At 40.1% G+C, this 120,872-nt stretch overlaps 3 protein-coding genes and 1 long non-coding RNA gene across 6 annotated transcripts; 3 read left to right on the forward strand and 1 right to left on the reverse strand.

The window, feature by feature from the left end:
• Nucleotides 1-4,002: 4,002 nt before the first annotated feature.
• spi1b (Spi-1 proto-oncogene b) lies at nucleotides 4,003-10,324 on the forward strand. The gene is made up of 5 exons (XM_053423694.1): nucleotides 4,003-4,387; nucleotides 4,928-5,018; nucleotides 6,150-6,352; nucleotides 8,113-8,263; nucleotides 9,211-10,324. Exons 1-5 carry the CDS (start codon nucleotides 4,346-4,348, stop codon nucleotides 9,522-9,524), a joined length of 801 nt encoding a protein of 266 aa, XP_053279669.1. The 5' UTR covers nucleotides 4,003-4,345; the 3' UTR covers nucleotides 9,525-10,324.
• Nucleotides 10,325-13,237: 2,913 nt separating this feature from the next.
• On the forward strand, nucleotides 13,238-43,429 carry mybpc3 (myosin binding protein C3). Its single transcript, XM_053426343.1, has 32 exons — nucleotides 13,238-13,483; nucleotides 16,427-16,696; nucleotides 19,672-19,860; nucleotides 20,629-20,706; nucleotides 21,145-21,293; nucleotides 21,679-21,796; nucleotides 21,915-21,963; nucleotides 24,421-24,480; nucleotides 25,287-25,310; nucleotides 26,568-26,731; nucleotides 26,822-26,954; nucleotides 27,128-27,130; nucleotides 27,218-27,342; nucleotides 27,434-27,539; nucleotides 28,945-29,111; nucleotides 31,123-31,288; nucleotides 31,370-31,476; nucleotides 31,590-31,619; nucleotides 31,711-31,850; nucleotides 32,193-32,264; nucleotides 33,185-33,344; nucleotides 33,842-33,946; nucleotides 34,029-34,217; nucleotides 37,968-38,102; nucleotides 38,503-38,670; nucleotides 38,931-39,019; nucleotides 39,648-39,843; nucleotides 39,928-40,067; nucleotides 41,609-41,768; nucleotides 41,863-41,999; nucleotides 42,141-42,327; nucleotides 42,988-43,429. Exons 1-32 carry the CDS (start codon nucleotides 13,459-13,461, stop codon nucleotides 43,020-43,022), a joined length of 3,876 nt encoding a protein of 1,291 aa, XP_053282318.1. The 5' UTR covers nucleotides 13,238-13,458; the 3' UTR covers nucleotides 43,023-43,429.
• Nucleotides 43,430-45,110: 1,681 nt separating this feature from the next.
• On the reverse strand, nucleotides 45,111-73,500 carry lgr4 (leucine-rich repeat containing G protein-coupled receptor 4). The gene is made up of 18 exons (XM_053436215.1): nucleotides 72,564-73,500; nucleotides 65,241-65,312; nucleotides 60,213-60,284; nucleotides 59,409-59,480; nucleotides 55,452-55,667; nucleotides 54,232-54,303; nucleotides 53,070-53,138; nucleotides 52,505-52,576; nucleotides 52,208-52,279; nucleotides 52,040-52,108; nucleotides 51,887-51,958; nucleotides 51,551-51,616; nucleotides 51,345-51,416; nucleotides 51,149-51,220; nucleotides 50,896-51,021; nucleotides 49,811-49,908; nucleotides 49,320-49,373; nucleotides 45,111-49,211 (listed from the first exon to the last, which is right to left on the reverse strand). Exons 1-18 carry the CDS (start codon nucleotides 72,743-72,745, stop codon nucleotides 47,809-47,811), a joined length of 2,931 nt encoding a protein of 976 aa, XP_053292190.1. The 5' UTR covers nucleotides 72,746-73,500; the 3' UTR covers nucleotides 45,111-47,808.
• Nucleotides 73,501-78,083: 4,583 nt separating this feature from the next.
• Nucleotides 78,084-90,912, forward strand: LOC128453408 (uncharacterized). 3 transcript variants are annotated; one of them, XR_008341509.1, is made up of 3 exons: nucleotides 78,084-78,440; nucleotides 80,343-80,682; nucleotides 90,587-90,912. It is a non-coding gene; the product is annotated as an uncharacterized LOC128453408 (long non-coding RNA). The 3 variants fall into 3 exon arrangements; XR_008341512.1 differs by having other exon boundaries at nucleotides 78,084-78,333; XR_008341506.1 differs by having other exon boundaries at nucleotides 78,084-78,333; nucleotides 80,480-80,682.
• The last annotated feature ends 29,960 nt before the right edge of the window (nucleotides 90,913-120,872 follow it).

Raw genomic sequence — 120,872 nt, forward strand, 5'->3', positions numbered from 1 at the left:
AAGGTAAGAAGGCTTTCAAATTGAAACTAATTAAAAGTAACTTGAGGACATGTACTGAGTTACATCTCACCACTGCTGATATGATACTTAGAATTTACGTTTTTTGTCATCTGTGTTTCTCCGTGGGAGCACAAATAAATGACTCATGTGACACAGACAAACACTGAACATGGTCATTCTCACATGTTTTGTGTGGTTGTTGTGTTCTTTTCGTGTCATTGTTTCCACCAATATACACAGCACATAAAAGCCAATATATAAAGCCAATATCACTGGATTGTTGAGTCCATGGAAGGAGTGTGAAAATCATGTTAAATATTTTGTACACTACAAACTTCAACTTGAGCCGTACCTAAATTAACACCTTCCTGTCTAGTATTTATGATTCTGTATTGAATGCAGTATATTTTAGAGTTGTACCTAACAAGGTGGGTATATTTTCAATGCAAGAGATCAAGAAGTAGCATGTACACATTTAAAAAAAACACAATACATCATGTGATCTGTCCGGGTAATGACAACTTTGGGTTTAAACCCACCAGTTACATTACTTTAACTGTTTGATAATAAGAAATGGAAAAACAATGATGATGGAAAATATTTCTGTTGTACTGAAACCAAAATGTAATCTGCCTCCATGATTCAACTGCACTTTCACATATGTCTTACACAATAATGTCTGTTCTTGTTCTTGCACTTTGGTTTTGCTTTCCCACAGAGACTGAGGCAGTGAAGGTTTAACTGGGCTGCGGCACCTGGAGCTCGTATGGATTCAGTTTGTTCTCAAAGGACATTTCAACAGGACACACTGCATCAAGGAGGAAACATGGTTGCTCAGAGACTTGGCACTTCAATTAAAGGGTTACAGTGGAAATCAACTTCAAGTCCCAGAAAACTCAGAGGAAAACAAACACCAACGAAAAGCAACCGGCTCTTATCGGAGCCTGGATCATCCACACCATATGACACAACATGGATTCATTTAAAGACGGACTTCAGGGAACTGAATCTGAGACAAGAGTACCCAGTTCCTCATTTAATAATATGTCACTCATGGTGTGCATGCACTGTATGCGTGTACTTTATTTCTCAGGCCACAAGCACAACAAACAGACAGCGACTAATGGAGTTCTGTGTAGAAAACTAGGGGGGCATTTAAAAAGTCATTGAAAAATGCTGAGAGAAGCAAACAGACAGACAGTCTATAGATGTCTGTGTGTAAAGAGGAAACACAGACCTCTGACGAGCACGGGCAGAGCTGAATTTATTACAGTTTTATTTTGCAACTTCAATAAAAGTTTACAATCCAATTCTTCAGTCAATGATGCTATAACCACACTAGACAAAGTAAAGTACGTGTTTGACTGAATCATTCTTTAAGCTGCTGAAAGTGTCAAGTCAAATTGTTATCATACATTTATAGTCTGCTAGTGTCCATAAGGTCAGAAAAAGACACACAATAGGCAGCAGCTCCCACTGCCTGTGAACATTATATCTATTCAAATTGTACCTCTCAAATAACTTTAATAAATTGTATACAGCTTTTAAAATTTGCCTGTATGAATTTCACCCTGATGAAAGTTTGACGACGAATCCACGGTATAGATAATTTTCTTTTTGTCCATTCACAGATCTGTTTGAAGTGATTGTGTGTATCATTGGATAAAACACATTTATTCTCCTGGTTAATAAAACAGGTTAAATGAATTTCTTGACTCAAGAACTACAACACAGAGATCGTGTTGGCTGCCGCTGACGGTGGATCCTGATAGTTGTGGTGGATCCTGATAGTTGTGGTGGATCATGATGGTGGATTATGGAACCTGATCGTGTTGGCAGCTGATCATGGACAATGATAACAACAAAACGGCTTCACATACAATTCATCTGCTCTCATACTCCACCATTACTTACAATCACTCCTCAATTCATTGGTTGTTGCTGCTCCCTTCATCTCCGTCCGACATTTCCTTATATACAAATACTTTAAACATTGAAACACTTTTCCATTATTACATTATGTTTCTTCTAATCAATATTGTAGATACTGATATTTTGCTGATCGATTGCATTTTTTCCCATGCAGCTCTTTCTGAGGTTTCTACATTTTCAACCCGCAGTAATAAGGTTGTTTTGGTCGTTTCCCTCACTCTTGAAATATGTAGCCACTGCTTCCTCGTTAGATTTGGATAATTAGGACAGTTTATCAACATTAAACAATAATAATCTGCATTTACCAGCTGCAGCTTTAATGTACACAATAATAGATCAAATATTTAAACCCAAATATATCATAATGTATATTTCAAGGCTGATACTGTGTAATTTTCTTCGTATTTTTTAAAATTTGCTGCTACTACTACTATTATTTTAATGATCCAGGTACTTCTATTAAAATGACAGCACTTTTAAAAAATATATAAAAACTGACTAGGTTTAATACATTGACATACTTAAGTTTTAACCTTTTAAACAGCTTTTAGTCACTTTTTTTCTCAGGATGAACAAAAAAATCACCAGAAAAAACTACATTATACTTTGGCTTTACTGGAAATAGTTGTGATGGAAATAGTGCCTGGTTTGCTGCAGCTGGGTATTAATACTCTCGGAAAATGTTGCTGTATACACCGTCGGTTTTGTTCAACCAGCTGTGATTAAGATGGGGGCTGGCCACAGTCTGTGAGGTTTTAATAGCTCCACATACAGAGATTCTGATGTCCTGCATCAGTTAGGAAAGAGGACAGGATGACATTTTGACCAAAAGTTACAACACACACAAAGAACAAATGATCTGAACCACCTGTTTAACAGTTTAGCTGTGACCTGATAAAATCCACGAGAGGAGAAGTGGTGTACTCACTGTGAATCTGCACAGCACTGTATTCCTCTGTCACTCCTGTACCTCACTGTCCTGTATAGTGCTTTAGAGAGGATTAGTCAAAGTTATGACAGAGTTGTTAAGCTCTCAGCACCAGCAGGAATAAACATACTGATGTTGGTAGGAGATCAATATAACAAGAACGTTTTGATCCTTCAGAAATATATTTTCAGCAAATAACCTTATCTCAATACTGCAGCCATCTTCTTAAAACAGCAGGTCTTACAATATACACTCAGGTTTAGTGCTACACACTTACCGGACCATGCAATGATTGTCTTATCTTATCATCAACAGTTGCAATATGTTCAGAAACTAGTAGCCAATTTGACTTTTATTTTGTCTTACAAACACACAGAGGACCAAAAATAAACAGCAACATTTATTTATACCAATTACAAAAAAACAGATCTTTTGGTGGTTTCTTTTTTGGCTTTTGTTGTTTTGCAGCAGATGGAATCAGTTCCCCCAGGAAAGGTTCGAGCAGCGTCTCCGCTTTGTGATAACAGTAATCTCCATTCACCTCAGTGTAGTTACACCACTGATACTGTACCTCCATCTTATCTTCCAGATGTGTGTGTGTGTGTGTGTGTGTGTGTGTGTGTGTGTGTGTGTGTGTGTGTGTGTGTGTGTGTGTGTGTGTGTCACCATGTGCACTTTCAGTCCGTCAGTTTCAGGACTGCAGTTAGAAACCCGGCCGTTTGATGTGCTGACAAACGTAATGAATGACACTGTCTTTGTGGTGCATGTGAACTGTAAATGAGATCATGTCCATTTAATAAATAAATGCATTTATAATGTTCTAGTCATTTAATGCTTCTTAGTGTTGTCTGATATTATCTGTAAGTGAGGGGAGTGGCATGTTCTGATAAACCTTTTAATTCACTTAGTTAATTGTTATAAAGAATTTTGGGTAACACTTCACTTTAACCTGCACTAACTAAGTATTTAGATCCTCTATTTGACCAGTGACTCTACTGGTGTGGAAACCAACACATGCATTAATTAAAAATATGTTAAAAGTCTAAAGCATTAAAGGGAGTGGGGCAAAAAACCCTTGGTGGTGATTGGCTGCTTGAGGGAGGGGACAGTAGATAGACCCTGATAAAAAGGTCATGGTCTCTTCAGACAAATCATCAATGCCCAGGAAGCTTCAGCAGACACACTCGATTGCTCCCACCCACACACATTTTACAGAAGTCAAAAGTTCCTTTTTCATTTCACAGTTAAACAGCAGGCCTCGCTTAATCCATTTTATCTGAGACGGCTGAAGGCCCTCGACGGTGGTGAAGGTCGACGCTCCCTGTGAGCGTTACAATAAGAGAGACGGAGACTTTTTTTTTTTTTTTTCGTTGAGTGAGAGGAAATTTTGAAACATTGTGCAATGGTGCCGCAAAAGTTTTGAAAGGTTGAGAGTGTTCTGCCAGCAAAGCGTCTTAGAGTCGGTCCATTGGAGAAGAGGTCTCCATGTTGCATCCATACAGAATGGAGAGCTATCTCATCCCACCTGTAAGTATGCTTTATTTTATTTATAGGCCTTTCGAAACTCTCCGGTGACTTTTAACATCTCAGGCTCAAAGCAACGCCTGTGTTATTTTGAAAGGAAGACAAAAATGAAAACACGTTTGATATTCAAGAGGATGGACAATATTCATTTTTCAGTACATGACTTTTTTGAGTCTACTTCACTTTGAATACAGGATACAAAGTGTGAGCCTTTTATACTGAGATCACCGTGAAAATGAAACTCAAACGTTCTGGAGAGTTTCACAACGGCAGTGGCAAGAAAAAAGATCATTATAACAAATGTTGTTGAAGCCTCATCTCAGTTTTAAAACACTGCTAAGATGTTTCAAAGAATCTTCAAACTTTGTATATTTTGTATACTGTGAGACGATGTTAATATTTTTCCAAATTAGCTGAGTATCAATATTTCACATCAGGGCTGATGTGTGCCGTCTGAAGTATATACAGCAGTAAAAGATTTTCATTTTAATGTTATTTTGTGTCTGAAAATGTATAATGTATTTTGTTTATTTGCTTTTGCAGCATCCAGAAGATATGTATGACCCAGAGATCTACAGACCTCAAATCACGGAATATTATACTCCATATGTCCTTGATACTGATATCCAGGCAGGTGAGTTTTACTTCACCATTTTTGTCTCATTTTTTATCAAGTCAAACCGTCACTTGTTTGTTTAATTGCTGACATTAGATTTAAAACACTAGGAAACAGAAGCAAATGATAACGATTGTGAGGGCGAATGTTAATTACATCAACTAGATCCTCTAAAATGAATCTTGTATTCAACCCGGTGCTCCAATCTTTTTTATTTTCATTTCTTATAGTCATCTCTCTTTTTATTCTTCAAATCCACCACCATGGCCTGATGTGGTGACAGTAACTTTTCTGTTGTACTGTACATAAAAAGGCTGCAGTGCGGGCAGCTGGAGCGCACCACATCAGGGTGGATGGAACACAGGAAACAGATGCAATTTCTTTTGGCTGCTTCAACTACAGACATAGAACGACTTTTGCCCCAAGGGGTTTTTATTGATACAAGAGAGGTGCTTTACTTTCTCTGGTAATCAACTGTTTTGAATATTGCACCAAAACAACCTCAATGGGAGGAGTGTTAGAGCATAAGATGTGCTGCTGAGAAGGCTCCAGTTGTAGTTGTGATAAATGCGTCTTGAAATCAAGATGAGGCTGCGTGACAAGACTTTTATTTACCAGTGCATTTTGGATTAGTTTTTTCATGTGAAGTGTTCGCCTCTGTCTGGCTCCACTCTTTTTCGGTAGTTAAACCTAAAACATAGAAAATAACGGGTTAAACATTGATTAATTTCCTTTTTAAAAGATTAAAAACAATAAGAGGGAAAAAATCAAAGACGATGCGAAAAAGTGCAAATTCAAAGTCAGCGGCTGCGGCAAAACCGCTAGTGTGGCAACAAACAGGAAAGAGCTTCATGCTGAATGGTCCATTATTATCCTCCACATGTAATTTCAGATAATGCCAACTCAAGCACTATGAGTTAACAGCTCAGTGTCAAGTGCTGTCTCACACTTTTAGACGTCTTATCACAAATATAAAGATTCATCGGTCGGTTAATTTAATCATTCTTTACACAAGAAATCAACAAATATTTTATAAGGGATTCTTCCTGAGCTCTTTATTTGAGGTACAAGTTGCAATCGAAAACAAACCAGTGGTGTACCATCCAACAGCCTGTGGCCTTGTGTCGTTTCTCACTTTTCTCACTTTAGATCAGTGGGACTACCACCCTCACCCTCACGTGCACCCAGCCGAATTTGAAAACCTCCAAGAAGCCAACTTCACAGAACTGCAGAGCGTGCAGGCTCACCACCCGCCCGGCCTGATACGTCACGACGCCATAAGATACGACCCAGAAGGCCTGCTTGATCCAAATCTTGGGGCACATGCACATGCACATGTGTTACAGCAACAGGTGAGTCCATCGGGCACCCATAAAATATCCTATGATTCAGTTTGTACAACGTGGTGTCCTCGCTCACTGTTAATTTGAATATGTAAATTACTAATCAGACTCGAGGGTCTCAGTATTTTTTGGTGCTAAAGGAGACAAGATAAAAACAACGATTCCTGGTTACATGATGTTATAAGACTGAAACACATGCTAATGGATATTGTTGAGTCTCTTAATCCTCAAATCTACTTCAGATTCACAGCAAAGTGAAAACTCAGCATAATTCACAGTGGAGTTTCAAATCAGAAGGACATTTAGAGTAAGTGGCCTTTTAGGGTCCTCTGACAAAAATCAGGAAGTGAATCTTTTGAGTTACAAGAAAATCTTTAGTTTATACATTTTTCTTCTTCTCTTTTTATTTCAGTTTGTAGTATATATATATATTTATATAAATAAACACGGCCCTGAGTCTCAACTTAACTTACTGAGCTTACAGAGCAGAGATGGTTTTAGACAACAATTCAAATCTCTTCCGATACATTTACCATTTGTTGAGTCGTGTTGTGAAGACCAGAAGTGCTTAATAGGACAAAAGGAATGATCATTTTTTTATATAGCACAATCTGACTCAAGATAATAAATGTTAAAGTGCTTCACATATTTAAAAGAAAAATATCCATGTGCTTATTTTAATGATCTTTTAATTATTAATTATATTAAATTCCAGACAAAAGTAAAGCTGGCCACATAAACACTTCCTCTGTTCATAATATACTTTATTTAAGTATATAAATAATTCACTGGTGACCATGGCACATAAAATACATGTCATGCAGTAAAAAGCAAACAAATTCATATTTTTTTTAAATACTTGAAATAACTAATAGAAAATAATACTTTACATATACAAAAAAATTATAAATTTCATGTAATCTATCCTTTTAGCACTACTTGCAGGTGAACCTCAATACTATCACTAACATTACTAATGACTGTCATTGTAAATGATTCATTGATTTATAAAACGAATTGCATTTCCATGGAAATACAGAAAACTTTATTTTTCATACGCCTGGTTTCAGGGTAAATGCAGAGACACATTGACAAAATAAATAAGTTTAAACTTGTAAATTTGTTGTTTGATTCCCTCACAAGGCCACAAAGCATGTGTGCTTTTAGATCTCATGACACACGTCACATTTCACTAGCGAACACGTGAAACATTGGCTGCTACTTTTTAATGCAAGCAAAATGTGTTTGAGTGTGGAAAGAAGGTGCTGATGCATCTAAATGCATGAAGCGTGTTGAGGGAAAATGATGTGAAAACCACAATTCACACAGTGTGTTCACAATGTAGCTTTCCACCAGGCACTGTGTTTTTATAAAGGATGTTATAACGATGTTTAACTGCTGCCCACCCAGACACACATCTACTAATACAGATCACACAGATCCACAGCTCATGCAGATTGAGCTGTGTGCTATGTTCGATGTTAGGAATATTGGACTATAATATACCAGCAGCGGCATTTAAATTCAATAAATACAATGAATTATTTTTTCTTCTTCTTCCTCATCTTCTTATTAACTTACTACTGTGGCAGTATTGTGTAACTATTAAAATACCATATAGACTTGACAACGAAATACAACGTATACAATATAAGTAACACTTTTAAACTCTAAATTATATTATTTCAAACATTTAATAATCAATAATGTATCATCAAATATTAAGATTTAAGACTTTTTAGAGAAGTAACCCTGACTCTGTGTTGAAGGTTGCATTCTTCCCTCGGACTGTGTATCCGCCGCACGTGTCCCAGCGCAGCTCTGACGACGAAGACCACGGAGGACGCAGTCCCCCGCTGGAGGTGTCTGATGAAGAGTGTCTGAGGGATCGAGTTCCTTATGTCATACCAGGAGAGCTGGGTAAGGACCCGACTCACAGGGCATGTCATATTATCTTTATGTATGTGTGTGTGGGGGGTAAGCAGTTAACACTGACACTTTAAGACACAGCAACTGTGCAGGCCATGTGGAGTCTCTCAGTCAACCAGGTCATGGTATATGGAGACAGGCTAAGTCACTGGACTTGTTTTATATGGTTGAACCTCAAGAAGTAGAAGCAGGTCCAATTGCTGCCTTGCTCATATTGTCAACATGTGGTTGTGCTGCAACAATGCTGCATTCGTCGTCTCTCTGATTCCACGACTCCTCCCACTAGGGGGTGAGATGTGTCTTTTGATATTTAATAATTGTGAGTGGACACTAATGGTTTCCATCCACCATGCAAAGAATGAGAGCTGTTCTTTTCTGGGTTACAGGCCAGAGTTTGTCTTATTTGGGGTGGGGGGAGGTTGGGTATTGACTCACGTCAGCTTTATGTTCTGCTGACAGCTTACAACGCAGTTTTAGGACGAGCTATTTGTTGCACAACTGCTTTTACACGGTGGTGACACATCCTCAACACAATGTCGCGTCGTGGTTTTTGTCTCCAAAGCTGGATTTTTACATCGGGTTGTGGGAATAATGCAGGTTGTTGGTCCGCACGGTTTAGAGTCACCAAGTTTTACTGCAGAAATGTGTCAGCAATTTGTTTGTTGAGCAGATGTCGTGTCCAGCACATCAGGACTCACTGTTTCACAGTCCAACGTAGTCCCCTGTGTCAGAGGACCTTCTGTGACCTAAACCCTACAGCTCTATGATTCTATGAACTGAATTTGACAAGAATACATTTAAAATGTCATCCCTCCCCAGGTCTGCTAGAATGAATGTTACAGAATTTCAGACCTTTTCTTATCTTCTAAATTCATGTGTAAACGAATTTGTGCACAACCAAATTATTAATACACAGAATTCTCTGATCTCTCCAAAAGGAAATAAAAAGAAGATCCGTTTGTACCAGTTCCTGCTGGATCTTTTAAGGAATGGCGATATGAAGGACAGTATCTGGTGGGTGGACAGAGACAAAGGGACATTCCAGTTTTCCTCCAAACACAAAGAGGCTCTGGCTCACCGCTGGGGAATCCAGAAGGGCAACCGCAAGAAAATGACCTACCAGAAGATGGCTCGAGCTCTGCGCAACTATGGCAAAACCGGAGAGGTGAAAAAGATCAAGAAGAAGCTCACGTACCAGTTCAGCGATGAGATCCTGGGGAGGGGGCACCAGGAGAGAAAAACATACATGTAGGAAGCAGGGAAAAGTCCGGGTGGGGTCATTAGAAGTAGTCACTGGTCTTAGATGCTTAAATAACCTTGTTCTTCTGGAAAAAACTCTAGGATTTTGTGAATAGAACCAATCCTGCTGTACAGAGGAATCAATCCCCTGAAAATACTGGGTTATGCAGCATGAAACTGTGGAATAGAAAGACATAACAGAGACCACTTGCCTTAAGTATCCGATGTTCTGATTTCCCTCAGATTCATCCTGAAATATTCAAAGCCTGAACTCTGACCCCTGCCCACTACTTCCAGGTGGTGGCAGCAGGCTGCTTCGTAGAGCAGCAGTCTCCATGTGGTGGCCAAAGTTGTAACTGCAAGTCATGTGACGCAAGGGTTCAGAGGGAAGGTTTTCCATAGAGTCTTGTAAAGAAATATACAATGAACAGCATTAAAAGAATGAAAAGAATTACTGAGCAGCATAAACTTTCAGCCATTTTCTGAATATCAGTATTGAAATCATTACACTCAGATACAGTCAGTGAGTCTATAATAATGATAATAATAATAATAAACTTTATGCACCTTTAAAAACCAAGTTTACAAAGTGCTTTAACCGCAAATCAAAAAAGCTAAAACAAGAGAATTAACAATCGGCTTATCGAATATTTGACAAAAAAGCCAGACAACAACGTTGAGGTAGTCGAAAGCAAAGTACTGTGTGTGTAAGACGATGTCACATAAAACTGTGATCACATGGTGACAATTAAAAAAAAAAAGATGATAAAAAGGTGACGTCACATTAAAGTAAGTCTATAAAACTTTTAAGAAGTGATTGTCACTGATTCTGTGAGCTTAATATATTTTATCAAAATTGTATCAGTGATATATTGTAAAACTCTGTAAAATGCAATAAAATTCAGAAACAACACAAACATCCACCAAACTGGCCAACATCTCTTTACACAAGTTTTAAATGAAGGCAGGATTCATTTCAGAGCTGTTTATCATCGCATTAGAATGTATTTGCAACTGGCAACTGAGTTTACATATCAAATGCCACCGACTGCAGCTGTGAGAGTAAAGGCACAAACACATGAGCGTCATAGTTTTGCCCACAGGAAGCATACAAAACTTTTTTAGCAGACAGTACGTGCAGCATGTGCTGGCTGAACAAGTTTCATTGAAATGAAAAGGCCGCACTTTGAAATACGTTTAATATATCCAAGGTGTCAAAACCACCACTGGCCAACGTGATCATCTACAGTGACAGGTTCAAAACTCTGGTAAATTATCCTTCTTTTTTTTTTAGTTTAATTCGATTTTTTTGATGCAAAAATAAAAGTTAGTTGAGAGTTAGGGACGTATGTTTATTGGCTTTACAAAGACTGAGAAAGTGTCACGGTAAATATGAAGCTTTGTCCAGCAGGGGGTTATCTTAGCATTCCATTGAGAAACAGGAAGTAGTTGGAACCTGCTTCCAGGCAGGTAATAACATTTTTCCTTCTATCTTGTCTTACCCGTCTAAAGCTCAGTGATAAACTCATATTATCTAATCTGGACAGAAATCTAAACACAACAGTTTGTGGAGTCACGTCATGGCCTGTTTGTTGTCCAGTGACTTCCTGTAGTCTGATTGTGAGGGTTTCAGAGACCAAGTTCATATTAAATCTCTATACAATAAATGATATGATACATTTCTAAACCTGTGGTATCCATCTTCTTATCTAACTCTTTACATTCAAGTGGATAACCTTTTATAACCGACTGCTCTTTAATAACTATAATTAATAGTGTACAGTCGGGGGAAGAGAGAAAAAGGGGTGTTCCATTTTAACTGCAAGTCACTGTTATGTCCTGTATGCATTTTTAAATGTATATACACACATTTATCGGTGCATAATATATCTTGGAAATGTTTCTTTGCACATTTTCAAAATTAAATCCAATGCTTTAATGATGAGTAAGGTCCAGGAGGGTCCGAGCCTTCTGCCTTTGATGTTCGTATCACCTCATTTCTTAAGTTCTCTTTAATTATCGGTAAAACCACTGTTTGTACATATTTCAATTTCCATTTCATATTTAAAACAAGAGGGAGACACCAATATGTCATTAATGAGATGGAATGTTCACTGTGATTATATTATTGTAACGCTTTGTGTTTTGCTTGTAGACAAAATAAATGGTTCATCTGTGTATTTTAACATTTTTAGTGACAAGATCTCACAACGGAGTTTAGGCCCAAAAAGGAGAAGACGTAGAAGTAAAGATCCTATCGGGTTGTTTGGTGTGAGATGCACCGAAGAGGTCGCTCACCTGTCATTACAGCTATGAAGATAAGTGAACGATGAGGAACTATGAGGTTAATACGTGCCGGGGTAGGTGAAGTGGCTTGTCACTCAGCTCTCACATGTATCGGCCTCTGTGGCCGGACACACTGCAGACACCAGCTCTCTGAACTCACACCTCTGCTGTTCTCACATTAACCATCTGTTCCAGCATGACATGCAGTTTTGAATCTGTTTTTTCTTTGTGTTTCATATCATACTTTGACTCAAACAGCTTGATTGTGTAGCTGTCATTATCACACATGTCAGAGCGACAGATTCCTATCAGGGGACATAGAGCATGTGTTCCAGTAGATCTCTAAAGGCTTGAGAGTTTAATTTGATCGTGTCATGATAATAAAAGTTTTTGAATTGTTTAAAAGCAGCTTTCACAGTTTGTTTGATTCAGCATTTTCCAAAACAGCGAAGTTTAGCCTCTGAATTGTCAAAGACAAACGGAGTCGTATGAACTGGTTTAACCCTCCCCACGTTAAACAGATAACTATTCAACAGATTTCACTTTTACAGATGAAATGTATTTGTATCAAACCTTCAAAATTAAATCATATTCAGGAATAAAGAGTAATAACTTGCTCAAAAGTACCGTGCAGTGTGTAAGTATATAAATATATATATATATATATATATATATACAACAGCACCTGGTGTCCCAAGACTCAACAGCTCCTCTCAATGGTGAAGGTGTAAACGATACCCCTAACTATAGCTGAGTAATAGAATAGAATGGAATGAGCACTGCATAACAACAACAACAACAATAATAACAATAATAGGCCATTAATAATAATCATAATCATAATGTTAAAGTATTTATATTATTGGCACTTTCCATTGTATAAAATGCAGTTAAATGTGCTTTACATGAAAAGGGTACTTAGAATATAACGTATATAAACAGTTAAGTGTTTTAGAACAGTGACATTTTAACTAAAAAGTTTTGAGATAAAAAAAAAGAAAAAGACATGCGCTGTTGAAATTGATATTGAAATTTCAAAATGTAGAAAAACATTTTATTAAAGTTAAATCAAATCAATATATTAAAAATGTCTTTGATGAACCTATAATTTATTTGGTTATTGGTCTGCAAATGTAAGAGATTTCCTGAAGACCTCGTCCATCAAGGGATAATCCGTCGCCTCTGGCACCAGACCAGCTGAGGTTCTCTTCATTCCAACCTCTGCAGGATTCACTCTCAGATTTATAGGGTGACGGAGGGATGTGACGAGAACAAACAAACTTCTTTTTTGGATCCAAGCTTCTAAATTTAACTGCTGCCTTACATCCTCTCCCCGCCCTCTCGAGTCCTGTCACTCAGCCGAGGTGTTGGAGGAGAGGATGGTTGAAATATAGCCCGAGAGGTCAGACATTACTGGCGGCGGGGTGGGGAGGAGGGGGGGCGCCGCTGCTGTGGGATGAACTTTGATGAGTGGGTGGTTGTTGCTTTTTCGGACATTGTGTTGGGCCTGGGGAAAAAAATAAAAGTAGATGCCTGAGCGATGGGATGGCTCATGAAAGGAGGGGAGGCTGGCAGCACTATTAAAGGCAGAGGGGCTGAGAGAGAGAGCAGACTGAGCAGGACGAGTGAGTCACGCTGTGGAGGAGAGGAGATCATTCAGGATGCCGGAGCCAGTCAAAAAAAACGGTCAGTGACGATTCAACCACTTTTGAAAATGAATCAACTTCCAGTGAGTTGTGTAAAGATGTCAACTTTGGGATATTAGCACATTCTTATTGAAACATCGTCTTCATCTGGGGAACGTAGACAAATCTTGATCTTTCATCTACACTGCAGGAGAATGACACTAAATAATATTTCTTTGTCCTGTAAGAAAGAAGAAAATATTTGACAGCGCCTCTCACTTGAACCACTCACTTCAGATCGCTTCCTTGTTTTCATGATAAACTGTTTTGCACTGCGTCACGTGTCTTTATTTAGTTTTACTTAATCGTGTAATAACAGTGATCTCTTCGTCCCATAATAATAACAAATCGATTATCAGCTTTTACTCAAATTTTATTTAAGATAAATAAACATCATGAAATCCCTTAAACATCAATATAAATAGTAATTATAAAGTGTATTGAAATTGAGAGGTGGGTAAAACTGATGATTGTAGCTCACAGTAAGGTCATGATGAAGTGGCAGTAAAAGTACAAAACCTTTAATTTGAATGTATCTATGGCTTAACTTCGTAACATTAGGAACCAGTAGCTGGAGCAATTATCCATCCTTAGTACAAAGCCCCTCTGACCGTGTCACGACCCCACGTCACACACGGTCCTGGTGGAAACATCGTCCCATGTGAAATCCACACGCTCACATTTCCAGCATCACTGCATTCACAAAATGCATCACTGATCCAAAAATGCCCGACAGGATTCCAACCTGACAAATGGCTTTCCACAGTTTTTTTTTATTCCCCTCCTGTCTTCAGTGGAAAGCGGTTCTGTGTGTGTGTGTGTGTGTGTGTGTGTGTGTGGAGTGAGGATGTGTCTGGTGTCAGATGACACAGAGCAGCGCCACACGGCTGCTAAGACTTTTAGTGTCAAGGATTTGTTGAGGACAATAACAGTTATGATTGTCTTGAGCCTGAAGCATTATTACCAATTATAATTAACACCAGTGGAATCAACAGAATGTTTGAAAGTTGTTTTCACTTTTTGAGCCACAGTAAATAGGAACTTTATATAAAGAAAAAGTAAATTAACTTGGTTTATTCTGGAGCACATTTTTACTTTTATTTCATTTCAAAAACTCAACTTAAACATAAATATGACTATTAAGAATAACAAAATCAAAGGGGAACAAATTACAATCATACAATAATTCAAACAAAACCACAGCCATAAATCCTCATAAATATTGATAGTAAAGTTAATATGTGTTAATGTTGTGACCTATAAATATAAATTGTGTCAGTGACTCAGAAACATGCCAGACAGTCTGTATCATTGTCTCTTTTGTTTTGACCTTCAGCTTAGATAAACAGCATAAAGGCTATAGGCAATTATTTTATGAGTCAGCTAATAAAAGTTTATGTTGATATTAGCTTTTACTTTAACCTACAAACAATATTGCGATTGAATTTTTACATAAACCTTAGTAAACAGAGTAGTCGAGAGTAAACTAGTTACATCATTGTTGTGAGCAAATGGTGAATAACTTCAATAGTCAATTATGTGTCAGCTCATTTACTATCCATTTGAAATTCAGATGAAACAATGATGGATAGGATCTCATTCAGGAATCCAAAACAAGGAATGGTGAGATTTTAAAATAGAGCGGAGGATTCATTTTGACTTTGGTCAAAGTCAGGTAAAAGGTGAAGCGACATGAATAATCGACAAGATGACCGGAGATGTCGTGACACACTGAGGGCACGTCGTTCTTTTTGAGCCTCCACAGTCACTAAAATAGAGTCGACTTAATCCCTCCGCTGTGATACCTGCGCCCCTGCTGCAGCTGAAGCCTGCCAGCCTCATTTATTAGTCCAGTACATATGTAACCTATATTTAAACTCATAGGCTCATCTTGCAGCATGTGGAGATTGGTTATTTTTATTGCGTGGTTTTGCAATGCCCTGCATAACTGCTCAGGCCTCCACCTGTGAGTAACATGCATCTGAATTCTGCTCACACATGTCTAATAGTTCCAAACTTATATGGTGTTACTGTTTAAGACGTGTCTGCTATAGGAGCTATTTTTAAATCCTTGTTCCAGAATTACAATGAACAATTCAAAAAAAAAAGGAAAGTTGACAGATGTTTTACACAATGAGTGATAAAACACAAGATGAATAGTTTGACAGATTGTCCACAGACACCTTGTCATGCTTTATTTTGTTTGTTAATTCGTTTTTTGCTATTTATGTATGTTTTACTGAAGTCTTTTAGTATTTCCATATCATACCAACACTGTGTATATGTATGACAGCCAAATGTTTGTTTTGGGAAGAATTCAGAGAAGGTCAATTCACTGGTTTTCACTCAGCTCCTACCAGTGAGCTGAGGATTGTACAACACTGTCATTGTTCCACATGAGCGGCTTCACTCAGCTCAGGAGCTTTATCTTTAGTTAAAATGAGGATTTGCAGGGTCAGTTGCAGATTTATTTACCGCCACCCCTCTGGTGAAATGTAAGGAATTTTTCCGAGTGAACCCAAGTGAGAACGCATCAGGAAAAATTCTCAGCGACTGTTGTGAACACATCAGACCCAGACAGTCTCCTGCTGAGCTCTTCATATGCGAAAGTCAAACTCAGGAAAATGTTTGTACCCAATTTTCTGGGCATTTTAAGGAATTTATATCTAAAGGCTTTTAAGACATATGTTTTATTGCAATGTCTTATAAAGCTCTGTATGCGTTTTTTGGGCAAGTTTAGATTTTTAAATGGTGAAAACTTCTGATATGACGTTCCGATGAAACAAAATCCTCATAAACGCAGGGTTAGGGTTAGGGCTTTGTTATCTCACTTGACGAAAACACTTTAAAACCTACTTCTCATCAAGGTTTTTGCTAACAACAAAATATGTGGTAAGAAGAAAAGGGGCTAACTTCTATTTTGAAATCCACCCTCCCTCTTCAGTTTCAGCATTTGCCAAGAAACCAAAGACTCAGGCGGCAGAGGAGGGCTCCTCCGTGCTGTTTGAAGCAGAAACCGAGAAGTCTGACGCTAAAGTAAAATGGCAGTGCAACTCAAAGGACATCTCAAGCAGCGACAAATTTGTGATCACAGCCGACGGAAAAAAGCACTCCCTCACTATGAAAGAAATAACCAAGGAGGACGCCAATGTCTATGCAGTGATTGCTGGGGGGTCAAAGGTCAAGTTTGACCTGAAGGTCACATCAAAGCCAGGTGGGGACTTTGATGCGGCAGCTGTGGGTGTGCTCGCTCACCTACAGGCTGTATAATCCACACTGAGCACAGAGTGAAACTGAGCACTCAATGCGGAAATGAATATTTGATGCACTGCATGAACTTGATGTTTCTGCACATGAACTCACACACGCTGCACCGTCTGACAGCTGCTCCACTCCGAGTTCCTGAAACAGCCTCCTGTCTGTCTTTGAGAAACACTCCTACTTTTATTCCCTTTCTTTCCGAGAGTTAAATGAGAAGATCGATACCACGTGATACCACTGGGGAGTGTAAAGCTACAGTCAGGAGACAACTAGCTCACCTTAGCATAGAGACTGCAAATAGGGGTTAAACTGCGAGCCTGGCTAGGTCCAGCGGTGGTAAAAAAAAAACATAGTAGCACTGTAGGGGAGAGCGGGGTAATGTGGGACATTTTTTACATTTGCTCACCTTTAGACGAGCTAAAATGATATATATGAGTAAAATTTACACATTTCCCATTAATTCAGGATTCCTTTCTCTTTTTTCTTTATGAATCTTTTGAGGGTTGTCTTATCAATATTTTATCCCTTCCAGCTTTTCTTAAGGACTTCTTTCCTTGCATGACCTCAGCGTCTTCACTCTCCATCTCTGCGAGGGCTGTTTGGCCCCAGGTTGTCTTCCTGGTGTATAGTTTCTTGGCATGATGGCTTTTCTACAATGTTTATGACATTAAAAATAAAACATATATGATGTAATATAACACTAAAATATGTTTAAGACTAAACTTAACTTGTGCTTCATGGTGGGGTAAAGTGAGACACTGTCTCACTTTACCCCACAGCATTTGTCCCACTTTACCCCGAAGCCACAATTTTAGAAAAACAACATCTCTTATCAATTCAGGCTAATCTTCAGCTAGCATCAATCACATGGTTTTATATGTTGGAAGTTCACCAACATGTATGATATAAGTTTTTCTACTGATTCAATTTGTTCAACAGTTGATAAGTTCCAAGCAAGAAAATTTACTTTTACATGCAAAAAACAAATTTTTGTGAAAAAACATACTTTCCACAGCACCAGCAGCAACTTCTCCTTCATGGCAAGGGGGGAATGGGAGGGGCTTAAAAACATAATGGTCAAATGACCACAAATGTGTTCCGTTGCCTAGACACAGGGGGTGTCTCACATTACCTGATGTCCCACATTACCCCGCTCTCCCCTAAATCTTATTAATGAATCTCCTTAAATAGACGTGACAATCGGAATAAAAAAGACTTGGAATCAATTATCGCTCCTTCTCTTCGGCCTTTTCAAACTACAGTTGTGAAACCAAATCCCTAGTGGAGTCAAAGGGTGCTACCTGTTAACATTCCAACGACAACAAAGAGACACAAACTACAAATGACACTGCCTCCTTTAGTGTGGGGCCTTATTAATCCTATGTAGGGGGGTAGTTCATCCTTAAGGCTACATCCGTACGACTAACGCATCAACTCTGCCACTGATACGCCTGCTGTCCACACTGCTCCTGAGTTTTAGAGCCGTTGGTGAATGAAATGGTGAAGTTTCCAAACGCTGCTGGCCCCGATATTTGCTTTAAAATTAAGGTGCTTGGTTTTATTCTTTACGGGTGGAAACTGAGATGTTTGGAAACAATTAAATAGACACTCACAACTGCTGGCTGATCGGGTGTTCAGTCATATCATGGCCTTTGTTGATTTGTCAGGCTCCTTCCACGTAACCCCCTTCCAGAAGAAAAGTTAGGCATTAGCCTCTGCTACCGCTATACAACGCAACATGGATAATCAAAACCAGCCCAGCTGACCCTGTTGTCTTTGCTTACAGCTGTTGTGCAATTAAATTCTGCATTTACAACTGTTTACATGCGCTGGAGGGAATGATTGATATTGGCACGCACCTGCCCAGCGTACTTGAGTGTTCACGTGACAGTTTTCAAAATAAAACATAGTAGTATGGATGGAGGCTTGCTCTGTCTGTGACAGTAGACAACACAACGTTACAAACAGAAGCTGTTTAATGATATTTAATTCAAATTAGATTACTTTCAGTTATTCATAAGTCTATTAAACTGAGGGAACTTGAACTATTAATGATGCTTTAGAAACATGTTTACTTATTGTACAAATTATCCTGCCTCTGTGTTACTGTTTCTTCCCGTTTCTATTGTTGATGCTAAGCTAAGCTCAACTAACTGTCTCTTAGCTCGTCGTAACATCGTGAATAAGCACATTTCCAAGAAAATCGGACCATTCCTTAGATTCTGTGAGCGTGTGTTATCATGTCGTATTCACAGTCATTGTGTCCAGCACTTTACCAGATCTAAAGAGCACCGTGTTAGTCACTGCACTGACTGAGGGCTAAGTGTGTCACCGAGCTACATTTGTGCCATTACTCCGTCAGGGAGACTCGAGGTCGTTTGTTTGGATTTGATAAAGTGGAAACAAATCTTAAAGAAAGGCAGCAGACTAATGGGCCCAGCTTGCGACAAACAACTGCCCACAGCTGTCTGGGGCTCATATCAACGCCACTCATACTCTGGCTCTGGCTGCATGTTGACCTTCACCCTCACACCAGCACATTATTTCCTCATGAGTAACCACCACTTGACTGGTGCTCAGAAGAGGCAGCTGATAACGAATGGAAAACCAGTCAGCCATTCAAATATGATAAGAACAAAGAAATATTTGGGCTATAAATGTTTGCCAGAGACGAAACAATGTTTGGACGAATGATAGATGAAACATGAAAAGCTCAAATGTAGAAAATGTACACACTATGTGTCTTAAATATTCTGGACTGAACAAAAGACATTTGCTAAACTTATTTTCTTTTTTAGACACATTTTGAATGCGTAAGTGTTCTTTCATATTCATTCAACACATATAAATTAAGTCGGGCCCATTATTTGTGTTTGTACTTTACTGCTCACTTGTGCCTTGTTATCTCTGTGGATGTTGGTGACTCAGAAGCTCCAGCTCAGCCCACTACTGATGCACCTGGTGAGACCACTGCTGAACCAGAACAGGCCCCCGCTCCGCCTGCAGCAGAACCAAATGGGGTCGAGTCCGCGCCACCAGCTAACGATGCCCCTCTGGCAAACGACCCTCCGCCCGCAACCGATGCTCCACCTGCCAAAGATGCTCCTCAAGCTGAGGGTGAGTTACTCAGTTCCAACAATCATATAATCACTCACACATTCACTCTCTTGTCTGGACCATTCTGCTGCCCACACGATTATGATCTTTGACTTCAGCTTCCTCCTGAAAGGTCAAAACATACCAGTGTTTTTGTTAAAGAGTTGCTGCCACCAACACACAAAGACACAGTATGTCAGTAAGGTGTAAATTACATGTTTATTTGCCCCTGTGGCGTCAGCACCCTTTGATGCATGATACCTGAATACAGGTATTTAAATTTGCTACTTTTAAATACTTTCCTGGGTCCAATTATCTACTTGCATGACATCGCATATCACTGCTATGCAGATGACACCAAACTGTAGCTGTCAGTTGTACGCTGCTTTTGGATCTAAGCTCCTCCCAAATGAATAACAGAAAATTTGAAAATGTATTTTTATTCAAGTGTCAAAACCTCATTTGTTCTCTTAAAATTAACAAATATTCTGCTGTTGATACTTTGATTGAGTCCCTCAGATTTTGAATCACCTGTTGGAAGAATTCAAAAAATACTATCAGAATTTTTGTATTTTAAATTGTTATAACCCAATTTCAGAATGTTAGGTTAAATGTAAGTGCTTTGAATTAAGTGGGAAAAATCTTCAAATAGTGCAGATGAAACCTTTATGGCTCCGAGCTCATATGAAGAGTTCAGCATCAGTCTAAATGAAGGTGGTATTTTTTCCCTCCTCTGATTTCCAACTTGCTGCTGGACTTTTGACATTTCTGTCATGAACCTGTTTTCAGAAGAACAGGCTCCAGACACCAGACAGGACCTGATTGGAATCTTCACAGAGAAACCCCAGAGTGGAGAAGTGACTGTGGGTGAGTGACTTCATAAAAACAGGAATGATTAGAATCTCTCTTGGAAAACAACTAAAAACAAAAACAAAATGATAGAAGATTATGCATAAGTGACGATTAAGATTTGAATTCCTCTAATATGTCGGAAACAATTAAAATTATACTACAGAAAGTTGAAGGTTTGTCAAGTATTGCTAGACAGAAACCTGTTTAATTCATAACAAGGTTTAGAGTTTAAAAAATGAAAATAAAGATGAGGAAAGGGATTATAATACCAAACAGATATGTACATGTCAAATTCCAACCTATGAAATTCACTGCTGTTTAAATTTGCAAACCGATATAACATGACAGAAAATGTACAAAATATGTAGTCTCTGCTGCTAAATTATAGGTACTACACTTATTTGTATATCAGATAATTTGTTAAACCACATGACAACTGACACGTCTGTGCAGGTGGAAACATCACGTTTGTGGCTAAAGTGAACGCTGGGTCATTACTGAAGAAACCCACCGTTAAATGGTTCAAAGGGAAGTGGATGGACCTCGCCAGTAAGACTGGGAAGCACCTTCAGCTGAAGGAGGCAGTCGACCGCAACACTAAGGTACCGAGAAGACATGAGAGCAGCAACATGGATATCAAAAGAAGAAAATGTATGGTTTTTGAAAAATTTCATTTTCTTGAACTTCCCATGGGACATATTTATATTTTTATTGGGTTGAAATTACTTCTTTGAACATGATAACACGATGAGATGCAACCTTAAAGGTGAAGTTGCGGCAGAGATAGCCCCTCTACGAATTTCCTTTCAGAATAAAACAGAATGAGAAATATTTACATGGAAATGAAGCAGGGGAAACCTAAACCTGAAGCTGACTTATGATGTTCTATGTATGAAGCTTATTCTGTAGCTCATAGGTTATGGTGTAAGATGAAAGATGTTTGTCATGGACCCTCCCTCACATCTCTCCTCACACGTGTGGCTGCAGGTCTACACCTTCGAGATGCTGGTCATCGAAGCCAAGCCGAACTTTGCCGGAGCTTACAGATGTGAGGTTTCATCCAGGGACAAGTTTGACAGCTGCAATTTTGATTTGAGCGTGCATGGTGAGTACTTTGTGTATTTTTGATTTTGTTAATGTAGCTTACAATCATGATTAATGATTTGGTCACCGACACGATTGCGTTGTATGACAATAACTGTGGATTATGCTCTGCATTTCAGAGGCGAGTGCTCCGGAGGGCTTCGACATAAGAGCAGCATTCAGGCGCACGTAAGTTATACTATGACACTTTATCACTTTGTAGAAAATATACAATGCTTTTAGTCAGAGTTAACATTCAAATTAAATAAACACTGATTATCCCTGTTTGTTATTTGTGGTAAATATTGTATTCTGATGCACACAGGAGAGCTCATGGTAATTGCTGAGCGAGTGCTTTAGTGCTGGATCCCTGGCACATCTCTTCAGTGGTATCACACTGTTATAAATGTCAGCCTCTGTGTTTAGCCTCTGTACAGAAGTTATACAAATCATGTTACCTATAGGATCAGACCTATTTGGGTTTTCCTTACATTTTACATAAAAAATCACAACATTTTATTAAACAATAAGTCAGTTCATAGAAGTTGATAAACATTAATAAAATCAGAATATCAGAATCAATATCAGAATATCAGTTCTTTGACATGTACAATATAGCATCTATTAAAAACATTCTTCAAAAATGTGTTTAAAGGAAACATTTAAATCTGATGCCTTGTTGATAAGTAATGATTACGAACTGAATATCTTTGACCATACTTCTTTTGCTCCAATATCTTATCAGTTGTTGTTTTTTTGGAACTTCAACCATCTATTAAATCTCATAATCTCAATTAATGTCATATCTTGTAATGCGTCACCAAATTAAATCAAGAATGAATTTAGCTATATCCTGCTATCTACTGGGAACATGAACTACACTACACTATGAATATGCAACCCTTATTTGGTGCTCTTTGCATTTTGGTTTGTATTCAATTCCTTAGAGACTAAATGTGAGCCCACATTGAAACTGGATAAATTAAAACATTAAGAGGTCAAAGGAAGGAAAACGCACAAATTAAACACCTCTTACACTTTAAATAAGTTTGTGAATATGATTGAATAGGTCCGGTAATTATTATCACCATGTTATATGTGAAAGAATAACCATGTAAATGCTGACCTATCAGGAGTGAAGCTGGTAAGAAGAGGACAGGACCATCATCAAGGTAGTAAAGTGGTTTGTTGCAACAGCGGAGGCTCAAATTCAAACTCTGATTTGTCGAAGAACAGAAACAGTGTTTTGGATGCTGCCGCCTCAGATCTGCTGACTTTGATTCACACAGCCGGGAGATCATGAGAGAGCTGAGACCCGGACGGAGCTGTAGCTGTTTACACAAACTGTCACCTTGTTAACCTTTTGACCCTCGATATCAAGATATTTGGTTTATTAAACTGTTGAGTAACGCGCACTTGTTGCAGCCGGGAGCTCTCTCTGATCCCCTCCTGGGTCTCAATCAAAACAGCAGAGCCAGCTGCACAAACAGCCACCACAGAGTGGGCTTTGACGGGGGGTTTGATCGAGAGAGCGCGCCGGGCTCTTCCACGCGGTTGCCACAGAGAGGAAGTGCAGCCGTGGTGTGTTGTAACTTCACCACGTAAACCAGGGACTCACCTTCTAATCCTTCTGTCGGATCAGAGGCAGGAAACAAGCAGACAGTCCAATCTGCGACCTGATCTTTATCTCCTGATCCACGTGAACATGCCCTCTATTGAGCCACTGCTGTCTCTTTAACCTTGAGTGTTTTCTATTGTTCTTGCTCGGACGACTGTTGCTGCTGCTGCTGTCGATGGCTTAAAGGAACAGTTTATCATTTTGGGAAATACATGTGCTCAGTAACGTTTTGCCAAGAGTTAATTGAAAAGTTGGAGACGGCGCTCATATCTTGGGGTTAAGATTTGATGGTGAAGCAGGAGTAGAAGCAAGAAGAAACAGGCTTTAACGTTATGACCGCTTAAACGTAGCATCCTTTCTTCCAGGTCATCCTCTGTCTCTCCCTAAGTTTCTTGTCTGCCTCTTTACTTTCAGTAAAACTCTCTGATTCAGTAAAAGTTCCACAGAAAAATGCTTAAAAATGCTTTTCAAGACGTCATCCGTACGATAAGTGTATGTGTCAGTCGGGAGAAACAGAAATGTAAAGTGGGCTGCACAACATGGATGCAAACCTGGAAGTCTGAGGCTACCCACGCTGTGAGCAGCCTTCATTAAAATGACTGGCTGCCATCTTTGTTGCGAGGGGAACCAGTTCTTCTAATGGTTTCCCCCTGTCTCCTGTCTTTACATTAATGGACCCCAAGCTCTGGTTCCACACAAACACTGAAGTGGCATAAATCCACGAGGTGTATTTCCCAAAATGTGGCCCCGTTCCTTCAAACATGGCAGCACCTGTCGCTCCAGCAAAACATCTGCCTGTCTTCACTTTCACTGTATCTATCAACCCACTCGTTCCCTGTCAGTCAACAGTCCAACACGATTTCTCTTGTTTTTATGTGGGTTGTAAAAACCTGGGTATGTGGATCTGTTTTATTTACTGTAAAACAAACCATGCCTGTAAAGTATTAACATTTATCTTTTCTTCGGAGAGATAAAGAAGCCTCTTCGTGCTGTTGATGTTTTGTTGCTGGTGGCCGATGTTTCCACAGTAGCACCGATGGAAAGGAAGACTCAGGAGAGCTGGACTTCAGCACCTTGTTAAAGAAGAGGTGAGCAAGGACAAAATAGGGATTTTAATGTAAAGCCTTTCACTTTTTTAAGATCTAACTCTGTCTGAATCTCATTCTTTCTGGATCGCCCCCCCCCCCCCCCGTGTCTTCAGAGAGTAAGCATCGTCTGCATCTGCAAACTTAAAGTTGGAATAATCACAAACTTAACCTGCGTGTAAATCAACATTAACACGTAAGAGTAACCTGATGTGACCTTTTTCTCCGGATTTGAAATATCAAATGAGGTTTGGCATCATATTGAGTTTGCAAAGGTTTCTCCAAAGTATTTTGCTTTTCTGCCAGTGAAATGACATCATACATATATACACATGCATCCAATTATGCCTTCATTTCACACCATAAAGGGTCCTGGAAACCTACGTGCCCAAACTTATTGCACTTTTTTTTACCTAACAGACACAGATTTGCTGTTTCTTTCACCCCTTTATTATTATTTTTTCCAGACATTTTGACTCCAGCCACTGAGATTCACTAATCGTGTTTGTTTTTTCTCTAAAGCCAAAATCACTTTTCAAACACATCAGACACGACTGTCACACACACTTCCTGTTCTCTGTGCACGGGAGAAACTGGAGCATTTGTCGAACTCTAATCTCAAGCATGATGTTGTTAACATGTGATTGAACTGACATTGTATTTAATAACAGCCGTGCTTCATCGCAGGGTCCCTACTGTGTGATGAAATAATATTTCTAATATGCTGGTTGTGTTTCCTCTGCTGTGTTTTAACTCGTCTGGTTTGTTTTGCCATATTTGCCTCTTGGGTTCTTCCTCTGAATGAGCAGCAGTTTCATAAAAACCTCACATCGGTAAGAAATTGTTGACGAGCTGTGTGGAAAAGAAGATTCTGTTATTTTAACAATATATTTATTTAAAAAAAATTACTGTATTAATTTATGACAATGCTGGAAGAGCTGTTATGCTTTCCAATTATCATCTGATCAATAAGTGATAATATCAAATTATGTTGTTTGCAAATCTATAGTATTAAGGATTTATCATACTGAATGTGCACACATTTTTTCTACAGTGAATTGTCTCCTGCTTGTTTATAGCATACGTCAGGTTTATTTTGACCTAATGTTTAATAATCCTTCACAGTCTTAAACAGTTAAATAATAGCACATAAACCATAGAAACCCAAAACATGAATACAAAGCAAAAAGGCAATTTTCTCTGATCAGTCAAATGCAGCAACAAGTAAGAAACAAGAAACAAGAAACAAGAAAACAGACAAAGAGCCAAAAAGGCTGAAACAGTATAAGCAGCTCATGCAACAGAGATTAACAGCTGAAACTTGTTAAAACAATGTGTTGCCCACAAACACTGACGAGTTGATAAGAAGAGGCGGCAGGAACCGAGTCAGCAGTCTGTGAATGAATGAGGAGGAAAAGTTGCTGAGGACACTTAGTGGACAGGTGTGGTAAAAACACACAGAGACAACAGACCGGTGCTGTGTCGAGAATCCAGCCTGACGCTCAACATGTGTCTGTGTTCACACTGGAAAAATCTATAATAATCTTTAGCTCATGGTTGAAAAAAATTTGAATAGATTTTGGATTCTGCTGAAACACCTCGAATGAAATTTTGTGAAAATAAAAAATTTACAAAGCAATGAATCTCAGGAAAAAATATTTTAGGTTTAAAATTGATTATTCATTTACATACATATGAACAAGGGAGGTGAGAAGCTTGAGTAAGGCCTTAAAACAATGAACATATAATGTTTGCTTAAACTAGTGAAGAGGGTTAATATTAGAGATCATTAATAATATATAAAGATACAGACATTATCTTGTTCATGATCACAAAATGACCAATATTTTATGAGGTGAATCTGAAATATTGTACAACACTTACTGCAGGGAATTATGATTTTGTATAAAAATACTTGATTCCTTGTACTAATGCATAAATCTAGATTCACTAATCCTCATTTGCTTGTTACGTTTCGATAGTAAATTATCTGTAAATAATACAAGTATTACCAAAATGTTACTGTTAGCGTATGTCTGTTATAGCCGTCATACTATGGTTTCGTCTCCACTGTTTTTCCTGTGGATCAGAGCCGTGCAGGTGAACGCGGAGCCCGACGTGGACGTGTGGAATATTCTCAGCCACGCTCCTGCCTCAGAATTTGAGAAGATTGCTTTTCAGCACGGCATCACCGACCTGCGGGGCATGCTGAAGCGACTGAAGAAGATGAAGAAGGAAGAGAAGAAAAGTGAAGGTAGGACTTTTTTAATGAGCCTCTCCTGATCTAACAAAATGTAGGGGAAAATAACACTGACTGATTATCATATCGTACGTATGAACTCAGCTTTCCTGAAAAAGTTGGATCCTGCCTACCAAGTGAAAAAGGGGCAGAAAATAAAACTTGCAGTGGAGGTCGCCAATTCAGATGTTGAGGTGAAATGGCTTAAGAACGGGCAGGAAATCCATCCGAGTGGGAGGTTTGAATCCGCCTCATCTCAATCAACGTGCTGTGCCTGTACATTGTTATGAATTCAACAAAGACCAGAAATTCTCAGGTTCATTTGTTTAAGTTTCTTATTTTCGCTGTCTTTTCTCTTTTTCACTCTTATTTCATCAAATTCCCGACCGTGTGGTTCCGGGACTTCTCTAGCAAGTAAGTGTCATGGAAACAAGAACAAAGGTTTCCTGGAAAACAATATGTTGTATGATAAGTGTTCGAAAATCCTCCTGCTCTGTTCAGGTACATATTTGAAAGTGTCGGCAACATGCGCTACCTCACCGTCAACCACTGCTCACTGGCGGATGATGCTGCGTATTGCTGTGTGGTGGGGGAGGAGAAGAGCACCACCGAGCTCTTTGTTAAAGGTGATCAGAGGTTTAGAGAAATCCAGAAAAATATGGATTTGCAGGATCAAGAGTTTCAAGTAAGTTTCTCGTTCTTATCTGTTCTCTGCAGAGCCTCCGATCCTGATCGTGAAGACTCTGGAGGATCAGATGGTCATGAATGGTGAGCGGGTGGAGTTGGAGTGTGAAGTCTCAGAGGAAGGAGCCAATGTCAAATGGTTAGTTCTTCTTCTTCACGCTCATAAATCCACCGTCTGTTAGCAGCTGAATTCTTATGGCCTTAGATCATTAAATCCTTGATTTGTGTTGCATCAATGAAAACAACCTGATGAGTAGAGAGATGATGGGGGGGGGGGGGGGGGGTGACATCCCCTTCATACCAAAATGAACAAACATTCCTCCTTGATAAACTGTCTGCCATCCCCTGTCAGCGATCCCTCCATCCCATCTGAGAGCGAGTGCTGCATGTTAAAACATCCACAAAAATCGTATTGTCTTTGGTAGGCAGGTAATATTCAGCATAAACTCAGAAGATAGTGCTTTTTCTGCGCACGTTCATTTAACAATCATACAGGTCTCGTTCCTTATGAGCTCCAAAAGTTAATCATCTGGAGATACACTCTGAAACAATATACACTCTGAGTTTGTTTAAAATCCATTGATACACTGTTGAGTTTACACAGAGGGGAACACAACAGGATCTGTATAGAAACAGGAACCTTGGGATGGGGGGTGTAGTTGGGTGGACATCCAGCCCCGTGGTAAGAATCAACAATTTATTGCTGCCTGTAGCTCTAAATCAAATTTGGACAAAAAGTAATTTGCATTCGTTGGATAAAAGCTTTTATAAGGGGTCATTAAATCAAATGTAATCACAGTTGTTTTAGTTTCTCTTTCAGTTCAAAGCAGATTTGCTTTCACTCTCACTCCAGGTGTTTATTGCTCAGACACCCAGCAGATGGCATTTGAGTTTGTCATGTGTTTAAAGCACTGCCTCTGTGACAGACTGAAGTCGTCCTGCAGGCTGTAAATTATCACCTCAATGAAAAGGTCACTTCAGCATTTTAGTATGTTCCATGTGACCTTTATCTGGAGGAGAAAGTTGTGTGATGGCTTCCATTTGAGTTTAAAATCACTTCCATGGAACTGAGGCCAAAGATCAATGAACGGAAACAGATAAAAAAAATCACTCAGACTTAAAGATTCATGAGGAACAAGGAACTGTCAGAATACAAAGTCGACAAAAATCCGTGCACAAATTTGTGTGCTCACCTTTGCAAACTTTTTCTACTATTTGACTTTCCAGGGTTCAAATTAAGTCACTAGCCTGTGCCGCAAAGGTGAGGATTGGCAGCAGTCAAAGGTCAAAATAATAGGTCAGAGGTCGCGCTTGCTTCACAGCTTTTAACAAGTTCACACTCTCTTCACACAGTAAAATGTTTGTCACATGAACTTAATGAGAACATGTTGTGAAGTGGTCATATTTGGGAAGAAGATCATAATGTGAGACATGCTTGAAAGCTCCAAAAATAAGCCTTTTAAATCTGGAGTCACTTTAGCATGTAATGTTTTTAACCAGCTCTTGAGTTTGACTACGATGCTTTCAAACACTATTGATTTCAGGGAGAAAGACGGCGTGGAACTGACAAGAGACGAGTCCTTCAAGTATCGCTTCAAGAAGGACGGCTGCAAACACGTTCTGATCATTAACGAGGCCACCAAGGAAGACTGCGGCCACTACAAGGTTAAAACAAACGGCGATGAGTCGATGGCTGAACTCCTGGTGCAGGGTGAGTCCCAGTCATGCTGTGTGCCGAGCACAGCGCGAGCCTCTTTTGTCAGTGATGAATGCTCCCAGCACACATTCTCATACCACACACCGACGGTCACGTGGCCTCCCCACTCTTGGCATGCCGTCTATTCTTAGGATGTAGTGGCTCTTGTCGTTGCCCGCGTCACTCTGCCAAGGTTACTGCAGTGATGTGTGCATTCCAGCTAAAGTTAGACGACTTGGACCATATTTCACCTGAAGGGCACAGGTCTGCTCGAGCGCCCTGGAATCTCTCTTTGGTCTTTGTTACCAAGGAGGTTGTGTTTTTTGCCCCCGTCCCATTGTTTGTTAATTGGTTTGTTTGTTTGTATAGCCAAATTAAACAAGGATTACGTAACTTGGTGGAAGGGTGTGGTTTATGTCAGGGAACATTTTCAATTGTTATGTTTTTGTTTTCCCTTTTGTTTTGTGGATTTTTGTTTCTTTGTTACAATTAAATCACTGCTTTATCAACATGTGTTATTTAAAGCAAAATAAAACATGGAATTTCTTTATAAAAACAAAAAATACCAGACAATCTTATAAATTCTACACTTTCATGATGCAAACTCATCAATTATTTGCCTAAAAAATCTTTCAAATATTTGACGTATGAGAAAAAGCAAGCTGTGGGTTTAAAGGTTTGTTTTATTAGTTTATGGTAGATTCTCCTCTTGCACCACGTCACACCGGTCTGCTGATGACAGGTGTGCACTGGGCCCCTCAGAAAGTCAGATTTTTTGATATTTATTAGATTTTTTTCAGAATCAGAATCAGAATCAGAATCAGAATATTTGCACATACAGGAAATTGCCTTGGTGTGGTTGGTGCACTGTACAAACAACAATATACAAACAACAATATAAAAACAACAATATAAAAACATCAACAATATTGAACAACAATATATACAGTAAGAGAGTTATATTTGATGAGTGTTTTTTTGTAAGCATGAATGTGTTTAAAATATTGGATATTTTGCAGGTGGAGATTTAAGGTGGATGCACGTGTTTTTATGTCTTGATTTTAATCCACAGGTGATCTAAAAACGAAGCAAGGTGACGGTTCAAATTCATCAGTACAAGGACGTAGGCAAAATATAAGCTAGCTTAGTTTCACCCTCCTTTGTTCTACCCCTGCAGTAACCATTTCATCTCAGTACCATCAGCTCACAGAGCAGGAGAACTCATTATGTACCAAAACCACTTCCATCACATGGCAGCCATCAGTGTTTGATTATAATTGGACATTTTTTTAGGTTAGAAGCTGTAACTTAGTCCTGGTTGTATAATGAATATATATACTGTTGTTTTTGTATATATATGTGATGTACAGGTGTGTGTCCCCACAGAGGTTGTTGTGTTCTGGTTCAAACCCTAACTTCGCTCTCAGTCCTGTTAAGCTTGTCTGGCCTGTTAATTGAACGCAGAGCCTGCCAAGAATGACTAGCTGCCTACGTGCAGCAGGGATCAACACCTCAGACCGCAGCAGAACTCCCATTATGATGCCATTCCCACCTTGTTCAGCCTCCATGGCAGCGGGCCTACGTGAAACTCCTGTGACCTTTACAAGGAGCTCAGTGTGAGCTGTCTCAGCCAGAAAACAATTTCTTGGAGATAACTTTAATAACTCCCATGTACAATATTTCTCGTGATGTACAGTAATAACCCGCGGGCTTGTGCATCTGGTCTTCATATCCACCCACTTTATTTTCTATCGTAAATCCAATCAGCCAACCCCCTCGTGTCTGTTGCTATGATACAACACACACAGGCCGCAAAAGATAATGAACACCTCTCACTTGAATACATCATTACCATAATGTCCTCGTGTACAACTTCTGCATCAATTTTTTTCTCATCACATTATCCTCACGCATCTTCATGTGATTGAATCTCATTCCGTCATCTCATAAAGCGACTCCCCCTCCTGAAGTCTGACGGCCTCAGACGCTCCCACCTCCTGAGCCTGTTGTTTTTCTGACTGTGTAGAGAAAGAGCTGGAGGTCTACCAGAGCATCGCCGACCTCACGGTGAAGGCCAAGGATGAGGCGGTTTTCAAGTGTGAGGTGTCGGATGAGAACGTGAAGGGAACCTGGTTTAAGAACGGCGTAGAGGTCAAGTCTGACGCCAGAATAAAAATCACACATATCGGCAGGTGAGGACATTTTTTGTGCACGTCAAATGTGCTGCGTTCATCCCAAGACGCCATCAAATAAACGTCTGAAAAACTTTTTAGGAACCACAAACTGACCATTGACGAGGTCAAACCAGAGGATGAGGGGGACTACACTTTTGTGCCAGACGGCTACGCTTTCAACCTTTCCGCCAAACTCAATTTCTTGGGTAATATTTGTACTTTTCATACATAACGCCACAAAATCAGTAAACATGTAAAGCCTCAGAATAAAAAATTTACACAAACGTTTTTCACTTTTTTCCTTTTCTTGTGCTCCTAGAGGTGAAGATCGATTTCGTGCCACGCCAAGGTACCACAACTTTAACCTCTATAAGCGTGCAGATTAAACCAGTTGAAATGCAAGAGCCTGTTCGTATTCACCATTTCTGCCCCTTTCTAAGATCCTCCCAAGATCCACCTGGACTGTATGGGTCGTACCGCTGACTCAACCATCGTGGTGGTGGCTGGAAACAAACTGCGTCTGGACGTCCCCATCACTGGAGACCCGGCACCCACAGTGATCTGGACCAAAGGAGAGAAGGTATAACAGGCAGATAGTCTCTTGCTGTTGAACTGACATGTGCCGTCTGTCCAGAATTCGATAGGTAAGGTGTGAAATTTCTGAACGAGCAATGCCTCATTCAGAAATACAACTTTACTAATGCTGAAATAATTCAGACAAATGCTGGCAAAATGTAAACAATATGCAAAACAGCCTGGAAATAACTATTAAGTGGCACTGCTTAGTTCCGTAGACAATGCTCCTAACAGCTCAATTCATTGATGCCTACTTGCTTACTGATCTTTCAGATGAGGAGAACGAGAGGTTTCAGGGCCTCTCGCTTCTCTTTGGCTTTTACCGCTTTGCTCTGCTCTAACGTAGGCTAGTTCTGTAAAACCTGAGGGAGGAGAGAAAGGAAGGTCGGCAACCACTTGGACCGTGAAGGATGGTGAAGTAAGTGTGCATGTCTACATGCCAGTGTGTATGGATTCTGTCTTGCTTGCGTGCAGTCGGGTGTGTCAGCTTTTGACCACGTGTGCCCTTAAAGACACAAAATAATTAAACAGGCTCACCTGGAGTCTTAGTCACAACTAGCCAACCTTGTGTAAACTTGTTGTTGTTTCACCACTTGAGTTTTGAAATTGAAAGATAATGCGCACAGCTGCCATCAAAATATTAAATAATTGTTGTTACTACCATTTGATTTACAACCCTGGAGAAAAAAGGGCTGCAACAGCAAAGACAAAGAGATGAAAAGCAGCTTCTCTGGTGCAACAAAAACCTGCATGCGTGTTCCCCGGCATGTCAGTGAGGTAAGAGCATGTCTCAAATCTCCCTTCAGACATAAAGCAAAGGAAACTGGGCAGTAAGTATTTTCTAAGGTAATTTTATAAAAAATAAAGAATTACTTTTCGAGTAAGTACCATATCCAGAAGATATCAAACAGATTAACTTTACTGTTAAAATGTCAAACTGACATACACTGCAGCCAAGTGTCAGTAGAGAAACGGTCTGTTATTTTCCACAGTGTGAAAGTGTGTTTTTTTACTGTGAGAGTCAGTAACAGATTGAGTGGACCTTGAGTTAAGGTTTCTCTCTGGATAAACTACTGTAGGTAAGTTTCGGGGACGTCTGGAGGTGGTGGTTCAAATCAACATGTGTTGTTGGCTTTGAAAAGCATGATTTACACAAATGCTTTGAGAAACGTACCTATTGCAAAGTGTTGTGTTTATCATGTCTCCAAACGTGGCATGTCGTTAACTCGCCTCGACCACGTCTACTGTACCACCATCACAGGATCCGGATGGAGAGTCACCAGTAGAGTCTCAGCTCAGGCATAATCCAGTAACTCTGCTCTGGTTCCCGTTGTGTAGATCCTCACAGAGGGAGACAGCAGGGTCCATGTTGATTCCATCAATGGCCACTGTGTCTTCACCATCGAGGGCGCTGAGAGGCAGGACGAGGGCATCTACTCCGTTGTGGTCCGAAACCCTGCAGGGGAGGACACTGCAGATATCAATGTGAAAGTTGTTGGTAAGATGCAACTCAGACTGAAATTAAGAGTTGGTTTTAATTGAACTAGACATTAGCCTTAACACCATCGCTGTTACCTACATAGACTGTATATAAAGATGGCCGACATGTCTCCACTTCCTCCCTTGCTAAACGCTAGTTAAAATATCATGAGTACAGGTGTCGCCATCTTGTGCTTTTGATGTCAGTTGGAGCCAATTTTGTTTTTCAATGTCCCATCCGAGAACATGGAGGAAGCGGGTTTATAACCTATACTACAGCCGGCCACTAGGAGGCCATCGAGATGATTTGGCTTCACTTCTGTTTTGACCATCATGTCTTCCATCTTTATTTACAGCTTATAGTTTCCACACACACAAAGAAGGAATCTAATTCATAAACTCACGTCATATAATCATGAAGCTAAAAAATATAAAATGTCAGATGGTTTTCATTTCTTAAAAAAGGTCTGTAACTCTTTCTGTCCAATCATCATATGAGGAATGTTTTCCCTCCAGATGTTCCAGATCCTCCCCAGGCTCCCAGAATCCTCAGTGTGGGGGAGGACTCGTGTGTCGTCCAGTGGGATCCCCCTTCTTTTGACGGCGGACAGCCAATCACGGGTCAAAATAAATAAATATTGAAATCATTCTGTTATTCCTGTTATTCCAAACAAGCTGATGACGATTCCATTTCAACTCTCAGGCTACGTGCTGGAGAGAAAGAAGACGAAGGGCTACAGGTGGATGAGGCTGAACTTTGACCCCTACTCTGAAACCACCTTCGAAGCCAAGAAGATGATCGAAGGAGTGCCGTACGAAATGCGAGTGTACGCCGTCAACAGCATCGGCATGTCCCGTCACAGTCAGGCCTCACAGCCCTTTGTGCCAGTCGGTGAGTCCAGTTCCACATTTTCACTGCACATTCAGTGATAAGAGGCTATTAAACAACAGTATGTATTGTGCATTTGGATCGTCTGAGTGAGGGCTGGTAGACCTGGTGACAAAGTGTATGTGTGACGTTTCACCGCTCTGGGGTTGGTCCGTCTCTGGTCTGGTCAGTCTAAGGTTTCTCTGGGTTCACGGGGCCGGTGTTAACTTGAGGTCATGACATGAGTTATGCTTGCTGTGTGTTTGTTGCAATACAAGATGTGTGTGGATTGTCTCTGTGTCACAAAAATATAGGTCGCACATACGTTGCATGATCCAAAGGTCATTCCTGAGTGATATCGGTCATTAGGATTGTGTGTCTGTGTTACATCATCGCAGGGGACAGACAGAGGAATTGGTGCTTGTGAAGGTAACATCTTCAAAACCCCTTGAGGGAATTCCCTCAAATTTGTGATTAGATTTGGTGGTCTAAGGTCAAGGTTGCTGTGACCTCACAAACACTTTTTTCCACCAAATGAACATTTTATCTTAAGACTACCTGGAAAATGTGCCACATATCATGCCCCAACAAATATACAATGATATCTCGATAAGCTGACATTTGGCTGTTATAATGAGACCGAACATACACATGAGAGCAAAGTTGAATTGGAATGTCGTGTCTCTTCATTTTAATTGAATAGCAAACTACTTGGAGATATGTGCCATGATCCAGAGGTATGGAACCAGGCTTGTACCAATATACTCTGTGTAACAGTATCCTACAAGGCAGGGGCTCAGTTTGGGATTATCTCTTTGTCTATCAATGATTTCTAACAACCATATCATCCTCCACTTGTTGATTTAAGAGAGAACATCATTGTATCCAGATGGCCAATTGCTTGTAAGACAAGACGGCTGATTAGGAAACTATCCGTGGCATCCCTCCCAATAAATAATGGGCTTGGAAGCGCTTGTCTCTGCTGGGATCAGCTGCTTAGCACAGTGGGGTTCATGCTTCTGTGGGGGCTGCTGTAGAAAAATTGCATTGGCTACAGAAGAGAACAAAAGAGAGGGAGAGTGAATGATAGCATAGGTTCGAGGAAGGCATTTGTCAGAAGAGGAGGACACATACAACCACCAGCTTGAATTAGCAGCAGGGCTGCTTTACATGAGGAGAGAATGACGAAGCCTAAGCTTCCAAAGACAGCAGAGAAGAAACCAGTGGAGGCAGACGACAGGAAGTCTGAGACCGAGGCCCCTACACCTCCTGGGGTTGATCAGGAACCAGAGACCCCTGCAGAGGCAGCACACCAAGTGGGAGAGGGAGCTCCAGCTGAGAATGAGACACCACCAGCCGAGGTGGTTCCCCCGACAGAAAGTCATCCTCCTGCTGTGGGGGCAGCTCCACCTCTTTCAGAGGAGACCCCTGTGGAGCCTGAACTAGAGCTAGAGCTGCAACCTGTCCACAGTAGGCAATACTCACTTTGAGATGTTGGTTTATTGTGTAGATTTCAGAAATAGAAATGAGAATTGATTGTGTTTAATTGTGGGTTTGTAAATATGGTTCAAAGCTTTTGAGTTACTTGGGGGTGAGACTTCTCATCAAGGGAGACATGTGTCATGTTGCCAGACTCTTAGAAAAGAACCAGAAGAATAAGTTTAAACCCTTAATTGACAAAACGTTTTGTAGACTGTCGCAGTTGCCCCATACGATTACACTGTAGCCACCCTTGGACTTGAGAGTGAGTTTTTGTGAGTACCATTAATTTAAACACCCACATTTATAAACATAGGGCCCAAGTTGCAAAATTCCAGAATTCCCCTTTCAGCATGATTTGGTAATTACGTGGCTGATGTCGCAAGTTTCTTGTTTTCTTTATTTTGCAAAGTGATTCACCTCTGCACTTTACACTCGCACGCTACCATTTTTAAACACTCCCTGCTGTGGCGACTTTCCTCACAAATGCAAACCCTTGACCTCTGACAGGTGCTCCCATCATATGCTTGCAATGTTGTTGCAGTGCCCTTGTCCTGTGCTATGACATCCTGGCCTTATTTACAACAACTCCACAGCTAATATTCAGCACCTTTTACTCATCTTGTCAACATGTTTTTTGAAACAAGGTGGACTAAATATTACGTCGGTAATATATCTTTGTTGTCATGGGCGGATTCTTCACTTGTATGTTCACAGTGAGCAGTAGTGAGTATTTCACAGGGACCACTGGGCTCTAGCTTCGGTGAGTTCTCCTGTAGCTTTTCTTTATTTGCTTAAATCAAGCTCGCTCCGCTGTTAAAACATAAATGTTTCGAGCTGCTTGCTGGTTGGAGGTTGATGCTCCACACGTGCTTGAACCGTTCCATAATCTATCAGTATTCTATTTTACATTTACTCTGCTCCTTTATAGTTCAACCCGACCTCTACAACTTGTAAATGAGACCAAAGGTCCAAAATCCCAAGGCTGAAAGTCTAGAATTATAATATTGAATTTTTTACTTCCTTTTTTTTTTTTTTTTTAGTTTTTTCTTTTAAAACATAAACTTAGCTGCATAGTGCTTGTGTTCTATAAGCAATGCGTGGGACGTGGCTGATGAACCAAAGTCTGAACTTTAATCATGTCACTTTATCCCTGAGGGACGTGGGCTCAGCAGGTCGGTCAGACGGCTCAGTTTCCCTGGATGATAACAGATACCACACACAGGCTTAGAGGCTAATCAACTGTGAGCCTGCGTGGCTTTCATTACTGATGACACAAACATCTAATAAAGAAATTCATGTGGGACCATCATAATCAAGTCTGTTTCATTAATTGAGGGCAACATTTTTAAGTAGGCTCTCATTCATTTAGTGTTTGTGTTTGACTTGCTTACTTTTGTTGTCTGGTTGAAGGGACATTTCACTTTTAGGAGCGGAACGGTGATACGTTGGTTAGCACAGTTGCCTCACAGCAAGAAGGTTCCACGTTTGAATCCTTCAACCAGTCCTTCTGTGTGGAGTATGCAGTTGTTTGTCTCTGTATGTTTGTCCTGTGATACGACAATCGTCCAATGTCAGCTGGGATTGGCTGCAGCTTCCTGCCTGACCCACAAGGTGGAAAAGATAATGGATGTATTTACTTTCAGGCTTTTCATGATCTCAAAACGTTATTTCTTGTGCATATGGAGCTTGAAATGCTGCTTGTACAAGGGCAGACGGATGTTTGTTTAATGAAGCATGTGTGAGTATTGTTATGGTTGCAGCATGGAACGAGAACCCAAGACAAATATGTGGGACAATAAAGTTAATCTTGAATATTGAATGCACTTAAAGCTGAGGAAAAACTGAAAGGCATTAATAACAGATAAGTCACTGATAAGTTACAATCTCGTACACCATAAGTATTATTTGCATATGGTGTATGAAACCTGTTCTTCAGGTAGAGTAACTGCGTTGGTGATTCGAATGAAAGCATAACAGACTCAAATCACATGTCAGTAAATCTGCAAGGAACTTTATTTAAAAACTGTGTGTTGTCTTTCCGAAACACTCCACCCTCTTCTTTTGAGATTGGTTCATGAATTCACTGTATGTTTCAAATGAAACCGACAAGCCAACGACAAAAGTTAAGTTGTAATTGTTGATGTTGATAGAAAAGTCGCCTTCTCTTCTGTTACAAAGCTTAGTGAAGGTTCTTGTTCCTTTCATTTGTCAATTCCTGATCAGGTTCATCTATTTAATCAGTAATTACTCTTGAGATGGCTGAACTAAAACCGAATCCTTCTGCCTTCTCAGCCCCCACGAGTGAGCCCATCGGATTGTGTGTCGAGGACATCAGTGACACTTCCATCTCGCTGAAGTGGCGGCCGCCTGAGAGGATCGGCGCGGCTGAACTCGAGGGTTATGGGATTGAGTACTGCAAGGAGGGCAGTAAGTGCTAGAGCCAACCCCTGCTATAGATAAGAAAGTATTTTATCTGGGTTCAGGTTCAACAAACAGTTACCCACTGATGTGCAGCAATGGATTTCTCTTCCAAACAGCCAGATACATCCATTTTATTTATATTCAATAATGATTTGTGATGTTTTATTGTTACTTAACGTGAATGGAAAGCAAAGCGAACAAAAAGTGAACAAAAAGTGAACAAAAGCAAAATAAAATCTGAGCTCAAAGCCTAACACAGTCTGTTTCAGTTTCCAGCCTTAACCCTAACGATAAACATCTAATTAAAACATAGAGGCTCAATTGAACTTCTATTCGTACCTTTAATATTTTGGTCCATAGTAACATTTGCCTCAGAGTGAACCATGTGTGTGTTTTGTGCTCACAGCTGATGAGTGGTTACCAGCCATGGAGGGTCTGACTGACCGGACGTCCCTGATCGTCCGGGGTCTCACCACCGGGGACAGGCTGCAGTTCCGTGTTCGAGCCTTCAACATGGCGGGACCCAGCGGCGCCTCCACTCTGGCTCAACCCATCACCATCAGAGAGATAATGCGTGAGGAGACGCGGATTCATGCTGCTTGACAACTGTTGATTTAGGGCTGCACTCAACATTACAGCTGCTAGATATTCTATGTATCTGTCAGGTTCATTTGTATGTTGGAGTAATGATAATACACAAAATAGACAGAATTGAACACATGTGACACACAAGCATCATACAGTTAAACCTTTATTCTCATTGAAAGTCATTCATCTTCTTTTGTTTGGATCTTTTCCAGTTCAACACTGTTTTCTGTTTTTGTATTTGCACAGAGCGCCCAAAAATATGTCTTCCCAGAAATCTCCGCCAGACTCTCATCAAGATAGTCGGAGACTCAGTCAACCTCATGATTCCATTCCAGGTGCAGTAAACATTACAAATATTAAAATAAAATAAAAATTCAAACTGGCATTGTACTGCAGCTACGAGGGGGAAATACTCAGCCATGACACTGCATGGTCACCTTGTTCAAAATATATATTTGTTCATATGAAAGACACAAGGGTGACATGCTACATCTACAAACAACAGGTGAGTAATATAAGGGGTGTGATGCCTTTTAACTGTTAGTGATTACATTACATGTCATTTGGCTGACGCTTTTGTCCAAAGCGACTTAAAATTAGTACACTCAACATTTATGAGGGGCCATTTAGGGGTTCAGTATCTTGCCAAGGACACTTCGGCATGCAGATGGGGAAGAGTGGGGTTTGAACCGGCAACCTTCTTGTTGGAGTACGACCACTTTACCCCCTAGGCCACACCATCCAAGTGTGTCTTATATTCCTTCAATGCACCCAGCCCTAGTTGGAACTATTAAAAGTATATAGACACCTTTCGTTATTATTAGATCATTACTGACAACAGTAGTAACAACATAAAGTAACGTGTATTTTGTTTAAAGAATGACTTTCTCAATCCGCCAATTGTAAACTGACACATGCGTTTTAAAGGCAAACTGTTGTGTTGTCATCTGTGGGATGGTGCAGGGGAAGCCCAGGCCTAAGGTGACATGGAGCAAAGACGGGGAGCCTCTAGAAGCCTCGTTCGCTAGCGTGAGGAACAGCGACCTGGACACGATCCTCTTCATCCGCAAGACGGAGAGAAAACACTCGGGGAAGTACGATCTCCACGTGCAGATTGAAAACGTGGAAGACACAGCGAGTATCAATCTGCAGATTGTTGGTAAGTACAGCCTCTGTGGTAGCTGCACTTGTGACCTGCTCGAGTACGATGGAGCAGAATTCATTCAGCCTCTCTCCTCTGCAGATCTGCCCGGGCCTCCTGAGGCTCTGAAGATCATGGACATCTGGGGCTTCAACGTGGCGCTCGAGTGGAAACCGCCCAAAGACAACGGTAACTGTGAAATCCTGGGTTACCTTGTTCAGAAAGCTGAGAAGAAAACCATGGTGAGGCTCAACGACACTCACATCTGTTTTTATTTCACCACACTGTCCATGTTCCCTGTCCCCTGATCTACTCATCTCAGTCATACAGGCCTACGGTTCCATTTATACTCAAATGGGGGTCGGTGTTGTTCTGGCATTTAACGCATGCGTACCTGATCCCACTTTCAATTTCATTCTAGTCAGTGGATATATTGTACCTGGAAAGGGAAAGTTGATGTGTACATTCAGCTTGGTCTGTACGTGGACATCAAATAGGGATTCATGCCTACCCTGGCTGACATGGGTGGACGACAACATTTACATTAGGAGGGCCACAGCCAACCCCAGTGGACTGACGGATGTGAAACCTATAGAATTCACCGACACTGATCTCAAGTCAAGTCTGGGTTACAGGAAACCAAGAAGTCTCCTCAGAGGAAGGCAGTGGCCCCCATGTTGTTATAGCTCCTTCAGTTTTACTTCTGACCGACACCAACTGAGCGAACCTGTTCTGTTAACACACGAGTGGAGGTGAACACGTGGGAGGATGAATGCTGCATAGACACTGAGGGATATTTTAGCCTCTCTGGTGGCACATCCACTGTAATCAGCCATAGCTGAGCACACAGTCTCCTTTGTGGAGCAGGAGCGATACTTTATGGGCTTGTTGGCAAGAGCCCCAGCTGTCACCATCCTCTACCGCGAGCTGCCAGGAACAACGGCGAGCAGGAATGTCCTAATCTTATCCTCGCAGCCTTGACCCGGTCTGGATCGTCTGTGCAGTGACGCAGGGGCCATTGTTCTCCCGCCCGGCTCGGCGCACGGTTCATGTTTCACCGTAGTCATTATTAGATCAAATTAATTTCATTTGCATCTCTTTATAGCGACCCTGGGGATGTTGATCATCATGTTACCAATAACAACGTGTAGCGTGTACCTGCTCCCGAGATGAAAGTGCTGAGGGCGCATGTACTTTAAAGCACTTTGATATCCCGTTTCATTCTTGTTTCATCCAAAATTTATAAATAGGTAAAACGACCTGTAGCTCCAGGTAGATTATTAAGCTATTTTTAAATTAAATCAACAGGTGATTAGTGTAGGATGCAGTAATTATAATCCATTCAATTTAGATTGTGTCATTTCATTTGGGTATAAATTGTTGTACGAGTTGATTTCACACATGCAAACAAAGGAAATCTAATAGAATTAACCATCCTATTATTACAGTCATTATATCCATCCATTAGTTACATACCACTTATATCTGTGAGGGTGATGGGGGAGCTGGAGCCAATCCCAGCTGACATTGGGCGAGAGGTGGGGTGCGTCATCGACAGGCTGCGTCACAGGGCCGAAAAACAGACAAACTGTTTACTTTTACATCTATGTGCAATAAACCAATAGCTGCATGTGTTTGAACTGTTGGAGGAAGTGGGAAATCCTGGGGAAAGTGCTGACGGTGTGAAAAGGACCTGATATAAATGCAAAGCAGATCCTGTGCAACATAAATTAAATACTGGATATAAACTGAATCAGATAATTTTTTTCTTATTCCCATGAAGGAGTGGTTTACGGTCTACGATCTGTACCGGCGAACCAACTGCATCGCGTCGGACCTCATCATGGGGAACGAGTACGTGTTCCGTGTCTCTGCCATCAACCAGGTGGGCATCAGCGACGAGGCCTGCAACACCAAAGACAGCGCTTACATCCAGAAGACAGGTAGGATCTGACTGCACGCATAACAATATATAAGCAGTTACTGCTCTCATTAGTCTTTATGTTCTGTGTGAAATCTGAGTCTCTGCCTCCTCAGGCATCGAGTACAAGCCGCCCAGCTACAAGGACGCCGACTTCACAGAGGCTCCCAAGTTCACACATCCTTTAGTGAACCGTTCTGTCATCGCGGGATACAACGCGACGCTCAGCTGCTCAGTCAGAGGCATACCAAAGGTCAGGGGTCATTACAACTGACATCTCTGCACACACACATTTCTTGGATTGCAAACAGTATCGGTGACATAGTATATCTAGATCAATGTAGAGATTTAAATAATGTGCGGCCTGTTATTTTCTCTTTATCTACCTTATTAGCCCAAAGTGACCTGGTACAAAAACAAGATGGACATCTCAAATGAAGCCAAGTACCGGATGCTCAGTAAGCAGGGCATCCTGACCCTGGAGATACGCAAGCCCTGTACCTTCGACGGGGGGGTGTATACGTGCAAAGCAGTCAACGACAGCGGGGAGGACACGGTGGAGTGTAAACTGGAGGTTCGCCGTAAGTATCGGTCTGAGTTTAACACATGGGTCCTATTGTTTATGACCCACTTAGACCCCCGCAGTGTAGGGTAAATGTAAGAATATAGAGTAAAACCCCAAAAAATTTAAGTCATAGTATTACAAGAATTAGTTATAATTTAAGGCTACGTGTCATTTTAGAGGGGGAATATCAGAGGGTAATTCTGTCGTCTGTGTTCAAATGAGGAATGTGGAGCATCTTGTTTAGTTATACTTTAGTTAAACTATAAAATAAAATATATAAAATACTTTTAGCTCATCAACAGCACACAAAGGCATCATATTTTCACAAGTATCAGGAAAAGATGGATGACTGTAAGGCTATTGTTCAAACTCAAGAAAGAATGAGATTGGTTCAGGATTTTCGATCCAAAAGTGGAACTCTGAGCAAGAGTTCTCCTTACTGCTTATTTCCATAAAAAAATCCTGTGAAAGATCAATGTGTGTTTTTAATTTTAGGAAAAATAGGTCTCAGAACTCAAAACTGATAATATATAGTACATGGATGATGAGGTCACCTTGTTTCTAGTACTTCCGTGAACAAAACAAATCTAAATAGTTTATTGGTTAAATAGAACATTACAGTTTAACTTTGAGCGATTCATTTATCTTTGCCTCCGTATGTGTTCCTGCCTTTCAGCTCAAATTGCTAGAGAAGTAAAAGCTGAGAAATAAAGAGGCCCCAGCTGCCGACTGAGGAGAAGGTCGATCTGTTTCCAGGGAGCCGACTCCTGAACGTCGTCTGTTTTGTGTCATGAGAAACTTTTCTGTTTTGTGTCATGAGAAACTGCATCTTCACCCGTTTGTGTTTGCACCCCCCCGTCCCCATCTCCAACCAGCCTTCATCAAGTCATCCTCACTGTTGTGTTCACATCACATCGACCACTGACTGGGCTCATGATGAAAGTATTTATGTATTATTTAAAAAAAAAAAAAAATGAATGGCTTGTCACTATTTCTCTGTCATTTCAAAAACTAGATTGAATAAATAATGTGTGAAATACAGTTAATAGACAACGGCAATGTTAATGATTTGTCGACCCTTGGATAATGTTGTTTGTGTGAGTGATTGGTGTGCATATAAAAAGTTTCCAAAAACAAAATACAGAGCTTTCATTGAGTCACGTGTACAGCAGTGGTGTTACGTCCCAGTGTGTCAGGACTCGTGCACGCCGCAGCTCCTGAAACTACCGTCACCATCACAGCAGCAGCAAACGGTAAAAAGGAAGATTTAGAGAGCATGCCGCCGATAGTCAGAGGTCCAGTGGTGTGGACGAGAGTTGTCGAGGGGCTTAGTTATATTGTAACAAAGCCTCAGTAAAGTTAGCGGTGCGAGGCATGCGGCTAATGTGCACGCCGCACAGGGATGTGGGTGAATGGTTGGAATATGTGGGATGTCTTCTTTACCGCTGACTACATGTGTCAGTGAAGCAGAACACATGGCGTCGCTTGTCGAGCGGGGGCTGCCGGGACATCACTCAACACTTTCTCCTTTGATGCCTTGGATGTAAATATTTCCTGTGCCCTCCCCTCCCCCCCCCTCCCTCCCTCGGCGTACAGCTGCAACACATCCAGCGGGCCTTGTACCCGTCAGTGCGTCGCTGTTAACACACATGACCCGCGTCTCGCAGCATGCCAGATGTTTTGACACGAGACGTCACCGGAATCCCCGAATTCAAAATGAAAACGTCTACACGGTTCAAAGCTAAACGGGACTCATCGGATTTCATGTCCGATTCCTTTTTTTAATCCCAGAGGTTTGTTCTGTCCCTCATCAGCAAGTCCCACGTCATGAACGTGAGTGAAGGCAGCAGCAGGGGAAGCAGCTCCACTGAGTCACGCTAAATGGTCTCAGACATGTCAACAGGCTCTGAATTTCATGGCCTAAAATAATGTTGCAAGGCCACATTCATTTGAGAACAGTTGAACAAGCGTAAGAGCAACGACGCTAGCCGCTTCGCGAGGCTAAACACAGAGCTGCTTCAGGCTAAATGCTAACATTAGCGGAGGAGGAAGTCGGATCTAGCTGGTTCTTCTCATACTGATCTTTGTTCACCTTTATCCACGTGTTCATTTCTGTGAAACGTCTTATTTTATTTAGTTAATTATTGCTATAATAACGGGGTGAAACCTAAATGACAGGTGTGACTGGCTGGACCTCGACGCTGTGGCTTCATGTCCCCGTCACTACTTTGCAGCAGTACCGGCTCCATATGCACAAGATGGCAGTGTTTGTATCCCACATATTTCGGCTTCAGTTTTATTAGGTGGAAGGAGGTGGATGTTTACACACAGTCTGTGGCACAATATACTGAGACGTATACTTTAAGCCATGCAGCAAAAAGTTATTTAAAGTACTCCCTATACTGAATGACCCGTTTTGAATTAGAATTAGTCGTGCATTAATTCACATCATTCATAAATGCAAATGTTAAAATAGCTGCAAATAAGCACAATGATTCATTTGTTGATCTCAATTTCAATTCATATTCTGGGTAGCTAAGTAAATTGGCTATTTGATGCTATAAAATCTTGGTGAAATCATAACTGACAGCTGGGACTGTGCTCGTGTTAGAGTGGCTCCACTTCATCATCGCTACTGCACAAACTCCAAATGATGTCAAAACCCTAAGTTTGCAGCACCACTTTCCAAGATATTTTAGCTTTACTTATAATAATAATAATTTAAGCTTTATAATGTATCTGATGAAGACGAAGGTCAGGTCTTTGTTGCGATCTGAACAAAAAGGAAAGAAAATATGATTGTATTTGTCCAACTTTATTCATACACAATGTAGAATCATTTGGCTACTTGAACAGAATAAAAACAACTTGGGGAGACACATAAAATTTTATTTGAATTGAAATTAGGAGATATTTTTTTCGTAAGCTGTATTACTCTGCAGGTTTGTCTATAAAAAGGTAAAAACAGAAAAACAATTCATAGTCTATATTTTGATTTAGAAAATAAAATCACAGCTTATAGTACATAGATTCCTCCCACAATTTGCTCTTAAACTAAAATGATGATGTACAACCGCGTGTCAACATAAAACTGAGAATGCAAACAAAGGGCAACAACAAGTTAAAATAGACTATTCTCTTACAAAGCACTGCCGGTAGCCACTACAGTCGAGGAGGTAGCTTCCTTAGTTAGCATCCCATTCTTGATTACTTGTCATCTTTTCAAATAATTTACATACAAATAAAAAAAAAACAAAAAAAAAAAACAATAACCAAACTAATAAAATATCTGACACGTCTGATGTCCCATCTGCTGAAAATGTACAAACAATCAACGGACATTTGGGTTGGTGCAAGAATTTACACCCAGTCGAGACCACGTGAAAACAGGAAACACAAACCAGGGAGATGAAGATTAACCGGTGCATCATCAGGGCATGAATGACATGTCAGCGGAGGATAACGTTTCCCTACATTGCCCAAATTCCTGAGCGCTCACATGACGTGCGCTTGTGGATACACGCTCTGAGGGTGTATCCACCTTAATGTGAGCAGTCACGCTCCGGCACACCACACATGAGTCGATCCCTCGTCACTCACAGTATCGCCCGGGGCACAAGGGATCTAGGGTTTTACGCTTTACAGCTTCTGATGACCTGTTCGATAAAACTGGACGATCAAGAATTAAGTAGTGATGCAGCAGGTTTCAGAGTCGTTCACCGATGATGTAGCATGAACAAAATGGAGACAGCTTTCTGTAAAAGGCCTTGTTTTCCTAACCTTTTTCCATCTTGCCCATTTGTTCTGGTCAGAATGTAGCTATATACAAACACAGAGAAATTATCAATCGGCAAAATCACTGTAGATACTCGTCTTTAAATGTCTCTGGTTGAATAAGCATTTTGATAACAGCCCATTTCTAACTTTTGAGCACTGCTGCTACACTTGTTGACACAGCTGGCTGGCAGGCTGGTATGTTCCAGGCTGAGGAGCGGAAATACATTCAGATCACACTGTTTGTTGGTTTGTTAGCAGGATTACACAAAGAACGATGGAATGGATTTCTAGGAAACTGGCTGGAGGGATGCGGAAGAGAAGAATCTGTTTTATCTTTTTGTGGAACCAGGAATTCTTTTATCAATTCATTTTACATTGCGATGTCGTTTTTTAAAATATCTTTCAGTTTGATTGAATTTAAAAAGGGACTTTTGGGCTTTGGTGGAGGTTTTACCCTTACAGTACTTAAAATGGGTTTTAAAAATCCAGCCAAGCACTCATATCATGAGAACGTTTTGGGATATTTGGCAAATATTCTCTCTTCATTCCCAGAGTTAGACATGAAAAGCAATACTTGTCATCCTTAGACACTTAGCTTAGCATAGAGCTCGGAAGCAGCTAGCATTAGTCCATCTGAAGCAAACGTCATCAACTTACCACCCTATCTACAGCTCATTATTTATCACACTATATCGTGTTTGTTTAATCCTTTGGTTTTTTTAAGCTAATCCGCGCAGCATCAAGTCAACATTATTGTGTCAGCCAAAATGAATCTGAACATTAGAGAACAGCAGAACGCACTTAGCTGCTACTTTACTTCGAATTATTGATGGGCTTTTGTGCAGTTTAAGATAAAAGAAAAGTTTTGATCAAATTCGAACAGGAAGATAAAAACACTCAGGATAAGGCTGACATTTAAAAATATCAAATAATTTTTGAGATAAAACAAAAAAATGAATGACCTAACCCTGTTTGCATATTTTTGTGAACAATTAAAAAAAAGAGGTGCTTCTATTTTGGCAAATGCTATGTTTCTATTGTATATGCATCATTCAAAGGCAGCCTTTTAAACACCTGAATTCGTCTCCACCCAGAAGCCCCTGCTGCTCACACAATAAATAACATCTTTCAAAACCACCGAGCATGGTTGTTGCTTAAACAGTGATATCTGCTACTTTCATCACATTCTTAGTCTTAGTAACTTAAAGCAAAGAAGTTGTTTTTATAATAGACTGGCATTTACCCTCCTCACTGATCGCAGGCAGTAAGGCCAGAAGTTATTACATTCAAACGGAAAGGTCTAGGATAATTACTACATTCTGCTACATTTATAGTTTTAAAAATCAAAGTATAAAATTAAACATTTTTATTTTAAAAGCTTAGAATTACAGGGAAAAGATAAATCAAAAAATCGTTGACATGTAAATCGCAACATCAGGATATCCACTCGAAAGCAAGAGGAAGGCACTGGTGGCCACAGTTTCCTTTGCAAAGTCCTTTGTTGACCAGTTTGTGACACGATGTGCTCATTTCAGTTCACTCAGACAAGTCCCAAGTTCCCTTTAAACGGCTGGTTGCAACTGTGTTTACATAAGTGCTTGCTGAATAGTCTTTCAACAGGGTAGTTGGCACATGTTGTTGTCCGGTAAAAGAAAATGCTTTTATATATTCTTGAAGGACCTAAATTCACATGACAGAGAGAGAGAGTTCTGAAGTCTCCTTAGTCCTTGACTCGAGGTATGTTGTATGAGTAGTGAACGAGCGGGAGGCCTCTGGTCTGACAGAAGCACGCTCTGCCACAGGCCTGAACCTGGTCCGAGCTGTCCGACACAAACGAGTCCCCCTCATCTGCATACTCAGACTGAGCGGAGGGTGTGCCGCTGTCGGCCCAGAACCCCTCGGCACGCTGGCACACGGCCGCTCCCGCCATGAGGGTGGGACAACTGTGAGACTTCACCAAGTGTCTACAGACTGTGGAGGACGAGGGGGAAGAGCAGGTCCTGGCATGCAGCGCTGCCTCGCACTGCTCGCACACAACTGTCTCTCCACAGAGCTGCGAGTACACCCCACAGTCAAAGCCCAGGTGGGTGGAGGAGCCTCCGTCCGTGAGCTCCGACCCTCCTCCACCATCGTCTCCATGACTCTCAGCACCAGCCTTCACCTCTCTGGTCAAACCTCTGCGTCCACGTAGTCTCAGCCAGTCCTCCCTGAAGGCCGGGCTGAAGAACACGTACAGCACTGGGTTCAGGCACGCGGGCAGCGGGAAGAAAATGAGCGTGACAGACTTGGCGATCTCTGGGCCACCAGCTGTAGAGCCAGTCAAGAGGGGGGCGAAAGAGAACGCTGCCACAGGGCAGAAGAAGATGCAATTGGTGAAAATGAGCCAGGCGACATGTCGCAGGGCACCCGTCTGCTCCGGATCAGCCAGCTCCACCCTGCCAAGGTGGCAGTACATCTCGGTATACACGGCTGCAGTGAACAGGAAGGCCAGCGCGTTGAGCAGCACCAGAATCACAGTGACACTCAGAGCTGGGCTCTCTCCACCAGCAAAGGGCAGGCAGAGGGGAGACGCCGTCTGGTCGCTGGTGGTCAGGAGAGAGAGGCAGGCTGCAGCAGCAGCCAGCAGCCCCAGTAGTCCTGCAGCCAGGCTGAAGCGTCGACCTCCTCTCCAGCATCCTTGAGCGCTGCTGCCGTTCCTCCTGGGGGACATCATTACTTTCCCGAGAATAGTCCGCACAGCCACGCTGCGCTCCACGGCTGCGAGGGACAGTAACAAGACCGCCCACTCAGACGAGAAGACGGCCAGAGCTCCTGAGATCTGACAGCCAGGCCCCATCTCCCACCACACTCCGAACTCCGCGAAGGAGCCCCAGGTAGCAACGTCGAGCACGGTCAGCACGCCGACATACACACCTGTGAGCAGATTGGCCAACGCCAACAGCCCCATGAGCAGCCTGGCCGGAGAGAGGGACGGGGAGTGGGAATGGCCGGGAGCTCGGTGTGCGGAGGAGAAGGTGGCCACCAGCACCAGCCCATTAAAGACCAGCGACACCAGACAGATGAACCAGACCGTCAGACGAATCATCCAGTTACCAAGGAGATGCTCACATGGCTTAAAAGCTCCTGAAACAATGTGGAGATCAATAAATACAATTAATTTAAAATTATTTCAAAGCTCTGAAAATGGGATTCGGAAAATAGACTGAAAAGATGTAAAAGTTGAATGCTGACCTGGTGAAGGAGAGCAGTGCATAATCATCGAGATTCTTTCCACATCCTCCCCCGCTGAAACAATAGAACATAGAGATATATGAGGACTGCAAAGGTTAAAAAGACAAACCTAATCTTAAAGAGTAGTCTTGTCAAAAAGTTTCATCTGAAGATTAACATCTGTACCAGAGATAAAGTCAAGTTGAATGATCCTGAACTTCAACAGACCAGAGATCACATAAATCAAATCATGTGCAGAGAAAATCAGAGTACACTCTTTCTTCTTAAGTTTCCTGCAACTGTGCATTTTCCATGAAGTGGGAAATACAGGTGAGTATTTAAAATTTCAAGTTGTACATAAAAAAGATTTAACTGATGTACAAAAAAAGGTTTACAAGCTAAATTTAAAGCTATTCATCGGATATAGAATATTCTTAAGAGGGTTCTGTAACAATAATTGAAAAATATATGTAGATACATAAAAAGTTTCGCTCTGACTGCAGCGTTCCCACCTATTGATTTCTTTATGTCGTTGTCCTCAGAGGAGCTCGTCCCTGAGTCACATCCGACAAACGCACAGCACTGGTAGGCGTACGGGACAGAGATGGACCTACAGACAAAACGATCATCATTTATACAGGTTGTAAAATCCTGCAGAGGTTCCAGTGTTGATAATACAGATGCTCCTGAATCTTCAAACCATACTGGAAAAAGAATAAATAATGTTTGTCTGCAAATACCTGGCCCTTCGGATCTATTTTCCCCAATAATAATATTTGGATGTTTCCATAGTGTGTCTACAGTTGTGGAGAAAACAGGCTCGGCTGGTTTTCTCATTAAAGATAAGTGATGCGGTGCAGTTTTCAGTAACAGATGTGTAATCACACAGAACAACAAGGAAAGAGATTTTATTTATTTTTAATCACCAGGGAATTCCCAGTAATGTTTCCTCTCCTGTGAAAAATATTATATAAGTTACATTTATAAGACATTTAAAGCAACTTAGGGGTGAAATGAAAAAGAAATACATTAGATACCTGTTTATCCATAAAATGCTAAAATGTTAGTGTTAAAAAAAGATTAAAATAACAATTATATTAAATCAATTACTTTTATATTTTAGAATATATGATAAGATGGAGAATATCCCTTGTGCACCAGCGAGGAACCAGAGAAGTCTTTGTTCAGAGGATTGAATTCATTCCAATTATAAATGAATGTGATTTTTCGTTTTTTAAACCAATTGATAAGAAATATTTGATAGTTCAAAAACAATTCCTTTGTTTAATCTACTAAATTTAATGTTTTTATCTAAATATCTTTTAAATATGCACTTTTAAAAATGTATTTTGTGTCAGACAGTGACAGCAGAGTATTAATGGAGGAGCCAGATGGTTTATCACCCACCGAAGGTCACTGGCTTGAGTCGAACCTGGAAAATTGCGATTACTTTAGCTGCTTTCACGGACACACTTAAGTCCTGATGTTTTTCTGAAGTTTTCTGGAGTTAATGTCAGAGAACGGCTGTAGTCAATGCTTTGGAGCCCAAACCCACAAGATCACAAGAGACGTTGAGGCCACAGAATTTCGTCCTCACCTGAGTTTGGGAAGGTTTTTTGCCGTCAGCACATTTTTCATCTGTGGGTTCCCTGAGAGTTTGAGCTGACTGAGGGCGCTGAGTCCATTTGTTGGAATCACAGTCAGAGAGTTCATACTCAGATCTCTGCACAAAAAACACACCCACACACACAGGCAATTTAATGTTGTACAACGCAGACATTTAAAACTGAACAATGACACGTAACCGGAGTCCTGTTCTCATTATGATGAACAACACAGGTCGTACTCACAGGTTGGTGAGTGCAGTGAGGCTGAGGAAAGCATCTGGGTGAATGACTCGGATTTCATTCCTACTCAGGTCCCTGCGTACAATCAAAATATAATCAACTCACAGTCCAGACATAAAACCGTTGTTTTGAAAGCATGCAGAGTGTGTCACTGAGTGTGTGAGTCCCTAAGTGTGTGTGTGTGACTGAGTGGACTTACAGTAGACGTAGAGCAGAGAGACCCTGGAAAGTGTTTCTCTCAATTTGTTGAATATGGTTGTGCTGAAAGCTTCTGTAGATTTAAACAAGAACCACAACAGGTTATAAAACAGCGATAAACCACCTTTATAAGCTTGTTTGTCATTTTAAGCCTAAAATATGAGTTTTTCTGAAATCATTTGTGAAATGAACATGTGCTCCACTCACATCTCCTGCAGTCGGACGCAGCCCTGCAGCGCCGGCAGCCCCTCGATCTCATTGTAGGACAAGTCTCTGATGGAGGAAAATAAAAGTTTTCAACTATAAGACAACTGGGAGAAATTCAAATGGTCCAAAAAGATGATTTTTATTAATTTTACACTTTGTGAGATTTATTATTCCGTTTACAATTTCACTATCAGTAGATACACATCTAAATGCCACATTTTAGTATGATAGGGATTCTAAATCAGGTGGGCAGCCGTGTTAAAACAATTGTTTACCCAACAAGCTTTAGTTCCTAAGATCCTAGTTTCAGTTGAGGAGAAAGTTTAAGTCTCTTACAGCGTTCTGAGCAACTTGAGATCGTCACACAGATCAGCGGGGGTGGACGATATCTTGGTTCCTGACAGGGTCCTTGAAATAAAACACCTCATCAGTCACTTCTGAGACAAGCAAACAATTAACAACTCCAGATGCTTTATCATAGTCACTTACAGGCTCTCAAGGTTATTAGTCCCCGTCAGGACGGGGAAGTCCTGCATCATACTGGCCCCACGCAACATCCTGAAACACACGGGGACCGATATTAAAATAAGTCAAACAGCAAAAAAAAAAAAATATTGATTGGGAATTGTCAGGAGCTGTGCTGAAAGCGGGACTTACAGTGAGTGCAGGTCGGACAGATTCTGGAAAGCTGTGGCGCCCACGAAGGACAGAGGGTTGTCATAGAGATGTCTGAGGGCATCGAGAGCAGAGGGGAAGAGTTCAAACCCAAAATCATTCACTGTGCAAGAATGGCACCATCTTCTGGACATTTAACCACTGAGGCCTGACACGCGTGTCACATATCATCTCACCCACTGTGTGTGTGTGTGTGTGTGTGTGTGTGTGTAAACATACTGTACAATGTGCATGTCAGTGTTATTACAGAGCTGTGTGTGTGTCAGTGAATGACCTTACATGGTTCGCAGCAGGGGGTTGTTATGAAAGGCCCCTTCAGGTATGGAGGCAATATCGTTGCTGTGAAAACCGCTGCAGGAAGAAGGTCAGAGAGATGATGTAAAGATACTCTGCTCAACATGAAATCCAACATACAGGTTTAAATGTGCAGAGCAAAAAAGAGATGATTGAAGAAAAACTAAAGTAGCTATACAAACTAAATCAAACAGAAACAAAAGGTGTCAAACTACTATGAAAGTCTGCAACACAATGTGCTGATCAGGAAGAACAGGAAGTAATACTTGAAGCGTTTAGCCTTCAGCATAAAAGCACAAATGGTGAAACATGTAGGTAATAATTTCCACAAATACATTTCTCTTACTGATTCTATCATTAATAATAAGTACAGCAGTTGTTTAGTTCATAGCTACTTTGTTCATAGATATTTTTCTTTTTCGAGCCCATAAAAACTTCAAGATGCTGTAAAGCGTCATTCTCTGATGAGTTAACCCGTCTCCGACATAAATGTCAAAACAAAAGTAGGAAACATTTCCTCCCCGCAGCAGCGACAGGACGATGCACTCACAGTTCCTTCAGTTTGGGCAGAGCCTCAATAGCTTTGGGAAAAACCATCAGGTTGTTGAAGTTCAGATCTCTGGGGTGAAACACAGAGACACAGGGGGAATCAGTCAGTGCAGTTTCCTCATGTCAAAACAAATCCATCCCTCTGAAGCCCAAACAAAATGTCTAGGATTTCAGTTATTTGGTTCTTTCTGCGGTCAGTTCATTATTACACTTATTAATAGGGACTATGATTACAAATGTTATAATCCTAAAATTATGTAAATGTTTCTGTCCATTCAATAATAAATTTAGTACAACGGGATGTATGTAGATTTCTTTGATTGTTACCAAACCTTCCTTTCTCAGATCAGTCTCCTCAAAATATGAAATTTTGAAAATCTTAAATAACAGATCACAATAGAGCTGTTTTCGGTGAATGCCTGAGAGCAGCTTAAGCTCCAAAACACATTCAAACTCTTAAAGCAGGACTGAAGAACTGGCCTGTCCCAATTCACCCCTTAGCTTTACCCCTTCGTTTTGCACTTGGCCTTGTGCCTCCCTATCTCTCTCTCTCTCTCTCTCTCTCTTGATTCTCCATGTGATGTAGGGGAAGTGGCCATCTAGCCCTTCAACCGTAATGTTTCTAGAACCCCCCTAAAACCAAGGGGTAGATGGAAATTCAACAGGGTGACGGAATATCTACTTGATCCAGTAGCAAATAAAATTGAATCGCTGTGATAAGCGTCTCAGGAAAATCGCTCAAAACAAGCCTGTAAACAGTCTGAGTGAGAGACTGGGTTAAGAGGGGACACTCCCAGCAAGGGGCCCTTTATATACAGGGGGAGGGCCAAGGGGGAGGAGTTGGGACAGGGCATTAATTTCAAAAGTATCTCATTGTAAGTTTGGATAGAAAAAAAGTGTGTCAGGACATCTGTAAAGATCTGTGTGTTCTAGAGTAGCTCTTTGCCATTTGGTGCGGCTGTGTGGCAGGAGGAAGGGAACAGTGGGAGGGCAGATTTGATAAGCATCATGTACTTTGCTCTATTTATTCTAGAGCAATTACAGGAGGAAGTGGACACAATGATGTCTGGAGGACTGGAGCGGGGGGGGGGGGGGAGCTGCCAGCACACACAAGCACAAACACACTGAAACCGATGCACACTGTACGAGGACGGTCCACTTACAGCGTCTCCAGGTTCAACAGTCCGGCAAAGCAGTTGTCTCCTATCTCGTTAATTCTGTTGTTATGGAGATGTCTGAAAAAGCAGGAGCGGTTTTACACACATCTTCAGATTTTCATGTTGTGACAGATACAAAACTATCTTTCACATTCCTTCCACATTCTTGTGATTTGTGAAATCAGGTGGATATACTGTATGTGTATATGCAGAGGAGTTTCCTGCACTAATAGATTCAATGTCTCTTCTTCCTGTTTATCCTGACATGTTTATACTAACCCTGCAGCAATACCACTCAGTCTGTGTGTGTTTGTCTCTGTGTGGTTGTGTGGATGTATAACAACATCAGATTTGTTGCTGAGACACACGTACAGTATTTGTACAAGTTTCTCTCATGGAAGGCTTTAGATTTTGCCCACCAGGCAAAAACTAACAAGGTAATCTTGATTTTACATTAGTATAAGAGTTGGGCAACTTTTTCACCATTATTCCACACATACTTAATGCACAAATACAGTAATCACCCTGGTTCAAAAATCCTGTGCCAGTGCACTTTAATAAGTGCTATCTCTATCCATAATATTCCATTAGTAGTGAAAGGTGTAGAAAGATTCATTCAGAGTTGAAGGGTAACATAAGCAAAACTCATACACATACATTTGTGGTGATAAAATGATGGGGATAATGTATAGAAGAGTAAGGAGGAAAAAACGCTTCTTTCATTTCTTTACATGGTTCAGAAACTGAAGCAACCTCATTGAACCGCAGAGGATTCGCATGTGCGTGTTCTCAACTTGTGAAATATCTTAATCCACTTGACGCCCAATGTCTTTTACCTCTTCAGCTCTGCCTCAGGTCATTTTAGTAAATAGAATGTTCTCACTCAGTGTGCCTGGTTAATTAAGGTTTTAAAAAAGGTACACGAGCAGGTTGTTCCTGCTGAGTTGTGTAATGTATAGGTCCCTGAACACCTTAGTGCACACTTCTCCTCGTCTGTCGTGAGAAAGCTCACTGAAAGCCTTGACTGATGAAATGTCATAACACCAAACCTCATCTATATACATATTACATTACATAGGTTGTTCTTCTGGGTGTTTTTTTGATATAGTACGGATGTAAACATGTTTTTGTTCAAGTTGATGTCAACAATAAATAAAGTATTTTTAGTTCACCGGACGAGTAGCCAGAAAAAATTGTTAAATATCCTGCAGCTTATGAAAACTTACAGCACAACTAGACTGGTGAGGTTTGCGAAGGCGTTGTCTGGTATGTACGAGATGCGGTTGAGTGCCAACGTGAGAGCCTGAAGGTTTCCCTGGTGACCCAGAGAACTGACGGGGACAGACGTCAGGTTGTTGTCGTCCAACCAGAGGTGACGCAGCTGCTGAAGGCCTTCGAAACTGTCGTCTGGAACCATGGTAATATGGTTCGCGTCCAGGCGACTGCAAAACACAGATTCATTTAGTTAACATAATGCTTAAATTGACAAATACATTTGATTGCGGTTATAAATGTCTTGAAAGCAGCAGAATTATTCCCAACAACTCGATCTAACTTCGCAGATTGAGGTTTAATGCATTCTTGGAGGGATGGTGCATTTGTGATTTAAGAATTGATAGTTTAAATATACTATACAAAATGTCCTCATTAATTATCCACTGTTCTTATTTGCCCAAACCCAGTTTCATAGAGAACCCAAAAAAAATGTCACACTTCTCATAATGTTGTTACTATCCACACAGACGGTCAGGCCTCATAGTTACTGCTCCAGTTGTGGCATCCATGCAGTTGTTTATCTCGCGTGAGAACTTATCTTTCACTCTTTAGTCTGTGTGTACCTGTCACTTGGAGTCACATATCACAAAGTTCGTACAGCACGGCTACAGAACCCAATGTTCTCCCACAATCCATCTGCAGGACTTAACTAAGCTTCAATGATTTAATTTGTTTCAACCACAACCATGCCCATTTCTTCAGAACTCCAGAGCAAAGGGCAGCATCTAATTCTTAGGTGTGTTCCATTAGCCCCATCATGCATACCTCCAGAATGAATGGAGACGCCCAAGTGGCATTTCCAACAACATCAAATCATTCATCTTGAAGCAGAGGGTCAGCAGCTCAACTCCGGACCTACGTCCTGAGTAGGCCCTGCCGGCCGAGACTTGAGCTTCATTCTGTAGCTACGCTGCCTGTTTGCAACCACACGGTCTTATTTATCTCCATCTCTGACGATTCAGAAAAATCTATAAGCCCTCTCCGAAAGAAATTCTTAATCCCTCAAAATTAATTCTACAAATCATAATTCTTATTAGCACTAAGAGGATGCTATGATTGAATTTATTGGGCGACCATGTGATGAGTTAATCTTTCAATTTTGACCAGTAAATAAAAAAAGAAAAAAAGTCAAATTTGATGCTGTCTTTCTGGAATCCAATGTTTTAGTAATCACTCAGGAATATAATGTACTAGAGAGCTCTAAACCCTGATCAGAAGACAACAACTTGGTTGTAAGAAAGGGAAAATCCTTTATTTAAAGGGCATTATGGCTGCTCAAGTGTTCCTTCCACCATCACTGCACCGTTTTCTCCTGCTATCCTCCTTCACCGAGTGTCTCGCCCTCCCTCAAAATTCCTCAAGTGTCTGGGCTGGAAGAAAAACAGTCTTGATTGACATTTAGCTCTCTAAGGCTTTATACAAACCAAGTCATGGCCCTGCCAAAGCGTATTACTTCAGCTACAGACCTTAAAACCCTCACAGAGAAGAGACATCTGTTAAAAAGAAAAGAAGAGAAGCACAAAAAAAAAAGAAGAGGGGAAGTAAAGGACGCGAGGAGGGATATAGAGGAGTGATAATAGCCGAGGGCTGAGTTTTCAGGACGTTTCTCCAGCTGGATCCCTTCCTCCTTTAGTCCCTGTCAAACTCAAAAAGCTCAGTGGTGGAGGGAGGTGGCACAAATAAAGACATGTAAATGTTATGGTCTCAGTGCAGCTGACAGTCAGTGGACACAGAGACACAATGAGAAGAGTGAGGCTGAGTGGAGGAGGAAATTGAGAGAGGGCTAATGTTTATGAGTCAACACATGAGCTCCTAAAAACTCAACAATGCGACATGAGGAGAGAGAAGTTAGATCTGCTCAATAAGAATGACCTACATTAGCACTGGGCTGTTGCCGGGCTTAGTGAACAACAAACACTGCAGCAGGAGTAAAGTATGTGATACGAGTGGAGCCGCCCCGACATGACATCAGAAATGTCCATGAGTAAATAATGACATTTGAACTGTGTAACTTGGAGGACGAATGAAGTTTTAACCCTCATCATACTGTTGTCCTACCAGCGAAATAACATCGAACAAACAGTGATGGCTGCAGCCTCATAGTAAACAAGAACATTTGAACTGTCTCAGTGAAAAACAACCATTTGTCTGAATTAGTCACGTACAGTTGAATTAATCTGATGCTTAACATGTTTGTAAATCTGAAACTGTCACAGTGTCATGGTGTTTCCAGAGTTCACATTTATTTTAAATGTTGTTTGGAGCTAAATCTTTCATGATTTATAAAGTTAACTGTGTTTACAGCCAAGCTGGCAGCTAATATATGTTCCACTTAAGCACAGCAGAGCTTTGCACTATAGCATTACAAAGAACAGTATCATTTTTCACTTCCTGAAACAGATCCCAATATTTGAACTTTGCACATTGGGCGATGCCGAGCTCTAATCCAATACCAGTGCCATTAAAAAATAACTAGTAATATAACCTGTTTTAACAGCTATATGCTACTAACCCTGTATGGAAGTAATGATTGCGATCATTGTTGTATGACGAGACTGAAGTCTTGCATACGGTACTTGTTGCCTTTCTACCTTTAGGACTTTCCAGTGTCAGATATTTCGTAACTACATTACCAGAAATCAATTATTTCTTCACCGCTGTAAAAACAGTATTTGTCAGTGAAAGTTCAGTGCAACTGTTGAAGAAGAAAATTGCAGTTTTATCCCGGTGATACCAAGATATTTACTTAAGACAATTTGATTGCTACAAAGATTTGCATATTTACCAATACCCAGTCTGGCATTCCCTGAAGTATCGGAGGCCTTTTTTGAAGCTGCTATCGGAGTCAGAAAATATCTCTGATGCTAACAATGTTAGCATGCTGATCTGTACCATCATTACTATCTTAACATGTGTTATCGTGCTATTTTCTAATTAGCACTAACAGTTGAAGTACTGGACAAATGAAAGAATTGACCTGATGATGGCCCTAAACTAAAAGACAGCAAAGGTCACTGGTTCATCCTGAGGGGGAGGTGAATGTGTTTGACATTTCACTCTCAATTTCAAATGTCAGCGGCTCGATGATGCCAGAACCTTCCCGGAATCTATCCTATAGGTGATAAGATGGAGGACCAACTCACCAACACTGTAATACATTGAATCATGCCCTTGATGAGGCAAAAAGTATGAAAGCTCAATCTGAATTGGGATCATTCTTTCAGTCCATTTCATCCGTGATTCACACTGATGAAGCAGTAGCCTCAAACTAAACTCCAGTGAAAACCAACCTCTGCATAAATTTGTTCTGCAAATTTTCTTAGAAAAATGATCTTTACATGCATCAGTAGAAATGATTTGTATTGCTTTGCAACAACACTACTGTCGTGACTATTCTCTCATCTTTGTGAGTAACTGTCTAGAATGTGGTTGTTACTTTGGCACCATCACCATGAATTTCAGTTTGACTAGTCGGCTGTGTAAATACACCACAGAGCTGTATCTGACAGCAGCCCTGAGGACTGCAGTGTAACTTTCCATCCAAGAGCTTACGTCAAAATAACTCATCAACTACAGCTACATAAAACTTACTAACTGGGCTGGGGTGACATTATGGCTTGAAATTATCAAAGAGGGATTTCTTGCATTAAAATAAATGAATCACCACCAAAACCATCGCCAACAATTCAAAAGACATGTTTCTGTCCATAGCTGAGGCTGCTGCAAGGCAATGCTTGACTGTACCACCAAACAAAGTTACATTCATCTCACAAAATTTGTTATCAAATACTCTTCTGCAATAACAGTGTGTTTTTCCCTAATATGGAAATCCACTTAGGATTATAAAAGATAATTCCCCATATATGCATGCGTGTGTGTGTGTGGGGGGGGGGGGGTTTATGACTTACAGAGACTGGAGCGATTGAAGGTTCTTCAGGGCCGCACTGGGAACCGTCTTTAGCTGATTATTCTGGAGCATCCTGAAGGTATGATGACAAAATGGTTATTTTTAACTCAACTGACAATTTCACATCATCAAATCTAAAACAGTGCGTGTGTGTGTTGTTGTTTAAATTCAACAAAACAATTAATTGACACACTCTTCCTATATCAGTGTTTAAAAATAAAAAAAAATACACACAACTCCAAACTGTGGTGCAGGTATCTCATAAACTGTCAGCCAATGTAGAAACAACTGTGCGCCCTCTACTTATATTTGTAAGAACTGACCCACACCTAATGTGAATGGGATTGTTTGATCTGTGGTCCATTACTTCATTCTACATACTTCAATTTGTTTTCATTTGTGACAAGTATAAATCACTTGATATTAGAGTACAGAAATTGCTTCCATGTGTTTTTGTTTAAGTCTGGTATCCAAGACCTCACCTGTAGCTCCACAGGACTTTAAACTTTTGGCTCAGAGCAGAATCAACAGAGTTCAGTGTCCAAGTCTATACAAGTCAACTGTGTGTACTGCCAGATTTCACTTATGCAATTTTCTTAGAGAAAATGTTCCAGTTCTACGGGGATGCTGACTATGATTAGGGTGTCAATGACTGACAGCACCATAATGTTGCCACAAACTGCAGTATTTACTTTCTCCCCCAGTGTGTGGAAAACTTCACGCTGTCACAGCCATGAATGTGTGTGTGTTTGTTAGTGTACAAACACTGGTGGTGGTGGTGGAGACAGGGAGGTTGTGTGCTTACAGGACTTTGAGCTGATGCAGGCCAGACAGGGCTTCAGGGTGGATGAATGACAGGTCATTCCCCGCAAGTCGTCTGTGTGAGAGAAAAAAGTTGAGCTCATATTAAAAATACATTTCTCATAGGCTGCAGGAAACCATTTTTTTTCTCCTGCAAAAAGAACATTCCGTAACAACAGAGTTTATTGTGTTTCTGAATAAGGCAATGCATGGTGTTAAGAACACATGCAGCGCCTCAGCAGATCAAGTTTCCGTTCTCAAGCTGAACATGGGGTCTGGGACGTCGAAGACATGCGTCTGTCCCATGGCCTGTTGTCACTTCGTCTGACGCCTTCAAGAGATTAGAATTTTGCATGGGTGTCCCCTCCTTACATCTCTCCTTGTGCCTCCCAACCATCTATGGTCAATGCTTTCTTTAAAAAGACAGTAGAAAACAATTCACAGTTCCCCGCTTGGGGGAAAAAAGAAACTCAGTCATCTTCCGTGCTAACTAGGCATGCTAGCTAGGCATTCCAGCAATTAATGCAATGCTTTAGAGAAGTACTCAAATAATTAAATCCATAACCAGATAACCAGACATCAGGCTCACCAGCTGCCTGCGTCGCCTCTTTTCACAGGAACAGGATTTGAATGGCTAGTGTCTGCACTTCAGTGTTTGTTGAACCAAGTTGATTGGCTGGTGCCTCCAATGCTGCATGAAAAGTGAATCTCTGCTATGTTCTGTGCACAAAGCACAAGCCAAGCAACCACGATGCATATCTAGAGGTTCTCTGCATGGACGCGTTCACAACAGCAACAAGTCCTCATCATTATTCAGGCGAGAGGTGGAGCAGCCGGGTGCTTCTGTTTCACCTGGTCATTGCTCAGTGACTGTAGAGAGTAAATAGCGCTAGCTGACGTAAATGCTTAACTAATGCAGAGTGCTGTGGATTTTTCATAGAGTTGAGTATTATTCGCACAAAACAGGCAGCAGTCTAAACAATACATCGCATACAATATCGGCATCTCATTTACTGCACGGTACTCACTGATTATCTAATATGTAAATAATTACTGAAAATATTAGAAATTTGTTGCATTGTTCCATTGTGGTAATAACTGTTGTGAATATTGTCATTATTATTTAATCTTTAGGTTATAAGATAAAACAGTGATTTTCATGTATTTTATTGCCAGGCCAGCGAAAATATACTAGAGGCCAGTAAAACTCTGATCTACTGGCCAGTGGAGGAAAAATGTTATGTTCGTCAATGATTTATCATAAGACAGCTGCTTGAGCCTCTGCACAAATTACTTGAGGGGGCAGGGAACACCTCCCTTTCCTGCTTAGAACAGGAAGTGCATCGGAAACAGGGGTGTAAATAAGCATGGGACAGGCAGACTGGCACACAGAGCCCAAGTATATTATCTGTCTTGAGAGATTAGCAACAGATTTATCACTCTGCAATGTGAGTCAGGCCAGGCCGAATTCCCTGCAACAGGAGCTGCTGGGTGTGAGCCTGAGAACCGTGGCCGACTGTGTTAGACCACATAACCCTCATGTAGACATTTGTTTGTTTGCAATACATTTTACTGGTTCAACAAGTTTCCATCCACCAGTTTTGATACAGTTTCCACAAAACTAAATGCAAACAGCAAAGGAAAAAATACTAAATAAAGGAAAATGGCTGAGAGAGAAAAGGTTTATTGTTAATAAAAACCAAAGTCCCCCAAAAATGCAATGAATATAGACTCAGCAAATAAATAATCTTTAAATCAAGGGTGGGGAACCTCCGGTCTCCAGGCGTGTATTGCCCATAAGACAAATTGGTCCAGACTCCAAGATAATTCAATCAATTCCAACACAACAGCTCAGAACTATAAAACAATTCTCATAACAAGAATTTAGCACAAACAAGGTGAAATGTACATAATCTTCTGAAGAAACAAGATAAGCCAGTGTGCCTATAGTTTGCAGGGACACAGTTGCAGTAATGAAAAAGGTCAATCTTGAGTGTCATTACAGCTGGAAACCTGCAACTAAACTGGATATTTATTTACAATATTGTAAAATACCATACGTCTCATCATCACGGGCCTCCACCAACAAATCTTCAACTGCTCGCTAAGATCAAAATGCCGTGTTTTTCCAGTTCAGTTTGATTTGTTTTGGTTGAACAACGCTGTCATATTTGGATATGAAAGCTCTACAGCTTAATCATAAGTGGTCATTTCAGCTTCATTTGGCTTTAGGGATACCTGATATTTTAAAATACACAATTTGTGGAGAGCATTCATTTCAACAGCTTTTTTAATCTGTATCTGCTGTTTTAATCATGACTTCTTCACAAGGATATGGAAGCCGACAAATCAAAAAATGGCACGTTCTTTTGGATTTTCAACGAGATGCCCAATAAGCTAATCATCACATGCAAACATGGTTTGACAAAGTGTTAAGGTTTCTTCTCCTTCTGCATCTCTCAGCAAATTCAATACTTGTCCCCCCAGGCTTCGATAGGGGCTAAAGAATGTGCTAAATCTCACTGAGGAAAGGCTAAATCCTCTCCTTGTGCAACACCACTCCCACAGGTTTACCTTTGTCAATAGTACATTGACAAAGAAGCCAGAAGTGTGGTCTGACAGCTGTAAAGGCACGAACGTCAGTTGCAAAAATTACAAAATAAAAGCATTCCGGCCTTGACTTCCCAGTGACAGCACTATTTAATGTCTATATGGGAAACCGCTGTGGCAAAGCCCAAACAAGCACCCGCTCCCCACAACATGCTCCCACATGTGCAACACACACCTTTCAGATCACGGTTGGTGAAGGTAGTAGTTAGAGGTTGATGACTTCATTTCCTCTGTTGATGTCTATGACAATGTTCTTATGACCATTTTCAACAACCTTGTCATTATAACAGAGTTGGGAAGTGCCATAGCTCTTTAAGTTACATTTGTTTTCCCCACAGATGATGTCGCATGGCTAAATCATGAATATCTCGTTTTTTTAAGTTAACTACAATCCAAAAGAAACATCTGAGAAGGAAACAATCACTTATTTTTTAACAAATGACCAGCTGTGGTGTTTTATTTCATGCAACCATGACGGGTATATTAGCTGCTGCTGTGATTTATGGCACTGGTGAGCTTCTCATTGACAGAAGAAGTTAAGGCTCTTAGGTTTTGTAGTTATTGAAGTCGTTCACAAAAAACATGATTTCTTTTGAAAGTTATGTAACACTGAACCTAATCTTTTAAAGAAAATATAAAAACTTTTAGAGCCTCATTATTACATGTTCAAGAAAATAAACCAATGAGCCAACATTCCAGAGCATAACTCCAAAATCTTTATAAAGTATCTTCCCCCCCTTAAATTCTGAACAGGAACCCTCCCTCACAACATATCTAAAAAACGTGTGTGATGCAGAGGGTCAGGGTAAACTCGGAGTATGGATATAAAGTACTTCATCTCTCTGTGCTGGAGAGAAAGGGAGTCCAGTAGAGCTTTTGCAATCACTGGAAGAACGTTCAGGTTCTTTGAATGACTCACTCTGTGAATACCTGTGTTGTAGATGGGGCAGCGGTTCTACTAGAAGAGGCTCTCCAGTGAGTGTGTGTCTGAAGAGTAAATTGTCAGTAGAGAATTCTGACAAAAGCATTTTTAAAGTTGAGCTCACATAAAAGCTGCAGGTAAAAGATCGATTAGACCTCATTGGATTTCAGGGGATATCATTCAACCGGATTCAAACCAGTCAAAAATGATTTTATGCAATATCCTTGGTGCTTTACAAACCATTATAAATAGACCGGTAAATAAAGGTGTCTGTAGATATAGTCTATTGGTCATGGGTTATTTTCAAGAATACACACAAACTGCGAAGGAGACGGAGAACACCTATCATCACATCTGCTGAGCTTTGTTGTGCCTTTGGCAAAGAAGAAAGAAAGCACAGGAGATTGCGTGACTGTGAAGGAGGGAATATTCCTCCCCTGTCTTCACTCCTGTCGTGAATGAGGATGGCCTGCTCTCCTCCTCTGTCAACTCTGTCTCTCCCTGTCTTTGCCCTCAGGACCCATGCTCTGGTTCACTGACACTGCTTCAGCCCTGAGCGAAAAAACTCATCCACCAGAGTTCACTGAGACTAACCAGGAAGAAAACGGTTAAATAACTCAGGTGAACTACCGGTGTATGTCAATCAAAATGTCATTCTTCAGAAACAGACAAACCCAACAAGAGTCCATTCGTTATGATGTTTTGAAGAAAGAAAGAAGTAGAAGTGAGACAGGGTTGCTTTTTTGGCCCTGTTGCTATGGAAACAATTGTTTTGCCCTCTTCCTTCCTGTCTTGCATTCCTCCGCAAAATGTGATGAAAAGAAAATTGCCTTTCAACAAAGCAGATTGGAGTGCTGTATGGAAAAGAAGAGGGTGAAGACTTAATCGGCTGAAAAGGTGCACGAGAGCTAAAAGAAAAAGGAAAAAACTGCTAAGACCAAGTGGAGCTAAAGCCGCTCCTTGCTCTCGCTGGTCAGTTTGAATTCTCAGGGCCGCGTGTTACCTGATATCAGGTAGACAGATTTTATCTCGGGCTCCCTGCAGCAGCGAGCCAGACAGCGGAGTATTTAAATAGCGAAGAAATAACAAACACCCGCTAAGATTAGATGTACGCCACTCAAAAGAGCCCCACAGCGTAGATGTGCTGTTGCCACGCTGATAATCCCTTAAAAGCAAGAGAATCCAAACAGGATGTCACATGATCATAGCCTCAATACGTGTCATCTGACCTCATCTTTTTAATTGAGGTTTACTGCACCTTTTTTTTTTTTTAAACTGCCCTTATACAACTCCTGAATGGTGAGTGATTCGTTGCCTCGCGTAATGTCGTGCTTATCTGCTTCAGATGAGAGGGAGAGCATGTTGTGTGGCTGCACTGTGTGTGTTTTGCAGTGCATACTGAGATACCCAGGTGCATATCATTAAAAAAACCAGCCCTCATGTCAACATTGTACAGAGTAAATACATCATTAGCGAGAGAAGAAGGGGGCATGTACTCACAGTTCTTCCAGATAGGGGAAGTTCTTGAATACGTAGGCCGGGAGCTCAGTGATGTTGTTCATGCTCAGGTCACTGTGGGATCAAAAACAAAATCTGTTAGGAACACAAGTAGCTCATTCAAACCTTTAAATCAGAGTGTGTTAAACTTGCTTTTAGGATGTTAGTAAACATAATGGGCGAGAGGGTCACATGAAAACTGACTTTAAATCCGTTTCCAACAACAGAGACTTCAGAAACCTAATTATTCTCAAAAGCCTCTTATTAATGCATCTTTGTGGCAGTATTGCACCTTATTAATTGACCATTTCCCTTGTATTGATCTATTTAAATCCTTTTTATTTTCCTTACCTATTAATACTGCATAGCCCTCAAAATAAAATTGTGTATGGAGTCTTATTTAATCCCTTAAACTATAGAAACCATGCAATTAAGAGGGGGGGGGGGGGGTCACTACATATACAAACAACTAGCTATGTCACACATCCTTCATGAGTTTTACAAGTTTTTGACAGTGCCTGCATGTGTGCAACATGAATGACAGAACCCCTTGAAAAAGTCCTTCTCTTTAGCCGCAGGGATCTTCATTTTTCAAACCAACTTCAGGTAGAGATAGGCATGTGGCAGCATGAAAAATATGCACGCAGGACTTGATTTGCTTCCCCACCAAAGCTAATACGAGTATGCGTTTAGATACTTATATATACAGCGCTGAAAATGTTTCTATAGGAAAGCATTGCAGTTTTCTACCGGCAATGACATTGAAAGAAAAGGGACAAAATGCTATATTGTGTCTACAATCAACTCAAGTGAAAGGAGACTCAGCTCTTGTTCCCTAATCTTGAAAATAAATCCACTAACCTGCCCCAAAGAACCCCCCCCGCCCCCCCATGTCTCATATCAAGACTGAAAAAACATCCGGGATTCACAAATGTAGCAACCCCGTGAGTGAGCGAATGAGCCTTCCCTCTCTTTCACTCTCCAACTGGTCATCTTGAATTTCACTGCCAGATCTCTCTAGGACCTTGTGTGTGGGCCTCTGAATCCTACGAGGATCATATTGCCCTTCCTCTGCAGTCCCAACCACACACACACACACACACACACACACAAAAACACACACACACACAAAAACACACGCGTAAAGAAGCCTTAAAAGGCGGGCCCTGACAGAACCCTCATCATACCAGCAACCTATGTCCCATCTCCACTTACCTGGTTATCCAATTACCTTATAGAGTGTGCAGCTACAACAATAACAATTCTATCAACGTCCCCCTACTCTTTATGGTTTTTTTTATCCCACCCTGACAACACAGTGGTGGTTCTGCAACCACCACAGCAGATCTGCCACCACGGGCTGTCAGATGGATGCATCCCTAACCACATTTCAAACCGTTTGACTCAATCTTCCTCAGACTGTTGACTGGTCTGAGCCACATGCAGGGCCGGGGCGCATGGGAGGCCTCTATCACACTTCCTCCCTCCCTCTGTGCCTGGCTGCTTTACTCATCAAGGTCCGGGCCTGTCCCAGCTACGATGGATTGAAGAGGACATTAAAAATGCAGCTGTGATAAATGGGGACAAGGCTAAACGCTTCCACAACCAGGTATCAGTAAATGTATTTCACCACGGCTGGAGACTAACTGCATCTCAGCATCCCCTGGACGATGGAAAATGTCTTCGGAAGCAGACAAAAATATGTTGCACTGGTTAGACAAAACAAAGGGTGACCAACAAGAGGGCACTGCATTGAGTTCCAAGTACCAAGTTATACCCTAAAGCATATGCAACAAAATAAAGTAAGGTGACATTATTTTGTATCAATGTGGCCTTATATCCAATCTCCCGCTAATTGATTTATTTGTGTTTCTGTGAACTGTCAAAATATCCGTTTAGTTTCTACCATCCACAGCTTGCGGGCAGGACATTGCTAGTTTGCTTGTTCGCGGTACATATTCCTGCGACGAGGCACAGAGGTCTCAACAAGCAAACATTAATAGCTGCCATCTAAGTATATGTACTGAAAACCCAAGTTGGCATGCAGCCTCATGTGGTTGTCCATCGTACACTTAAAGGATGCCACACTTTATGATTTTCTAACCAACATTTCTGATAAAAAACTTGGCCAACTGTAAATTTCCTTGATACCATTTTTTTTTTAATAGTACTCTTGAATGCATCATTAAAATATATATATACTGATAGAGTATTTCATTTGTTTACGACTAAAATATTCAACAACTGAACTTTTTCCCGGTCATGTTTACCTAATCACATTACTTGGTTAAGGTTAGGGAAGGATAGCCAATGCAGAAAGAACATTAAACATAACTTTGTGGACACATGGTAACACACTGTGTTGAACTAGGAAGGTCTCTCAGTTTCCCCCGAGTGTACAACACACTAACAGCAGAATATACAACCGTTGAAGAGTATATGGTAAGTGACAGAGTGACAAAGACCAGTTCTTAAAGTAAAAACAAAGCTGATGATAACAATTTAACATAATAAAAGGCATCGTCCTTCAAGAAAAATAATACCTCTAATTATTTGTATTCTCTAAGAAGCTTTATAGAGAAACAATGATTCCTAGCTGAACATTATCATTCAGTGGTAAACGTAAGATGAAGAAAGAGTCTTGATAAAAGCAGTTGTTTCAATTACAACAACACTGGAGAGCCAAATACAGAATTAGATTAACAAACTGGAATAATGAAGGATGAATCAGCATTGTGAAATAAAGTATGCAATGCATTGACAGTTCATATTAAAAATAGTAAATAAGCAAATTATTTTTACTATATATTTAAAAGATAACTTGTTTTTGTCCATCTGGATTACAGATCATACAGAATTTGCAGCTTCCCTCTGCTCCTGGCTTGAGCTATACTATACTTTGCTTTCTTCAAACTCATGTCAGCTACCAACGATTACAGAGATTTATGGTCACAAGTCCGTGATTTGCTCTCAATATGACAAACATAGCACATAATAAATATTTTTCATGTGTCAAACTAACCTCTGAACATCTTCCCATCATCTTAAACTCTCACATCATCACTTCTGTCCTAAGACCTAAGCCTCTGTTTTAACAATCTAAGCCTACGGTCTGATGCACATGTAGCACATGCTTTTACAGTGTGTCCAAATCAAGTTTTGTAAGCGCAAGTGTATAAATTGGTTGCACTCCTCTAAATTAATCAAGAGTGTGGTCAGAGTGAAACAAGCAATTAACCAGTTAGCGTGCCATCACCCGTTCCCCAAAGGGCAGGTGCGCTTATAATGACAGATTGGCAAGGAAGTAAGAGGGAATTCTTCTCTGCAGAAGAAACAGATCAGCTTGTGTGCAAAGTGAATGCATGTGAGCACACCATCTGTTTGTGTAACACAGAGCTTGTAGTCCAACCCACCCTTGTAAGCCCATATTAGCCAACTATCTTGATAAATGGTCCTTAGGATAACAGTGAAATACCGTCCTATTGACTTCAGACCATGTTTTTATTGGTCATAAGCCCAATCACTGTCTGATAACAATGCAACTGACCACATCTCATCTCAAAACCAACATGCCCATGGGCACAAGCATATTTTCAATCTAAACAAAATGGTCTGTAGACGATAAAATGGCCTACGTGGTTTTTAAACTAGCAGAGACACTTGGGTCACACTTTGTGCCAGGTGTACGACATGAACCCAAAAACTTAAAAACTTGAATTCTACCAAACTCCGCTCGTGGTAATATTTGGTTAATGAACACTTGGCACAAGATTCAGCAAAAACAACACAACAACACAACTACGAGATGGGGGAGTGGATAGGTGTCGAAGTGGAGGACAGGGTCGGGAGAAGGGGAGAGGGCATTAATATTCTCCCGTCCACAAGTCATCCAGTTTGGGAGCGAGAACCACTGACTGGCTCCTTTCACCTCTGTTGACCAAGAACAAAAGTATCATTCAGTTAAAAAAGGATTGAGGGCACCAGTGGTGAAGCAGCCTAGCCTCACAAGCAGAGTGCAAGACCCCTGACTCCACCCCTCCATTTTCTGTAAGTCTTAACCTTGTTCATACTATGAAAGGGCCCAACTCAAGTGAGATGTAAGCCGCTAACTCGCTCTTGCTTCCTTTAGATGTGCAAGAGTTCATGCAGATACCGTGCCAAGAATTAAACCTGTGCAGAGACTCGGTGGCAGGTAAACTACATACCTTCAAAAGGAGTGTTTGCTTTGTAACAGGCTCAGGGGCCTCCTCTTTTCTCTCATCTGCTTTTCTGTGACAGAGCTGTTTCCATTACAAATGCCAAGAATCGAGCCCCTGTGGGCTGTAGGTGAGACCAGTCCAACACTGTCATATGATTTATTGTACAACGTATGTTTTTTCTAAAATAAAAAAGGTAAAAATCAATAGAACAATAAAATAAATAGCATTAAATATTTATCCATGTCATTTCCCTGACCTTTGGGCACGGCTAAGCTTACAAAACACCTTCATGTTTCCCTGTTTTTCACATTGACAAGACTAGATTTTACTCTGTCTCTGCGCCACGACACTGATTCAACATGCACGATGTCTGTAAAAACATTTGTGCCGGTTCGGTTAATATATTGCAATGGCAAAACACTTGTGTATAAGACTTTTCCTTTACACATCAGCAGACCATTGTAGCTGCATTAGCCACGAAAGAAGGAGCCCTTGCAGCTGCAATATGTCTCACTAATCCATCATGATCCCTAACCCCAGTGCTTCACATACAAAAGACGGAGGGAGTGGGAGAGGACAACTAGAGTTCAAGAGACCAGGAGAACAAATGAGAGTAGGACAGAGAGAGGGACAAACAACCTTTCACATACTTTTGGAAGAGTTTGAGGTGAATGTACCAGGCACTTCACTGTTTAAAACCTGTCACAGAGCATTTAGATAACCATGTGCAGAGCAGACAGTGAAGACAACACAATTGTGAAAAAAAAGTATTGTTTTCCACTCCGGCATAAAATAGTCCAGCAGAGGGGCGGTAAGGGGTATGATATAATTTTGTGAAAAATTGTTTCACGTTAAAGATGTCAGACGGCCCCTAATACATTGGAGCATTGTTTTTCCCAGAGGAGAAAAGTATGCCTTAACAGTTTCAGCTGTAGGCAGCAGGCCTCGTGTGACATGTCTTGACAGCCTGGCATATGAATCCACTCCCTCTGTTTACTTTACCTAACACTCTCTTCACAATTGTGATTTCAAGTGGCACAGTGTTGGTTCTGGTGAAGCGAGACTTAACCCACCATTCTTAGAAAGGTGGCAAACAGCACAGAGGTTTCCACGAACAAGAGCAAACCTTTACACTTAAAGGCAAGGGGACAGTGAAACACAAGTTTATTTTATCTCAAACACGTAATTCGCTCTAAATTAACATGTACACTAAAATTAACCTTAAAAAGTCATAACTTCTTCTACTTATTATTCAAGGAAGCTGAGAAATTACAACAAGACGCAATAAATTGTTGTTTTCAATGCTGCTGCAGAGGTGGGTACTTAAGTTTATGATTAACCCAGTGGCTGTGAAACGAAGGAGTTTCTAGATGGGGCAATCATCAACTGTATCTACACCACTCCACCGACCTATCATACCTGGTGCCCATTGCTTCTGCTTTGAAAAAGCAAAAATGTTCTCTTATAAGCAGCCTTACTTGATCTACTAGTTTAAGTCTGGCACAAGTTTGACAACTAATTATATAATTTATGTACAGCAATGTACAAGGCTCTGCTGGCTTCAATCCATGCAGCATAACTCGCCCAAATGTAGCCCCATCTGTGATCACAGCACTCCAAACATTACTCTACAATCAAGTCATAGTGTTTCCTATCCAAACCTTGGGGGGAAATTGTTGTGCAGCAGCAGGACGTCTTTAAAAGAAAGGTTGTTTTTGTGGTCTCAGAAAAAAAAATGTGTTCTTTGTGCCTGAAAAATAAAATGCTTGTCAGGGGCCAAACTAATGTCTGAATCCAATATATCCTGGTTGTAAGTCCAACCTTAGCTGGTTTGGCCCTAAGCTTTGTATCATTCCTGGCAAAAAAAGTCTGAGACCTGAATATATTTCTTTTAAAACAACTTTCTGCTAGACAGCATATAATGTCTGTGCGAGGCTAAGGTCACAAAATACAAATCATGCTTATGATAAAGTGGAGAAAACTGTCAGTAGTTCCATAGAGAGAAAGGTAATCTGCAGTAATTATAACATCTGACTCATTGTTTAGTCTTTGGTCAACATTCTGACTTTTCTGCTCACCTAAGCTTTATAAAACTGTAAATATTGTTTTAAATGTAAACTGAGAGTTGGGAAAAACACGCAAATACCAAAAGTCCAAGATGAAATCTATTGAAATCGCCAAGTCAACCGAATCTATACAACAGAAATATTAAGTCTACAATCATGACAAACGAAAGAATCAACCTGCCCATTTGAGGAATTGGAACCACAGAGAATGATTTATTGCAATACCCATGAACAGAAATTAATTATATAGATAAACAATAGAGTTTCTGATTTGTTTTCTGTAGATAAATTGTCTAATCTATTCCAGAATGGCCAACACGCAACTATTAATCGATTAACAGATAAGTTGATTTGCCGGAAAATGAGTTGCCAATTACTTTGATAATTGTTATGATTTTGTTTCAACTTTTATGGATTGACGGTTTTTAAAATGTGAGAATCCGATGCATCTCCCGGTCAAATTGGAAGCTCTTCGGGTTTTAGACTGACGATCTGACAAAAGAGGATATTTAAAGAGGTCACTTTTTCTGGTAAAATTGTCTATTTTGACTGTTTTATAAGACTGATCATATTAAGTTTTCTGAATTTAATGTTTGTGTGTAGTCTCTACTTGAACTTCTCTTAGTGTTGTTGTTAGTAGAGCCCTTTGTAACTTTTATTCTTGAAAAGGTGCTAAATAATCACACATTATCTTTAACATCCTCATTATGAAAACACTTGCAGACCTACACGTGTCCAAACTGAAAGCTGCCTTAACGTGGTTCCTGTTGGGAATAGAACGTTTTAGACGTGCCTGGAAAGTTGGTGACAAGTTGTTGTAAAGTTTTAAAAGTGACACTCCGGGTTGTGACACACTAAATCACGACCGGAGCCCTCACTACCCAACAGTGTGTGACTACATCTCCCTCACGGTATTTCTCCTTTAGTGGAAAGTTAAGTGATGTGGAGTGTCCATCACCGGCACAACAACATCCCATCACACGCGGCCCTTCGCTGTGGGACATGTGTTGAGTGCACAGCCATGTTTCGAGTTGCTGGATGTTGGTGGTGGTGGCACTTACAGATAGTAGGTGAAGGCACTGAGTCCGGCCGGGACGCTGGTCAGTCCTCTGCCCGAGCAGTCCGCACCTCCATCTTCATCGCAGCCGCACGACGGCGAACACACGGCCGCCGACTGCCCTTGACCGGCGGCGGCAGGACGGAGCAGAGCCCACAGACACATCCACAGCAGATCCCCACGCATTGTGTCTGCCCGTTCGGTTCAGGTGGAAGGCGACGGGAGGGAAAGGCGGGCGGGAAGGGGAGGCTTTGTCCGCGGCGTGTTAGTCTGCTCCGGGCTTCCTCTCATGCGGTTCTCTCGGCTGAGGCATGAAGAGATGACGCTTTTTTCCTCTCAAAACATATCACACGTTTTAACGAGCCCCCAGCGAAAAAACACCCACGTTCACGTAAAGTTGAGCGCCACAGACCCGGGAGCTGCCTTCGAAGGCGAGGGGCTGGACATGTCTCCTCGACCCCCTGTGAGTGAACATTCAGCGGCGGAGCTGGCGACAGGAGCGGGAGCCTACCTTGCGTTTTTTTTTTGTGGCGTTTTCGTTGTCCCATTAAATAACCCCCCCCCACCCCCCTCCCTCTCCCGGAGAAAACACCGAGCGGCGCCTGGTGTCGCGTCGCTGTGAAGCGGATCCGGTGAAGCTCTCGGTAACCGGACGATCACTTGCTGTGCCCCCCTCGCAAGAGATCACCGTCTGTTTTCAGCCATTCCTCGCGTCCCCCTCCTCTGCTCCTGACATCAACAGCTCTGCAGGCAGGCGGGCGAGCACCCTACCGGACAACCTGCAGCACTGGGCCCGGCCTTTGCTACTCCGAGACCTGCACCGCAGCGTCAGTCTGCACAGCCAACAACCAGCACTCGCTGCTGGGAAGGAGGAAGAAACACCGGGTCAAACTTTTCCTGAGGTGGACGAGTGAGTGCAGATCCCCACACCGCTCTGTAAACATGGTGCACCGCGAGCAGGGGCGGGTCCAGGGCCCCAAACGACCAGGGGAGGCCCTGGGCTTCACCTGCAGAATGTCACTGAAAAATAACATGCAAAGTGATTCTAAAGGACTGTAATAGACACAAACAACAACAAAGAGGGGTAAAATGACCACAAAGAGATGAGCAAACACATGAAGGGATTCAGAACAGACACAAAAGCACAACACAGATACGTAAAAGGACCACAAAAACATTAGCAAACATATAAAGTGACTCTAAATGACAAATAATAGACACAAATCAACAACAAAGAGATGTATAACAACCACAAAGAGATGAAAAAACATACAAAGTGACTCAAAATGACTAAATATAGACACAAAGCACAACAGGTAAATGTAAAATGACCACAAAGGGAGGAAAAAACATACAAACTGATTCAAAAAGACAAAAAATAGACACAAAACAACAACAAAGAGTTGTAAAATGAACACGAAAGAGATAGAAAGACATACAAAGTTATTCAAACTGACTTAAAATAGACCCAAAACATCAACAAATAGATGTCCAATTACAGCAAAAGGAAAACGTAGAAAAGACAAAGAGATACAAGAGACCAAAAGTACAAAAGAGACACAGGCTGTGTCCACATTACATTTTAGTTTTAAAATGCATCACTGTGTGTTTACACCTGGTGTCCACACTACTCTGGAGTTTTCAAGCGCCTAAAACAGAGAAAGTTGGAAAAGTTGCTGGCCCAGTTTTAGTTTGAAAAACCCCGGGGCTGTATTGTAGGAGGCTTTCACAGCTAAGTCTGAACCAGAATAACAGGTGTGAAAGACCAACGGACCAAAATTTTGATTGACCAGATCAATTGAATCATGGTTGGATTTGTTTGGTTAATCCCAAAATTATATTACGGCGGCAACGAGAAATACAACTACACTGTAGACAGACTGATTCCTGGTTACACTGGCAGGCCCGGTGAATGTAAATAGTCATGTGATGTGTGTTTGCACGTGAGTTTACATGGAACAAGATTATTCCGGATACAAAGCTACAACATTCGTCCGGACTTAGTCTTTTAGTTACAGTAAAAAATTATATTTGAGGTTATTTAGGAGTTATCTATTAAAAATACAAAGCAAAAATCTTTAATTTGAAAATGTATTCAGCCCCTTAGTTCATTAGAATTCCCTTTGCCCGAATATGCTTTCTAGGGTAAATCACGTCAAGGTTCACACACACAGATTTGGATAATGTGTCCCATTCTTCTAGGTAGATTCTCTCTCCCAGTAGGATTGGATGGGAAGCATCTGTAGATTGTTGTCTTCATGTGTCTTCACAGATGTTCTAATGGGTGTAAGTCTGAGCTCCTGCTGGGCTAATATAGAGACTTGTCTTGAAGCCAGTGTCGTCTTGGCTTGTATGCTTCAGATCACTGTGCTGAAAGGGGAACCATCGCCAGTGTTTCAGGTCACATACACTATCGGGCAGATTTGTTTGTTTGGCAAACTCCAAGAAAGTTGTATGATTTAAAGTTGTTTGAAATACTTTCCATCTTGCCTGTCTACTATAAAGGCCTGAGTGACGGGTTACTGGTTAGATGGTTGTCCTTCCAACTTCTGGAGCTCTGTTCTGCCTCAGCCTGCCGCACAGACCCCTCACCAGAACACTCCGGAGATTTCTATGTTTTTAAGAATCTCCCACTGCGTTGTTCATGTTGAAAAACAATCTCTGAAGAAAGTCTCTATGCGATACCGCGGACATTCCCCAGAGGTCGGAAATGGTGACTAATGGGTTCTTGATACTTGATACATACTGACACACTTATTGCGTAGTATACTCACTTTGACCAGACTGACAACCCTCATAATATTCATGGTGATTCTAAACCTATTCCATTCTCAATCACTTAGAGCAGGGGTCTTCAACCTTTTTCAGGCCGAGGACCCCAAACTGATGGAGAGATGGAGCAGGGACCCCCTACTATATATATTGTATTAAATTGTGTTTTAGATTAAACTGGGCCTAGTGCCATATATAAACATAGCTACCCTGTTATTGTGCATTCAATACTCAGCTATTCAAATATAACACAGGTTCATATATTCATGGTATAATTTTTTTTTTAATCAACCAAACATTTCGTGACCCCCCCTGCAGTACCTCTGCGGACCCCCTAGGGGTCGCGGACCCCCTGTTGAAGACCTCTGACTTAGAGCTTTATAAATGGTTTTGAGCCTCTTGACTTGGGTTTTGTCTTCACATTCAGTAAATCTAGAGTTAATCAATTTAGTTGAGCTCCAATCAATTTCTACACTGATGTCAAAGATCACAGAAAAAGTGTCCAATACTTTTTAACAAATAGTTTGCAGTTTTAGATTTTGTTATTTTAAACGATTTCTAAAAACACTTTCTCATTATGAGCTATTGAATGTAGAGTGATGACAAAAATGGCAATTTTAAAATAAATCTTGAAAAACAACTATATGTAATAACACAGTTTATAACACCAATAACTAGTAATAATTAGAGTTTAATATATACTAACTAAAAATGTATTTATGTCCTAATCATATGAGAAGTTTGCACATTCCTTTTGTAAAGCTTAGAAATGTGACGACGTTAAAAGTTAAACCTGTTAAAGAATGCACTGTTAAAGTAACACTCACAACACATCACGGATTGTACATTGCTGTTTCAAGGGTTAACTATTACTTCCTGTTTGCTTAACCCACAACACCCAGGGAAGCACAAGGAGCTGCATGAATAAACCCCTTCCGTCAAACAGCTTTTTACAGGAAGACACTAAACCTCTGGCATGTCCATTTAACTAGGTGTCAATTTAGCATAAATTAATTTTACGAGCTAACAAGCTCAAACTGATCTATAAAATGTTTTGCCAGGAAGTGTCAACAGTAGTTAATAATAAACCACCACTTTTACATAAATCCACTGCAATACATACAATAATGAGGAGATCTTTCTGTCAAATACTCGATGATCATGACCTTTTTCTTCAAAGCCAGCATTAGTGAACATATGAAGTCTCAAAATGTAGAAATTCAGTGATCCAGTCCCAGAGATCATACTGATGTGGGTCACCTCAGGCAATGATGAGGCCCTGCTGGCCTTCTTGTGGCCAGAACAAAATGGATGTGAGCCTACAGTTTCCCACTTGTGAAATGCCACATAGTTCGGCCACTCTTGGCAAACATGCGGTTCTCTGCGAGGTGTAATCTGTATGTGAACCTAAAGTGGCCAATGGGGAAAATGGTGAATATGGCCTAAATAGCACAAAACTAATCCAGGCCAGCTTTGACAACTTTAATTGACATGTGGTATTGCTATGGCTCACTTGTGGCCCAGATCGGGCAAACAAGAGCCGACCGTCCAATCGCCATCATTCCACACAGAATGTGGACCAGATGTGGGATGTAGGCCAAATCTCTATTACATTCATATATGAGTGAAATTCAACCACTTTTCCAATCATATCAGACAATGTCAAACCTCTGAGTTTACAACGTGTTTTGTTTTTGCGGTAAGGTTTATATGGTGAGCACGTTAATTTTGATGCATCCTTGTATGTATATTTGAAAAGACTGATTAGATGGGACAAGATATCACAATGGAGTGTGGTCCAAAATCATAAAACTACGTAAATGATAAAAAGATGTCAGACTTTTTCACCCCATTGAAAATGTCCACCCTCTACCAAGACTTCCAACATTGTGTATATGCCATGAACATCACAATAAGTTACCTCATGAGTTACCCGCTCCTCTTCTCACACCACTCACACATGAGCTCTTACAGCACCTGACAGCACCCATAGCATCTCCACCTCTCACATTATGGGATAATCATTAATGCATGGGGAAAGACCAATCAACCAAATGAGGGACAAGGTGCACAGGGTGTGGTGACTATGTGTGGTGACTATGTGTGGTATTCTTATAGCCAGAGGCGTCGGAGCAACTGCAGCACAAACATTATAGACACTGGGGTTGAATTACAAGAAATACGTTATCAGCGGAGTGGCTCTACCTAAGAAGGGCTATTGTCTTGTTATCACCTATATCCTCAACTCATACCTCTTCTATCCATCTGTAATTTCACTTCTTTTTATCTTTTCAATATTTTATTGTTTTATTACCTTTTGTGCTCTAAAGTCTTATTCATAACGTTTTAATTATTTTCTCTTGTCCAACACCATTTAAGCTATATTTTGTCTTATATAACTTGTTTTAATGTAAATAGAGTTTATTAGTATTAATATCAGTAAGATTGGCCAGGAAGGGTCAAGTTATATGAACATTTCTGAAAATATACTAAGATAAATTAATATATTAAATATTGCCTTTTCACCACATATCAACATTAGTGAAATAACACTGTTAAAGTCATACTCTAAGTAATACATAAAATTGGTTCACAGTTTACTCTTTTACTTGACCTACACAGATGATCATTTCATTTGTCTAATTTTACTGTTGGTAACATTACAAACAAGCCTGTTGTTAGAGACATTAGCAGTGAGTTGTGACGGAAGTAAAAACTTTTATTGACGGTGATGACTTTGAGCCTTAGGTCAGGTTCCTCCACTAAAACATTTTTTGTTCCATGCCCAACCAATCTTTTATTTGAGAAGTTATCTTGCCGTTAGGCACATAGCCTCAGAGCATCTATTTATGCATAAAGTCCAGCAGTTACTCAGTGTGTAAACATAGCAGTTGTGGGATGACTTATCACTCTTGTGATCTCACTGAGTGAGACATGAGTCGAAAGGTCAAAGCACAATGAATCATCCACTCGACTGAATTCGTGGAGAAACTTCATTCCAGGTATAGTGCTGCCGAGAGTACATGAAGTCGTGTGCTGTAACTAATACGATGAACTTTTCACTTTGCCTCATTGAATGAATCCACCAAAACATCCAAAGAGATTAGCAGTGAGTTCTGGCATTATTATTAGATCATTTCCTTGACTAAAATATGTGTATTGGCACGGATGGTAACACGCACTGAGGGGCAGTATTTTCTTAAATTATCTAATTGAAAACCAATATTCAACCCTAGGATTAATTTATTCTATATTAAGAGTTGGAAAAATTGATCTCAAGCCTTCTCTTGATGTTTAAAGACCATTTGGCAACAAGCACTAATCAAGGTCCACAATGATTTGATAAGTGCAAACAACAGAAATTCATGTTGGTGTTGTGCTATTTCAGAAAAAGCACACAGACCTGAAGATTATTTTTATATTATTTTCTTTCATGGATGTGGCTGAGTTCTTATGAAGAGAAACACTACCCCACAGTGGTTAGATTTTCTCAGTGCTCCAAACTCCACTCACACTCAGCGGTCATGTATTTTTCTCCCTGGGATTATTACACTGCAGGCTGCTTAGACAGAGACACTGTGTACATGTGGTATTCAGTGGAAGGAACAATAATGAACCTCATAATGTACTTTTTTACTATTTTGAGGTACTTGAACCTAATTTGATTGTATTAACTTGCTTCTCTTCTTGTCCCTTTTTCCTGCACTACATTTTTGGATGTATTGAGTCAGATTGAGATTGTACCAATGACAAAATCATTTATCATTATTTTATGAATGTGACTTAATTTATACTACTTAGCAGTAAATTAGCTCCACCTTGACCAAGCTGCAATATTTTGACATTAAAGCCGCTCTAATCAATATTCTTATATCAATAAAAAGTCAGGAGACTGTGAAAATGGTTGCATATATATTGACAAACCCACAAAGAATGAGCTCCAACTTTTTTTGTGTTACATATGCAGCTCGATAGAAAAAATTTGACAACTTATTTTAGGTCAATTTCAGATGTAGCAGACTTGAAATGAATCCCTCAATAAGGTTAGAGAACCGTCATTGTCATGGTTAAATTCATAAACATGGAATCAAATTCCTCCTCCTCACTCGGACTTTGAATCTCTGTAACAGCTGTCGAGATTTCCTCCCAATACGTAACGGGTCATATAAAACTGTTTGACTTATGGGCTCGTTTTGACCAGCGGCCATTCTCATCTGGAGTCGGTGTGGATTGTTTCATTTGTGAAAATGAAGAGAAAATAGATGTTAGCTGGTGGTGATTGTTTTATGGACTCTGAAACTGACAATATTAAACCCAAGCAAACTGCAGGTAAATGCAGGTGTTACAACCCTTTAGGTGACAGCATGGCCTTTTGCACTTGTTCCACCTTCAACCCCAACTTCACACTTATCGCCTCATCCCACAAAAAGGAAGAGGGGAAAAGTATGAAAGCACAGCTGTTACTATTTTCAAGTATTACAACAAAAAACTAAAAGACACAGTTATAAACATTTGAATAGAATTGTTCCGTCCATTATCTGTACTGCTTGTCCTATGAGGGTAGATTGAGGGCTGGAGCCGATCCCTGCAGGCGAGAGGTGGGGTACATCCTGCACAGGTCGCCAGAGGTCCACCACACAGAGACAAACAACCATTCAAATTCCTAAAGTCAATTTAGTTTCCCTAATAAACCAATCTGAATGTCTTTAGACTGTGGGTCTACATGTATACTGCACTCAGAAAGACCCCAGCTGAACCGGGATTCAAACCGTGAAACATCTTGCTGCGACGCTAACCACAGACCCAGTGTGCCACCCTGAATTATGCAGTATACACATCTAATTCCTTGTTCTTCCTTCGATATGACTAACCCAGCTTCTTTCAGGCCATTCTTCTTCTACTGAGGTTTGTTTGGAATCCTTTCTCCCCCCTGTTGTCATATAAGAGACCCAGTTCCACTGTATCCTCAGAAAAATGTCAGTGATTGTCACTTTGTGTCTCTCTCTGCCAGGCTGTTCCTTTTAGCTCTGATGCCCAATAAGAAAGGCAAGCCCTGAGGGACAATTTGACGCTAAGGCTCAGCGAGTTATTAGCGAGTAAGGGATAGTGTGACCGAAACGCCAGATGACGCTATCTGTCTGTCCTCAGAGGAGTGTCCGTGGTCACAATGATCACCTTCTTCTAGAAGCTGCACTGGAGGTCCGATGTTCGTCATTCCCCGGACGATAATAAAGCTTCTTTTGTGAGATGACCATCGCTGAAACAAATTAGGAGCATCTCCGGCGAAAGGATCATAGAAACAGAACGGGCTGTGAAGTGAACTTGAAAAAAGTCTCCATTGATGTTTAAAGGTAATGAAGCACTGTTCATTTGGTTCAGACAGTATTATATGAATAACCTTGGAACATATCGTACAAAGAACATACATCGTTCTGCCCATTCCCGTCTCGTTGAATGTGCTGTTGTTGCTCTTGACTATAATTTACGTCAATTCAAATCCCCCAATCGAGAGCCACTACATTTACTATAAACCTGTAAAGAAAGTGGATCAGGTTGTACTGACTCAGATAGATGAGGCTTGCGGTTATGGTGACCTAGAAATGTTAACTATTAAGACCTACAGCTAACATTCTCATATTAAAGGTTACTCATGGATATAATTCCTCAGCAGCAATGGGGGACAAATTGCTCTAAAGAAGCGTCAAAGTCTTAAGGCCTTAAGCTACCACTCTCATTAAAAGTTACTCATGGATATAATGCCTTACCAGCAAAAGAGGGCAAATTGTTCAAGTTTTTTTTAATCAAAGAATGGTTGGTTTAGTTTGTTGAAGACCCTCTCGTGTATTTGAGCGAACATTGTGGCACAAATTGTGTAGGTGAAGATGTTTTGCCATCTAAAATCTCCCAGAATGCATGTGCACTCATGGCATTCTTTAACGATCAGCCCATGGTGGTCTTGTCATTCATCTGCTCCGTCTGTATAAATGCTCATTGTGACACTGTCCCCCCCAAGCTATGTCCTCCGAGCTGAGAATGTTAGCATCAGTACAGAGCTCACTGTTGTTTCTCATCACTTGTACGGTACAGAAAATCCTCTCAACAAGATGCGCCTTCATCAGTCCGACGACTGTAAACGCTCAGAAGTGACAGTGTAATGAGGGGGTTTACCCCATGTAACATGTAATTGTATTCTAATTTCCCTTCTGTCAGAGTGGTGCAAATTTATTAAATAATAATGTAAGTAAGTTGTTCAAAACTTTTACAGAATTTACAGATATGAGATGATACTAAGCAACGACAAACAATCAAGAGATAGCACTTTAGATAATTTGTGTCTATTGTGACAATTCATCCATTCAAGGGGCATTATTACAATCATTCATCTCTTTTATCTATTTCATTTAAACTTATAGATAAGTAAAATAATCAAATTTAAGCAATTTGAACAGGACGTTTTTCACACTATTCCCCCATAAATACTTATAAACAATTAATAAACTACCACATATACTTTTATAACAAGGTATTATACTCCTTGATTCATTGACTTATTGTTTCAGCTGTTTATATTACAGTATAATGCACCTTCCGGCTGTTTGGGTTTTTATTGTTTCAGCTTAAAAACCTTAGAAATAAATCAGCTAAACGCTTACAAACTGTCACCACTGGGGAAAAGAAAAGCTCCCAGTTGATGATAAATTAAATGTGGACCTTTTTAGTCACAAAGAACCAACCAGTGTGAAACTCTGCCCCAACAGTCCCAAAACATAATAATTGAAAAGCACAGAGGCACAAGAATCACAGAAACAACTATTAGCCTGTGTGTGTCCTGTAGCTCCAGGCTGTCTTTTGAAAGCATGCTGTCAGATTAATTTTCAACCTCTCAATCTGAAGGTCCCGCTGATGGCGAGGCTTGGCTTAGCCCGCCTTCATTGTGGAACTACATTTGCAATTGATGGAGCACCAGACAACCATGCTTCTTTCCTTTTGTGTGCCCTCAAGTCTACTGGGTGTTGACGATGAAAAGAAACAGTGGTGTAATTTAAACAGTGTGTAGGGGGGGGTGGGGTGGGGAATGAAATATCAGTTAAAAGGCTGCAAGTTTGTAACATGTTTGGGTTTAGTATTACGTTTACGGCTGTTGTGTTGAATTAACTGCAGCAAAATCTAAAGTCTAATAAACTGGTCCACTGTTAAATGTTGTGATGCTGTTATTGCGTAGGGTCTCCTGGTTCCTCAGGAGAGGAAATCTAATGAAGCAGGCTCACGTTAGGACTCATATTGTGGAAATTAAAATGTGATTCATATGACTTTTGGATGATCTATAATGACATTGTGTAGATAAAGTATGAGTGCGAGGTTCTGCTTAAAATATTCTGTGGGACTGTTACATTTGCTCTATGACTAATTGTTAGATGATCCTGCAGGATAAACAGGGATTGGCGAGGTTCATCTGAAATCCCTGAGAAGGAGCTAAGCAGAAAGAACAAACGGAAATCACATTTTCATTCTCGTTTTCTTATGAATACTAATGTTTAAGATTTTGTAACTAAAACCTTAAGGCCCCATTTGGAGTTTTCTTGTAAACAAATGTCTGTCCTGATGCCTTAAAAAATTATTCAAATGACTTTTCTTTCTTGTAAAACATTTGCAGAAAATCTTTGCTTGGTTGGTGCATGTTATGTTTACTGGTGCGTTGCCTTTTCAAATCACTTCATATAAATTTGGACGAAACGAGTGCTCCCCAAAAGTGAAGCCAAAGCATCTCGATCTCCACCTAGTGGCTGGCTCAAGTATACATCATAAACCCCACCTCCTACATGTTAGTGGATGGCACATCGAACACACCAAAAAGCTAGCAGGAAATCCATTTTTCTCAAATATGTTTTTTGTCATTTTAAGTAGTTTAGTATCACATTGATGCCTGTTCAAGTGTAATTTTTTGGGGGTTTGTTTGGTTTGATGCCATAAAAACAGAGGATCATCCCGTGATTGCTGCTGTGAAGACTCTGGCACCAATTGCACAAGATGGCGGCCCTTGTATCTGGGATATATTCAGGCAAGGACTGGTGTCATAAAGCATCCTTGAGGCAGGACATGTTTATAGCACGTCGCCATCAGCGCCTTTATCGCAGAAGTTCTCAAATATCATTCTCTTTCAAAGTTAATGCCTCTTTTTCATCCTGAAGAATTACATTCCTTTTATTTCTGTTTTGCATCTGTCAAGTGTAAGAAACAGAATTGACAGATACACTTTATTCCCACATGGGGTCACTCTGACATTTTCCAGACATTGTACTTGGGGGCTGGTAGGAAGCGTTTCAGTAAAATATCCGGACTCAAGTGCGTATCTGTAAGCAGCTCAAGAATCTACAGCACGGCTAATTATTTTGTGAGCCATAGTGCTGCTTTGCGCTAAATGCTAACCTCAGCATGCTAACATTCTCATTTGCGAATCAGAACCTAACACAGAGGACAGCTGACTATTGGATATCAGCAAAAATACAATTAGGATCTGGTCAATAGTATTAGTAAAAAAAAATTGAAATTTTTACCTGATGTTGGCGCTAGCAGAAAAGCAAATGACCAAAGTTATACAATTTCATCTTAAAGGAGGGCCTGAATAGGTTCACCAAATTTCCTGGCAATCCATCAATAGTTCCCAAAGCCACAGCTATGTGCCGCATGGTGCAGATCGATGAAATGTCGGTAGATTCATCCTCTGAGGATCATGACAGGTCTGTATAAAGTTTTATCAACCATCCAGAGAGCCAGGCAGGCTGAAAAACAGATGTTTGCCTCTGAGCATGTAAAACTTATGTGTGTGTCATGACACATTTGAGCAGTCAACTATGTCCTCGAACCTCACCTGACCCACTGCGAATGGAGGTAATGCACGCGGTGCACCGAATCCTCAAGGCACTCTGCACTGACCCTGACATACATTGCATAAGAGAACTCCTTCTTGTTTCTCAAATCACCCTATTTCCTTTTTGTCCTTTCAGAGTTAACCCACTCCCTGGTGAGAGAAAACAAACGATTTTCTATTAGTTCTCAAGATTCAAACGATGAGTGTGACTCACCGTTGGCTTATACAACACAAACCTTCATAGTTCTCTAAGCTCCTCTCCTCTCTCCTTCTGTCACCCCTCTCTCTCCTTCTATCTTTCTCTCTCTATTTCCTCCACCATCGTGTAAAGTCTCAAGGGTAGACTGAATGTCCTCTTCCATTTGGCTGCTATTTTGGTCTCCATGTCAACAAGCTATGAGTCATCAAACCCTCCCAAAACATGGAGTCATTCACTGAAACATGTTACTATTAATATAGCAATCAGCGGATTCAATTAAACAACTGGCCTACAGATGTGAGGATGATCAGAAGTACATGAACACTTGAGTACAGCATCACAGTGTCGGCCTTTTCTTGTAAAGGAGCTGTTTAAAGATTCTGTCTCCTCTGAGCCTATTTTTACATGCTGCTGTTAAAGCACTTTCAGCAAACAAAATATGAGATCACACACTCTCTCTCTGCTCCTAACTCACTGTGTGTGTGTGTGTGTGTGTGTGTGTGTGTGTGTGTGCGAGCGTGCGTGCGTGCGTGTGTGTCTGATGTGATGTTTAAAGTGGGGTCAACATGTCCCACTCAAATGAATGGACCTATCTATATAAATATATTGGTCTGTCTCCATCAGAATATCGATCATTCATCCATCCACCAATCCATCCATCCATCCATCTGTTTATCTACCATCTACCTTTCCATCCATCCATTCATCGATGTTAACTGGCAAACAAGAGGTCAAAGAGTCCATAGTAAATGAAATTAGTCCAGTCTGGTTCATTAACATTTGTTTGAAGAGGCTAATTTGATATTAGTCATCTGCTAATGATTCATTACTGTAGCCTCTAAAGTCTAATTTTTGTTCATTAACACGTCATCTTCCGTTAGCTTGGCTTGGTTGCATAATGACATTCAACATTTTTGATAACTATGTGTGGCTCAGCAGTTTTGCTATAGTCGATTCACAGAACTTAGGCCCTGGGTTCAAATATCTCCACAGACATGATTGGCTGTATCGCTGTGGACTTGTAATCTTTCATGGAAAACAAGTTGTAAACACATCACTGACAGGAATTATGGAGTAGCATTTTTTTTTTTTTTTTACATATGACCAATATTTACTCTCTTTTAGCTCTTTTTTGGTGTCATCCAACTGTTCGGGGAAACGTGAGGGTCTTTAGCTGCTAAATGCTGTAAACTGTTCACTTAAAATTCGCAAATTTTATCTGTCCTATGTTTAGTCTACTGTGGGATTCTGGAGCTTTTTCACTTTTTTGAGGGATGAATTGCTGTTAATTCCTGTTCATCATTCAATATTCTATAGCAAAAGGGTTGTATTAGTCTGTTAATTCATCAGCGGGGGTGTTTTGAGCATAACATGCAATGAACCAATCCCGTTCCCTTTAAGATCCGGGTGCACTCACACCTTGGTAGAATTCTATTAATAGGCTGGATTTTCCAGGTAGTTAAGAGACAACACTTCTCTGTAGAGGAATCGGTTTCGCTTTGTTTACGAGCAGCTGTGTGTGTGTGTGTGTGACAAGCAGAGTGCGCGTGTGTTTGGACCTGCCTGTGTAGGTGTGTATTACTGGAGATGGGCCTTTTATGAGAATCAGATATATATATATATTGTATACATACTGTATATATACAACCAGTTACCGGTTTTAATGTTGTGGCTGATCAGTGTGTGTCATTACTGTAAGCCATTACACTAATACAACGGATAGGAATACCCAGTTTAAAATAACACTGTAAACAAGCCCACCTGTCCACTGAGAGAAACCATGCCACTCTATAGGAGCCAAAGTTTATAGCCCTAAGTATAGCTGATAGTATTTCCACCCTACCACTCTTATGCAAAACTAATTAATAATTTCTCAGCCGATGTCCTCTATGAGAAACATCAGAGGGCTGAATCACGTCCCTGGATCTCTCTTGCGCACATATTTCTGCCAGCACAGTTAAGCAAGGCTTTCCCAAAGACCTCTAGGCGTGTGTTTGATGAGATGCTGTTAATAAAGGAACCATGAAGCAAAGAAATGCAGAGAGACTGAAAGGGAATGACTGTTTGTGTGAGCAATGGAAAATGAGGAGTGATGAGGCAAACATTTTGTTGTTCTTTTTCAGCACTTTCATACACTGAGTGGAGCGGCTCAATCATCTGCACATTTACAATCAATGAGAACTTAACGTGCTTTAACTGCTCTCACTGCGTAGCTGCTGTGAACCACAAGGCGGATTGCTCCTCTCTTTTCTTTCTCTTCAAGATTGCTGGAAATTGCCCCGACAATTGATGGTCTGTGTCATGCAACACAAATGCATACGCCCACAATGAATGCTAACACACTTACACACACCCACTGTACACAAGCTTATATGGAGCTGGTTTCTACATTTGTTTGGTGTTTCTCTGCATCAGTTTTGGATCGTATTAAAGACTCTTAAAGACAATACGAGAAAGTAAACAGAAGACATTGCAGTGTATATATATGTGGATCAATTGTTTGTATATTGACATTTTTTCACAGTTCATGTCCCATGCACCAACACAGAGGAGGCCAGGTTTATGACCTATACTGCAGCCAGCCACCAGGGGGCTATCAAGATGTTTTGGCTTCACTTTTGGGGAGCGTTCACGTCATCCATCTTTATTTAGACTCAATGGTTTGAAACTATTCCTCGGATAGAGAGTAACGCAACAATGAACTTTACATGCACCAGCCGAAAATGGGAACAAAAAAAATTTCTTCACCAATGTTTGATGTTTAAAGAAAATGGATTTGAGTCAGCCAGCCACCAGGGGGCTATCAGGATGTTTTGGCTTTACTTTGAGGAAGCTGTAATGTCATCAGTCTTTATTTACAGTCTTTGGTCAGGTGTTAGAGCTTTTTCACTGAAAACAGATGTCTCTTAAAAACAACACTTTGAGAACAGAACTAAAGCTGTGAAGAACACGCAATTTCTTTTTCATTTACATGTGGTCTATTGCTATTATTTGTTAAAGATATTTCCATATCGATTCCCTCATTTCTGTTGAAGCTATAGCTTATTTAGGCTTTTATAGCCACTCAAATTTGTGCTTGATTTTAGTTAAGAATTTATTCAAATTACCTGGGAATGAGTCTATAGAAGTATAAAGAGCTCAATGCTCACATGGCTGAGATGACAAAGAAGAAGTGGAGAAAAGTGAAAAGTAAAAGTCACAGCTCCCAGACAACAGATGTAACAAGTTCCTGTCGAGAACAGGCAGCTGGTGAGCTCGATCGGGCCTGCTCTCTCACCCAAGCTTACAGGGTTTGTTGACTGTAGGTGAAGTGGAAAGTCACTGAGAACAGAAGCTTCAGTCGAATGTTTGAGCAAATACAATCACAAATATCACTTAGCTGGTATTTACAAGATACTGCTGTGTGAGAGTTATTTAATTTGATTAAACCACAACAATTCTGTAAGTGTTTTGATTTGTCTCCTTATATTAATTTCAGACAGTCCATGGGACATCACATAACATGGCAAATTCACATGCTTCATGTGGATAATGCAAGAGCTTTTTCTACTAAATATGACATTTACATCTAGAGAGGATTTGAATACACATCTTGAATTTTTCAGGCCTAAATTTTTTTAGAGAAAGACCAACAAAAAAAGGGGGGATCCCAAGGTGTACCTAGGCCAGATTGGATACTTAATCCTCCAGCTGGTTCTGGGTCTATCCCGGTCTCCAAATTGGTCATTCTTGGAAGAATTGGCAATTCCGTACCTCACCTGAACACAGCCTCAGCCAAGCCCGGCTGTCTATTCCTGAGTTTTTACTGCCAGATCTTACTTGAAGCCAACTGAATATCCTTCTCCATCGCCTCTCTGAACTCCACGTCTCCATGACTGCAGAAGCTGCAGCCCTACTGGCCTCCTGGTACCTGTCTGCTGCTTAAGGGCGACTTGATTAATGTTTAATGTTATCAGGAGCTGGTACATGGCTGCTACAAAGATTTTAAGTTGTAATATCTTTGGCAGCTCTATGCGTCGAGGGGAGACATAATTATGTCAGAAGGCCAGATAAGTGGATCTGAGAGATCTGTCAAATCATTCCTGCTTGCTATATTATCTCCGGTCAAGTTGACAGTTCAAGGGAGGCCAGAATGTTCATAAGGCCACTGGAAAATTGAGATTTCATGGGATATATTTGTTTCATCTGTCCACTGACTCTTCCAGAACTCGAAGAAGTCGCACCTTGTAGTTCTACACTTTGGTTTTCGTATTAATTTAACAAACTAAGATATAACCCATTGACGAGAAGCTGGCTTGGTCCCAGTTTTTGTGCGCTATAGCTTCATTTTTCACACCTGATAACCGAGATTTTAGTCCATTTTCTGATCCAACTCTTGCCACAAACTACATTATCATAATTGTGTAAGCATCACATTATTCCTTGGATATTATGATGGCAATTTTATTTGGTCATAACATTTTATGAAATGCACTTACATTGTTAGTACGGACTGTATTTGCAGTGCTTGGACCGATGTGCAGTAACTTTATTAAGTGAGGTAAATGATTTGTTGCTCCAGTCTGGACTTCATTAAAACATTTTAGCAGTTTTTAATGGTAGAATATGTTTTCATGCAAGATAAGTGGCAAAGGATCAGGACCCAGGTCCTTTGTTTTATCCCCCAAGACTCACAGGAAATGTATGTAGACAGCTTAGATTAGTGTAAAATACTTAGAGGAATTACAAACTGTATGTTGCATTAACTATACAGACAAGAGACTCCATTCTGTCTGAGCCCTAAAAAGGTCTAAGTAAACATACACTGAAGTTCGGACATTATCCTGACACTTTCCAGAGTTCAAGTCAGTCTCTTCAGATATTTTCTGGAACTTTTCCTGCCTGCCCCCTAGTACAATGTAAAATAACCTGACAGCCTGATAGACGCATTTGTAATTCCATATCTGTACGGAGACATGAATCAAATGATGAGGTAAATGCTGTGATTGGTTCACCTAAAGGCTGTGAAGTAGCTCCAGCTTTGACAAACTTTAAAAAGGAAAGCCAGCATGATGGCAACAGATAGATATGATTTGTTGGGGATCGTGCGGAAGAGCTGCAAACCAAAGATAGATAAGTGGAGTAGGAATCATCACGAGTGAGCAAGCTGTTCCAGAAAACTCCCATAAAGTACAAACTTTTTTAATCCATGTCCTCTCTGGACCCACAACTCTCTCTGCCCTCTAATGACGAGAAGTGCAGAGGATGATTAAAAACCGAGCTGATGCCAAGTGAACCCACATAAAACATGACAAAAGTCTATGACAGCTTGGTAAATTCTTTCACACCACTGTATGAGCAACCGGTCGGAATGCAGATACTTTTAGTTAAGTGACAGAATGTGTGGTTTTTTTCACATTAACTGGTCTTGGCTCTCGTTTGAATTTTTGAGGCCCTGCACACCCACACAGTTTTTTTTTTCAGTTCCTCGAGCTGATTAAGACCTTTGCTCACGCTGCATAAGGTGGAGCTATGACGAACATTTTAGGAGATCACACGATTATGTGTGAATTGCCCTAAGAGGTACAACAGAATAGCAGGTGAGTTAGGAAGATGTCAGCAGTCCACTTAACCCACGCATTTCCGAGAAAAGGGCCAATAAGGTCAAGACACCTGTGTGAGCAGGCTGTTTATTTCACAAGTGTCGTGGGATTGAGAATCTGGTCAGAGATTCTGTGTGTCGTATTTGTTGTCAGGGGCAGCACAGTTGTTGGCTGCTCATAAAAAGAAGGCCATTGCCCCTGTGTGGAGTTCACATGTTATCCCAGTTTATAATACAATACGTTATGATGCAGTATGATATAATATGATATGATGATTTGCATTGATATGTTTCTTTGTTATAAAATACTACGCGATATGATAGTTCCTACGATGCAATATGATATGATATATGAAATAATGCCTTTTAATATGATACAATACGATTCAATACGATATGATACAGTACAATAATTTTTTTTACGGTATGTTACAATACAGTACAAATTTGATGTGATACGATATACTGACTATACGCTACGTGTTGCTTATCACCTCCAGCCCACGTTATGTTTAATTCCTCAACTACTCTACGAGCTGTTTATTTCTTAAAATGCTGTACGAGTTGCCCGCAGCTGACTGCTGGTATATTTCTGTTTTACGGCAGATTCCTGGTGATAGAAATCTTTGAATTCCAGAGACGAGAAGAGCTGCACAAACACACCTGTTCCACCTCGCCTCTGGATCCTCTGAAGGACACGTCTTTGTCAGTCGCCTCCATCAAAATATCCAGCTTCTGAAAAAGGTGGCTCCTGAGTTCGTACACTTCGAAAAGTCAATTTTAACAAGTCAGTTTCTGTTTAGGAGTCTATAAATCCTATTTTATTAACATAACTGGGAAGACATCTGCCAAGGGTTGCAGAGTGAGGTGCAAGGGCGAGAATATGTTATTGTTTTAAGACAAGATGAATGTTTTTTTGCAGTTGAAAAAGTCAGAGAGAAACCCAGTGCTGTCAATGTTACAGCATAATTAACAGAACATTCTCACCTGAACCTCATAATTTCTTGGTACTTCTGTCCATCATTCAACACCTAATCTCACGCATCATCCTCTTTTTCTTTGAAAGTCCGCTCACAGACTGTCAATGTCACGATGACATTTCATGCCCAGATCTTGAATACATAATTAATTCAAATTCACATATTTTCACACTAATTTAACATCTTTGTGTGACAGTGGCATTTTCTGTGAGGACATTTATGCCAGAAACCATCTCGATTCCATATGGGTCGTATCAATTTCCAAACATGTGCTTCAGTCAGGTGCCTGTGGACACTGGTGCTGCATGGACAGAAATATAGAATAAATTATTTTTTGGCAATGATAAAATGAGTGTGAGCCACCTTTGAGCTCTGCTCATTATGAGTGCAAAAAATTGTTACCATCATCGACAGGGCTTGTTACAAGGTGGCCACTGGGAAGGAGGGGAAAAAAACAAGAACATTGCTTGAGTTTTATTCTGAAATCTGAAGGCTGAGTAAGAAACAGGTTATGAGCTGCATAAACAAAACAAGACCGCTAACGATACTTCGCTTATTTTACCCGCCGTGTCTCAGCTCTTTTCTCTAGTCTGAATAACACAATAATCCTAAACCACCCTCTTAGTCGGTCATCCACCATTAAGAGGGTTGGTGGTTTGATCCCTGGCTCTTCCAGTAAGCATGTTGAATTATCCATGGGCGAGTAGCAACCTCAAGATGCACCAGACAGCTGCGCTGGTACATATCCATGATTATTTAAGAGACTAAGTACAACCCCACTGAATTGAACAAGCAAAAGTGGGCACATCCAAAATGCGCTAGCGCCCAATACTTAACACCAACTGCATAGATCATTAAAACATAGCCTTTGTAGAGAACATACATGTAGTGAAATAATTTTGTCTTATTAATTTGCTTGCAGAGCATTAGATTAGAACCTCGACACGTTGTCAATATGCTAAACGTGAAGTCAGAGAAAGCAGCTAATTGGCTAACCTTAGCGAAAAGCCGAGAATACGAGGGACATGGCTTGTATCAAAATTTAGATAGTCAACATGTAATATCTTTTTTGTTTAAATCTTAGAACAGTCTTATCATCACCTCAAAGATGACGGGAAACTTCACCTCAGAAAGTCTCTATAGCCAGCCAAGAAACTGTTGGTTAAAACAACAACATGTTGTTTACATGTTTCTATTTGTTAAGATGTAAGTGAGTGGACTTTCAAGCTCAAGACTAACTTCTGGTTCCATTCTTAATGCTCAGCTAAGCTAATTATTGCTTGATTTCAACCACATAATCAGACAGGAGTATGAATCTTCTCATATATCTCTGACTTAAACTGTTCCTTAAAATCTTGATTCTCATGAGGCTGTTAAATATTAAGTTCAAAAACCTTACACTGTAAAAAAAAAGGTTTTTGGGGAGAATTTAGTTGGATTTACTAGCAAAGCTGGGAGACAATATTCATAATGTTGTTGTTATTTCTGTACATTCACCTGAAACTAAGAATCTTTATAATTTTAGTTACCTCAGAATGACCCCTTTAAATCTATGTCAGGAGCAGGTCCTCCTCTCAATGTCAACCATGTTGCACCACCATGTTTCTACAGGAGCCCAGGAGGGAAACAAATTAAGACTGGCTCCTGAGTGAGCCTTTTGTGTTTTTATGTCACCTTTAGGCCACTGTAGAAACTCCTACACACACCCACAAAAACAGGGGAGGGGGAGGGACATTCAGTTGGTTGTTATATGTATCTGCATAGCTAGATACAAGTAAATCATACACAATGAACCTGTACACATCTCCAGCATTCTGATTTGTCATAGTAGAAAAAAGCACAGATATTACTAATTATATATTTTTTATATTATTACATAGATTATTTGTTTTCCTTTACCTAAAAGCCCCCATACCTTTGTATCCTATTTACAAATGTATTTACATTGTAAAATTTGATTAATCAGTGAGGAACCAAAGTTCTCAAAAATCCATGTTCTTATTTAGAGACACTACTTTGCCAATTTGTTGAAGTGTACAAATTTAAAAACAAGGTAAATATATTCCTTCAAATACATACAAATGAATATACAATAGCGATGGGTTGAAAGTGAAATAAAATAAAACGGCTGAAGCATGCTTTTCTAACATATTTAGTGTCTATGGTTCAATAACAGGAACAGGAACTGCTTGAGTGTTATTAATGAAAATACCACACTGTCTGAACTGCGTTGTATCATACCCAAACAATGTCACTAGATTCCTCTGGCAGTGAAAATACAGTCAACTATTAAATGGGTCCATAATTAACATCACATTTACTGTAATGTTTGAAAATAAAGATGCTGGGCCACCGTCTAAACACAGGAATGGAACTCTCCTCTGTCACAGTGGTATTTGGTTGGATATGGAAGGAATGCTGAAGCCTATACTACAAGTCTGGCTCATCATTCAGCTTGATAGGAGGTATATAAGTGAGCCTAACATGGAGGAAACTTTTTCAACAGCATTGATGTTTGTGTTATCCTAACCAAGTGCAGCTTCTTCAATAACAGCCGGCGAATACGAGGGCAGGTCAGACGTAGACTCCTGATTAAGGCAAGGCATCCTCGGGGGAATGTGATCTATGCACGGAACAAATCTGCTCATTTCAAAGATTTGTGGTCATCACGATGTTAAACATTTCAAAGAGCACAATTAATGGGGTGTTTCAGCAGGAGCAGACCTTTTGCATTCCAACAATTCTCTAGCTGCGTGACTACCAGAGGAAAAAAATATATCCTGTCTACAAATTCAATGTTGTTCAATTCACAACAGTATCCCTCATTCCCTGCCCTGCTTTCTGTTTGTGTTTTCTCTGTGTCCCTGCCTTCCTCCTCCCTTCAGTGTTATTCTCACCTCCAGCTCCCAAAACTGCAGCCTGGCTGACTCATCACTGGCCTTGCCATTAGGCTCCTGCCAACATTCACTGATTAAATCATAAAGGAAGAGAAAATGAGAGTTATTGAACATACTGAGCCGGACGCATGTGCCAGTGATAAATAAAGAGGATATCGTAAACAGGGAGATGAAGCCAGCACAGGCAGCAATCAACAGTATATTTAAAGCATTTTTGAGAATTTAAATTCTTCCAAGTCTTCTTAGTATACAACATGAATAATAGATGTTCCCACAGCAGAGTTCAAATTCTGAGATTGTGGAATCTCAGCAGTGTTATTTACCCAGTGACAATGGAGATGATGAGCTCTACACTTAAAGATGCAATAATCAAATTTTGGCCAGTAGAGGGCAGAAGAGCACCAAAACAATCAGCTAGGTGCTTTTTTGTTTTAAAATGTTATCACACCTAATGAAGCTGATGAACCTGGCTGACGTGTGATGCCTAATTACACATCCAGCCGACACTGAGCAATATTTTCATCCCTTTGGAGTCGTATAAATGGCAGTAAGTCTTCCGAATGAAAAAACAAAACACAGTTTCTAATATGATCTCCCAATCGGCAGGACAAGATCGTTTGTCGGAGACTTCCACACTCGTTACAAATCACTGCTGGAGAATAAATCTGCAGTCTGATATGACAAAGCTACAATTACTGAAGCTATAATAAACATTTTTATAGTAACAGAGTGTCAAATGACTCCCCGCGGCTTTACAGAACTTCCGAGGGAGATTCACTTCATTGTTTAGTTGTGTGGTTTGCAACTTTACTGCTTCTGATCAATCCGATCACTGATCTCATGGCGTCTTTTTCCAACGCTGACCCCTACTTGCAAGTGATGTAACTGCAAGGCAAAAGGTTTGCGTTGAACGTTTTTTTTTTTACTTTGTTTATTAAAGTAAACATTTGGGAGTAGCATAGAGGCTTTTTATTTTTACAATATTTGATGACATTTTTTTATTTTATTCTGTACATTTTCTAAGTAGACTGTGTGATGGATAAATGTAGAACACAATGTAGATAACATCACTCACAACGTCTGACAGTGGGTTGGTGTATAAGTTTGTAGTTTGTTGTTATATAAACTGTAAAAGCTCTGGTGTAAAATTTTGTCAGCTGTTAAAAGTAATGCTAAAATCCCAAATATTGTACTGTTGTAATTAATATGACATAAAGATGTAAACCTTTATCTCAAATCTATGTCTGACTTACTGTCAGCTTCCCTGACTAGTTCGGCAACATAGTGGCTTCACGGCAGCTTAAGTGCCTGACATTTCACTCAAAAGCAGGTGGAAACCAAATATGGAGCTAAAAGAGAGTTTGGATTTACATTCATTAGTGGACAGAAACCAAAATGAATGATATTGTTGCTTTGTAATCTGTAAAAAGTAAAATGTTCCCTAACAAGTTCACTGTATAAACTTAAAAGGCAATGGGCATTGTTACATTGACAACTTGTTTTTGCTTGTTTCCATGAGCTTTAGTCTACTGTTTCTACAGTTTGTAACTTACTGACATGAATGAAGCCGTCATTGCTTTTTGATGGATATTATGTGTCTTGTTTCTTGGTGCTGATTAACTGAATCTGTATAATTCTGATTTGGTCTCCATCAACTCCTGAGAAAAAAATATCTAGTTCTTTAGTTTGGAAGATGTTGGACTCTTCAGCGATGAGGTGTCTGTTCTCTCTATCTGTTGTTTACGGGCAGCTTTTGAGACGGTCGAGGATAACAGGAGCTGGGAATTTCCATTATTATTCCATTATCTGGTTTCACAATAAAGGGACTAGTAAGAGAGAGTCTGAAGCTGAACCGGGAGGAGATGGAGATGATGCAGGAGCCACTTGACACCTTGTCTGGGCTTGTCTTCATCCACTGAGATAAATCCTAATTGACCTTAAACACAATTCAACTCCAAATGAAAACTAATGGTATGAACTGCCAACAGCCTCTTTAGTCTGGCTATCTCACACACACACACACACACACACACACACACACACACACACACACACACACACACACACACACACACACACACACACACACACACATTGATTCAGGGACACCTCAGGCTTTTCACATTGTTGTGTCTTCATTTTGTTTTATATAACATATAACCCCCCCAAAATAGCAGCTCCCATACATTACCATGTTTTGGGAACACTGAATCAAAGATCTGCTTTAGTGAGATTTAAAATCATTGTTTCTCATGTCATCTGTGTGATGTACTTAGCATATTCTTGTCCCGGGGTAAATGTCTTTTTCCTTATAATTCAGAAAATTCACCTCCTTGTAACACCTGAATCCCTCCCTATAAACAGATAGTCAGAAACAGTTTACAATCAATTTGTCGCCCCTCACTACCTTTTGCATCGACCTCTCCATTTCATTATAAGGTGTGAGCAGTAAAGTAATCCTGTAGTCCGACGATGGAGAGTGAGTGCTGCTCCCTGTAATAAGGCAGGGGAGATGAGTCATCAGCAGAAGTGAGGCTTGGAAAAAAGGAATGTGGAGACTGTGGCCTCTGGCTGAGATGAAAACCTCTGGTTCAAAAAACACAGACACACTCGTGCACAACAATCGCTGTATCTCTTGCTGTGTCATTGAACCTCCACTTGTTTACCAGCCATATATACTGTTATAAATTCTTTAAAAAACTGAGTCTGTAAAATGTTAATCTAGTTATGTTGTGTATGTTTCTCTACACAATCATTTAAAATAAGTAAAAAGTGGAACATTCAGTCATGACACACAATTAGATTTTGATTGAACTCAAGGTGACCATCGCCACAGTTCTCTATCAATAATTACATCATGTTCAAATCAACAAGACATGTGTGTAATGGCCCTGAAAAGACTATCCCTTTATGAGGTTTGACAATAAACTGGAAATAAAGATCGAAGATGTATCTCCACTTCATCACATTGAACGAAAATGAAGCTGAAATACGAACGCCGCCCTCTTTTGTGTCGGGCATGTGTGGTAATAAGAGGGTACATCAGTCCATTGACAGATTTACTAAAGAAAGGCTAAATGAAATTTGACATCCTTTGATTAAAAGACAATATTTACGACTTACAGCCTTACTACATGTTGAGGATTTTAGACAAAAGACTGACGTAGGTTGTCAAGGTCTTACAAATTACAGACAATTCACTTAGTGAGTCAACTCAAATTAAACAAATTGATTTGTTAGCTTGCAGGTTTTTCTTATGTCACCGCTCACATATGCCTCACTCCTTTTGTCCATCATATTATAGCTGTATGTCTTATACTCTCTGTAAAGTTGTTTTATGCTAGGGATCTATTGTTCCCTAGTATCTGCCTGACGCGTTACTTTGTGAGGAGAGTGCAGCTGCTGTACAATTGCATGATGTTTACAGCAACATGAAGGAACATTGTGGAATTGATCCAGTTTTGTAATTGGCCATGTGACTCGATGTATATTGACTGTATTTGACATATGTATATCTATATATGGAGGGAGACATACATATACGTTCTGTGTGCTTAAAAATAATAGATGAAAGAAGTACATACAGGGGAACACACTACATAAGTAATTGCCGGACTTATGTAACAAGAATCACAGACATCATAACAGTGCTTGCTATAAATTATCATGATGGTGTGGAGTCGTGCTCTCTATTACTTAACACAGTCAGAGGATGAAAGTTCTGATGAAGGATTATAAACAAGAACGTTTGGAGGACTTAGCTTTGCATTTAAATGGTGTTATTCTGTACACGGCCACTTCAATCTAACATCAGAGTGTTATTTTACTTCTCTGTTCATGTAATATTTAAAGTAATTATTTATTTAATCTCACCTCATCAATTAGGCAATCAGATTAAACAGTTTCAGTCAGTGAATTGGTGAAATCCCATTTCCTCTGGAAATTGGTAACTCAGGTCTCATTTTTCATTTTTCTGGTAATTTTCACCTTGTTGGAAATTGTAAAATATATATTTTTAGAGCAGTATTGGGGTTCTTAGTGATTATCACATGAAATATAAATTGGAGAAATACTCATTCACATTTAACCTAACATTTTACAAAACTGTAGAAACTGTTATATAACATCGTGTCAATGAGCAATGAGCATCCCTGTTAACATGAACCTGGAGGATTCAATAACCTGCCCTTTGGAGAAAAGGGAGTGCATGCACCCTTATCTTATATCTTTTCACTTCAATTTAAGCAGGAAGAGGCAGCTTGTTTAAACACGTGAAAACTCATTAAAAGCAGAAAGCGTCCTTTCCCATTGCCAGTAGAGGAGTTTGTCGTGTTCAATGTCACAAACCAGCATTTCAGAAACCTTACAGTGCTACCAGTGTTACATCTCTTTACAAGAAAATAAACAAATCCCTTTTGCCCGTGTGAATGTATTCTAGTTTTGACCAGTGAAAAAGGGGCTCTGGTTTCCTCAAGATACTTCTAATACAGGAAAGCTTGATTTTTTTCTTTGGCTTTCAAATTTAATCAAATTGGCTTGTGAGTGATGCTTTGTATGGAAGACAGAAACCTAACTTCTTCTTCTAACATTCTCAGTATTAGAGCTGTCTCAATCCCAAAATCTGTACCAGGTTCTTATCTGCACAAAGGAGCTAATGTTTTCACCAACGACTGTTTGAATAGGTTTCCACAAAACGTGGTTTCAGGATGGAACATGGGCCAAGAAAGAAATTTCATTTTAACGCAGGTCCAGAAAAAGGGGTGGATTCAATAATCTTTAATGACTTTATCTGTGTGAGAGAAGGAATTTTTTGTCATTTTCAAAGATTTAAGCTAAAAGGATATTTCATGGCTTTAATCTTCAATCAATCAAATTTAATTATCATAGCCCATATTCACAAATTAAAATTTGCCTTGTCGTAAAGGGATTAACAAATTGCGACATCCTCTGTCCCAGGGTAAGCGAAATCATCTATTTCTTCACGGAGCTTCCAGAAAGTAAAGTCTGAATGTCATCCTAAAACTGAAAGTTTCTGTCATGGCTGATTTGTGGGTCTACTGCCGCATTTGGATCAAAATGTTGCACTGATTAAAAGAAAACAAATTTACATCATCTCAAACAGTTGATGATACAGTATGTGCTGAGACATCCTGTACCAGTTCTGTGACAAAAGTCCCTCCACTGACTGTCTCAATGAAGTGACGTCAGGCTCCAAACAGCTCTCTGTTGTGTCATGCAGGGACGTCAGCCAAAAGCTCTCAGCTCAATCCAAATAAAAGAGTAAACTGGTTATTTTTGTACATCAGTACAGAAGAATGTATGCACAGTATTTTCCTGGATGGACGCCGTCCAAGTGATGTAAACGTCACTTGTAGGAAAAGTGAGTAAGATGATAAATGACGAGGATCGGGGGGTTTGCCCTCCAACCCTCGAAAATGATGCTTCATGATTGAGGTAATGTAATAAAGGTTTACTCTGAGGATAAAGGGGCTGGTGAGTCATAGGTCAACAGTGGGTGTAAGGTGAGAACATCGGGAAGCCTGAGGCGTTTAGGGAGATAATGAGGCCTCGTGCATCTCCCAAGTGCCCAACATTAAGAATTATTACTTCCTCTCCTGCTGTAGCTACAAGCACCTTGTTTCATTCACAGCCTCGGTACAATGGCTCTCATTGCATACATAAAGACGCGCATGTACGCACAAGCCACTAAAGCTGCGTTTTGTACTTTTGGGAGCAGGTTTATCATTTGTAACGTCATTGCTTACGTCTCAGGTTCATGAAACATAGCCGTACCCGCCTTTAGCTTAAAGGACAGCCTGCTCACATATCTCACAAACGAACATCTTGAACTCTATAGATTTTTCACAAGGTAAAATCTTTTCTTTTCTCCAATCATTTTCTCAGATTCAGCCACACTTGAATTTGACGAGTAACGCAAATATGACTGTATAATAAAGTCTCTAACTTAAACCAACAGATCTGAACCCTACAACCCTCTTTATCTCTCTCTCTATTTATAAATCCATGACGTCATCATGGCAGAATTCCATCTAGCTACTTTACTAGACTAAACTAAACTGAGTGATCTCATCAATTAATGAAATCAGTTCTTTCAGTGGTGAAGCTACATACACCGGGAGTCTGACACCACTTGCATCTTTAAGAGGATCCCCTGTTTGTAAAGAGCGCTTCCTTTGCGATAAAATGATTCTCTAATGCCGTTTAGGCCTCGCTCACTGTTGCTTTGTCATGGCACTATAATCTCCTTATCATCTCCTAAATGGGCTGCGTCAACCGACACTTGGTTTGTTGGAGCTGTGCGTCTGATGCTGGCATATTACCACCAGCATCACCACAACCAGGCACAGAACTCGCACCAGTTCAAATACATCATCTCTTACTCAGGTTTTACCAGTGACTCCTTGTTTGTGTATATTTGCTGTCAGATTTATTTATTCACCATGGGCACAGTTTGGATTTCACAAAATGGTTGGATTATGTAGGATAATGAAAGATACAGTATCAGTCACCAATAACCACAAAACTGACAAATTAAGTGCACTGTAAAAAATGAAAACTAAATCTGTTATTTGAATAAATTAACAAAAAAAATTCCATGGCTGTATAAACACAGCACAGTATTTGCTTTAACTAAATATATGAAATTTTATTTTGTAAAGTCGCTCAAGTTTCATCATAACTTTGATTAGGCTTCAATATTAAAAAAAAACCTCTTTTGGTGAGTTAACCTGAAATTCTAAGGTTTTATAACCTTTTTATTTTTACAGTGTAAATCAGAACAAGGCTTCACAATGGACTTGTAGTGATGAAACTGAGGGGGAAATATTCCAGGTGGCACGGGTCACATGTTGTTGAATTCCGTGTGTTGAAGTCGTACACGTACCAGGATGAGTTTGTGAACATACCTGTCAGTCATTCCGAAGTTACTGGAAAGAATTCCAGACTTACAGAAACCAGGCTGGCTCCCTGTTTTATTGAAGTCCTTTAAACACTGAACTGAAGATGCTCGGCTGTTGACTAGTCCCTCCGGATGTGAGTTATTTATGTGAGACCCATTCAGAAATACGCCTCTCACAACTCGAGTATGTAAACTGCCATTTGCCGACCGACTTGGAGTCCAGCTCGCAGCGCCGTTCAAGACAAGTTTCAATATTTACATTTTTCTGTGGCATCAAAATGAAGCGGGTTTAACAAAAACAAGGGTAAATATGGAGCAGAGCTGTTGCTTTGTTCTCCAAACGGAAACAGCTCCTCATCCTCAGAATATCTGAGGTACCGTCACTTGGACTCTCTCCATGGAATCTGAGGCATTTACAGGCTCTGTCTTGTAAATGTCAGTGATTGTAAGTGTTGGGAGTCGGTTTCGTGCTACAGTTTTCAATACCTCATCTGCCATCCCTTTTCCTTTTTTATTGTTTTTGCTTGTAAATATTGCTGTAGGGTGAGAATTCTGGATTTTTTCATTATTGATTTATCAACTGATTAAAAAAATCGATTTAGAGTATTTTGTTTCCATAATACATCTTCACTCAGACTTGTGAAAAATATTATTATATATATATAGAAGAAATATCTAAAATATATATTTCTATGTTTATTCTACTGAAATTCATGAATTTGTCTTTGTTAAATTCTCCTAAACTCATAGAATGTTTTCATTCTATCACGATAACTGTGATCGCAGACTGCACCTTGTCCTCGTATGTTAACATATCCAAACATGGTCGTCATTTCCTTTGTATCTCATGTCCTTACAAACCGGTTTCCAAACAAAAAGGTATTGAATTCTACACCACATGGCTAATGCATCTTTAAAGGCCAAATTTTTGAAAAACTACTTACGACTAAATTGGCTGTGACAAACACCTGAAAGTCACTTCAGTCTTACTTTGATCTATTATCTACATAAACAGCTAATGCATCATTCATAGCCTGGTTTATAACAAATAATGATTTTTAACATTTTACTCCTCAAAACCAAATGGAAATGTATTTTTAAGGCGAGAGATATCCAGGCTAAGATCTGAAACTCCTAAGTTTTTCTTTGTGGCTTTATCACAGGTTCAGATTTCCATTGAGTAAATGTAAACATAATAGTGCATATTAAACTATAATGGCACAGAGTACTGCTCAGTCCCCTCAATATGCCAGATTTTTTTAATGCATTATAAGAAATGCCCTTTATCACAATGTTAAAAAAGTACTGGATGTTCTTTCTTGGTCCGGCTCTCATCCCTCCACCAAATTTTGTGGAAATCCATTCAGTCAAAATTAGACAATGCCAGATTTGCATGTTTAAACATAAGCCATAAGTATTCAGCTCGAAAGGTTTCATGGTGACATCGATATAATTAAAATTTTTACCATGTTTACTTGAAATAGAAAAAGTGCTGATTTACCTGATTACATCATTTTAAAGTTATTTTCTTAATGTGCTTATCTCTATAAAACCTCCGCCGACTTGTTCGGTCACAGCACCACCTACAGCCGAAGCCCACATTTCATAGTCATACTATATGTATATGAGCACCCTAATATTTTCTTTAATTAGTCACTCCCTAATTATTGGTCCACAGTCATGGAGATGGTTGTTGAATATATTTGTTTTCGACTGAGTGGTAATAAAAAGGCAGTCTGTTAATGTGCCCTCCTACCATTCTAGACTATGACTCATATCTAAGCCTCACTGCAGAGAGTTATATGTGATGTGAATACTTATCAAGGCAACAGTCCTAAAGTTGTTTCTACACTTAAGCCTCGCAGAAACATTTAAATCTTTTATGAGCCAATCATTGGGGCGGGAGCGCGTAATGTTTGCTTTTAATATGTATATTAACAGCTGAGCATGAAGCTGCATCGCACCTGAACAAAAGATTGTTCTCTGAATATCCATTTACATCCCGTTTTGAATGGTGTACAGAGAGAAGTGTAATGAAATGTTAGTCATTATCATTCATTGCACTTTAGTCAATTAATATTAGATAAAACGTTGTGCATTTACCCTCTGTGTTACGTGTTTGCTGAGAGATAGTTTTATACTTCTATTCTGGAAGCCTGAAAGTTGTTCTGTTATTGAGTGGGTTTTGAGAGGGGAGGGGGGGACGCTAGCTGATCAACTGAAATAACTGTCGTTTGACGTCATGGCTTTATTTTTAGAAGGTAATATATGGGTGTGGAAGTGCCTTTTCATGTTAGAATCAAAATACAAACACATAGCACACACACACTGATGCAGCCATGCACACACTGTCAGACAATCACGTGTGTGTGTGTCAGAGTGTGTGTGTGTGTGTGTGTGTTTGTTTAAATACAATCTTGCGAACACAAACTCTGTATCTACAGATTATCACATGAGATCTTTTCTAATAATACACATTCACACCTGCTGATGAGGCACAGACTCAAAGGCTTCATATGTTTATGTTCAACTCTACAGAAACATCACGACACTTTAAACATGGACATGTTTTGAATTGCAGTGGACAGGGACGGATCTCAAGTTGGTTTTTGCCTCTCACCTGTAACCTCCTCACAGTGGGGTTCTAATTGTCCTGTTAACTCCTGCTTCATCACTGCCATCTAGATCTCCGACCCCATGGCATTAAGATTGTGTTTCGTATCCAGATTTGTATATAGATATGATTTTAACATGACTACATTCACAACTGGTATTAACATATGTGTCGAGTGAGGTGCGACTGAGATCTGGTGGTTCTGTCCAGCAAACATCCCCTTCTCTTCCTCTCATTCAAACAGGTCCACGAAAACAAAAAAAAACAGAGAACGAAAGAAAGAGGATAAAACAGATGTTAGCCAAACGGGAAGTTGTTCCATGGGGTTTGCTTGCTTCTGATTGGTCTATATGGTTTGCTAATGGTGGGATGGGAACCTGGAAACATTCAAATGAAAAAAAAGAAAACTCTCATTGTTTGTTGACACTGTAGATGACTGAATTCTTATTCTGATTTAGTACTTGCTGTGTTTTATCAGGAAAATATTTGAGCTAAAAGCTAATTTCCCACAGTCCCTTGACGGCAGCGTGATCGTTTTTTATCAATGTTGTTCATCAGTTAACATGAAATTCAAAATGAAAAACCATGGGACCCTTAGGAAATGTCCTTCAGTCTATTTGTTGTTCCTTTAATGTGAGAGATTATATTAATTATAAAGTTTAGTATTTCAAGTTTTTGTCTTTATAGAACTCCTATTTTAAATTTTTGTTAAGTAACTTATATTGAAAATGAGCAAAGTAAAACATTTTCTGTGAACTGAAGTTAAACATTTTTTTTATAAATATATATATACACCATTAAATGCAATAAAAATTGGACTTTGAGAAAATTACATCTGACAAAAATTGTTACCTCTAATACTGTGAGCACGCTCTATAATTCCTAATTTTAACTTAAAAATGTAGTGAAATTTCTCTACTTCTTTTACAGGGGGTTATATTGAATCCAGGCTGAAGCAGGGGGCTGGTGATGTATTACATGGGGTTGTGTTGGTGTGGAAGCCCAAGACTTTTAATTAGCATTTTGTGTCTTGACTGATGTGAAGTGGAAATTTGACCTTTTAAACTCTGTCAGTTTTAAAACAAGTGTAATAAGGTCCTGTGGGTTCCTGGGACTTTCAACATTTTCAAGTTTAACAATTGAATAATTCAGTGGAGATCTGTCACAGTTTAGCTGCGGTTTAAATTTGGATTTGGTTGTAGATCGACAACAAATCTCTCATCAATCTTTTATTGTTCCTCACTCTTTTATTGTAAGAGCAAAACAGGGTATAGAAAATAGTGATTTTTTTCCCATTGTAGCAAATTAACATGAATGCTGTACGATATTTGACAAAACATCAAAATATGTGCAGCAGAAACAATACGTGAGGAAATCACTTACATCCAATAACGAACAGTTACTAATGTTCACATCTACATATTCAACAGTGACAGAGCAGCTTTAATATGAATTATTACTTTTTGTGCTTGGAGCAAGTAGCTCATAAAAAATTATGTCTGCTGAGGTAAGAATGCTACACCTGCTTTCCTTATAGGTCAGATATTCATTTATCATTTCACATTATAATGTCACTTCAGTTTTAGTCTGTTCCTGCAACTTGTGATTAGGTTTCCAGTGAAAACTATAGCTTCTCGGTTTCTGTCGTCTCGGCACAACAAATGACTGCAGGTTTCAGTTAAGTCATTAATATGGAATATGACAGGCAATCAAATATTGGGCCTGGGTATTTCCCGGAGTTTATCTTTCGCAAATGAAGAATGCAGCAGGAGATTGTCGGGTTCAGATGTTCAATAGGAAGACGCGTTCACAGCAACAAGATTTAATTGTCACCTTTTGTTGACATTTTGCAAGTGGGCTGGAAGGAAAATCACAGGAAAGTGTCCGTACATCAGTGCAATGCTGAAAGCAGCTCAGGTCAAAAAAAAAATATGGAAAACATTTCTCTATGTACACATCTCAACAACATATATGTAATTGGTCTGGTAACGTTATTATACTTTTAAAAACATGAAAAGTATTTATATTTACTGTTCCCTAAAACGTTTTCAAAATAAATCTTCCACTGACCTTTGATGATATAAGATCTTTACTTTAAAGAGGGGTAAAAAGTAAATATGAATGAAGGAAAATGGGTGTTTGAATGCATCTGTGTGAAAAATCCAATGAAAACCACCACAGAGCTTTTCAGTCAGTAGGGGGAGAAAAGACTTCATCCCACTCTTGGTATCATCTCTCTCTCTCCCTCCCCCACAGTGGGCAGCACTATGAATCAGAGAGTGGCACATTGACACCAGTGACATGGCCGGAATAACACAGAGTCAAAGATACAGCCTGGACTTTATTTCCCTATCCAGATTTTGTGAATATATGAATTTCTGATAAATTTTAAGTCGTAGACTGAACAAACTTTTGGAAACCGTCATTACTCAAAAACAGATTTATTGTTTTGAAACACAACGTGGAAGCTGCCACGGTTTAAAATCAGATGCTTTGGACGCTGGACAAGAGTTAAAAAATTCTAATGACATATGATATATATCTATGATAATTCATTCAGTATGCAGTCCCAGTGTCTGAGGGCACTTTCACAGACCACCTTGTATGGTTTGAACCAAAATAAACGTTGTGAAATGGGCCTCGGACCACGGTCTGGATGGAGCAGACCAAAAGAGCTGGTCTAGATCACATGAACCTTTTTCGGGGGAAAAGTTCAAGGAAGTTAAGACAGCATTGATAGAAAGAAGAAGAAAACACTGGGAGGCGGAGCTCAGGATGGCTTGTTTTCTTCTTCTCTGACAACGTAATGTTTGAACGACCCCGAGTTTCATTTTGCTGATAGTAATACCATAATGATGTTACTGTCGCAACGAAATCTACAAAGAGAACTGGTTCATCTATTTTATCCACTCAAACAGCAATACTTGGTTTATTCTATGCACTTTATTAAATAAGTTAGCAAATACAATAGCGGAACAACACATCAGTGTAAGATGCACGTCTCTAAACCAATCATTGTCAAGTATAACAAGCCGCAACCCACATAGGTGATGATGACAAAAATGTAATTGTGAAGCCAAATCTCACCGGATCAAATGTAAACAAATGAACAGACGTGAACTTTGTTTACACTCAGGTGGGAAAACACCCGAGGCTTAGTGTCATGTGAATAAAGAAGTTGTGACATTATGTAGATCACTGATTAAGATTGGAATTGGATTATTGTGTGAATATTTCCTTTCAGGAGTGGGCTCACCATGTCAGATAACCTTCTGGTTATTAATAAAAGGTAACGCTGAGTGAAAGAGCAGAGCACTAAGTTTGATTTAATCACAGCACATGTTACTAATGTCAATCGAAGCAGAAAGTTATACACGCCGATGAATCACGACAAATCTCAACATCTCTCTCTGTGTCACTTTCATGTTGCCAGATGAAATACCTTTTTTAAGCTTCACAATTAGAACATTATTAATATCTAAATATCAAGAAAGTGAAAAGTGACTTTAACATTGAGTGATATTGTTGAATAAACTTAATTAAACTCTCCATTCGCCAAAACCACTTACCTTTATGACTTTTATGAAGAAAAAAAGCATTTCCTTCAAGTTGCCACTTGGAAAAATAAATAAAGTTAACTTGCATTGAAATGTAATTTCTAGAAGAGAAGATATACAACTGTAATATCATGCATATTATTTGGAATTCATTGAATGTTAAAGTATTTGAAGTCGATTGTTTGGACCAAGGGGTTTGACAAGATGGATGCAAAAATCTCAATACACTAGAAATAGTTTACGAAGTTGCCAAAAGTCATGATTATCAATCAATCAATCGATCAATCAATCAGACTTTACACCCCCTCCTATACAAGCAATGTATCACAAAGTGTTTCACAGAAAAAGGCAATAAAACAATACCCCCCACTCTCATTCTTCCACAAAGCAAAACAATATCAACAAGAACTGATGAAACGCTGTCGTAAATCTCATAAATTTGAAATGAGGAAAAAAACGAAGGCAGGTAAACAGAGGGAGAGAAAATGATAAAGATAAAATATGGAGTTGACGAGTTTATTTAGTAGCTTTCACTCAGCTCTTTGTAGCTCAGAGTACAGTCGGGTTTATCAGAGAGATACTTCACCGGTGTTTACTGTTGTCTGTACTGTGAGGACGTCTGTCTGAGTCGTGTTGTGGTTCCACTGACGTTCTCTTTTAAAGATATAGCTTACGACCATATAATAACATGCTCTAAGTCCCCAGAAGCAGTGTCTTGGGAGGTTCAAAGGTCGAAGGCCGGGATGCAGCGACTGGCGAAGACAGAGTGGAGGTCAGGTTAGGTCAGGGGCGGGCCGGCGTGCAGGGCACAGAAAGCCAGAGAGGGAAAACAGAGGACATGCTTGGCAAGTTAATGAAGTCAACATTCATATTGGGTTGATGGGTCAGGTTTTATTTCACCTGGCAAAAAAGTCCAATAAAATCACAGAACAAGGTTGCTATGGTCTATTGTTGACATGTGACATTTGATATGTAAGCTTTTTTCTTCTTCTTTAGATTTCTGTTTTGTGGGATTTAAATATATATATAAATACAAATTTAGGGACACTGACTTTTTCTAGCTTTTCCTCTAGATTTTTTATTTTATCATTTGCTATCTCAATTTTAAATGATGTTATTATTTTAGCTAGTGTTTTGAAATGTGCTATGTAAACAAAAGTATTATTATGGCTGCTGTTGTTATTATTATTTGTATTAATATTATTATTATTAGTAGTAGTAGTAGTGGTAGTAGTAATAGTAGTAGTCCTAAAGAAATAGTTTTGGAAAAGAGTTAGAAATCATAACCACTGTCTGTATGGTAGATACTGTCTGATGCTACTGTTGTTTTTATGTTTTTATGTTTGAAGGCCCTTTGGTTGGGCCCAGTTGCTACAAATTGCGTGATGCATTGCATTGTATTGTTGCTGTTCAATTCTTTATAGTGTATCTGTGCTTATCAAATAAACATTTAACTAAAATGAAAAAAAAAATATATATATAAAAGTAAAACTGCCAGCAGCCGGATACCTGGGCTTAGACACATTTATACGGGCTCCATAAGAAGAAAGTTACGACATGAAGAGTTGATGTTGACAACTGTATATATTTTATTTTTTATTTTAATTATATATTCTTTATCATCAAATATAGTTATAACCTTAGAACTTTTGTCAATGTATCCTCAAAAACTAAACATATAACATGAGTATTTTTAGAAAGGAAGAGTAATAACTGGAATACAAAGAGGAAAGCTTGATAAACACAATGGGTGCATGCTCCTTGTAAAACACAGACCAGTGGGTGAAAAGCAGTGAGTCATGGTGTCCACACCTGCTTCCTCCATATATATAACAGGACGCATCCTAAATAACATGGAAGCTATAAATAGATAAAGGTATAAATGCCATCACACAGAAACACACTTACAACAAAGACATGTTGTGCATTTCAATTGTCTTACCGTTTGAAGTAACTCAAAGTGAATATGTGATTTGTCAATTGATTCCTTTTCTCTTAGGCTATGAATAAAACGCTTTAATTATTGATGCTCTGACGTCAGATGTCCGCTTGAATGTTGTATGTGGTGCAGACCTCTTTCTCCGGGCGAGCTACTTCCCCCACCCTGCTCTCAACCCAACAGCAACCCCAGTGCCGCCGCCGCCACCACCGCCGCCGCCGCCACCGCCGCCGCCACCACCGCCACCACCGCCACCACCGCCACCACCGCCACCACCGCCACCACCCCTCCCCCAGCAGACGCCCTCACCCTCCCCCCAGCTGATGCCTCCAGCTGGCATGAATGGAGCTTAAACACGTTGCAGACAGCTTGCAGACAGGTGTCAACCAATTGGAGGCAGGTTAATACAAAAATGTAAGCCTGTGTCTCTGCATCCGCCACCCCTCCCTTGCATCCGCTGCAATCCTCCCCACTAGAGGCTTGCCTGTGCCATGGCACCGGAGCACTGCCACTATGTGGAGCAACTGGTCTCTGGTAGATTTCATCTCACAGCAAGCTGGGGTGTGTAGAGGTCCTGGGTTGTTTACAAGCTCAGTTTTGAAAAGATGCAGTGAAAGTTAGCGTTTGTCGTTATGTATCATCGTTTCAGCAACGATGCATTAACAAGGTCTGGTTTTTATTCCATAGTAGAAAAAAAGAGTTAAAGTTCTATTAATAGTCTCTTTATTCTGTTGTATGTCGTTAAATGTACAGAAAATAGTAAGGGCAAGAAAACACGGAATAACTTCTGTCAAGTATATTCAAAATAATCTGATGTTGCAACCTAGCACCTGGATTTATTTAATTGGTCATTTGCATCTTCTACAATAAAATTTACGGGATTAGGACTCCAATCCACAATCTCTTTTGATTTCAGTCAATCTAATTATTGTCTCATTTAATCATTAATTAACTAACAACAACAAACGTCTCGTACTGTTTTGGCAACAGTCCAAATCCGAAAGACACATGAATTACAAAAAATTACATTTATTGTGACACTTTTTAATGTAAACACTTTATTGTGTGTGTGTGATAACCGGTGTTGATCAGTTAAGCTTAGAAAGATTACAAATGTGATCATGAACGTCATTATTTCTTATGTTGAGGTTCTATTTATCCTTTTTATATTTTATTACTGATCCCTGCTGGCTGGACTACGACTGCTAGGAGAAGCCCTGCGGTGGGTAAGGTGATGAGCGTTTACGGGGCACTTTGTGTCTGAGCGTGTCCTCAAAAATATTCAAAGTGCTGCTCTGCTTGTGATGGATGAATCATCACAGCTCCGATCTGCCAGCTCCGATCCATCACTAACAGTATATCCTGCTTTAATGAGTTCCTTATCAGAATAAACCTACACTGCTGCGATCCAGAAGCGTTTGCTCTCTTAACCTGTGCGTGGTTCAGTGTGGAAGATGTGTCGATCAAAGGTGTGACTCACTGAACTCCAACCACCAAACTCTGCTATTGTACATTTTCAATACAGAACCTGTAATTTTCACCATGTCAGTGTGTCTATAAAAATACATTCACACCTAAGACATAATGTCAAACCACGGAGCGTCTCTTGTATGTTAATCCATTTTTAAAATTTTTTTTTTATCTTTCTTTGACTACGTACTACGAGAAAGAAAGCTTTTCATCTCCATTACATATAAAACATTTCATGCTTGATGGGTACCCACCCAAAAGAGAGACAAAGACAGACAAGCACAGCTAGGACTGGCGTATGCCATGGATGTGAATAGATCCTCTTGAGGAGGCGGAGGGATGGAGGGAGGCAGAGGCACATTGAAGCAGATGCAGAGAAATGTGAGAGGGTGTCAGTGAGACTGGTGATGACGCGCTCATGGCTGCGGAGAGCTGGCGAGGCCGCGGCCCTGGCTCTGACTCACCTCATCCCCACGGGGCCTCCTGGTTGACGTCACTCAGCGTGCACTGTGGCATTTCTCTGCTTCAACTTCTTTGTGAGCAGCAGCCACACTTGAGCCTTTCTCACATCTGAGAGACTCTGAAAGTATGCATTTGTCCAAGTGTACTATCCATCTATTCATCTTTCCATCTTTCCATCTATCCATCTATCCATCTATCTATCCATCTCTCTTTCTGAATTCTCTACCACAGCTTTGTTGTGCAGTTCTTTGTCTATATACCATTGTTGAGCAAAGGTGTGGCTCGCTGCACTTGAAAAGAAAACAGACTATCACTCTGTACATTTTCAATACTAACCGAGAATCTTCACAATGTTGACGCATCTGAGTTATATTTATTTCAACACCTAATGACGAACCTTAGCCAATGAACACACAGAGGGGTGGGTGGGGCAGATGAAAATATAACCACCAGGAAAATTCATTATCTCCGAGGAGGAAGCGGTCATGTTTTCATTGCCATCTGTCTGTCTGTCTCCATGTCAGTCTGTCTGTCTATCTATCTGTGTCTTTTTGTGTGTGTATGTGTGTGTCTGGCTATTTGTGTGTGTATGTGTTTGTCTGTCTCTCTGTCTCCATGTCTGTCTGTCTGTCTATCTGTGTCTTTTTCTGTGTGTGTGTGTGTGTTTCTGTCTATTTGTGTGTCTGTGTCTGTCTGTCTCTCTGTGTGCTTGTGCATATCTGTCTGTCTGTGTGTGTCTGTCTGTATGTCTGTCTGATTGCAGTTAGCCTTGGTGGAGTTAAAAGCGAGGTATGATGGACATACAATGAGATTGATAAATACAAATACATATTGTCAATACATGAACATGAAATGAACAAACTGGTGTTAATAATGCCACGTACTAAGGAATACATTAATATCCATCATGGTGTGAATAATGGAGCAGTTGTTGCCTGAAACCACATTGACCATATTGGTAAAAAAAAAACGATCCAGTCACAGAAATGTTCTTTTTGCTTCTATTCCATGTGAAAAAGGGGAACAAATGAAAAACCATGGTTTCTACATAAGTGGGGAGTGCAGTAGGTACACCTCTGCTCTGTTCTGTCTCACCTTTCCAATGTACATGAAGTCCTGTTGGCAGTTAAATCACTGAGGTGCCGATGGAACCCGCCTCGCTCCAGCCAGTTAAAGTGCTCTTAACTTCATTTCAGAAGGCGACGAAAAGAACAAATCCTGCAGTTGAACAGAGAGACTTTTGTAAATGCAAAAGTTACAAAGAAGTCGAAACTACTTCCAATGGTAATGTGTTGCAGCACAGTAATTATAAGTCATGCCTTACGTTTGTTTGTTTTAATTTTTCTTTATAAAATTTCTTCTGACGTGAAAAATTGCCATTCCACAGAGTTGACAAGAAAGAAGAGGAAAGAAACTCTTTGCTGCTCTTATAACCAATTTTCCCATTTATTATACCAGCCTATATCATGTGTTTCTTATCATAAATCACATCCCAAAAAGCAAAGCCGTCTGCTCTGCACACTGACAGGATTTACCAGACGTACATTATGAGTTGATTATAATAAGAGCAAAGTCATCTGCATAGAAACGTTTTCAGACTTTTGTCAATACTCAGAGATGTCGTTTTTTATTGCTGCAGTTACCACAGCGACACTCACTGGTGTTATTTAAGACCTGAAGACCTGGTTAAAAAAACAATACAGGGAAAATGTAATATTTTTCATTTTAACAAATAGAACATGCACATTAATAAATGATTCCTCCTGAAGCAAAAACATGATTTTCCAAACTGTTTAATGACCGAATGAGCAAAGTTCATGTCTTTCCCTTTAACCATGTATAGTATATTAATCAAATCGATGACTTGTTAATCATCAGTGCATAAAAAATGCATTTAGTTCATGTACATTTGGGAACTGAAAACAGTAACAAGGCAGACAGGGGCTGGCCACATTATGTGTCCGGCATGTGAATGAATGAACAGAAGAGTGAGCAGTTCTCATCTGTTGCTGTGGAGTTTAGCCTTGAGCAGCATTGACCACAAGGAGGACGCACCTCTTCTCCTTCAGCCTCGCTGCAGAGCAGAAAGTGGAGATAGGGTCTGGGGAATGGCGGTTGGAGGGTGAACCATCATAACATAACATAACATAACACACTGGATAACATAGGTCTATTCCTAGTGCAACGTAGACCCGTGCATCTTCTTACAGTGTGCACATACACAAGCCAAAAGCCAAATGTTGTTTCTTAGATTGAAACACTCACCTGAAAGGACCTGGTCCCTGACAGGCCAGACACTCATTCAGTTCACACCTCAGGCTAAATCAAATAATTCATGCACTGCAGTGGTGTCAATGTTGAAACCCAAAAGCAGAACTCATAAGGATTAAATGCTAAAGTAAGTCCAATTATGGCTATATTTCAGGAAAAAAACAAACAGTTTAACTTTTAGCCACGAAGGTTGGGCAGAATTAAAAGTTTCACCCTGCATGAAAGTCGAGTAATTCAGAAACGCCGGCAAATCAGTTAAATTCTCTGCAAAATCGTCCTCCAAGAAAGAACATCGGCATCTGTCCTTTTGGCAAATGCCCCAAATGTAAGTCCCCAGTGATAACCCCCCCCCCCCCCCCCCAAGTGGTCGTAGTAAACATGAAGGAAGCAAAGGAGGAACAAGCAGCGAGCAACAGTCTGTGACAAGAGGACATCACCGCCGAGTCAGCTCAACATTAGCTTCTCATATCCGACTGAAGGTGAACTTGTTGTTCCTGAAGCTTGACTGTGATCTTTCCCTGAACCTTAACCTCGTAGTCACATCACTGTACCAGTGACGACAAAGCTCGACACTTTCATTTGAACATAAACTGTGATGTTTCACCGGACCTGACCGAGTTAAGATCCACCATAATCATGATAATCATAACCATAATCTTTTCGTCCTGGTTTTGTCACATCATCCTTTTTTTTTTAAATTAGACAATAACTTGTTCAATAAGGCGATTTTGGAATGAGAAAAATGAATTGATACAGAGTAAATTTGATAAAAAATATCAAAGACAACGAAAAAAATGCCTTGCTACTGCTTTTTTATATTATCTGGCCCCAAAATATTGCTTTAACCAGAATTTTTTTTCCAATTCAAATAATTTTCCAGATCTTTAAACCAGGAGAAGTGGTTGAAAGCTCCAATCAAATCGATTTTAAAGTCGTTTATCGATTAAGTTGATATTTAGCTAAATATGTTTCTCTATTCATTCACGGGGTCGACAGCAGTGATCAAAACGAGTGTTGAAAATCCGACTATTTTCCTTGCGAGCAGCTGCAGATGCTCACGTGGCCTGAAAATGGGGAAACCATAAAAGCAGCATTACCACAGAACACATTTACAAATATTGTGAATTGCCAGGAGAGAAAATAACCTTAATGTCCGAGTGGATCACGATCTCCGATGCGCGACGCATAACAAGTTGGTGTGTTTGTATTGTAGGGACGATTTCCACGAGCTCCCACTGATAAGATAACCACCAAAGATAACCAGGAAGGTAGCCATTACAGGCTGGAGTGAAGGCGTCCTGTGTTATAAAGTAATTTACACTCGTACAAACTCTATCATTTTAACCCCAGGGTGACTGTGGAGTGTGTGACCTCACTTTCACTGTCATTCTACGGAGCGCTGCTTCTGCAAGAGCCAAATGGACGACTGCTGTGAATATTGCAGGCTTGTACCCAGACAGGCAATTTTCCCCACGGTGGGATAATGGCAGTAAGTGGGGGGTGCTGAGATTTAGTCATATACTATACACCTACTTGGAGGGTGGTGATTTTATTCCGCTGCCACCGTCCAATATATCGCCTCATTGGTGTTGATTAAAGAAGCCTCCTGGTTTCTAGGTTTTGCCATCTCTCCTCCTACAACCTCATTGGAGGGTAGTTGTTTTTTTCCGGTGTTATTTAATCTCTCTATTATTTTGTTATTTTACCGCCTATGCAGGAGAAATGCCAGTTGTTTTCCCGGTAAGGCTTTCTCAGAACAGCTATGAAATGAAACATGTATTGGTGACACGGCTTAGACTCAATTTAGGAGAGCACAAAGCGGACCACAGATCACCAGCTTCCATTCTCAAGCAGCTTCATAAAGAATATCTTTATTTTATAGGCTCCAGTCGGGTTTCATTGCTTTTTGTGACAACCACATTTTTACACATCGATTAAGCTTCTGTCCTCATAAAAAGTAATGAAAGAAATCAAGAATGATCCTTTGTGAGCAATAATATGGGACAATATGGCGAATTATTCTGTTATGTCTTTGTATATGTTAAAAATATGTTAGAGGCATCAAGTCGTCCAACATGAACAACAATATCGGTCATGTGACTGTAAATAAACATAAACGACACATTTCCACTTCCTCCTACTATTCAGATAAACTGATGAACAATCATGAGTCGCAGCTGTCAATCAGAAGTGTCAGCTTGTTTTTACAGCTTCAAATAACTAATTAATAACAAACTTAGCGGAAAAATCTAATCATACACAAAAATCTGTTTGATCAAAACTACCTAAAATAGTTTATTTATTAATAATTCATATCAAAATATACTTTGACTTGGTTCATCACCATCCACTAACATGGGGGAGGCAGAATTTATGACCTGCACAGCAGCCAGCCCCCAGGTGGCGATCTAGAGGCTTGGGCCTCACTTTGAGGCACCAGTCCATCTTTAAATTCAGTCTATGATAAAACCACACATGGCTGCGATGGCGTGTGGGTGGCAGTAGCTAGCGGTGTGACGTCATTGGCTGGGCACGACTCTTCGTAGAAACAACTTGTACATTTTCAGAGGAGAGTCAATTTATTCACATCTCCCTTGTCCTCAGCTTCCTGAAGGAACAACGTTGTTATGGAAGGTGTAGGTGGAGGTGAACGGTCCTCCACAGCTCCATCCTCGCTGAGTCACATCCACTCCGATGTGATCAAATCAAATCTGAGAACAGTTTGATTAAATCTGAAATGATTCCCTGCTCGCACGTTATTTTGTCTCATAAATACAGTACGTCACGTTAAAGACTCTTAAGACGCTCTAACTGATATCTTACTTAATGCCACCATACATCTCAATCAAACTGACAATTCAGTGTCTGAACTTTTACTCAAACTGTCTGGAACTCCTCAGAAAGGTTGAGCTGCCTGATTATTTTTTCACCGTCCAGTAGATTTGAAGTGAAATAGATCATCATTTGGATTAAATTCTGGGACTCCCCCCTCTGCTGTGGTAGAAATGTTATACAGCCAGGCAGAAATAAGAAGGGGCAAAAATGCAATTGGCCATTATAGAAGGAAAGAAAGTCGGTGTTGTGTCCTTCATCTTGAGACTCTCGGGTAAGTGAGCTGACATCAGGTCACCCTGTACACCACCTGACACAGCGAGTGCTGCTCCGATGATGGTTGACACATAACGAAGAGGCTGTGATCAGCTTAAGCTCCGGGATCCACCAAACACCTCAGATTAATTTGTGGCTGCTCAGAGGTGAGGAATTTGAAACAAACACCTGCAATTAATGTTTTTAATGTCATATTTTTAATCCCTTGAACTAAGTTTCAGATGGTTAGTAAGAAAATGGCAGTGGCAGCCCCTGGCTGCTCACTTGCGCTGTTATCCAACATGGCAGTCTTCTTTTACATTTGGATCTGCTTCCCATGAGACCTGCAGGGCCTGCGTCAATCACAAAAATTATTCAAAACAGCTTTGACCTCAGTGTTTTTCACTGAGAAATCTTTTTATAGCAGGCGGAGTGGCAGAGATGGGCGGGGAGCAAGAGTAGAAGGGAGGGAGAAAAGATGTGGATAGAATGAGTTTTTTTGTGTGGCTGTTTCAATCTGTTTTCTAACGCTGTGAAACTCATACATTCTTCAGTCTGACAGGGGGGGAGCCACAGGCTGACGCATGTCTCTCTCCTCACACAGAGTTAATGGTCACAGCACCGGGCTCACTTCTCTCCACCAGACATGGAGGAAGAACAGACAGATCGGGGCAGATGAATATCCAGAGGTAGTGCACAGTCATTCATTTTAGGGGGGAAGAAAGATTGACGTATTGCTTCATGCTTGAAAGCAGATTTTTCGTCTTCTATCACTTGTTTTTGTCCTTGTATCCTTTGTAAATGTTATTTTCACATGCTGCTCTGCCGAATACAGAATTTACTTTCACATATGGATGCCCTCCAATACCACCTGTACTACTAATGCTCCTACTACTACTAATAATAATAGTTCAAGTTAAGTTCCATGACAAGGGACACCTGAATATTTTGAAGGACAAATTTCAAATAAAATGTTTTTATGATCATGGTCTGCAGACATTTCTTTTGTATTAATTGTTTGTTTAATGTAAAAACAAAAGAGAATGTATAAAAACTTCCTTCACGTCCAAGGTGTTGTCTTCAAACATCTTGCTTTGATTGAACAAATGTCCATAACCCAGTTTACAGCAAATTATTGATTATTATTATTGTATTATAGATAAATCAACAAATCCTCTGCAGCAAAAGCGGAGAGATATTCATTTATTTAGCTAAAATGATAATTAGTTGAATTTAATACTTCAGGAAATGTGCACTGGAGCAGAATGCTCTAAATAACTGAAATTTTAAAATGACACTGTTTGTAAATCTCCAGTGTTTCTCTGTTTGACCCTGAGTAGGATGATAAATGTCTCAATACCAACTTACTGCGAGTGGAATCCTCTGCGTTGTTGTCACATTTATAAAAATGTTCTGGAGATCTAAATCTTCTTCCCTGAGTTATCTAAATGAAAAATAAAAGTCTTACACGAGGCACATCGGCCGCTGTTGAACATTTTCTATAATGTGCATTCGTGAGCTGCGGGTTGACTGTGTGGGCTTTTGAAAAGCGAGGCCTTGACTTGCACGGATGCTGAAGGAATATATCTATATTCTTTACAATTTAAATGAAATTTCAGGTACACACAATGTGATATACTGAAGGATTCTGAATCAACATTCTAAAGCATTTCGGCTTCACGTCTGAAAAGGTGTTATCGATATCTGTGTCCGTATGTATTCAGTCGCTAAGTGGGCCTATGTATATTTGAGAAGCTGTGAGCAGCAACTGTTTGGTTTTCTTGTTAGATTAATTACTTGGCTTACTCATCAATTATCAAAATTGTTTATTGATTTATTCTCTGTTGTTGCTGCTGTTTAATTTTTCAGCACTACCACAAATTCATTTTATCTGTGATCCCTTAATTTCCCCGCTCTCCCTTTCCCTCCCTCCTCCTCTTGTCTTATTTGTTTCTCTTTGTCTTTTCTGCAGAATCGTGTCCACCACAAGTTGAACAAACATTTTGAAGTGAGGTTCAGTTGTTGACGACTGCCTGGAACTGAAATGAATGACTGTATGATGTTGTTTTATCTAATAGGTCTTTTGTTTTACATGTATTAAAAAGTCAACCTTCTCCCTTCATATCTACTGAATAGACCAAGACAAAGAAAAAACATTTGAACATTTGAGAGCTGGAGAAATTGAAAATGTTTAAAAACAAAAAATTACAAAAACAAGAAAAGCACTCTGTACAACACACACCTCCACTAAGTTCCTTTAAAAAATTTTTTTAAAACCTCTTGCTAAGCAGATATTTAAAATCCATTTTTTTCATTGAATATGTTCTTTCTAGGCCCACATCTCATCCTTCCTCTAAATATAGTGAAAAACCAATCTGTATTTATTTCGGAATCCTGCTGACAAACAAACAAACCAACAAACAAACAATGGGGTGAAAACATAACCTCCTTGACGGAGATAATGACAATGATCAGAATAGTTGATCGAGTATTCTGTTGATCAATTCACCGATGAATCAATGAATGGTTTATACGTCAGATACCGAAGCAAAACCTGTTCTCCCAAAACTCTTCCATCTGAAAGCAGATAGACACCAGCACTGGTATTTATTGTTACCTTACATTTAGCAGCTTTTGACCGTGTTTGACCTGCGGTGTTATTCTGCTGCGGCTGCACTTGTGTTGCCCAGAACGTCTTCACTCGGCCATGTGAAGACACACCAGGGCTGGAAAACTGTATTACAACTGCGTCCTTGTTGTGTGATATTCTTCATTCAACCATATGCCCCGACAGTGGAGATTACTGATATTTTTTGTGCTTGTTATCTCATAGACTTTAAATCTAATTGCTGTTGTATGCCAGCTAATATCATTCACATTAGCTTCTTGTTTTTTAACCTTTCGTAAAGAAGAGAGTACTCGGATCCTTAACTTAACTAAGACACAATATAATATCAAACTGTAAAATGAAGCAATTTCAAGTGAAATTCCTGCACTGAAGATGACAATCAATTGAAAGCACTCAATGCTGAATACTTCAATCCAATATTATTTGTAAAGTGCCAAATCACTACAATACATTATTTCAAGGCAATTTACATAGAATATATAATAATTATTAAATAATTCCCACTGTGACTGCTACACATTATATTAGTAAGATCATTAATGGCAATGCAGTGAGACATAAGACGCACTGTCCTGTTTTTAAAGTGGAGCTCATTTCAAGTCATTCATGTTACATCCTGTGTTTTGTAAGGAAACATTTCATTTGTAAATTTTCTAATCGCCAAATAAGTATTGAAATGAGATGGTGATGTTTGTCATATGAGAAACAAATAGATTAACACTACAATCCAAAAACGATTAAAAACTCCCTCCACACAAAATGTGCTATTTCCCCACTCTTACCTCTTTCAAACCCTAACGCTAACCCTAAAGCCTACAGTGAAATAAAGATTTTGTTTTGTTTGTTTGTTCCCGTTTGTTCCCGTATTGAATAAAGACTCATCCTGTGTTTACAGGTTTCTTCTCAGCAGTGATTTAACAACAGTGGTTATTAGTCAAGTATCTGGTCAACAATTTTTGGATCGAACCAATCTACAATAACAGCATCATTGTCTTGCTTTATACTTACTGTTATCTGAGGTCACCGTTTCCATGGTGCTGGAGAATTTGCAGTCATATAATAATGAATAATTTCAAGATCAAATGATCTTCTCCTACACCGAGTAACAAACAGCAGTCTGGCTGAGAAAATGTTGAGTTGTATCTGAAACTCGGTTCCCTCTCTCACATGTGTAGCTTCTCTTTCACTCTTTAGTTGCGTATCTGTCACTCGGAATCTGTTGGCGTGAGAGTGACTAAGCAGCCCTGCTACTGCCATTGATTCTATTCTGTGGGAAACTTTCCAAAGTGAGTGATTTGCCCATTTATTTGGATCCGCTCCGAAATTTAGTGGGTTCTTCCTCAGGTCATGTCCAACCCCTCCATAAAATAATATAGAAACAGGCGATAACATTAAAAGTCTGATCTTTGCCTCGAGTGATTACTCTCCTTTGTCTTTATCTGACAAAAGGCTTAATATAACTTTTTCTCACATGTAGTCTTTCTCCCCAGACATGAAAACAGGCCGTGATGTGTGGAATCGATGCCGCACCAACCAGAGGACGTACCCCACGAACGTGTGACAGTAACCCATTTACTGCACTTACGGCACTTGACCTTCTTAATGACTCGTTAAAATTAACACTATAATAAACATTTAACAATTATGAGACAGTAACTCTCCATCTCTCACACACAGAAACACACACACACACACACACACACACACACACACACACACACACACACACACACACACACACACACACATCCTTCATAACGGGTGAAGGGGTGGCAGCGCAAAAGACTAATTAAAAATGTGAAGGTTGAACCTTTAAAAAAGATATATATATATATATGTCGCACCTATCGCCCAAAGTCAGCTGTGATTGGCTCCAGCCCCATTACAACCCTTGAAAGGATAAGACGTATAGATAATGGATGGATGCATGTGTGACATTTATTGTATTTTCTTACCGGGTTCACGTATCGCTCGGTAAACGCTGCAATTCAGCAAAGATCTCAGCAATAAAACAGAATCAAGGTTTTCAAAAGAACCAAGTCACGATGTCTTTCGTCAACAGGGTCG

The sequence above is a fragment of the Pleuronectes platessa genome, chromosome 1, assembly GCF_947347685.1.
Source record: "Pleuronectes platessa chromosome 1, fPlePla1.1, whole genome shotgun sequence".
Classification (NCBI taxonomy): Eukaryota; Metazoa; Chordata; class Actinopteri; order Pleuronectiformes; family Pleuronectidae; genus Pleuronectes; species Pleuronectes platessa.

What these genes read in the sequence shown, in the direction of transcription:
- lgr4 (XM_053436215.1), bottom strand. Translation starts at nt 72,745, where the DNA reads ATGCGTGGGGATCTGCTGTGGATGTGTCTGTGGGCTCTGCTCCGTCCT. An exon ending in TTCCCCTATCTGGAAGAACT is followed by an intron (nt 60,285 to 65,240) that starts GTGAGTACATGC and finishes TCTCTCACACAG; the next exon opens with ACGACTTGCGGGGAATGACC. An exon ending in CTCACTGCACTCACCAACCT is followed by an intron (nt 51,022 to 51,148) that starts GTGAGTACGACC and finishes TTTTTTGTGCAG; the next exon opens with AGATCTGAGTATGAACTCTC.
- mybpc3 (XM_053426343.1), top strand. Translation starts at nt 13,459, where the DNA reads ATGCCGGAGCCAGTCAAAAAAAACG. An exon ending in GGACCGTGAAGGATGGTGAA is followed by an intron (nt 32,265 to 33,184) that starts GTAAGTGTGCAT and finishes CCCGTTGTGTAG; the next exon opens with ATCCTCACAGAGGGAGACAG. An exon ending in CACCATCAGAGAGATAATGC is followed by an intron (nt 38,671 to 38,930) that starts GTGAGGAGACGC and finishes GTATTTGCACAG; the next exon opens with AGCGCCCAAAAATATGTCTT.
- spi1b (XM_053423694.1), top strand. Translation starts at nt 4,346, where the DNA reads ATGTTGCATCCATACAGAATGGAGAGCTATCTCATCCCACCT. An exon ending in AGAGCTATCTCATCCCACCT is followed by an intron (nt 4,388 to 4,927) that starts GTAAGTATGCTT and finishes TTGCTTTTGCAG; the next exon opens with CATCCAGAAGATATGTATGA. An exon ending in TGATACTGATATCCAGGCAG is followed by an intron (nt 5,019 to 6,149) that starts GTGAGTTTTACT and finishes TTCTCACTTTAG; the next exon opens with ATCAGTGGGACTACCACCCT.